Raw genomic sequence first — 144,179 nt, 5'->3', positions numbered from 1 at the left:
AGAATGAAATATTTGCTTTGAAGTGCACACGGATACATATAAATAGGGGTGCCATTTACTCGCTGCAAACACACACACACACAGACACACACACAATTGCAAGCAAACAGGCAGCTGTTGAAAATGTGTGCGTAACAATAAAACAACTTCATTTGCAAAATGCTCATCAACAGCATCATCATCATCTAAATAGCATCACACGCACTGCAAAAACGGAAACGGAAACGTTGAAAAAGCAATTGGCAAATGGCGCCGCTAATGTCGACTTCGACGTCGACGCCAACGCCGGACCAAACAGTTGCAATTTATTGGCAGCTGCAATTAGTTGGCCGTGCTTCCGATTTGGGCAGTCAAGGGATTTGGCAAACTTGCTTCATGCCAATTATGTTGCAAGTTGACCATTAAAATTATGACTTTACCCAAAAGCAAAGTACGTGGGGCGCCACCAAATGTCGGAATCGGAATTACCAGCTGTCCACGTTGACTGCTTCATGCCTTTTTTATTGCGTGACTGTAAAGGAACACAATTCAATCATTAAAATGTACTTTATTTTTACTCCATGATAAATACACTTTCCTTAAGCATTCTCGCAGTATGTCACAGCGATCCTAGAATATTCATTGGAGCGCGGCCTCAACTGTTTTTGGCACGAGTTAATTCCATCTTTCTCTCGAGATGCATTTTGCAAGTTGCAATAAACTAAGTTTGTTTAAGTCGAGAGTAGTCGCTTAGGAGATACCACGTTCCGAGCGTCGAGCAGTACAACTTCCATGCATAGGCATAATTAAATGTGAAATATTATTGATATGTCAATAATAGGAGAGCCTACATACCAAAATTGATGTCACTAGGTTTTATATTCATTGAGATATTCTGAAGCAAACATGTCTCAAAATCGATATTTATGGATGCTATGAAAATTCAAGCTCGATCTGTGTCTCTGACTCTCATATATCTCTTAACTTTCCAATTATAAGTTATCTAGTTTTTGTAGTGTCCGAGGTCGAGATGGACATGGTCACACCGACTAAGTTCATTTTTCTGATAGAGTATGTATACCTTATGGGGTTACATACTTTTGCCATTTTCAATTGGTTCCGAGCATGAAGAGCGCTGAAAAATGTCTTTTTTTTTGACAGATTCAAAGAAGCAAATTGGGCCAAGTCTCGCTTAAAGTAGCCAGGGCTATAAATATATAAGGCAGCCCTCGTATTGAGCTCGACTGTTGCAATAAGTTACCAAATATGGCTAGCTTAAGGATAGTACGAAGTTAATTTTGGCAGAGAATCAAGGCTAAGCTTTGACGAAATGCAAGGTCTGGCAACTAACAGATGCCCGATATGGCAACGCCTTCGCCATTGTTGCCAACTATTGGGTGGGAGGGCTGTTTCAGCTTTGATAAATGCAAATTTGCACTTTCTGTGGAAATGCAAGCGCACTAATTGCTGGCACCCAAACCGCTGGCAAACGACTCGCTGTAACCAATCCTTTGTACACTGCCACGCCCACAGCAACATCAGCAACAGAAACAGCAGCAGCAGCAGCAGCAGCACCAGCAACAATTAATTGCCATCATTTTTTAGAATCCTTTCGTACGCTTCATTTCTGCTGGCCCCGCTCGCAGCCAGTTTCAGTCCTTACCATTTCGTCTCGAGGCGCAGTTAGCTGTAATTTTCTGTATTATTTCCAGCCAAAAATTCTTTGTGCAATGCACCTACCCCCCCCCCCCCCCCCCCCCCCCCCCCCCCTTCTCCGCCCACACCCACCAGACACGCCTCCTGGTTTACGCCTTTCGTTTGCCGTGTTGTTTATTGCGTTGCAACTTCCGTTACAAACGAAGATAGATTGTTGAAATTATTTGTTTTTGTTTTGCTGTTTGTTGTTGTTAGTTGTTAGTTGTGTTGCGTTTTTCTATTTGAGTTTCGCCAGCAGCTGTTGCTACCAAAATTTCACCTCCATTACGCGGCCGCACAGTGGCAGCCCGCTATTAAAATACGTATCAAAAATTGTTGCAATTGCTAAACAATTGCTGCAACTGCCTGCTGATAATCGTGCGTGCATTAAGTAAAGCACACATAATTTCCATGGGCTTATGCGGCTGGCAATCAGCTCATAATTGAAAATGAACTGTGGATCCGAAAATAATAGAGGCTCAAAATATCGCATATTCGTGACAGATTGTTATCATTGTGCACAAGCAAGTTGGGGTCATAATCTTGTTGCCTGGCTTATTACGTGAGCTACTTTATGGAACTGCATTTTAATCTGCTTTAATGACCTTTATGTAAAGGGTATATAGAGTATAGAGTATAGAGTGGCCAATCTAGAATATTGTTATCTCTTAATACATTTTTAATTTCAAGTTTTGTGCCGTGACTGTGATCAGAAATTAACATGTTTATTAAAAGTCGATTTATTCAAAACATCAAATAAATATTCGTAAAATTCGTAAAAATATATTTAATAGGTACATTTATTCATAATGCGAATATATAAGAGGAATTTAAAAATTAATTTTTGAAGCAATCAAATTATTTTCCCAAAGGCATAAATTTCATAATCAATTGCAGCCAACATTTTGTGGCATAAAATTCCAAATATGACCGACTGTAAGTGACTATCAATTCAGAAGTCGTATGAAAGTTGCAACTATTTCCGACCTGACGATTTATGTGAGCATCCCTCGCCCCTCCCTTCTAGCTGCTAACCCCTCTCAGCTAGCCCAATGAAAGGTCTTAGCTGAATCGTTTCAATAATGTTGGCTTTGCGATTCCGTCTGTTTTGATCAATTTTTTTTTTTTTTGTTACACACACACAAACAAGTACAGAGACACATGCACACACACACGCATACACACACACACATACACACTTACAGAATAAAAACATATTAAATGATATGGATTATTATGGAAGTGTTATTCGAGCTGGCAGTGCTTTAATCTCGTACGTTGACCGTAGCGCTTTGTTTCGCGCTAATCGCTAGACGCAGTCGCATTAGAGCGAGGCCCATAAACCGTATTGACGCTGGCTGCTGATAAGATAAGGCCAGCGGATGGCTAGCCAGCGATAGCTGCAGCTGGGGCAGAATGAATGTAGCTGGCAGTCATGGAGCCAACGCGGAACGGTACGTGTCAACTGGTCGCAGTGTGCATGGCACTGATTGCCTGCTGTTGCTGCCTGAGCGCAGCGCAGCTGTTGGCACTTCCGTCCAAGGATCTGGATGAGCTGGGCGCCCAGTATCTGCCTGCTGGCTTTGGACAGGCGAACCTTACGATGGCGGATGTACAGCGTATTCTACAGCAAAAGTGCCAGGAGGCGATCGCGGAGAGGCCGGGCAGTGAGACAAATGCAACGAAACTAAGCGAGGATCTTCAGCTGGGCGCCAGCCGTTTGGGCGAGTGCATCGCCGAGCTGGCCAATATCACCGTTGTGCTCGACGAGGTGGAGAAGGCACGGCCACGTGGCGATCTCGATGTTGTCTTCGAGAAGTACTGCCTGCGCATGCCGCAGGCTCGCGCTTGCCTCTCGGAATTCAATGAGGCTCTGCTGCCCTGTCTGACGCGCGAAGAACGCCAGCACAATACCATGGTGCAGCGCATCATAGGCAAGCTGCTGGACTTTGTGTGCTACAAAAACGGCGATCAGATAGCGCTCTTCATAGCCGAACAGGGACCTGAGTGCCTGGAGCAGCACAAGGATCATGTGAGCAGCTGCTTTCAAAAGACCTTTGGTCATTATATCCCCAGCCAGCTGAACGTAACGCTGACAGATCTGCCCGAGCTGGTACTAGGGCCCCGTCAGTGTGCCGAACTGCATGAGTTCGAGGGCTGCGTGGTGCGCCACTTGGAGACATGCAGCAACATCACGCCCAGCAACATTGTCGAGTCCATGTTTCGCTATGTGCGCAAGGAGTCCAACTGCCAGCAGGTCATTGATCGCGTGACCAGGGAGCGCAGCGAGGCGCTGGGCCTGCGATCTAGCGCAGCGACTGTGACGTCGGCGACGATTGCCTTGTTGCTGGGCTTAGCCGTAATTAATGTTTAGTTAGCATTTAATCTAACCACAAGCTGTGTGCCTATTAGCCTATAGTGTAAGAGTATCTCAAGCTCGATGTCTTTTTTTTCTTTTTTTTTTTTTTTTTTTGCCCTTTAGCTTTGTGTGTATTTTATAATTATGTTTAATAAAGTCCACGCTGCGTATGCGCAATGTGTTTTTAAGCCGCTTAACGGCTTCGCTTTTAATGTCCGCCAGCAAGCTGAAAGTCCCAAAGTGTTAAGTTCCAAGCTGCATAAACACAAGTCTGAAATATGGACAGCAGGCAGCCAGCAGTAGCCAGCAGTAGCAAGCAGTAGCCAGAAGCAGCCACACTGCAGCGCTTATCGGCCAGTTAGCAGCCGGGTCAGTCGTCCGTCCACCCTGCCCTGTGTCGTTCCTTGTCCGTTGAGTTTGCTGACTGGGCCGGTGTCTTATCAGCGACTCGCTAGCAAAACAATGAGAATGGGTCATAGAGGTCATAGACACGGACAGGGATATGACTGAAACAGCAGTAGTAGCTGCAGCAGCTGCGAGCAGCTTGGGAAATTTGAAAAGGTTTAGCCAAGCGAGCCGCACTTTGGACTTTGACCAGCTCATCAGTCTGGCAGGCAAATTGATTTGGCAGCTAAGCCAAGCCCCAGCTAGCCGGCCCAAAGATTACCTCAAATGACGTTGTTCCGGTTCCCTTCCCACTCGTAAATCATAAAAAAATGCGCATAAATCTAAGCGAAAGCGGCGAAAAGAAAAGAAAAGCGCAACTGTCATCGTTTCTCCAGGCGACAAAAAGACAACTGCTGTACAGAAAAGTTCAATACTTGTGGCTGGTCGATGACATCTTTGGGTCTTGGGCATTTGGAAGCAGTCGAAGCGTGAAATGAATGGAGTTTTTCTTGGCTTAGTTCAGTTTATCGACGCCCAGTTTTACTCATTTAACTGGAACGGGAATTAAATGGTTTGGTACGGCATGAAATGAAATGAAATGAAATGGAATGGGCTGCTATTGATGAGAAATTTCTCCTAAAGTTTATTGTTGGCACAACTTTTTAACTTTAGAATGCAATAGAATGAAACGGAATGGAATTGTATGAACAAATGGGATAGATGTCTATTACTTCAATGTTAAATTCAACTGTTGAGCTTGATATCGGTAAATGCTGGCATGGATGGAATGGAATATATTTGGCTTACGATAGGCGCTTCTGCATGTTGTTATCAGATGGAATGAAATGAAATGGAATGGGCCGCTATTGAATTTCTGTTTAGGCATATTGTTGAGCTTTAAATTCCAAAGTTTTGAGATGAGAATAGGTTTGGACTGAAAGGGAACGGAATCGAATCAGTGAATTATTGGGGAGCCACTAGTAGGGATTACAATATTTTCATTTGGCTTACCATGGGTGTTATCAAGTGGTATGAAACGAAATGGAAAGACTTAAAATGGAATTATTAAAAGGCAAATAATCATTTCCTAAATAGAGTTAAATGGGGTGGAATACAAAAAAATGAGTTGCGATTAATTAGTTAGAATGATAGCTTTTCCGCTTGCCTTATGATGGCTGCAAACTTTGTGACTGCAAATTGTTAGCGGGCGAAATGGAATGAAATGAAATGGAATTGTTAAAGTAACGAATTGCACTACCGAAGTGAATTCAGTTTACTTAGTCATATTCTATATATTTCATTTCGCATTAGCTTAGAGCGTGGAGCGTCAGCAATCAGCAATCGCAATCAGGAAAGGTTGGCGGAGCGGAAGTTGGGTGGGGCCAAGCTGCAACTGTTTCCTCAGTTGGTTAGTTAGTCAACTGTTTGGAGCCCAGCTAACAAGTCATAAATGTTGCAAACTTAATTAGGCTTGTCTGTGTCAGTTCTCAGTTCTTAGTTCTCATTTCCCAGCTCCGTGCTCCGAGTTCCCAGTTCGCAGTTCTCTGTGGCCAGTTGGAGCAGCTGGCAGGACCATTCATGTTTTTCCAATGGCCATTGGCAGTGGGTAACGGGTGCAGGCACTTTATTATTGATGTGAAAAATGCGGAAAATGAATGCGTTTCCGGTACTTTTGGCGAGTTGGCAGCTAAATTGCAGCGGCCATGAATCATTCGACTTCGACTACGACTTCAACTTCTACTTCAACTCCGCATTCACCGAGCAGACAAACTTTGTACGTGCCACGCGAGCAGTTGCCAGCCAAAACTCAAGTAAACTGGGGAAAAAGCTGAGCAAAAGGCAGACTGTGCTGCTGTTAGCAGCTGCAAGAAGTGGGGTCAGAGGCTGAGTTGTCACAAAACTTGGCTGGACAAATAATTGCACGTCATTGGCAAAATTATTGGGTCTGCATGGAGATGGGGCAGAAAACAAGCCGATAAGAGAGACTAAAATGCAACGAAAAGAAACTACATATGAATAAAATGAATAAACGAATGCAATTCTTACGGGTGTTGCCAAAATGTAATTAAATATTACACTTTGCCGGCAAAAGCAGCTGCAACTAACTCTAATTGTGCACGCATTAGAGACACCGACACAGGCAGAGCGAGCAGAGAGAGTGTGCAGGTAAAACTGTGGACATGAAATGGGAACGGGAGTAGGAATGGCAATGGGAATGGGATTGGGACAGGCACTTCAACTGGGACTAAGCTGATGGCACCTGAGGCATTTGCGGCGTCTGGTGTCCCACGCTTCAACGCTCATTTGCAAATGTTTGTCTACGTGTGCGGTGTGAAATGCGCGCTGCGTTGGCTGCGGCGCCATGTTTGCGTATCAGTGTGTGTGTGTGCCAGTCCAGACTGGGTGCGAAAAGGGGAAAGTCCCCGCCCGCTGGGAAATTTCAGCGAAAGCGCGACTGGCAAATTGACAGTTTCTTAACCTAGGTTTCGCACCCAACACCAGAAGATGGCAACTATCTGTAAATGTTAAAAGGAAAAACTTGATACCTACATAAGATAATGAAGCTGTATTCGATGTATTGTCAAGGCGTATATATACTTTAATTGAGAATATATATATATATATGATAATGGAGTCCCACTAATTTACATATATATATATGTAAATTAGTGGTTCAATCCCAGTAAAATTCTACTTATATTGCTGAAGCTTGTGTTATCTCACATTTAGTTACAACGGCAATAAAGTGGCCTTTATTATATAATGCATTAACGAACGTATTTATGGAAGATATCAAATATTTCGTGCACGCTGTGTAGGCAAATAAAATAGTTGATATTAATATTGAAAAACTTATCGCATTCACTTGTGCTAGTCAATAATTGCCATAACACTCGAGTGTCTAATTATTCCAATTATAGTTATAATTCTATTTTTTTATTGTTATTACAAATATTATTTTTGCTGCTCTAACTATTACTATTGTATTACTATTTACAGCATAGTTTATAGCTGTAAATAGCAGTGGCAACAATTGTCTCCGGCTTAAACAATAACACATCCATACACTCGCCTGGGATTGGGACGCGTAGAGCACAAAATCCTTGTTATTTACTTGCCTAAATGACTGGGTCAATCAGACAGGGCAACCGAGAGCTTATTCTATATCATAAATTAAAATAAAAACTTCTATCTAAATTCAAGTCTGGCATCTCAGTGCATACAATGGACACATCAAAGCTGTTAGTGATCAGAATTCAAACTCAATTTACGTATTTTATTGGTCAATTCAATTCATGCTTTGCGTTCTGGGTGTCCCATATGCCACTTGCCCCGACTTGTCTTTCGCCTCGCTGCACGTCGCACCCTTCAACTTTGTTACATTTCGAGTGTGTGCCTGGGCATGTGTGTGTGTGAGTCAGCGCCTTTGTCTGTGTTCGTGTCCGTGTGAACCGACATGCGTGCACATGTTGGTTTTACACATGAGTGTGTACATTGTGTATGTGTGTGTGTGTGTGTGTGTGTGTGTGTGTGTGTGTGTTTTGCCAGAGTGTTTGTACGTAAGCTGATGTCTTTGTGCGTGTGTGTGTGAGCGGCCATATTTGGCATCCACAAAGTACGTATACTTTGGGGTCTAATTTGCGGTTGCTGGCGCAGCTCAATTTACAAGTGAGAAATTAAGATGTCGACAAAACTTTCGCCCAAACACCTCAACAGCGACGTGCGCATACACACACGCACCCACCCACGCACGCACATAGTTCTCGCTTGGTTTTTTTCTTTCTTTTTTTTTGATAGCGCTTTTAGTGGAGCATATAAACCGCAAAGTCTCAGCTTGCCACAAAGTCTCAGTGTTATTGCCACAGCAACCAATGCACTTTGCAACTTCTGCTTTTCCTCTTTCGTGTTGTCGAATCGCGCTGGAACAGAAAAATGCAGACGCGGCGGGCAATCGTAGCATCGGTCAGTTGGCCATGCTACACATATACATGCACACACAGACATGCCAAACATGCATGCTCACACATGCATGCTCACACATGCATGCTCACACACACGCTCACACATACATGCACACACACTCTCACACATTAAAATTGCATCTGTTTGTAGTTTCAAAAAACATTTAATTGTGTTAAGTTTACAAAAGTATTTCAAAAGCAAAGTTGTCTCAAATGAATTGTTGCCAGGCCAACGCGCAGTCAAGAAATCCAGGAGCCAGAAGCTATCAAGTCCACACCACAATACAAGCCATTACAGCACTCCACTTTAACTGTTTACTACGTTGTGCATGAACAATTAGTCATTTTCTTTATAGTAATTGCACATACATACTCGTAATTATAATGATCTTTAACAACAATGAGCTCATTTCGGGGGATTTAATTATTGGTTTAAGTTTCTTTCTCTATAAGTTTAATTTTTCCACCCATTTTCAGAGTTTCACGCGTTTTCCGACCCTGCGAGTGAATTTTCGAAATCGCTAAAACCAGTTCTTTTTATTTTCTGTTCACTCTGTTTTTACGTTTAAGTTTAAGGAAAGTCTGACAAAATTTGATTTGGGCTTTGCATACATTTTCCTTTCCCAACTATTTTCCCAAAGATTATCGAAATGACTTCGGACTCAGATCGGATGATGAAAGGTTTCACAAAGCGAGAAAAACGACCAATTAATTTTCCGCAAATTCAGTCGGAGTTTTATACAAATCCTTGCACTGTTTATTCCATATTTGCTTTCAGCTTGCGCCATTCGGTCCAAGCGAGCTGCTCTTTATTTGATTAAAGCAGCATAATTAATCTGTTGACAACAGTCAGACATAGCCATTGTGAGCACCACATAGTGTAGTTAAAATAAAACAAACAACTAATAAAAAACTCGTGATGATATTAAAGTCATCCTCTTGTGGGTTGGGTGGGTTGTCTAAAAATTATGCATACTAGATACTTGATGTGCGGGTCGGAATTGGTTTGCTGTCGCATGCGGCGTATACGCAATGTCAGCAATTTTCCCACAAATTGCTAAAATTTTATACGCGAAGCGCGCCACTGCTGTTATTGTTGTTGCTTAACGCTTTTTTTGTGTGTTTTGCTATTTCAATGGGTTTTTGTTCGACACAAACTTTATTAATTGCGACAGTGAAGTTTGCAGCCGCAAGCTTCCCTAATCCAATCCCAACATCCCTGAAAACTATTAAAACACGCAATGTTTAATTTTCCCTTTTTTTAACATATACCCCGTAAGGTTTAAAATGTAGATAATTGAGGGTATAATCAAGTTGGAAGAGTCTGCAGTTGCCCCAAGCGGAATTTAGATTTTTCTAGATTTTTCTGAAAAAAGCTGAGCGTATTTTGAAGGAGAAGGTTTTTAGTTTTCACTTTTTAGTTAATCAAGTTAGTTAAGTTTGCGTGACATTTATTTCTTAAATATCAGGCACATTGATAATATAAATATTTTTTATTTTTTTTTCAACTTTACCTTGGAACTAGTTACACAGTATTTACAGGCTTTGACTTTAGTTAATAACACTTAATTTTTTGTAATATAAATTTTATAAATAATTTGCATATTTAATTGAATTCCTCTCACACATGATGCTGTTGTTATTATTGTTGTTGTCTATATGTGGGCTTGTGGGTTTTTAGCCAACAGTCAACGAACTTTTCTAATTATTTGCGCGCTAAGCATAAAAGTTGACATGTGCTGGCAAATTTGCATAGTTTGCAGACTAACATTCAGCTGAAAAGAGTAGAATTTAAGGGCCTGCGAAGTCGGGCCGGTTGGCGTCGTCGCCTGCTGAGGGTGTTTGGTTAAAATAGTTGTATGAGCGTTTTTAATCTTTATAATAAATTAAACTTATCTATCTATTATCTGGTGAGAAATATGCAGTATATGCCCTTTATATATGCCAATGAATATTTGCAAATAAATAACTAAATGCCACAAGGGCAACAGCAATAATTCTCCCATCTATTCATTGTGTATAAATTTCCTTTCAAATGTCAAGTGTCAATTAATGTAAATTCAATAAAAAACATGCATTGCACAGGTCAAATATTCAAAACCCAAATATGCACAACAAAAGAGATGTTAATTGCGGTAAAGTTGATGGCGTAACATTTTTGGCATCATTAGTAATCATTGAATACATTGGTAATCACATCCAATCGAAACTCTGTCCAATAAAATCTCAATTGTCGTAATTGTCAATTCTGTGACAGCTGTGAACGAGCCGAACCCAACAACTCCACGGAACAGGCCGTGCTACCCATTTTCTGTGGGTCTGTGGCACGTCTGTGGCAGGGCGTGGCGTGGATACGTGCAGCATTTCATTTGTTTGCATTTGACAAAAATGATATATAAAACAAGTAAAAGTGTTCTAGTCGGGAGTGGTCAATAGGAATATACCCTGAATCCATGCGTGCACAGCCACACACATAAAGTCCACACATAAACTTTTCTCCTGTGCCTCACACTATTTGTAGGAAATGCAGTCATGGCTTCCTTTGGTCTTCTTGGTCAGATCTTTAAATAATTTACATGTGCATACAAAGGCTCTACTATTAAATATAAAAATATAAATCTTATGGAAATGGAAAGATTGAGATCTTGATATACTAGTTTTAGCAGTTTCCGAGAACAAAGAGTTCACACCGTCAAATGGACGGAGCTCGCATGATCGACTTAGTTTGTCGCCTTGATAAAGAATATGGATATACTTTATGAGGTCCGAAATGCTTACGTCTGCATGCTAGATGCATTTTCAGAAGAGCCTTATACCCTTTTTAGCCATTTTCAATGGGTTCAGGGTAAGGCAATGCAAACGGTGTGTGGTCTGTTGAGGAGCGGGCGCTCAAAATGCGATGCTTGGTGCTTGTGGGATAGGGGCGTACGGGGTTTCGTAAATGGTCTCGGTTTTTGGCAATTGGGAACGAGGCCAAGACCGAGCCTCGCTGCATGCTCTGCATAAATTGACAAATTCGTTTTGACTTGTTGAGGATGAATTCCTTGCATGCACTTTTCTATTTTCAATTGCAGCAAGTGTGTGGCTGCCCCCACCATCACCCGGCTGACCGCCTGCCCCACTACACTGCCCTTATCTATGCTAGCGTTGTCAAACGTGCTACAAGAATTTGGCAAGAAAATAAACCAATTTGGCTTTACGAACAAAAATGCGGTTGCAATTGTTATAGCATCAGTAGCAGGACGATGAAGCGGTAAAACTTTCCAATAGTTGCAATTAAATGCAACATTTTGGGGTTTTGTTTGCATTTGGTAACTTCGATATACGCTCCCAATACGTTCTCTCTCACTCGCCCTCTCCCTCTCCCTGTGTGTGTGTATGTGGGGGTCTTTATGGGGCTCTACTGTGGTCTCGTCCGACGCGTTTTTTCTGATAGCTCAGCTCAGAAGGCTTAGTTTTTCAATTAGTTTGATGTGTGGCAGCCTTGTAAGTGGTTGTTAAATTGTGGTTGCTTTTACTTGTTCCACCTCGTGTTGGAAAAGCATAAAGGACATTATTGTATTTAAAGGGAAAGCAGGAGCTGGTGAGTCTGGTGAAATCCAAGCCAAGCTGCTGTAGCTGCTAACAAGCGTTGATTGAATCAATGTTTTCAAATATGTCTAGCTTATCGACAATATCAGCTCTGTAAGACCGTACGAGCACTTCAATTATATAAACGTAATTTGAAAGCTCTGTCGAATTTTCCTCATCTGATGAACTTTTAGAAAAAAAGCTTTGAATTTGAAGGAGAGTTTTTTTATTTTGTTTCGTTAACAAAGCATTTTTTCCAACCACATTCAAATATAAAAGAGCATGAAATATATACATACAAAGAATTCTAAAATTATTTAGTTTAATTTTGACTCGACAAAACGTTGGTTAAAAAAATTCGTTAAATTTGTAAGTCATTAAATCGACTGCAAAGCCCAGCTGGACAAATGCTTACCAGCCACTGTAACCGCCAGCATCACCTGATGCAGCACCACTCGCACCTGTTTTAATCAAAAATCGAAGCTGCATTTGGGGTAAGAAATGCATCTTTCTACTTGAAGGGTTCCTTTGTGCTCAGTTGCAGTTTTGCTGGACTTGTTTTATTTTAATTGCTTTTCACTGTAATTGCAGTCGAGTGGCTGTCACAATGTCTCACCTCTCCACACCTCATGGAAGCACTCACAGCTCCTGAATGGCATTATCAGGCGAGTTGATTTTTGCCGCTTCTTACTTTTTTTTTCGACTACACTGCAAAAAGTTGTGCAATTGAGTTTCGACCTTTTGCGAGTGGAGCAGGATGTTAAATGAAAAGTATTTTACTCTGACCACATATAACTATTTAATTTACTTACACACATAGGTTTTTTTATAAGGAAAATGCATTTGTGCTGCACACTCACCCTCAGAAGTGCGCCACTTGTTGGGAACTCAGCGGCTCTACGATTCTACAGTCCCATTCTGTCTGTCTGCTGCTCTGTTTGCTCTGTCTATGCGTCTGTCTGTCTGTTTCTCTGTCTGTGCTGTGCTCTACTGTGGGATTTGCTAAAAAGCTTGAAAAGGAATAACTCACTAAAATACACGTGGCTCAAGTGCAGCGTTGACACCTAAGCAGCTGGGCAAAGAAACCAGGCAAATACTTTAAAGCCATAGAAAGAGACAGCGACAACAAGTAGCAATGTTGCAGTCGAGTGTCACCGACTGCGTAATTCTCTTGCGCGCCCAATTTATTAAGAGATAGTCTTGTATCGATCTTTAGGGGAGTCTTCATTCCAAGCTAGCTCTTGAACTATAGAAGATATATATAGATTTTACTTTCTTGCCACGCCCTCAGCGGGCGTATAGATAACTTAAAACTGTATCTGACATAAGTAAACAAGAGTTCATTTTTTCACTTTATGCATAAGTATGAAAATGGGCGTCAAGAACTTTTTACCGTATCTTTTCAAGTGTCTGCTGCTGTGTGTGTGTATGTGTGTGCGCCCATTCGCTTGTCTCACTCGAGGGGGCGTGGCAATGACATGGCTGCTGGCATTTAGCAGTTGTTGAAGCATGGCTACACTTGGCTTCACTTTGTGCTGCTGAAGGTGAGCTGCCTTTTTCAATTGCTTTTAGTTAAATTATGCGCCAGTTGGGTAAGAGAAATGCTTGCCACACACACGCAGTCTGACACTCACACACACACACATGCACAGGCGCACCTGACTTTTGCCTGACAGCAAATGATTTAAATATTTGTCAAGTAGATGGCCAGGTAGCTAGATGCTAACGTGGTTAACAGAGAGCAGATGCTTGGTTGCAGCTGCTCATGTTGTGCATACGCCAACGTATGTGTCGACCCGCCAACGCCAATTATCAACATAATCGTTGGCAGATGCAGTGTTGCAGACAACACGAAAGCAACACCTCAACGAAAGAACAACAACAACAACGGGAACAAACAACAAAGTGCAACAAAGCACAGCAAAAAATGTGCGGTAATTAGTTTATAGCCAGCAGTTAGGCAAAACACGGAAAAATAGGGCCACGACATGACATGCAGCACCACCACCAGCAGCAGCAGCACCAACAGCAACAATTGCAGCAGGATTAAAAAAAACAAAAACACCCACAACAACAACAAACACAAACAAAAACAAAACAGACAACGTAACAAAATTAGCTTTTTGGCGTACAAGCATAACACCAAAAGTTGACTGAACTTGGCGCTAAAGCAAATGAAACTCGTGTAATTGTTGGCCCCCAAGGACCAGGTCGGGCCATCAATGCGGAGTTGTTGCCCCAACAACACCCCGCGGACACGCTGCACAATGTTGACTCGTAAAACTGGGGCAACCAAATGCTGCGGCTTTTGCCATAGCTCGACTGTCGATAGCTTAAACTCTGGAACAGGCAACTCAACAAAAGATCGATTAAGCGACAGCCCCCAACATTTTGTTCCATTTTCATATGTGTTTTAGAAAAAGATTCTTAGCGCGAAGTATGCAACACATTCGAATGGTGATGGGCTCACAATCGTCGCACTACAAAAAATGTTTCTGATTTCAAGATTTACTTCGAATGTAAAACAGATGCATTTTTCGATACAAAAATCCATTTTAATTTTATGGGTACCTTCAAAAGATTTAAGGAGGTTTATTCTTGTGTATCGTACAATGCGCCAAAAGGTTGTTCTCGATTAATTTTTTGTAAGAAGTGCAAAGGGAGGACGTGCAGCACGTACAGTGTATACACTGTATATATAACTAAAAACGAACGCATGTGGTGGAACTGGGTACAGGGTGTCTTTTAGTCAGGCAAACTCAACCAGAACAGGCCCACGTGTATCTAAATGTGTTTTTGTCAGTATCGGGCTAGTAGCCAGATGTATCTCAATCCTGCTTTATTTCATATTCTTCACCCTAGTTGTTTAACTTTAAAGCTATCGTATTAAATCGTATCAATTAAGAGCAGCCTCTCTTTTATTTGATAAAGCTCTTTCTGTTCTCAACAATTTAATTAAATTAAATTTATTATTGTTTGTTGAAACCAAAGTGTTTGACGAAATAATAATTTAATGATTTTGCTGGAAAATTATGAATGAATAAATATAAATTGTGTCCAGAATCGCGAATCTTGAATGGTATTAGCTCGTACATGGAGGCTCAGTTCTTGACCTTCTCTGTCTTGGCGCTGGGGCTGACTAACTTTTTGCGCACCATTTCCTTGTGGAGCAGCGTGCCGATGTGGCACGGATTCAGAGCAATTATCACACCCGCCTCTTTGAGGGCCTTCAGCTTGTCGGTGGCAGCACCCTTGCCGCCAGATATGATGGCGCCCGCATGACCCATGCGACGACCCGGTGGAGCGGTCATGCCCGCTATAAAGGCCACCACTGGCTTCGATTCACAGCCGGAGTTGTGCTTCTTAAGATACTCGGCTGCGTCCTCCTCAGCGGTGCCGCCAATTTCGCCAATCAGAACAATGGCCTTTGTCTCCTTGTCGGGCAGGAAGATTTTCAAAGCATCAATGAAATTTGTGCCATTAAAGGGATCACCACCGACGCCGATGCATAGGGTCTGGCCCAAGCCAACGTTAGTAGTTTGATGCACTGCCTCATAGGTGAGGGTGCCGGAACGAGATACGATGCCCACAACTCCGCGCTTGTGTATGTGGCCAGGCATGATACCGATCTTGCACTGCTCCGGCGATATAATTCCCGGACAGTTGGGCCCCAATAGACGTGATTTCTCCTGGCAATTGAGCATCTCTAAAATGCGAACCATGTCCACTTGCGGAATGCCCTCTGTGATGGCCACAATAAGACCAATCTCATTCTCGATGGCAGCACAAATGCCCTCGGCCGCGGTGGCTGGCGGTATAAAGATGACTGTTGCGTCAGGCTTTAGTTCCTTGACTGCCTCCTTAACGTCCTTGAACACTGGCTTCTCCAGATGTGTTGTGCCGCCTTTTTTGGGCGATACACCGCCAACAATCTGAGTGCCATACTTCTTTGATTCCTCGGAGTGGAAGGTGGCTTGCTTGCCGGTAAAGCCCTGCACCATTACCTTCGTGTCCTTATTGACCTTCAGATTGCATATGGTCTTTGAGTAGTCAGCCTTGCAGCGGACTAGCTGGCGAGAGAAGACGCCCATTCGTTTGGCCGTCAGGCAGCATCGAGTCCAGTTGCAAAAGGACATTTTTATAATTTGAATGTCTTACTGTATATTTTGTTTTCAGATTTTGTTTCGAGCTATCTAAATGTGTATATTCTTTTGAATGAGATGCTAAACTAAATTGCCCGAGCTTGAGATTTTTAGCCCAATATTCCAAAGCCCACTTTGTGACTTCTCCCAATACCCGTTGTTTAACAAGTCCCCTTTATAAAAGTGCAAAATATCATACTCTTTACCCATTTTCAATTGTAGAAGATGGATAATGCTTTAAGTGTGCAAATTGTTTTAAAATTTAAAAATACAATTTCTGAACAAAAGCCGCTTTATCTAAAGATCCTACAGAGTTCCTTTGACTCTGAGTGTTTCTGCCTTATGTCTTTATGCATATACGTATATATATTTGAATGTGAGTAGGTGTGTGCTCGAGTATGTGTGTGGAGCATACATAACTTAGTGCTGAGACGTCAGAATAAATCATTCGCCAAGGCTCAGTGGTTATCCTGGAGGCCGGGCTGCAGTTGCAGTTGCCGTTGCCGTTGCCGTTGCAGTTGCACTAAATGACTTCATCGCACACAAATAAAATATCAATAATGTCAAAAGTGTAATAAATCATCGGCTTGTTGTTTGTGGATTCGAGCCGAGACTCGTGCACAGTGGTCGCACCCAGGCCGCCTCATCTTCTGGCAGGGACCTGGACCGCCTCCCATACATTCATTGACTGGCGCTGGGAAGCCATCTGTATTTGGCCAGGGTGGGGGCAGCTATGGCGGTTTTCATTTGACGCGGACGCCTGCCGTGAAATGGAAAATGCAAATTTTTTATGTGCCCCGCACAAAAGTATGCAAAACTGACCCAACAAGCCAAAAACCCAAACCGAAAATGCAATGCGCCAAGCAATGCGTCGCCCTACCGCGGCTCCACCATGCCATTTACCCCATCTGTGGTTTCATGGTGCCCGCTAGGAATGCGGCTCTTATTTCTTAATCTCTTACACACTTTTTTTTTTAGGATACCCAAGTATTTTGTGATTAACTCTTGCTTCATCTCATTCACAGGCTTTTTTTTTTTGGTTCTGTTTGCGTTTAAATACCTAAATATGAAATAATATTTTCTCGCTTTAATTTATTGCAAAGTAAGAGAAGCCCTTAATCATTTAATACATATTTTTGGATAAATTGTAAGCATCTGGTCGATGTGAAGCGGAGAGGCCAAATTTATGTTGCACAAGCATATTTCCCATAATAATTAATATAAAATACAAGAATATACAGATAATTGGGGTTCCAAAAAGGCTTTCATGTATTCAGCACAATTGTAAACTAAATGCAAAATGTTTACTCTGTTTTTTGTTGAGTAGAAAAATATTTAACTTGATGATGAATATGAAATAAACATATATCGAATTATGTCAGCTCAATTGGAATGCCTGTTGAAACAGACGCCTACAGCTATAATTTATGTTTATATTTTGTCTGCGTACACCTAATCTACTTCAAATTATTCCTATTATTATTAAATTATTTTATGCATGGATTTTTATGTAGAGGAGCAATTGGATTTTCCATTGGGTCAATACTCTGTGCCCATTCGCCCTCCGGTAGCGCTCCATTTGTTATGCATTTCGTTTTGTTGAGTTTTTCGGTTTCATTTTTGATTGCAAATACAGTAATAAGCGTTGTTGTTGTTGTTTTTGTTGTTGTGAAATTCGCGTAAATTTGTCTATGTGGATAAAGTTGATGGCGTATACTATATCCATATACCATATCCATGCCATACACAATCATAGATTAGAGGTGGACTTGTGTTCAGTTTATTCAAATTAAATCCGAAGTAAATTAACTTAAATTCTAATTGCAAGAACGTCCAAACTCAATATAAACTCTGACCTGAAAATATTCAGATATATTCAAATATTCCTATAAAAACGTGTTGAGTTTGATATTCCAGTTTTAATCAAGCCTGCAAACCGATTTTGAACCAAACCAACTCAAACCGAAAAAGCGAACCTTAAAACCAAAAAAAGGCCAACCGAATCATATATTTTTCTAAAATGGCTTCATGTCAATAGTAACTTTTGTGCGTCAATAACTGTTAGCCCTCATCTTGTATTGTAAAATATATTCGACTGACAATATTTTCCGTGCAAGATGCAATATTAAATTAACAGTTGAATAGTTTAATTAAAATTTGGAAAATAAGGTTTGAATCAAAGCCTTCTCGCAAGGTCTCTGGACTTCACAAAACTGAACCGCAAGGCACGAAGCTGGTGCGAACCGTGATATCAACCAGTGGCAACTTTTTGTTAATCGGCCTTACAGACAGGCATCTGATAATGCCATCTCTAATGCTAAATAATGGAACTGTAGTTGTTGTTGCTGCTGGCATTGGCCATTAGCCATTGGCCGTTGACAATTGGCATTTATAAATTTTGTTTTCAATTTTGGCGCCTGGCTAGGTTGCCAAACGAGCAGCTCGCACAATGATTGTTGATTTTAATTTATTATTGTTTATTGATAAAATGTACGCAGAAATTTGCATAAATCGATGAACAATGGCACAAGCAGAGACCGGCCAGCAGCCGCAGAGAATGCAAATGCGAATGCCATGCGCCAATTTAGATATTTATTGCATTTTGGGCAACGGAGGCGCTGCACGGGATCACAGGCATTTCCGCTCCAAAACGGTAATGCCAAATGCAACTGGTTCCAACTTTTGGTGGCGCTTCTGCTCCTGTTGCCGCTGCTGCCGCTGCCGCTGCCACAGCGGCTGCGCCTGTGTGTGTCGCTGTTTGTGCTTTTGCTTTCAATTTCCGCACAGCATTTTACCCAATTAACTAGATTTTGCTTTTGTTTGTTTTGATGCCAGTCCCGCTGCACGCCCAGGAGTTGGGTGGCGTGGAAAGGGGCGTGTATCGGGTGTCTGGGCTGGGCCATGACACAACAATGGTCAAAACGAATAGCCGTTGTTGCTTCGCCTGTCGAATGGAGGCATTCATTTTCTAGCTGGCATTTAGCGAAAATCGTGTGGTTGCTGCAGCCCAAAATGTGAATAGCTGAGCGCTGAACTGGGCGATTATGGTTATTGTAACTGACGCAAACCATGGGCTATGCGTATAGATAAATGGTGTTAAATCTGCGCATGGCAAGGATAATATTAAGGGAGTGATTGGCATTTTATAATTTTAACTACGTGTTCCAAATGACATAAGCCGAACTTGACGCAAAATATTTATATACTAGTAGTTGATTCTACGTCGAGCACAAAATTCTTCAGAGCTAGAACGTTGCTTCAGGAGTTGACAGCTGCCTCACAGGCAAACAACTTTCAATATTAAGATCTATGAAATGCTGTCGAAAGCTGCAATTCAATGCGATTAGATTTAATCAAAGCCCTAAGATTATCAACTATCGATAATTAAATAATTGGTACGCATTTTTAGACTATGATTATCCCATTTTAAGACGGCATCGCTTCCACCGTGCAGTTGCTCCATTGTAACGCCTTCTTTGTGCTTTTGCTCATTTAGATGCATTCTGGCTGATGGTGTTTCAATGATACGGATACAATTTAAACTTCTGTAAGAGTATTCGCAGAATAAACTCTGCCTCTGCGAGCTGTGCCACCTTGCCCTGTCTTGTCCTAGCGTTCGATGGTACCAAAACTTTTGTTTATCTCTTAACAGTGTCGCTAACCACCGAATGGCACGCTCAGTCCCAGCCTGTCCCAGTCTCAGTCCCAATCCAAACGATGTTCGAGCGGCATCCACTTGCCCCGCTCCCATGTTCAAGTCCAAACAAATGGCCGGCACCAAACTGCTTTTTCCCGATATCCGTTTGGGATTTGTTTTGGTCTAAGGGAAACTTGGACGACAGCATCGTTTCATATATACATATATGTATGTGGTTGCCTTTTCCCCACTTATGCAGAGACTTTCATACAAACATACCCACATACAGGTATTGCTGCTCTGAGCACACAAAGAGCTTAACCGCACACCCTGCCTTCGGCAACACTGCAGCATATTCCATGAGTGTGCCTTAGAAGGGCTATATCTATCTATCTATATCTATATCTATATCTATATCTATATCTATATCTATATCTATATCTATATCTATATCTATATCTATATCTATATCTATATCTATATCTAATATCTATATCTATATCTATATCTAGCTATATCGATATCTATATCTATATCTATATCTATATCTATATCTATATCTATTATATCTATATCTATATCTATAATGCTATATCTAGATCTATATCTATATCTATATCTATATCTATATCTATATCTAGATCTATATCTATATCTATATCTATATCTATCTACTAATCTATATCTATATCTATATCTATATCTATATCTATATCTATATCTTATATCTATATCTATATCTATATCTATATCTATATCTATATCTATATCTATATCTATATCTATATCTATATCTATATCTATATCCCTATCTATATCTATATCTATATCTATATCTATATCTATATCTATATCTATATCTATATCTATATCTATATCTATATCTATATCTATATCTATATCTATATCTATATCTATATCTATATCTATATCTTCTTATTTACAATTTTTCCTTTTTGCAACGACTGCTTTTCTGCTCCATTTATTTATGAGCTTTTCCGTTATACCTGTTTTAAATTTTTCTGTGCTTTGTGGTTTCCGTTTTGTGCTTTTCGCTCCATTGTGCCCCAGGGTGTCTTGCCTTTTGGGCTGCTTGCGTTTTGAGTATGTGTATGTGTGTGCCCCGCTGCTTATGCATAATTCTTTTATCTCGTCCACGCCGCTCGCTCTGGCTGGTGTTGGGCCGGGCATCTCCCATTTCTCCATTTGCCATTGTGCCGTTTTTCTGTTTCTGAGGACACCGCAGTTCACTCCTTTATGCTATTGATGGCTTGTTTACATTGCGCTGCGCGCAACTCCCAGGCCATTTGTCTATAATTGACTAATCGACAGCAGGAGCAGAACGTGGCCGACCTCGCACTCGCTCTCGCCCTGGCAGCGGCAACTGTGAATGGCGACTGGTGAATGGGCATAAAAAAGAGGAGAAAAACGGAGCGAAAAGTGTGTCACTGCCTGTACCGGAAACGGAAGGGAAACGTGGCTTTAACCCCATGTTAAGAGCAGATCTTTAAATGCACTAAGCAGGCAAATGCCTGGCCACAAGTGCCGCCGGCTGAACGAGGGTCCGCTTCCTATCCAATCCTGCGAGCATAAAGGCAGCCGAAACGAATTGAATTACCGCTGAATTCCGTTCTCAATTAAGCATATAGCTTCAATTGTGCGTGTGGGCTACGTGTGTGTGTATGTGTGTGGTTGCGTGGGTGTGCCTGCCATATGGACGTGCACCATGCATGTGGCTATACTTTAAGCTTGAGCTGGCAAATACAGGAGCCAATTGAGAGCTGCCAAAACGAAAAGCAAATATTGGCAGCAAGGATTAGAACTGGAGAATTGAAGAAGCGAAGGAATGCAGGGGCAGAGAGATGGCATCCGGTCTGCTGCCTTCCCCTTCTCTCCGTGCGGCTAATTAGATTGCGAGCAATAATATTGTATGACTGTGTCGGGTTAGGCAGTTAGATGCTGTAGGTTGGTGGTGGGGGTGGAGTTTGGGCTGGAGGGTGCGACTGCAATCCAACAACGATTGAGACCGCGACTTGCATATACATTGCCTGTTACACACACCCACACACATACACTGACGCACACCCACACAAATACATGTCCTTGGGCGTCCACACTTCCATGCAATTAGCATTTCCTGTTTGGTCTCACACACACACACACTCACACAAACATATTTACAATTACATTCTAAAGCGCATAACACGCAGCCCAAAATTATATGCATATGCGAGTGAGTATGTGTGTGTGTTTGTACGCATGCCGTGTGTGTGCGCGCCATAATTATAAACTGGGGATATCCTTGCGTCCGATATGCGAATTTCTGACAGCTGGCTTAATATCTATGCAACACTTTATAATATGAACATGGAAATCAATATCTGTATATAAAACTGTTTGTCTTGACTGATGACTGATTGACTGGTGAGAAAGGAACATACCAAGCCGAAAGCTCGAATTTTTACTAAAGTTCATTCTCACTAATTCAAGTAATGTTTAGCAAGCAAGCTGCATTTTTTTAGCTAATAAATCTTTACTTTTCTGATCTTTCAGTGATATGCTTATATAAAAGTTCGTATCCCGCCTACTGATAGATGACGATCAAAAATTCGTGCGTGTGAATTTACGGGTAAGTACGTAATTACGGCGGCTCGAACTATGAAGGAGGTACTAGCTATCTCTATGGCGGAGGCAATTGAAAAAACTGGTATGTATTATAAACAAAACTATGTCTTATTATATTTAGAACAAAAGTAACAACTATTACAATCGTATGTATGCATGTTGATTTGCATGTTTGTATTAGTATATGTGTGTATGTTGAGCCAAGCCTTAAGTGAAGAGAAACATATCTATAAATATGGCTCTACTACGCGTTTCTCACTAATTCAAATAAGCTTTAGCAAGCAAGCTGCGTTTTTAAGTTAATATACAATATCTCTGCTTTTCTGTTCTTTCAGTGATGTGTATATTTAAAAAACGACGGTGATGGATTTACAGGCGAGTAGGTTATTCTAAATATATATATATCTATATATATTGTGCGAAATTTAAAGTTTTTTTCCGAGTTGATTCAAGCTCATTTTCAAAGCATACGTGAATACGTCTTGTAAATCACCGATTTTGAAAATTCCACCCGCAACTGTGGAAATTTGATAGAAATGTCGTTAGTTTTTTGTTCATCAACTCACTTTTAAAGATCTTTGTGAGAAATAATGTTATACCTTTTCAGCAAAATTGAGTACGTTGAATAATCATTATGAAATAATGATAGTGAATTTACTCTCAATCTACTTTTCGTTACATTTTGTATTTAAAGCAACGCATCATAAATTTACACTCATACGCGTGCATGCAGATTAGATATATGTGTACATGTGTTTAAAACCTGTAACACAGTCCCAACCGCAATGGGTTCTATTTGCATCAACCGACAAATCAACCAAATGACCAAATGCATGGATTTCATGTGGTTACAGTTGTTAACGCCAAAAGCCAAATGCTTGAAAAAAGGTACGCTATTACCACTACGTGATCCCAGCGGGAAACAATTCGCTGGCTATGTGGTTGAACACCTGAAATGGAAACAGATTTTTGAGTAGGCAGGCTTTTGCATACGTTAATTTAGAATGATCCCAAAAGTATGCTTTAGACATTTTACCGGAATTAAGATGTTAGGGTTATTCAGATTCATATATGATTTTATATCTATCTTTTCTGACTTTTAATTTAATGATGATCGCTCGAATCCTTTTTTCAACCTATAAAAATACCTTTCCTTATTGCTTTTTAAAAAGTTGTATCAATTTAAGCTGCCAAAATTGCGGCGCAAATTCGTTACAACTTTTTACAGCTTCGTGCATTAAAAAGTGGAACCCTCGAAGAACTTGAACAATTTCTCGCTGGGTAATTGGCTTAATTCAACTGACTCTCTGTACACACACACATACACACACAAGCACACAGACGTAATTGCACATTTTAATTTTTCATGCTTTTTAAGCCGAAGCGCTTAATTTCAGGATTTATGTGCATGCATTATAAATATCCTGCTCGGCGATCCTATAGTAGATTTTAATTAGTTTGCCAGTATTTGCATTTTCGGCTTCATACACTTTAAGCCAAACCTGCGCTCTAAATTGTCTGATTAATTATTTATAAATCCTTCTTGCCTTACCCAATGTTATGTATGTGAAAGATATGGTACAGGGCGGCAGATCCGAATCGAGGAGCTGGACCAAACACTCAAAAAACTTACCTGAGCGTTTTTCACTTATTCGCTGTGTTGCAAGTGTTTACTATATGAAGCCGAAATGATGGCCCATAAATCCAACAAGAATACATTGACCCAACGGCGAATGCATTAGGTACGTTTGGGCATGTACCCCGAGGAGCCAGCTTCTATGCCGTTTAATGGGCAAATATTCATAAAAGGATATATAGACTTACTTAAAGTTGCCTCATCATGCAGCCATGAGATTTCACTTAACGGCCAACGCACATGCAAAACCAAAAGGGGTTTTCATCTCAGACGCCTAACAGCTTCTTGTGTGTGTGAGTGTGCGCCTTGTTGCAGCTCCTCCTGCTCCTGCAACCATATAAATAAACATAATCGTGAAACAAGGCAAAGGCAACTTAAATGCTGCGGAATTTTAATAGTTCACGTAAATGGTTTTTGTGGCGTTGGTAATGTTTATTAACCAAGTTAAGCGCCACCGTTCCGAAAGGGACCTCGTCGGCCGGAGTCCTTCAGTGAACCGTGTTTAATGCTCACTTAAGTTGCGTTCATACAAATTTCTTTGGCTCCAGTTTCCAGCCCCAGTTACCACACCAACAACGCCGACACGCTGCTTGGCTCTGCCAACCCCAGAATACCCTGTAACTTCATCTACTGCTTTTTTGGATTTGGTTTTATTTTTATTTTTGTAGTTTGTATCCTTCCGTCGTTTCCTGGCGCACAACTTTCTTTGTGCAGTGGCTTTGGGTATGCCTTGTTTCTTGCCTTGGCTGGCTTCTATGCCTGCGCGCCCGAACTATGCTGGGCTGTGTGTGCCTGGCTTCTGTGATTGCTCTGGCATCTCTGGCTGCTGCGCGTTCTTAGCCAAGTTGTGCGTAAGTGGATTCATTTATGCCCGAGAATAAATGCTTTGTTGTTTACATTCTTAGAAGTTTTGTATCTCACGTCTTGCGACGCTGGACACGCTGTAAGCAACGGTGCCACGTTCCTGCCAAGGTGGTGCCCGGGTAGCTAACCACTCAACTGGAAAAGACTTGGGTTTTGTCTCTATTCAAGTGTGCGAGTGTGTGTAGCTGTTTGTGTGTGTTCGCGTATGTTTCTGTGTGTAAGTGTGTGTGCCTGTCTGTGCGAAATTTTGGGCTTGCATGCCCCAAAATTTGGCTATCATGAATAGACTAAATAGTATACTTGTGCTTAACTGAAGCCCCAAAACCATTGGCCTAGGCTTAAGCTAAAGGCGGCAGTTACTCTGCCATGGCATAAGCAAAGAATTATCCAAGAATGGTTTAGTCGGTTACTTAAACAAGTGAGAAGCTAAGAATTTTAACGCACCTACTCCTTATGCACATTCCGAAAGAATGCCATGAAAGAATGTTTTGCGATTTGGCTTTCAACTGGCATCTGCGAGATGCAAAGTCAAAAGTATCTGTAAGATACAAAAGTATTTCGTATCTAAGATACAAAAGTATTATAATTTAACTTACATTTGTAATTAAATACACGCATTTTTTATACCCTGAACCCTTAAAAATGGGTATAAGGGTATATTGTATTTGTGCGAAAGCCAAATGTATGTAACAGGCAGAAGGAAGCTTCTCCGACCCCATAAATTATATATATTCTTGATCAGCATAAATAGTCGAGTCGATCTAGCCATGTCTGTCTGTCTGTCTGTTCGTCCGTCCGTCCGTATGTCTGAACGCAAGGATCTCAAAACCTATAAGAGCTAGAGACTTGAAATTTTAGATGTAGGTGCTCCTAGCTCCCGCGCAGATCGAGTTAATTTCCGATAATCGATAACTTACTCCGTTTCCAAGCAATCGATAAAAATCTATATAGATATCCTGTTTTTTGGGCAATTTCGGTAAATAATTAGAGCTAAAGTCACCAAACTTGACATATAGCTTCTAAAATAAAATATATATATGCATTTGATGTTGGAAGAAGAGGGTTCCGGGTATCCCCTAGTCGGGAGCTCCCGACTAGAACCTCTTACTTGTTTAGACCTGCAAAAGAAAACTTCTCATGTAAGACACGCCAAGGATGCAAATGTATCTGTCAGATAGATAAAAGTTACTGATGCCTGCAATAAAAGGCACAAAAGGACCAGTTGTCAAAACACTACTGAATGTACAATTTTTTAAATTTTATTCATCAATCACTTGTTTTCATATCAATTGTTATTAGCTACGCAAAAAAAAAGTTTGGGTCTCATCATATAATTATCAACTAACATTAATACATTTATGTATATATATATATATTTATATATATGTGTATGTATTTATGTATATCTATGTATGTATATATTTAAATTTACTTATAGATCCATGTGATCTAGTGCCATAGTTTAAGTATCTGCAATCTGGTAAATATATATATATATAGTTTTATATATATATATTTGTCTTTATATATAATATATATATATATATATGTATATATATATACATAGTATGTCCCATACAAATCAACGCTTATGCAAAATGCAAACAACTTTTGTTTTAGTTCCAACAATTTGACTAAGCTGCTAAATTAATGTCGAATAATATAAAATAATAGGTTTTGATAAGGAAACAGTAGTAAAAACATAAATCAAAATCCAAATTGTGCCGATTTTATGTACAATTGAGAAAAACTAATCTTAAGTAACAAATTCTGTGCTTACAATTTATAGGATAGAAATGGTTTGACACAAAACTAATTAAAAACAAAAAAAAAAAACTTCCTTAAAAATAGAAAAGCAACTTTGTTCGTTTGAGCAGCTTGCTACTAGAAGTAGATGCGACTGTTTAATTATATGAATATTAATATAATTCCTTTTTTTTTTTAATCTTTTTTTCTTTGCATGATTTTTTGTTTTTTGTTCGCTTTCGCACTTGCTTGTGTTTAACATGTATATTTATTTTTATTAAACAATTAAACTATGTACAACTTATGTTTTTGTTCAGATGTTTTGCTTAGCATTTAGTGATATTTCATGTTCAGTGGCTAAGTACAGATAGCTGTGACTGGCAGCCACAACAAATACTAACTAGTTAGTTAATGCATAATATCAATTGAAATGTTCTTTGCTTACTCAAGCGAATTTGAAATAAATTTTTGAAATTTCTTTCCATTTCACATAATTTTGTTTTCGTTTTTCAAGGGCTTCTCGCAATTGTATCTAATTATTAATAAACATCATCAGTCTTTAACTTAGTATACGTTTCTTTTATGTTATACATTTTGTTTTTGTTTTAGTTATTATTTTGTTTGTTTATGTGTATTTTCTTGTTTGGTTTGCCTTTGTCATAAACTCAAGCATGTATTTTGTAACGTCTTTTGTGAATACAGTAAAAACAATTGCATTTTTGTTTTTGTTGGGCCACATCCCAATAAGCAGTTAAATAAGTGCATACATATACTTGGGTATAGGTTAACATGTATATACATATGTATGTATGGTATGTATGTATTTATGTGTAGTCAAGTGCTTAGCTCGCGCAGCCAGACACATGGAGAGTCGTTGCTCTAAAACCCTATACACTACACTACAATTTAAAGTTGAAGGCACAATTTCAAAAGTGTTTTCATTCGCTTTTTTTACACTAGCCATACGAAAGTGTGTGTATACATATATATGTGTGTGTATATATGATAGATAGTACTTAGGTATATAAGTAGGTTGATAAGGGCATACATATATCAAAAATAAATTTATAATATGAATTAACTAAATGTACATACATATAACGGGAACTCCCAAATACAGAAGTTAAATCGGTAAAAAAAAAAATAAAATAAAATAAAAACTTTTCTATAATACAGAAAATAAACAAATCGAGCTCTAGGCTAGGGGGGGACGGGACGGGTTCAAGTTATGGATTTGATTTCAGTTGCGGGTTCGGTAGCGTTTACGGTTTCTGCTGCGGCAAGGAACTCTCCCTTTTCCTCTCTCTCTCTCTCTCTCTCTCTCTCGCCCTCTTTCTCTCTCTCTCTGTCTCTTTCTTTCTCTATCTGTCTCCCGTGCTAACTTACTCTCTATCTCTTTTACGCGCTCACTAAACAAAAAACTCCTCGTTGCCCATTGCACCAACTGCTGCTGGTTCCATATAGGGCGCCACTGGCAGCCAGGGCCATGACCAGCCGCCAAGTAGCTCGAATCACCGCTCCGTGGAGTGCGTTGTGGCACCACCTCCGAGACCGCTGCTGCTGCCGCCAAATCCAGCACCGCCGCCGCCTCCACCGCTGCGCCTAAAGAAGCCCAGCGTTTCGAGCGTCTTAATGGTGCGTCTAATGAGCTCGTCCTTGTATTTCCAAATGGTCTTGTCCTCGACCGAATTCTCGCGATACTCCTCGCAACTCTTCTTCAGCGTCTTCACGCAGTCGGCGCGATAATGCTGCAGCTGTGCATCCTGCGTATCCACCGGATACGATTTGCAAACGCCACCCAAACAGCTCAGCGGAAAATGATTGTGCAGGGTTAGCACACGCTCCGGATCGTGAAAGCATTTCACATACTGATTGGGCTTCGTGTAGTTCTTGGCACGATGCACATGCTGCAGCATATGCATATACTTGGGTATATCCTTGTGCCAGCCATGCTCGTGCTGTTGGTCGTCCAGGAAGTAAACGTTTCGGAAATTGTAGCTATGATAGCCGTCGGGCTTGAACTTGAGTGACTCCGGACGCACCTTGGCCATCAGTTCGGACCACAAAATCGAATTGCCCTTGGGCATGATCACCTCGTCAATGTCCAGGAGCGCTATATAATCGTACAGATATAGATTCTTGTACAGGCAATCATTGTATGGTATGACCTCGTTCTGTCGCTTGTGGTTGGTCTTCTTTGTCAGATAGAGATGCTGGAAGCCGGGCACGTTGGGCTGGCCGCCGGGCAGGGTTAATGGTATCACTTGCACCTTGCCCTCTTGCTCGTAATGGCTAAGCACCTTGGTAATGTTCGGATGCACTTGCAAATTGTAAAAGTAGATCTTGTCGGCGCCCAAGATGTTAAGCATTTCGATCCATTCAATTAGCCGCACGCTCAGATCATCGTACAAAAAGTCCAGACCCTTCACGCAGACGGCGAAACCCTTCTTGTGATCATCGGGCGGCCGATTGTAAATGACCCGCAAATTGTTGGTGGCCGTGTCGCACTCCTTCTCCACCATTGACACGGAGCTGGGGACCACGCCGTGAAAGGGCTTGGGTATCTGGCAGGCAATCAGATAGGGCTGATAAATGCCCTGCTTGTAGTTGCCCCACTTGTTGTACCATATATACTTGTACTCGAACGTCTTCACAATGAACGGCTCCTTCTGGCCATCAAACCAGAATTGGCAGTAGGTCTTGACCTTTGGCTCGATCCGATCGATCATGCCCAGAATGCGCACTGTCGGACCCAGGAGCGAAGTGCGTCGAATGTCATAGTAGGCGCCAAACAGCTGAAATGTTCCATTCGATGTGCGCAGCGTCTGCCAATAGATGTTGTTGAACTCGAGCTCAAAGATCGATGGGTATTTGGCACATGTCGCAGATTTCTGCTGCAGAAAGTTTTTGTTCTTGCTCCAGTAGGCGATCGGCAGGGATGGTATCCGGGACTCCACGTCGCGCACCAGCTGATCATCGTCCATGGCTGCAGCAGTAAAACAAAAAACATATCAAAATTAAATAAATAAGTGAGTGAGAATGCATTTTGCAAGCTGCAGCTGCCGCTGCTGGTAGCACACTCACCTGTGCGATTGTCGACGAGTATCTCGCTGGGATCAAAGTGATCGGTTGTGGTGGATGTGGTCTCTGCATAGCGCAGCATATCCTTTTGCAGCAGACTGCGGCCGTTGAGTGGCAGCTGCTGATAGTCCTGCGGCACCTGCCGATAGTCCTGTGGCACCAGATTCGTGCCATGCATCTTGAACAGTCCAATGATAATAAAGGACCACACACACAGCGAGAACAGAATCTTTAGTATGACCTTCGAGTGCGCCATTGTTGCAACTATATTGTTGTTTATCTCGTTCTGGTTAGTTGTTTCTCTCTCTCTCTTTTACTCGTTGTCTCTGTTTGCTTTAGCTTCTTGCGTGTTTCCTCTGCAATAAAATATTAAAATGAAGAAGTTAGGCGTCAAGCAATATATAATTTGTTGCCTACTTTTGGGTGCTACAACTAAAATTGTTGCCACGCGGTGTAACTGCCAAATTACTTTGCATTTCTCAGCAAAATCGACCCCCCACCACCCGACCGTTCACTAATGAAATGCCGTCATTCATTTTTAATATGTCGGCCAGCCGCGCAGCCATTTCCGTTTCCCCCATCCAACACGCAGCATCAGACGCAAAATGTCAACTTGAAAATTGCGTGTAATATTTCTCACAGTGCACACAAACATACCCCGGGCAGACAGGCGGCTGTCCATCCGGCCGGAGAAGAACTACAGCGTCGGGCAGGGATAAGGATGAGGCCTTTGCCTAATGGAAAACAATCTAAAAGTGTCGACACAGTGGGGAGTGTGGGTTAAGCAGTTGGTTACAAAATGCATTTGGCGATTTATCGATAAGTGTGGAAAGACCATTCGACCAGATATCGATAAAATAGATGTTGATCCAAAAGTAATTTTAAAGACATAAAAATAACAGTTCGAAACTATTTTAGGCTTTTTACTAAAAAGCGCAACCTAAACCAAATGCGCTGCCCAAAAAACAGCCAAACCGTTTCACTATATTTTTATTATAAAAGATAACAGACCAAATATAAAACTGTGCGACTTATACTTAATTTAGGAACTTTAATCTCGATTCGGGCTCAAAATCTCAATTTAATTTTAGTTTTTGAATCTTGTACGAATATGTTTGCCTTTAGCGTACCGTGTTTCTCGATATGCATTGTTGGGATTAGAGCCAGACTTTAAACCCAGCCAGTTACTAGAACTGAGAATACGAAATCGTAGATAACTTATCGCTTGATCAATCGATAATATAATATATCGCTTGCCTAACCGATAAACAATATTTATTAAATAGGCCACACCCATTGTGAGCAAAATTACATTTGCATGTTGTCATGAACACTGGACAACTGGCAACCAGCTCCAGCTCGGTCCGCCGTGCTAGAACAGGCTATGGCTCAGTGAAGCGGTTGCAGTCTCCAACAAATGACAGTGGCGCATTGCCATCTCCGTTTCCATCTGCGCTCTGGACACACGACACCTCAGGCGACAATCTGTTTGTCTATCTGGGCTTTTGTATCTTTGTATGCGCCGCACGCAGGCTGCGCTGGCGTTGGCGTTTGAGTTGGCGTCGGCGTTGGCGTTGGCGTTGGCGTTGTCGTTATGTCTAACGGCGGACTTCTAATATTTATGACATTGCAAGGGGAACTCCATAGTGGCCCCAAATGCGGCACTTGCGTGCCGACGCTTGACCTGCCTCGAGGCGTTTTGCGAAGCGATAAACAAAAGGCGTGCCCCTGGATTGCAGCAGCTGGTTTGCCATTCATAGCTCAATTTTGTCTACAAATTGCACGTGATGGCGTGCGTCTGTGGCAAATGGATGACAATGGCCACTGTCGGACATTCGAGCTGGGCCACAGTGCCAGACAAACGGGCGACACTTTTAACTCGATCTGTTCCCGTTCCCGTTCCCTCTTCCTGTTTCCCGTTTTCCGTTTCCGTTCCGTACCGTCTGCGCTTTCAATTGACAGACAGGAGCTGTGACTGTGTATCCGTATGTCCTCTGTATGTGCCATGTCTTTGGCCAGCAAATTGCATGTCCTGTTCATTCCTTTCCTCGCCCACACTCACTCCGCGCTTGGGCCACTAAACAGTTTGTTGTCCCTGCTGCTTAAGCAGCTCGCTTTCTCTCCCATTCTCTCACTCGCTCTCTGTCTCTTTCTATGCTAACCGTCTGCCGAGAGTTCCGGCACACCTGAGACTCCATTATGATTGCCTGCCCGTGGGATTGGCCATTTGAAAGGCAGCAGCAGCAGCAGCATCAGGCACTTAAAACCCTTTACAAAGCCCCGACCGCCCGCAGCTTTAATGCAATTTTTACATAATCAAAAACTTTGTGCAACATTTGCTGCAGCCCAAAATCAGGCAAATGCAAAGCACACACAAACAAATAAACACACACACACACAGACACACACAAACACACACGCAGAAAGGGTCCCTGAGCCAGGTCGCATCCTGGCAGCTTAGAGTTTTTGCTCAAGTGTTTTCCATTTCATTTGCATGCGCCGCAAAAACTTTGCCCAGCAAACACACAAACAAGCACACACACATACACACACAAGCAAACACACAAACACACACAGACAGACAGTTGAAGAGTTAGCGAACATTATACAAAATATTTTGCAACATGCTTTCAACAAGCTGTTTTTTTTTTTTGTATTTTTCATTTTTTATTGCTTTTTTTTGGCAACAAGCACATCCTCGAGCTAGTTGGCTGCAGGGCTCGTGAAATATGCAGGGGCTACCTATCTGAAACTCTATCTGTGCCAGTGAAAATCTAGAAATACATACAAACAAACAAACATACATGCATATACATACATGCATTATCGTATATATATGTGCGTATAAATGCATATGTATGTATGTGTGCTTGCGCCTGAAGTTGTTATAAATCTCTGATGATTTGCACTCAACTCATCTCAGCTGCACTCAGAGTTTAAAGTCAACAGTTGTTATACCCTGTAGACACAAGTGCATACACTAGGGTATATGAGTTGTGAGCAATTACACTGAAGTGCTAAGCGGGGTTAGGTTATTTACATATTGGTGAATAAGGTATACGCATAGTTAAATACTTGGCAAACAAAGTCTGCTACACTGCAAGCTCCAAAACCCAGATAACTCAAGTCATCAGGCTAAAAAGGGTATCATGTTCAGACAGCGTGAAGCATCAGTAATTCCATAAAGTATATATATGCATGATTAGGACGTTCAGCTGGGTTTATATTGCCCTGTCCGTCTGTCTGTTTGGCTGGTTGCACGTGACGAACTTCGCAACTAGACAAGCTATATACTGGAAATAAATATTCCCGGTTAACATACGCTGAAGAAAATTATAACTTTTAATCGACATTGCTTCACATTTCCATAATATCGATAAATATCGATTTTGAGACTTGGGTTTCAATCATAACCAGATGGTTATATGAGTTAAATGCATCAAATTTAGTATGTGGCCTTTCTTTTAGTACACACTCATTGAGACTGTTTCACTTTTTTGATAATTCCTCCCTTTCCCCACACTTACATGCATTTGTCTGTTTGGACTGTATTTGTGCAGCTTCCGACTGTGTTTTGTTTAATATTTTTGAAAAGAAAGCAATGTGAAATAGAATGTTCCTGCGATCGTCAAAATCCGCATAATAAACATAAAATGCTGTCAACAGCATTTATTTATTTAACACAAAAAATGTCCACTTCCTCTAACAAACTAACAGAAAATCAAATTTAATGAATATCTGTGTGCTGTGACCAAAAACCAACTGTCAGTCGGCAGAGCTTGCGTCTGGCATATTTGTATCTTGCGTTGCATTTGAAAGACATTTCACAAATTTGGATCAAAATGGGATCAGTCGCAGTGGCATGAACGGCAAATACTAAGTGGCGGCTCATTAATCAGGGCCTCTCTCTGCGCACTTAACCCAAATCCATATCGAGCAACATGTCAGGCATTAGCATTTACAAGGTAGAATCGAGCTCCCGATTCTAGCTATTCAGTACTTTCTCGTGTTGTTCTGTAAGTCTTTTTGATATTTCAGGCACAATGTTAACACCCAAACGATTTGGGTAAATTCGCTATTTAATACTCGTTACGGTTATGCGATTTTTTTTTGTTTGCTGTTTTTTTTTTTTTGTGTTTTTGGCTACAAAAAAATATATGCCGCAGCAGCAGCAGCAGTTGTTGTTGTTGCTTATTTGCTAGGCAAAACAGGTTCGATCTTGAATGTGGCTTCTGGCCATGCTGCGGGCGTTGTGTCGCGCCCAAAAACTTGTCGCTTGAGCATTGAGAACATGTATATATATATATATATATATATATATATATATATATATATATATATATATATATATATATATATATATATATGTATGCATGTAAGGCTGCGTATATTTTAATGATGCCCAACTATTCAACTACTTATCTATTCAACTATTCAATTGGGCAGACAACAAGCTGCTTTCGAAATGGGTCAATGAGCCTCAATGACTTTTACAATTTCTAGACGCGTTCTTCGCGGACTACGGACAAGAGTCCAACAATTAAAAAAAAAAATGCTTAACTTGCTTTGCTCTCAGATTCGATAAGCGGCAGCTGCCTCTGGCGCGTCCATTGATCTCCACTTGGTAGCTGTTGAGCTAACGGAAATGTGTGTTGCGCACGCGCAAAAGCCACCAAACAAGTTCTCAGAGTGTGTGTGCGAGTGTGCTTGTGTGAATGTGTGTGTGTGTGTGTGTGCGTGTGTGGATCTGGAAGATATTCTATAGCCTGTCTGCCTGCTGCACAGTCAGGAAATGCGTGTCACAAGGCATTGTTGCAAATTTCTTGGAAGCAGCTCGTTAAGTTTCCCATTGCTGCTCCATGCCACATGCAACATGCCACATGCACCATGCGGCAACCCCGCAACCATCGCGCCACCATATGCCCGCCCCAGCACGACCCCAAACTGCAATTTGCAAACAATATTTATAGAATTTTGCCTTCCGCTCGTCTGCTACTCTTCGTCTTTGCTACTTCATTTGCAGTGCAACATTGGCCCCACTCACTGGGGCTGATCGGTTGCTGTCTGGCATGTAATCAAAGCTTATCATGCCGCAAATGTCGAGTGTTGTCCGTGCAGGGGCTGAGGATGGGTGGGGTTAACAACCAGCAGCAGGCACTCTCTGACAGGCATTCTGCCGTACCATAGCCAACACTGAGGCGTGTCATTGTTTATTTTGAGACAAAGCTGTGCCCGAGGCCAAATGCAGGATGGCTGCAAAAAGAGCTGCAACATTAACTCGACTCGTCTCTGCCTGTTCAGATCGTGTGAAACTCATGTCTCGCCATAAGCACTTGCAGTTCACAGTTAAGGAGTTGTTTGAGTTTTTAGCTGACAGTATATTACATCTTATGCTGCTTCTATTGGAGGCATGTAATATTGGGGTTCGATTTGATGTATCATTGCAGGCATGCAAGGCGAATAGCTAGGCTCGTAATTCCTGAGTTTGGCTAGGATAGTTAGATTTTCGAACGATTTTTGGTATGGCAGCTGTGAGACTAATTTGCCTAGATACAAACAGACGGAACTGGCTGAGAACTGAGACGAACTGTCGAGTTCGCATTTGTTGACAAAACACATAAGTTTATACAACAAATCAATAACTATACAAATATACACACTTAAAGCTTTAAAGGCGCGTGTTTAATACAATAGAAATTTACTACTCATTTCTTTTACAACACTGCCTCTGCCAGCAAACAGGTTCATATGCTGCTAAGCAACACTGTTTTTTGTTGGCGATTTTTGTATTCATGCTCATTATAATTTTATTAATTAATCGCAGTTATCTAAGAGCTTTTACAATGTATCATTCCGAATTCTGTGAATACATGCGTGTGTGTGTGTGTGTGTGTGTGTGAGCTGACTCATTAGTGTTCGGTTAGTTGTTAAGTGCCTTTATAGAACAATTCCCATTGCCATGTGTACGACAGCAGCGCAACTTTATGGCCGCCATTGATTGAGTTTTATGACAGCAGCTTTCTCGTCAGCCAACCAAATGAGGTGCTTATAGGGTTTATAGAACTCCCGAACAGCGCTATAATTACCTACTGCTGTTCGCATTATCGATGAAGCCGATCTCTCTCTTACTTTCTGTTTATTTTTTAATACTCAAATTTCAGAGGGATTTCGTAAGCTTTTTTGGGGCATTGTTTCTGGCCATGAGCAATGACCGCTTCAATATGTATGTATATATTTATATATGTGTGTCAATTTATCTACTTATATCTGCATATTCATCATTCATGCGACTAAGAATCAGAACCAGAGTAAATAGAAAACAGAAATGAAATGGAATTGCTAAACTGGCACACAGAACCGTTCGATCCTCTGTGTGAAAAACGCAGCAGCCGTTTAACCTCGAAATACATTTGTATCTGACAGCTAAAGACATAACTTTCTATTTATTAAAAATGAAAATAAGTAAATAAGTCGGGTGTAAGCGACTGCGCAATACTCGTTCGCATGCCAGCTTAATTAAGAGATGTCGATCTGTTGTAGCTGCAAGATAAATTAAGCTTGATTTTAGACGGAGGTCGACGAGTTCTATCTGCAAAAAGTGTGTTGTGTTTCGGCATGTACACGGGCATTTATTTGAAGATTCAAGTCTTTAGCTAGACAGACATTGCACAAAATCAATATACTCTTTTCAACTTTGTGAGCGAGCATAAAAAAGTCGCACGCACTTAAAATTCACAGGCGCAAAGTGGCGCAAATGAACTTAAGTATCGTGCGTGCCGACGTTTGCTACGCGTATCTGGCGGATGCGTCTACGCATAGCGCGCAGGCAGACGTACATGTGTGCATATCCTACTGGCTGGCGATTGTATCTGTATCTTTAGCAGTATCTGTATCTGTATCTGTATCTGTTTCTGTATCTTTAGCTGTATCTGTATCCGCTGCTTGAGTTTTTAATTCGCATCACATCCTTCTATTTGCGTACGTGTGTGCGTGCCACAGTCATGATTCGGAGTTGGAGATGAAGGGCGACGTTTTTAAACATCTAACGCCTGTCGATATCTTTCTCTGTGCCCCTCGGCTGCCGTTCGATTGATAGCAAAATGATTTTTTCGTTATTTCGCCCGAAAAAGTTGATTTTCGTTTCTTGTCAAATGACATTTTGTATCTTTATCTTTTACACGACTTGTGTGCCTGGCGGATACATTTCGCATACATTGCTAAATTTAATTAGAAGTAATGCATTAACACAGAGTGAGCGAAATAGCAAGAGAGCGTGTGTGTGTGTGTGTGTGTGAGATACAAAAAGGAGCCAACGTCAACGCGTTGATGTCGTTTGCATTCGACAACATTTTCGATACTCGAATCTCAATTTGCAATTAAAATTGTCCCTACAAGCTGATTAACGATTTATGAGTTGTAGCTGAAAGCTGCGCCATTTCCAATTTCCGCGAACTTTTTGTATACCCTAAGTCCACTGAAATCGGGTATAAAGTTTTGGTGCGTATACTTAATGCAGGCAAAAGGAAGAAGTTTAACAAGTTTTTGACGAGCTGCCCGTCAAAAAAAACGAGTAATTCACTTTTTATTTTTTAGCAATCTCTTGACATTTTCTTAAAATCGATAAATATCGATTTTGAGACACGGATGTTTAAGCACAACTCGAATTTTAAAGGAGATGAAAACTCATTTCTAAAGTAGGAACCTTCTTTGCACTCAAACACAAAAATTAAACTCTAATTATTTCATAAGGATCGGTCTTTAAACACCGGAGATAAGCAAAATGTATTTTAAAGAGTCATCTTTTAGTCGAGCACGCCCAACTAAAGCACCCTTGCTTTTTTTTTTTTTTTTTTTTTGATTTTTGCCGAGTATCAGTTCATATCGCATTTGAGTACAAGTACATGTGCTGCTGCCGCACATTTCCATATTGTGACTCTCAATTCAAATGATGACAAAATTGTGCAAAAAATGAAAATGTGGTAACAACTCGTCGTAGATTATGGTAGCTGTTTAAGCAGCGAAACTTTTACACAAAAAAAAAAAGACTGAATGACAAGAGAGAATTATGTACAAGTATATCATAAATTTAACAGCGACTGCAATCGCTGTCAGTGATTTAAAATGTTTAACAATTAACAAACAATGCGGTCAAAAGACATGAAACGGGCGTCGGTCGTTGAATATTTGGTTGTTGGCCGACAACGGCCGCCAAAATGCAAATTGAAAACTGCACAAAATGTCGCAATATAAATTGCGCAAACTGTGACCCGCCCCAATTCCGTCCCAGCCCAGCCGACCCATAGCCAGCCATCAAACAGAATATATATTGTTAATACAAATGTTTGGGCGAGTCAGCTCGTTGTCTTGTATCTGTAGCTGTATCTCTATATATGTATCTGTATCTGTGTCTGTATTTGTATCTGCAGCATTTGCATCTGCGATTGCAACTGTATTTGTAAATGTATCTGTGTGCGTAGTTTGTACACACAAGCAGGTCGCGTCTCATGCAAATGTGACGGAAATGTTTGTCAATGGAAAAATGTTTAATATTGTCAGCGAAGTTGCGAGTAAAATTCACAAAATACCAAAAAGTACGCAAGCATTTGAGATACACCCACTGCAAACAATTACGTTACGTTTTTCGCGTGCAGCTGCATGACTTACGTTTTGCTCGTTTAAGTTAAAAAAAAATCAGAAAGAGCATTATTTATTAAGTATTTATTTGCGAGTTGATTGCATACGCTATGCTTTGTTCCGTTTTCAGCAATGGCAATTCCAGAAGAGAGCTTTCAAAAAAATCTGCGTCACGTAACACATTTACGGCATTGCCTGCCTTACGCTAGTTAACGACATTCATATTTTTTTAAAAGTTCCATAATAGAGAACCTATATTTGAGCAGTTATTTTCATTTTTTTATTATTTATAATTTTGTTATTTGCATTAACGTCATAGATGCTATGTTATGTTTCTCCATAATGTATGTCATTACGTATGTATATTGTGTGGCTTTTGATCAGTTTCTCAGTTTTGTTGACAGGAAAATATAACGTCACTTTATCAAGTACTGACGCAAAATGTATAACGTTATGGCTCACGTTAAGATGATGAAAATAGCTCCAAGTTCAATTGTGTTTTCGTGCCGACAGCTGGTAGTCTTTTTGGTATTTGCATTATGTTTCGCGACAGCATTACGTGCGTCACGCCTTAACTCTCATTACGTCACGGCGTAAATTTCATTACGTCGAGAGTTAACTCGCAGCACACACAATTGTAAGGGAAAGCTCTATCTTAGTCCCAATCAACTTTTAGAAATTTAAATCGTGTTATGTTACGTCCCTCCATTACGCCATGACGTAACTAAGAAAACGTAATTGCCCACGTTGTGATTATTGAACGTAATGCTTAAATTTGAAGTGTGTTTTATTAAAATGCACTTTATACGTCTACAGCTACCTTTGTTAGGTAATTTAGTTACGTCAATGCTCAGGTTTGTTATACTAACTAGCTGAGGAGCTGCGGGACCAAATGCGCCTGACTGACTGACCGAACTCAAGGGGCAGCACATCAATCAGCATCATTAGCTACAGCTTCAACATCGGCATCTGCATTTCACAAGCTTCGCAGCTTGCCTGTTTTGCTCATCCTGGCAACCTGGCAAGAGCGACTGCCAGCTTATTATGGCAATTTACAGATGGCACACCAAAACACAACACAACACACAACAGACACACACATTGTATATGATGACTCGCCAACGAGCTGGGCAACGAATTGAGAAACAATTTTACGAAAAGCAAATCAACGTTTAGCCCCAGCTAAAAGAGTAAAATAAAACAAGAAAGAAGGGCTATCCTCGGCACGCCGCAGATGAAATACCCTTCTAGATATATGACTTAAAAGTCGCTCCTAGGAAAGCATTATTGGCGATTGATTTTTGCTATAGTAGCCAACAGATATAGTAGGCCGATATGGTTTCGCAGATATACTCAAGGTCGTAGCTGCTGACTTTTATCAAAATATTTAGAGAAACAGAAAAGTTTTTCAAACAAATCAAAAATGATTTTCATGCCTGACTTGGCTGTTGATACTGAATAAGAATGTATATATAATATATATATATATATATATACGCTGTCGATGTCTTCACTTTCTACCAAAGCCTTAATACCCTCTACGAGGGTATATAAAGCTAGAAAAAAAAACTTGCGGCACGTTGTCTATAAATGCGACACGAAATGTTTAGCTTTGGCTTTAGCTGCATGCCACTGAAATCAGCGCAGCGAACATGCAGCTAACTAACTGCAAGACATGTCTCCCTCTCCCTCTCTCTCTCGCTCTGTCTCTCTCTCACTCCCTAGACGCCCGTTTCTTTTTATGTGGTTGTGCCTGTGGTTCACTGTGTGGTTGCACTGTGTGCTGCCTAGTGTTATCGTGGGCACAAGGCAGTTAATGTGGTTGTTGCTGCTGCTGTTGTAGTCGCAGATTTTTGCGTGTTTGATTTTCTTGTCACGTTTCTGCTAACAACATAAGGAAGCAGTCAAAAGCTGACTGCCATCCCCAAAGCGGCAGTCACTCAGCGCTGGTTGCAGCCGGAGTCAGAAGCGGCCACAGAAGTCGAGGTAAATGCAGATGCAGATGCGGAGGCTGCACGAGCAAGTTGCATTTGGGAGACTGGTTCTTGGAGTTGTCAACAGCATTTGAATGACATGCAGAGAGACAGAGGGAAAGAGAGACAGGCAGAACGTAAACGTATCTGCAAGTTCGTCCCGCTGTCAGTCACTTGGCTGACTTTGATTGCAATGCGCCAAGGATGCTGCATGACAGACAGTGCAGCAGCAGCAGGAGCAGCGGCAACGTTGACGTCCACATTGGTGGCATCGTGCAGCGCTTCAACGCACATTGCCGAAATTGTCAAGACGTTGAAGACGAACAACTTGGCAACCCTGAAAGACAGTCGAACAGACAGACAGGCTGACGGCTTAGAGTAGAGAGATTTTCGTTGCAGCAACTGCAGCAGCTCAACTTATTGCCGAGAGATCCTGTAAATTGTGGCACATCAATTTCTGATAGAAGACAAGCGCGTGGCAATACCCCCTGCGCCGCCCCCACAATCGCTTAATGGGGCGGCAAAGAGTCAACAGTTTGGTGCTAAGCTGCCATTTTCCATTGCGCATTGGTTAAGGTCCAAATTGAATGTCTTTTGAAGCGAATTAATGCAAAACCAATGCGTGTTCAATACATTGACGCAAGCCAATGACGTAAGAAATGTAGCCTTCATAATGATGTACGCAAGCGAATGCTTCTCACGAACTCACCTGCGAACGTTAACAGATATAAATACATACTAAACTTTTTTTTTTGCAGTGCGTTACATTGTTACTCAGACTCTTTGAACACAATATAAATGAAAATTGCAAAGCTGTCAGTTGCAGCTAAACAAAACAGGCGAAGTATTTCTCGGTTAAGATCTGCGACTCACAGATTCTCTCCAGATTACAACTTGAACATTCCGAAAATATAAACTGACGATGGTTAAGGCTCAATTAAGTGCGTCAAAGAACTGGCAAAAATATATTATTATGAAAAGTTTATGTTGTTCCCAGAGTAAAGTTGGAAGTTTCACATAATTTTGCATTCTAAAAAGTTTTATCACATTGCTGGAAATATATAAAGTGAAAAAAATTCATCTACATATACATATTCGACATTGTTTAGATGCTTTCGTATACCCTATTGTGCAATGGGCTGCTGGGTATATTGACCATGAACAAACTCAAAGGAAACATCAAAAGCTGGCTAAGAAAAAGAACACAGCCTTTGCATAATGCGTGTGTATGCAGTCACATGTATGTCTGTATGTATGTAAACATGTTTGTATTGGTATGCTGGTACATTGTAGGCTGCCGCCATGGGTGGCCATTTTGTTTGGCTACAGCTGCCGGCACAGTTGGCTATTTGACATTGGTGCTCTCCTTTTAGTATGTACCCTGTACTCTCAGAGTGGCTACAAGTAGAGTATGCAGTTTGTTAACTTGAGTCTGTGCGTCTGCATAAGTCTAAGTAAATATCACTTATCGAGTACTAGCTGAAAATATAGGACTCATATTTTGCAAATATTAAAAAAATAATTGTAATATTCAAAGCAAACAGGAAGCCTGATTACAGGATATTATCAAATCGTGAACTTCTAACTAGAACAGGGCGCTGCTTTTTCAAGAATTTTAATTTTGGAAAAAAATGAAAAGAAGCAACGCTTGAAAAAAGATTTGGACACAAAGCGTGGCTCGGCATCACCATAGGCCCAACAAACCAACCACCACCCACATTGTGCTCTGTGATTTGCATGTGAAATTTATGCTTTTGATGGTCGTCGGCGTCGGCGTTGGCGTCAGCGTCGTCCTCGTCGCTGTTGCCGTCGCACTGCATGTTAATGAAAGGCAACGGCAGATGCAACACTGTGCTCGCTGCAAGCGGCTGCCGTGGCACGGGCGAATTGTCATGAGTTGCTAAGGCAGCAGCCGCCAGCCGCCAGCAACAGCAGCAGCATCAACACAGAGCAGCGGATTTTGCATGCCTGTATGAATATTGGAAATGCGAGCAGTTCAAGGATTGTCGCTGCTCGTTGACGTCGTGAGCTTAGATTCTGTGCAGATTGTGCTGCGGCAGTCATTTGTTGGTTAGCTGTTGGCCAGGTAACCCAAAATGAAATCCAACAAAAAACAGCAGCAGCAACAAATGCCACGGCCTAGGGCCAAATGTGGCACATGAGCGAGCAATGTGCATAGCAAGAGCAAGTACATACACACACAAACACACACACATGCATTTTTATGTTTATATAAATACACGGAAAAAGCCAAGGGAGCTGTGTGCTGCATGTACTTGCCACAATAAGAGCCATAGCAACATTGGCAAGCGTCAAAAGAGTTTGTGTCTGAGAAGCGCATAGAAAGGACTGCACCAGCTCAGAAGACTAACAAAGACTGTGAGAGAGTAACAAAAAAAAAAGGCGAGGGAAGAAAAAACACAAACAAAAAGTGTAGGTTAATTAAAAGCTGCATGAAATTTAATTAAATGCGAGTCCTTAGAAGTTGAACTTAATTGGTTTAAATACAGTGAGAGAAGAATGCGTCACAACTACAACTGTTTGAAGGAAATATGAAAAAATAATGTTTATTACACTTGTGAACTTGGTATGAGAGAGCTTATATACATACACACTTACATGCAGGCATATATATATATACCAAATTAATGTTTGATGGCGAAGTAGGGCTTTAAGTAGTTATTGTTTTTCAATTGCAAGTCACCTTTGAAATCGAATAGTTTTTTTTTACTGCGGCCCCTATAATAGGAACCTATCGGCCCCTATAATAGGAACCTATCGACAGTATTGATAATAGCAACTGCCCCGCCTCCATATTCGGAGTGCTTTATTTATACACACACACACACCACACACGCACACATTATATATATGTATATATATAAGGTATCCAGTGCGCGCTAATTGCCTCAAGTGGCATGGGGAAATGTAATAACGGTCTGAAGCCTAATAGCAGTCGTCCGTCCGGTGCTCTAGACTTTGATTCGCATTAACGTCAAGTCAATTAACAATGTTTGATAGGTTTGGCCAATGACCAGGCCAGGCTTGGCCAAGTCAGGGCAGGCCAAGACTCTGCCACCCCCACTGCGTCCATTGCTGGCTGCAATGTTGCCTTTCACTTGGCGTTTTGCTGCTTTGGCTGTTGTGGCAAGTTGCTTGTTGCAAGTTGCAAATGTAACTGGCTCGGCTGGCTGGCTGGCTGGCTGGCAGGCAAGCAAGCAGTCATTCATCAGGTTACTACGCTCGGCGCCCGACAGCCATCCAATTAAGCTATAAAAATCTTAATTTAATTATTTGCCACACGAACAAAGCCAGAACACACATTCAACACACACTCACACACACTCACACACGCACACAACATTTGCCATTCACATTTGCAGTCGTAGTCGCAGTCGTAGTCGCAGTCGCATTCACATTCGTATTTGATGCAGTGCACCAATGTCGTCGACAACGGAGCAGGCGACGGAGACGTATACGACGATTTATGGTGGCCAGTTTTTCTTCATTTGATGGTGGCACGCGGAACCGGGAGCGGGCTTGGGGGGTTGGCGGGCATACAAGCGGCATGCATTTTTCATGAATTAGTTCATATAAAAGTCAAATGCACAAAACGTACGCTTGCAACTTTGCAGCCAGCAAGGGGCAGGCACAGCCAGGAGTCAGTAGAATTTTTGACTGTGGACGAAGAGTTAACTCGAGCGAGGGGTAGTTGTTTAAGGGGCTGCACATAAACAGATTTGTGGCCGCAAAACAAAACATGCCAAAAAATAAACCTTAACTAGAAAATGTAAAGCAAGCGACAGGCAGATACCCTGCTGAGGGTCAAGATGGAAATATTGAGCTCAGATATAGCTCATGGTTCACTTTTGTACCAACCATTTCATGCAGCCATTAAAAATGGTTAAGAAAGTGTATTATGATTTTGTGTTAGTGTATGCAACAGTCAGATGGTGCATTTCCGACGCCATAAAGTATATATATTCTTGATTAGTCTGCGTGAATGTTTCGATTGAACTATCTACATAAGCAAGGGACTTCAAATTTGACACGTAGGTCCTTATATTGCCCACGCAGATTAAGTTAATTCAAATTATTAAAAGTATCGATAAGTATCGATTTTCTGATTGTGTTTCTTTCCACATACCTGGGAGCCATTAAAAGCTAGAGACACCATTATATTAATTAAATATAATTAGTCTTGAAATGCGTAAAAGACAGATTGGCAGGAGTTTTAGTTTGCTAAATAATTAATCATAATAACTAGGTTAATACCTAGTCTCACGCCTGGAAATTCAAAATCTAAGCTCTGCAATGATATATGTCAACCTCAGAAGTATTTGCCTATTTGTATAGCTCCAACTGTGCGATTCGATTTAGTTACTCAGAAGTTGATGTGCCCACTTTTAATCAATTTAAGGACATAATAGTGCAGGGTATAAGGGCTTACGTTGCCATTTATGTTCCTATGTGGATATTTGAAAGGAGTTTGCTGCAAATCCGCATAGCTAAGTATGCGAAGTTGTGCGTCTCTCTTGTTGATTTTCGCTGCATAATTAATGAAATCAAAGCATTTGGCGGCGCTTCGGCTCCTCCGCCTGCGCAATCTACAATCTGCTTTAACTTCAAGTCCAGAGGCCGAGTCCAACTTCACATTCGCTTCTGTTTCTGACTATTGCTCTCTGGCTCTGGCTCTGGCTTTTTTGATGTGTATTGTGGGTCGGGCAGATAAATTAGATGCATGAGAGGCCGAGGCCAGAGATAATACGCCCGATTATGCGAAAGCGTGCCGACCTCTACAGTCTCTTGGCCGTTTCTAACATGGCCAACAGAATCAAAATCAAAATTAAAGGCAACGGCAACGGCAATAGCTTCCATGCGAGGAATGCAGTCGAAAGCTCTTTTGGGGGAAGGCTCTGCCTCAGCTCAAGGCCCAGTCAGCAGGATAAAACGAGTCTTTTCATCTTGAAATTGTTGTTGTTGTTGATGTTGTTGATGTTTTTCTTGTTTTCATGGCTTCTGGTGTGGGTTGGGTCTGGGCGCTTGATACAAAAGAGGCAACAGAGAGAGGGCGGGAAAAGTAGAGCATAAGAGAGAGAGAGGGTTGCGAAGTGGAGTTGGTTGGCTTAACGTGCTGGCAAAATGACCAAGAGGAACAAGAAAACAACAACAATAACAACAACAATTGGCACGGCACATTGAACAGGTTAAAATATAATAAGTCCATAGGCTCCAAAGTGTGTGTGTGTCGATTTTTTTTCTTATTGAACACTGAAACTGGCAAGCAACAAAAAGAACAGTTATTTATTTTTAATAGAAAATGGATGAACCAGCTGAAAATCAGCAAAAGAAACGTGAAAATAGGCTAAGCAAATTAAATGGCAATGGATTAGGATTTGGGAAATGAAACAAGTAAGAGGCTCTAGTCGAGAGCTCCCGACTAGGGGATACCCTGAACCCTCTTCTTCCAACATCAAATGCATATACATATATATTCTATTTTAGAAGCTATATGTGAAGTTTGGTGACTCTAGCTCTTATTATTTAATTTACCAAATTAACCGATATCGACTTTTATCGATCGCTTGGAAACGGAGTAAGTTATCGATTATCGGAAACAAACTCGATCTGCGCAGGCACTAGGAGCATCTACATCTCATTTCAAGTCTCTAGCTCTTATAGGTTCTGAGATCCTTGCGTTCATACATACGGACGGACGGACGGACAGACAGACGGACACGGCTAGATCGACTCCGCTATTGATGCTGATCAAGAATATATATACTTTATGGGGTCGGAGAAGCTTCCTTCTGCCTGTTACATACATTTGGATTTTGTACAAATACAATATACCCTTATACCCATTTTTGATGGGTTCAGAGTATAATCATCGAAAAAGTTTCGATTTTCGCACCGACCTCGATTTTGAAAAAAAAAAACGTGATGATTTGGAAGGTCATATCTCCGCGCGGAGTTATGTCGTTTTGGAACGTTATATCTCCGCGCGGAGTTATGTCGTTTTGGAACGTCATATCTCCGCGCGGAGTTATGTCGTTTTGGAACGTCATATCTCCGCGCGGAGTAATGTCATTTTGGAACGTCATATCTCCGCACGGAGCTATCACCCGAGAGCTATTACCCGGGGTAGGTTCGAATATCAAAAGTTTTTTGAATATTTTTTTGAAAATCTCGGGTAAATATAATCTGATTTTAAAATATTATACCTTTTTGAATTAGTACGGATCCCTACTATCATATGGCATTCAAAGAAATTAAAAATTGATGGGTTGGAAAAAGTTGTTGACCAAAAAACGTTTCGTGTGTATAATCAACCTTTTTTGTTTATTTTTTTAGACTATCTCAGCCAAGTAATCTCGGAGTCGAAGCATACGCCAACCCATACAAGAGACCTCCCTGAGAGGTCTGTAGTCAGAAGGCTCAAGAAAAGATCCTTTAGAGACCTCCTCCAACTACGACACAGGAGCAGCCCCACAGCCCACCGACTACCTACGTGACGGTGCAGCCTTACGCAAAGAAGACAGCTTTGACGTTTGTCCACGATAACGCCTGAGAAGCCACCTAAGTTAACGGTTTTGTGATAAAAATGTATGCTATTTTTTTATTCAATACAATAAACATATATAAGTTAAAAAAAAACAAACTTTTTTAACGATTTTTTTTTAACTCTCGGGAAAATATATCCTGTTTTTGAAATGTTATACTTTTTGGAATTCGTACGAATCTCTACTATCATACGGCATTCAAACAAATTAAAAATTGATGGGTTGAAATAAGTTGTTGACCAAAAAACGTTTCGTTTGTAAAAGCAACCTTTTTTGATAATTTTTTTTAGACTATCTCGGCCAAATAATCTCAGATTTTGGAATTTTATACTATTTCTGACTCGTAAGGATCAGTACTATCGATTGGCATCAGAAAAATAAAAATCTAAATTTTGAGCCAAATCGACCAAAATGCAAGGGGTAACATCACGTTTTTTTCCAAAATCGGGGTAGGTTCGAATATCTCAACTTGTTTGACGATTTTTTTTTTAAATCTCGGGTTAATATAATCTCATTTTAAAATGTTATACCTTTTTGAATGCGTACGGATCCCTACTATCATATGGCATTCATTAAAAAAAAGTTGTTGGCCAAAGAACGTTTCGCTAGCAAAGTCCACCATCTCCGCGCGGAGTTATGTCGTTTTGGAACGTCATATCTCCCGCGAGGAGTTATGTCGTTTTGGAACGTCATATCTCCGCGCGGAGTTATGTCGTTTTGGAACGTCATATCTTGAAAAAAAAAACGCACAAAAATGAACATTTTTCTTTGTAAAGTAGACTTTAGAAGTAATAAGCAAAACAACTGTACGATAGTATTCTGAATATTTGCAGCATTTGGAATATTTAAAAAGAATTAACTAACTTACTCCTTTATTGCAAAAAGAGTTAATGCGAAGAAACAACAATGACGCCTTTTTGCCTATCTTAAAGAATACATAGTGCCTTAATAAGAAATAAGAAGCCATATTTTTGGGTCTTTTGAACATTTTTAAAGAGATCGGGGGCATAATACTGAGGTATATAACCTTGGCATGTTTAAGCTACCTCGGCTTTTTTCAACTTTATTAATGAAATCCCCAAACTGAATGGAAATGGAAAATATAAAATATAGCTTCTTACCTGACAATTGCACTTCACAGATGCCAATTGTTCACAAAAGACGTCTGTTGCTGCTGTTGTCTTTGCTGCAAAGAGAACAGGAAAAGCAAAAAAAATAAGTGGTTAGATTTAAAAATATCTTTTTTCTTTCGTTCTTAAAGTCGTCGTCAGAAAACAACATACAATTTAACATTATAAAATAATCATGTATGCTCCAGTCGAAAGTAGCCGACTAGCTGTTACCCTGCTTCAAGTGTCGCGCTGCCGTAAAAAACTATCGAACATATTTTTATAGGTTGTTGTGGGAGAACCCACATATCAACTTTGATTTCACTAGCTCTTAAATTCTACCAGTTGTGTTGGGAAAGCCTTGTTAATAAATAGAAAGTTCTCGATTTTACGAAATTGAGCGATAGTAAAATATATAAACGCTTTTATTCTTCAAATTTCACGTCTTCAGCCCTTATAATCTTCAAGATTAAGACGAATAGACAGACAAACAAACATGGCCGGGTATCTCTGCTCATCTCTTTCCGTCCAAGGCCGTTATAGCCTTTTTTCTTACCCATTTTAAGTGGCTACAGGATATAAAAAGTAAACAAGAGAAACAAAATGGAATAGAAAAAATGTACTCTAAAGTCGGCTTTTGGCTTTAGCTTTACCTCAAAGCTCATTAATTTTATTCGGCTTTTGCGGTGGCTACTGGGAAGCTGCTACCGCCAAGCTTCAAGTGTGCGACTCCAAAAATTGAAAAAAAGGGAGATATACAGCACAGTCGCACAGTCACACACACACAATGTGTTTCAGTTGGCTATTTGCATGCAAAAAGCCAAAGTCAAGTGGCAACAGGCCACCGAGGCCGGAGCTAAGCCCAGTTCCAATCGCAGTCCCAATTCCAAGCGTTGGCCCACAGCTTTGGTCTGCAACACTCGACACAAGTCGGGCGCAGAGCCAGCTCCCTGGCCCGACAGCAGTTGCCAGTTGCCAGGTGAGAAAACAGAAATGCGGTTCAAGGTTTTTTGGGTGTGTGTCGCCGAGGGTGTTTGTGTGTGTGTGTGTGCTGCGGGCGCAAAAGTGAAAGTGAATTATTAAAAACAATTGCAATTGGCGCTGATAAGTGCACTCACTGGCTCGCCGAAGGGGGTTGAAGGAGTTGCTGGTTGCCGTTGTGTGGTTGTAAGCCCCCAACCAGGCCATGCTCGAGTGCTTTTTGTGTTTGTCGCCATTGCACGCTTCAAGCGGGCGGTGCCCCACACAAAAAACTGGCACAAGCCGCATGCCGAATGTCAATAACTGGCCTTATTAAAGGCAGAAATCGGCTATTGGGTGACAGCTGGTATTCGTTTGATAAACTGGCGGGGAAGACGGCCACAAAGTGTATTTGTTATTAATAAGATCTTTTAATTGACAGAAAAATTTCGGAAATATAATATTATAATAAACTATTATAATTATAATAATATTGTTGTTATATCTATCTTAAATTTTAAGATGAAGAAAATTGGTTCAAAATGGTTGCAGTTAAATTTGTTGTTCACATTCCGAGCTTGTTTTCAAATATCTGGGTACACAAATGAGTTCTTAGCTGGACAAAAGTTTAAGCTTAGTCCGATTAGCTGCAAAATTATGTTCATAGTTGTCTGAAACATTTTGCAACACTGAAAGAAACATATACAATCCCTGCAAAAATATTCTTCACTATTGAAAGCTTTCTGATATTCGACCGGGTCAAACGAACCTGAAACCCATATTGGGTCAATGAAAATATTGAAAATTTGCTGCACAACCATATTTTGTTAAGGCCTAATGATATTGTATACACTTTAGGACAAAAATCTGATGTGGACTCTAAGGTTATGCGTTTTTGTCAAATTGACATTTATTGATTTGTTGTTTGACCAGACAACAAGCATGTACATATTGTATTATTTATTGTGGTACAAACGTATCAAAGAAATTAAAATAAATTCGTATTTTCAGCAAATTCTCAAGTCCTTTTTGTGGTTTGCCTTTGCTTTTCTTGGCCAACTGAGCTGAACGATTTTGTTTTTGATTAATGTCTGTGCCAAGTGCAGCTGTAGTTCAGCAGCTTTCAGTACTGCCATAGCCAGAGCTGCCGTCCCGTTCCAATAATCCGGCATAGAATTACGATATGCTTGCACAAGGCCCCGTTTCTAGACCCAACAGCTCCCAATTCCAATCCCAATCCCAATCCCACTTCCGTTCCCGTCCCAGTTCTCAATGCATGCAAATGTCAGTCAGCTGGAGACTGAAAATTGCTTGAATGAGGATGCGGATGCTCAGTTTCAGTGTTGGTGAGTGTCGAGTGTTGACTGTGGCTCGGCACTCGACATTGCTCATACGCAGCGTTTGCCTCAAGCCAAATGAAGTTACTTGCGGTTGCTGTTTTAGTTTTTAAACAGTTTTTTACTGCTGCAGCTGCAGTTGTTGATGCTGCTGTCAGACATCGTTTTTATATACATATGTGTGCGAGAGAGACTTGATTTATGTCGCTTTATTTCATTTTAATTGAAAAACTTGCAAACTGAGCGACCAAAGCCAAGTGGAATTTACGCCCAGCCAACGCACAAAAGAACAAATATAATTAAAATGGCATTTAAAATGTTTTTGGCTACCGGCAGTAGCAACAGCAACAGCAGCAACAGCAACAGTTACAATAGCAGCAGCAAAAGCAAATATGCAAGCTCCGAATATATGTATTGGTATAAAAAAGTAAATAAATTACTAAACAAAAGCACAAATGTAAATAAAATGACTTTATTAAAAAGCTGGGCGCACCAACAACAACACGAACGGAAAGAGAGAGAGAGAGAGAGAGAGAGAGAGAGAGAGAGAGAGCGAGAGGAGCAAGCGAGGGAGAGAGAGAGAGAAAAGGATAGGCGTGTTTATAAACTTTCAGTGTGCAAATAATAAAGACATTCGCAAGCCCCATGGCTGGGCTGGGCGGGGCGTAGTAGGTAAAAGTAAATCTGCCTGACAGTGCAACAACCGACCCACAGCTAACCAAAATAAAGGCAACAACATGCCCCCTTTTCACCCTGCCCCCACAGCGCCTAGCCATGGTCGACCTTTTTTTTGCCTACAAATGCAAATGACGCACGCGAAGCTGCTTTTGGCTTTGCCATCGAGTAGAATAAAAAAATACTATTTAAAATATATGATAAATAAATCTATGCAAAATTATTGTGTGTGTGCACAGTGGTACCAAAACAACGCGCAACTGGCAACTGACAACTGGCAACTGGCAACAGCTGCAGCTGCAGACACGACAGCGAAGAGCAAACATCAGATATTGTATGCAAAGATTGAAGCAAATGCGAGACACAAATTTTAGCAGAGCAGACAGTTGGTGACGGAGTTGCCAGACTGTTGCATTCTTATCTATATTTTGTATACATTAAATAAAATTAGAAGCAGTTTTACATGAATGCGACGGCTGCTTAACTATGCATACCCTGTAAATCTCGTACGAGTTGTCCTTAAGCATGCCGTCTTCGGGATTATAAGAGTCCTAACCATGTATACTTATTGTAAAAACAGGTTAAGTCTTTAAGGGTATGCTCTGTACATATTCTGCTTATTTTCACTGTGCGGTATACTCTACGACTTATTGCGTGGTATTTTATAGTCGAGCAGTTTGCTCAACAGTTCCTCTTATTTGGTTGTAACTAACGACCCGTTTCGACACAACTTACAAATGCACTGCTACAAAATGTCGAGCCGACAAACAGACACAAACACTTGGCATTACCGCAGCGCTGCGGCAACAACAATATCAACAACAACAACGACAGCAACAGCAGCGGCAGCAGCAGAAAAAACTGCCGCCAACAACGTAAATCATGCGACCAGCATAAAATGGTAACAGAAACAACAAGAACTAACTCGACAACCAGCACGAAAAACGCCAACACAAAACGGTAAGAGCAACAACAGCAACAACAATTGCAACAGCAACAACAGCAGCAGCGGCAACAATAACAGTCAACGCTAACAAAAAAGTGAAATTAAATAACAATAACAAGGTTAGCTGTGTTTTTATGTTGCTGCTGCTGCTGTTGCGATAACGTCGCCAATATGCGATGTTTGCCCAGCGAGTGCAATAGCAACAACAACGACAAGAAAATATTTCGAATGTGCAGCCGCAAATTGAGTGTTTTTATTGCATTAACATAAATAAATTAGAATGCCAACGCGCGCGCGCGCTCATGTTGCTGACTCACTAGTTGGACAGCAGCAGCAGCAACCAGCAACCAGCAGCAGCAGCAGCAACCAGCAACCAGCAGCAGCAGCAGTAACAACATGCAAAAGTTGGACCGGCAGCAGCAGCACCAACAACAGCTGACGCGTGTTGGCTGTCAAGGCAGTGTGTGTAGGTGTGTTTCTGTGTGTATTTCTCCCTTTCTCTACCCTCTCCCCCCACGCTACAACCGGCAGCGCAACTTGCAATGTCAGCAACATGCGCATATTGCCGCCAACGCCTGAGAGACAAATGTGTTGCTGTTGATGCTTCTGCTCCTACTGCGACGCTGCTTCATAGCACGTATGCTGCATGTTGCTGTTGCGTGTCCTTCGCAACACAGCAATAAGAGCAAGTGGCCACGTGCGGCCATCAAGTGATTTGCTGGCAAATCATAAGCAAATTCTATATGTTAACCTTTGGGCTAAAGATTTTGCTGCCAGTGTCATTAGCCAGGGGCTGTCAAAAATGTTACTGCTTAAACAGTGTAACATGTAAGCCAATGTTAACTGGAAGCGGACCACAAAGTTAAAAGTCAAAGTCATGTGTTGCCGACGTCGAGTCGTTATGTTTGATATGCCTGCGAATATCGCATTGACAGTCGTTGACTGCCTTTGGCTGTGGTCTGCTGTTAGGGTATCGCCTGGAAATTGTTCGCCTTTGTGGGCAACTGTCAACAACAGCAACAGCAGCAGCAGAGACAATGGCAACTATAATGGCAAAAACTTGCGTCAGCGGCCTGTAGCGCTGGCCAGCGTTGTCAGGGAGTGTCAATAAAATGAAATTAAAAACTTTAAATAACAGTGAGCGAACGGACCGGCCAAGACAATTTAATCAAGCAACTGCAAATGAATGCCTCAAGCAACAGCTCAGAGAGCCCCCACAGAACAGAGACCGGAGAACAGAGAACGAAGTGGCCGCAGCACAAAGATGAGAATTCAAGACCAAGAAGACGCCGTGGCGCCAGAGCGTAAGCGCACATTTGCATGCCGGCAACAACAGCAACAGCGAAACAATCAAAAAGTTTTTAAAACAAATTAAAAGTTGACAGCAGGCGGCTGCGGCGGCAGCGTCGGCGGCATCGTCAAAAGGGGCAACTAAACTGCAACGGCCTCTCGGAATGACTGGCAAATTTATGATGCGGTCAAGTGCAATGCACTCAAGTGGTTAAGCGTGGGGGAGGGGGTGGCTTTCACGGGTTGCGGATTATTCGTAGCGGACGCTATGTGTTACCAACTTTATTAGCCCAAAATGTCAAACAGGAACTGAACCGTTTTATGGCCTAAGGTGTCGTTGACTCATTTGGCTGCCTTTTCACCTAAAGCCGCAACATCAGTAGGCGGCAATAACGAAGGCAAATGAGAGCTCAGATTAATGTCAAGCTGACTGCCAGCCAGAGCAGAGACGTGCAAGCAAACAAAGCGCTTAAATGTTTCAATTAATTACAAATTGTGAAAAAATGCGTTTGAAGTATTTGCTTTTATGTGTTTAACCAGGAAATGATATTAAAGGTCCGCTCAAAACGATCACATTTCATAAAATTGAGTGAGCTCATTCTCATTCTGGCTCTGATACTTTTTAATTTCTTAAACCATTTTATACTTTTTAAAGCAAACAGTTTTGCAAGCTCGTAAAAAGGTCTTAAGTGAGCTCTTTTGTTTAAGCGATCGGAATTTATAATAATTCGGGTTCTCATTCTCGCTCGCATTGTAATTTTTTTTACATTTAAAAATAAATTAAAGCTACTTTCACATGACACAGCAAGCAGCTGGGCAAACACGTGAAAGCTTTTAAGTGAGTCTTTATCTATAAGATAAACACATTAAAGCTCCTCTTTAAAAGAATTAATTTTCTAAAAGCTCATAAAAAGTTCTCACATTCAATTCGTGTTTTTTAATGCCTAAAAAGTTTTAACATTTCACTTGTCACAACAAAAAACTTTGCAAGCACATGAAAGCTTTAAAATAGGCGTTCATCTATTAAACAAAGCTCCCTTGTGAAAGTTTTAAGCGAACTTTTATGTATAAAAACTAAAATCAACCTCTCTATTTAATGAAAATCAGTTATTTTTTAGAGATATTGCATTAATGCACTTTGGAATGAAAGCTTTAGGGCTCAAAAAGTTGGTTGATTAACATAGATATAATAAGGCAAAAGCCCTTAAAGCACATGCATGTATAAATATTTATAGAATATGGAATTCAACTCACAAAAATGCTGAAAGCTGAAAATGGATTGATGTGCAGCATTCAAAGTAGATTTGATGCCAAAGATTGCTTTAAGTTTGCGACACTGACTGAAACTTTTGGACCAACTGTTGGCCAACTGCTGTGATGTGAAAGGCTCAAAAATCGATGGGAGTCTGGTGCAAAGGAAAAGTTGCAGGAAGAAGGATCAATGCAATTGCAACAGCAACTGCGACTGTTCAATTGAAATTGGAATTAAACTTAAATCGAATACATGACAAACGGTGCACGAATGGGCGAATGGGAGAATGGGCGTGCCGCTGCCCACCTTAAGGGGCATTATATTCAGGATGAAGCGTTGCCCAAAATATCCAGTGAGAATTGTGCAAAAAAAAAGCGATGCGGCAACGAATTGCAAAATTTCTTGGTTATGTCAAGGTTATATGCCATGGTTCAATTATCTCCACATTTGGGGCTCGTTTCAGTGTACCATGTACTAAGTATTTGCTCTCGTATTTTTTGCGCTTAATGGATAATGCGAGTCGGAGCTGGGCTCTTTGGCAAAGGTTAAAGCCAAATTAGAAAACAAAGTCTTATGCTTGAGTGCACAGGCAAGATACTTTGGTCTAGAGTTGAGCCCCCTTTGCATTGCTCAAGTATGCAGCAATCATCATGATGATGCTTTTGCTGCTGCTGCTGCTGTTGATGATGCTGATGATGATGAGCATGTTGATAAGTATGCTCGCTTTGGATGGCCAATGGCCACACTTCAAATGTAATTAGAGTGCAGCCAAATGCATCCGAAAAAGAACGTTGCAAAAGAATTGAAGGGCGTCCGCTTTTCAAGTCCTCTGCCAAGTGGCGTTTGGTCTTCTTGTAGTTGTTTTTCTTGTTGTATTTTTGGTTTTTGATGTCTGCCGTGAACTTGGCAGAGAGCTCATGCATACATACATACATACATACAAAATAACACCCAACAGCATCAACTGAACTAACTTTAAAGGCGTTCGGTAGATAAGATTCCACATGAATTTCGTGATAGTTATTTAAAGTCTGATATATATTCGTTGTTTGATCTAAGTATTGGATTATTCTAACAGATTGGTTTAACTGAATGAGCCTTAGGGGTTTTTTGTAAACAATATACTTATAGTGTATATTTAAGGTTTAAGCATAAATATATAGATATACCCCAAAATTGTAAGAACTCTTAAACATAGATTACGCTCAATGCATGTGCTATTGCAAAAGCCTTTTGATAAAGTGGTCCAATTCGGTTTCTGCAAGCCTGTATCAGGATAGCGTTAAACCGAATAAATAAAGAAAAAATCACAGTTGTCTCCTCTTATGCGTTAGACAGATCGTGACAATATTATTCCCTTGACGGGACTTAAATATACTGAATCAAACTCAAAGTTAAAACATGAGAAAAACGCTTGTTAAAAAAATCAGTTAGATTTGTAAACTGATGAGAATTTGGGATGTTAACATTTCCTCCATTATTTTCTTTAAATATCTCTGACAATAAAGTGCAATAAGTTAAGTGAGAAAAAAATATGTCAGCTCGCTTTCAATGAAAATATTTGCACATATTAATACAAAATGTAAAGTTTCTGAAGCTCTTAAAACTGAGCTGGTCAAAGATTTGCAAGCTGCTCATCATGAATATTAATGGCTTAACTTTGCTTTCGCTGCAAAAATGACAAACGCCCACGCATGACACACATACAAGCACACACACACTCTCGCACACACATCATTCGCGTGCATTTCAAGTTGCTGTTGGTGTCAATTGTATAAGAGACAAAGCGCACAATATGCCGAAACAAAGCTAAATATATAAAAAAGACATGAAAGTCATGTGTAAAAAAACAGAGTCCATTGATTTTTCTTGCGAAATCCAGATAAATGTAGGTTTGCGGCTGCTGTCTCTTTGTTTAGTTTCCATTTCAAGTTGAATTTTTTAAACAATTAATCAAATAGTTTGTGTTCAGTTTTAGTTCAGCTCAGCTCAGCTCAGCTTCAACTTCAGCTACGGTCATTCAACGCTTTTGCTCGGAAGAAAGTCTTTTGGCCAACGCCAGTGCAAATGATCATCGATCAGCGGCATCAGCGACCGATCCGACAATCTTTTGTCTTTTGGCCGGGCTGCTGGCCAATGCTAACGGGTTTTGATGAGTCCAGTCAAAATGGCTTAAAATGGCAAAGTTTTTCGCCGCACTAAATCGTTGTCGTTTATGCTTTCGCATAACCTGACCAAAATTGACAAAAGCCAGAGCGTATTCAACTTTCGCTCTTCTGTGTGGGACAACAGCAACAACAACAATATGACATCCACATGACATCCATATAGTGTCAAAGTTTTTGAGTTCATTCCACTTTGCCACGCAGTGGTCAGACATCGGTGAACACGCTGTTAATTGCTAATCAAAAAAACAAATAAAAGTGCACGACTCGGAAGCGTCCGGCTCGGAGATACTTCCAGCGACGAGCATATGAAATTCCCTCTTGCATTTTAACACAAAAAGACAATAAGGACAGAGGCCCACACAGTATGAAAATTAATTCTTTAATAACTGTGGTTTTTACTATCCAAATTAAATTTAATTTTCAGGCCCTACGTATGATATACAAGTGTTAATACACACATTTGGCTCAAAGTTTTTTTTTTTCTTAATTTTTGGCGAACGGGTAAAGGCATCGAAAAATTCACTTATCTTCCTTTCCTCGTATATTTTCTTTTATATCTTTTCTGCATTTTATTCTCCTAAAAACCTTGTTAAAAAACCCGTTTTTTGCGATTTTCATTGCCTTGCATAAGGCTTTCATATCTAGAATTCCCATAGGTCTACCAGTTTTGCTTTCTGTTTAGACCATATATATTGATAGTATTATTTGCATTATTTTTATTGAATTATATTAAAGACGTAATCCATCTGGCTTTGTGCTTAAGTAAATTAAGCTCTTTGGTCACCAATGCTTGACATCTTAACTGTTTGGATTTAGTGCAGGCAAACTCCAAGGCATTTCTGCCCATTTTATTAAAATTAATTTAAAGTGTAAGCTGATAACATTTGCCCAACAGTTGCAGGCATAAGCTGAATTGAATAGCTGGCGGTGACGTTTATTGCCAAATATTTCATGAGTATCTTAAGCCCAGTGCAGTTCTCCTTAAGCTATGTCATGTCTTCAATGTTAACATTTATGATAGGACTTTGAACAGTTCAAGCAGGGTCTGGCACGAAAAACCCTCGAGCAACACTAAGCCAGCCAAGTAAATCTAACGAATCCGTTTGCAAGTTTTGCTCAGGCTCAAAACCCACAGAGCATGTCAAGTTTTGCAGCTGCACTTGAAAGTTTTCAACTGAACTGAACTTTCACAAGTCTGGCCAGAGCCATGAGTATCAACTACCAAAAGCAAACTACCCACTGGCAACTGGCAACTGGCAGGTTGCAACTGACACCTGAGAAAATCCGTTGCATCTATCCTCACTTTAATCCACATATGCAGATAGGCGTACCAGACTTTTGGTTTTGCTTTTGGCCTGGCCAATGGGTCATTTAACTATGGTCAACGTGTCTGCGCCATCTCCTTTCTCCCACGGCATTAAGCTGCTTGGCCTGATGCCCACAAATTGTTACACACAAACACACGCACACTCGCATTCACAGAAGCTGTGGCTACGCATCGCCTGGCAAGTTCAAGTTTAACTAAACGCCACGCTGTAAAAGTCGCCTGCGAAACGCGTCAGCCATTGGCATTTGAAAATAAAAATAAAAATGAGAAACAATAACAAAACGGCGATTGGCAAGCCGAAGCTGAAATGCCCTTGCAAATGTTGATGTGATTTTAATAAAGCGTGAGGGGAATTGTGACAACAAAGAACATTTAAACAAAAACTTAACTTTCGATCGATCGATATGGCAGCTATAACATGTATTGGTGCAATGCTATTAAGACTTAACTTATGTGTAGGGAGCATAACAAATCTCGTCAATTCAAAGTTTCATCAACATATCTTGAAAAAACATTTGAAAATCTATAAAATATAGTCGACACATATAGAATCAAAAAACAAAGCTATAGCTAGGCTAGTTTGCATATAAACAGGCAGGTGCGACTGAGCAAGTGTATATATGATTTATGGTAGCTTCTTGAAAGCGTTACACATTTGATGACAAAACTATAATACCCTCAGTAAGAGCATAACAACACAAAACTAACTTTGGCAACGTGTCAAGCCGGTTTCTTGCTCCGCACTCAGCGGCACATGGCCGACACGCCGGTCAGCATATTTGAGTATTTGAGTCAACGCACGATTTAATCCGGTCTGGGTTTAAGAAAAAAAAAATTAGAGAAAAAGTCCATTGAAACTATAACAAGGCGACGGACATTGGTGGTAGTAGCAACTGGTGAAACTGCAGCTAGATAATTGAATGCCAAACATATTTACAGCTACTTGATGCGAGTGCCCGCGTCCAAGTGTAATCAAATTTGCATCCAGAATAACCTTGTCCCCAATTGGAAAGCTCTCTCCGCATGTGGAGTTCAAATCTTGCGTGAACCGTGGAAATGAATAACAAGTTCAACAAAGAGGAAGCACAAATGTGGCAAGACGAGCCGAATGCATGCATGAATAAAACGAAACCAATGAACAAAATAAAAAACAAAATAAATAACTAAAGCAAACATTAATAACAATTTGTGTGTTGCGTATGTATCTGTGAATGTATCTGTATCTGCATCTGTAGCTGTAGCTGTAGCTGTATCTGTATTTGTTTCTTTCTGCTTGGCATAGACAAAGACTGACCGGCAGTTGCTGCTATTTCATATTAATAAATAAATATGGTAACAGTTCATATGTCATCATCATCACCATCATCATCATTATAATCAACATTGATTATGCTTTGCGTGCAGAGTTTTCATAATCAATCAATTGATTGAAGACGTTGAAACAGATGCTTAAATGGGGCAACGTTAGGCGGACACAACAGTTAGTCAATGCAACAATACACACACACACATAAACACACACATACACACACATGCATAACAGTAAATGAACGGCAGAAAATACAGTTTGGGTAAAGAACTTATTTAGCTTTGACTCTGCCCCTGGAAAACTAGCATATATTGCCATTAAATCTATAATTATCTTTCGTTTGGCATCAAGTATTAATCATTTATTAAAGTTGCAGCTAAGTTAAAGTTAATTGTTATACATTGAGGTTGATTATAAAAATAAATATTTTTGTTAAGCGTTGCCCCCAAATAGATATTAAATTGTTTTCCTAAAGGGTTTCCAATCGCAATACTCGAACTCTGTCGATATCCTGAGCTGCTATAAGTAATAGCTCTTCACTTAGGGCTTAGCGATGTTGAAATAAAAATCAGATGCACATTCATCTGCTTATCGACAAGACACGACACGTAATTCAATAAGCAGATTAACGGCAATCAAGCCGATCAGTCATGACTCATTTACATTAGCCGCCACTTGGGAATTCGTATTTACATTTTTGCGGAGTTGCGTTTGGTTTCTGTTTCGTTTTCGAACCGGTTTTTAATATACCCTGTTAGAGGGTATTATAATCTGAACAGACATTTTGCAACGCCTGGAAGATGATAGCTCCGATTTAAGAAATTATATAGGTTCAAGTTTCAGTTTCAGTTTCAAGACTTTCTTCTGCATACTTTGCATAGGTCCGTCTTGCTGTTGCAGGCAGCAAATAGATTGGAATCGATCGGATCGGAGCACTATATCATCTAACTGACATAGAACTGATCGGCTGAAAATTAAGTAATTGTTTGAAAAAGCTTTTGATTATTCTGGACATCTTGACCAAACACTATATAAACGTGCTTTTTCATGGACCTCGAATATGATTCAAATCTTATCAACATCGGATTACCATATCATGTATACCTATAGGAAGAATTGGTTGAAAAATTAGTTATTTTTTTTATAAGACTTTTCGCTTTTTATAATTTCTCGACTAAAGACAGCAATTACGAGCTTTACTATGGCCCTAGCCTGTATGGAATAATCGGTCGGAAATAAAGCTTTGTTCTACACGCACTTGTAAGCCATATTCCCGACAAGGGTATTTTTATGTAAACTTTTGTAAATCGTAGCGTCTAAATCAGAAGCTGCGGACGGCATTTGCATATTTATGAGTGCGATCCGGTAACATGCGCCCCCGTTCAGTGAGAGCGATCAAACGTTAAATGTGTTTATTTATTTCGATTAATTGCTAATTTAACAAAAATACATATAAGCAACAACAGCGGCAACAGCAAAATGTATAAATAAAATAAATGTCGCATGGCAATTTCCGCAAATCGTTTAGCGATTACTCATACGCAACGTTAACCAGACCAAAGCTGTAACGGGAATTACTGGAGCCGCAATGGCCCCAAAGGTCGAGCAACTTTCATGCCATAAATCATGCAATTCTAAAACTGGAGCTCTTGTTGCTGTTGTTGTTGCCGCTGCTGCTTTTTTAATTGAGCGCGTCTGGCTGCTAATTAGTTTGATATATGTACGTACAAAAGTCAACGTTCAATTGAATTGCATTCAACGCATTTCAGCTCGATTCAATTCAATTCAATAAAATATAATTGCTATTCCTTTTGTTGCATGCGCTATGATTTATTATTTGTGCATTTGTGCAAAGGCATTGCATAAGTTGCCACTTGAGGCGTGGCAAAGTGTGGGAAACACAGATCTCTCAACCAAGTCAATTTCCCAACCCATCCCACTTGTAACATATTCGGTTGTGAAATAGCCGGAAACACTTGCACATGCCGAAAATATTCAAATGTTTATGTGGCTCGTTAAGTGAACGGCCAAAGCGCAACAGTCCGGTCAACAAATTGTTGACACATTTTTTTTCACAAAAAAAAAAATATATATATATATATATATATATATATAAAATTAAAACTAGCAACAGCAGAAAACTCCGTGTTAAAAGTGAAGGTGGCGTTGGCGCGCTCAGCCATGTGGATAGACCATATACGAGACCGTGGGCTATGCTGATATGATAATCGCATATTATGGCGTGTTTATGCAAATTCCTTACAGCTTTTCATACACACATACACACACACACACACGTGCAGATACACATTCCAGACATTGAAGTTTAAAGAAAGGTCTCCCAGTTGAGAGATTGTTTTGGCCTGTGGGGATTGTAAAGCTTTGTAAGTTCATCAATATTGAGCTGGGTTTGGAATAATGTTGAATATAAGTCCAAAATATTGCTAAACATTTCAAAAATTAAAAGCTAATTGATTGAAACTGAAGCAGATTAAATGAAAATTGAAAACAGCTGGGTGACAACAAAATATTCAAATGAAAAATTAAAAAAATAAGGCTTTATATATATTATAAGCAACTGATGCATGACTCATAGTTGAATCAAGTCTTGAAGTGAGAGTGTGGGAGACATTGAACTTAATATGGAAATCAAAAGGCTGTTGGAAAGTGAAGTCCATTCTGAAAGACTGAACATTGTTAAAAGGAATCAGATTGAAATAAAGATGTCAGTGAAAAATGAAAAAGTATTCAAATAAAATGGTCGGTTTTAAATGGATAAAGACAATAGATTCAAAGCCGAAAGAAACGTCGTTTATTTGATGAACAATGAGAACCATCTTCCTGTCATAAGGTTTGGTTCTTTGAACTGGCTTTGGCTCGAATCATGGCTTGTCACACATTTGCACATTTTATTACATTTTTTTTGATTATTTCATTATTTATAAATTTGATCCCGTTTCCAATTTATAATGTACCAAATGTGTTTAGATAAATGCAATGGTTGGTGAAGAAGTTAAAAGTAATTTGGCGTCGTGTCTTCCTCAAAAATTTGTAATTCCAACAATTTAATTGTTTTGGGATTCGGGGCGTTTGTTTTAGAGGCAACCTTAGCTTTCTTATAGATTCGGCTTATACCAAATAATAATATGGAATTTTTAAGCTAATTTTTGAATAATAGTAAAGTTGTGTATATATGTATATGAAATATGACTGTGAATAGCATGCTCTAAACATTTTTGGGCCCGTTTCCATGCCAAGTCACATTTCCGTTGAAAGTTGCGCTTTGAAATCGCGTCTGATGCTTCGAACATGCTTTTGGGTTGACAACCAAAAAATTGAAGTCAAGTCATCATTTTGGCCGTACATCCAAACCATCCTGCAACCATTTGCCGCTTTTATGCAACTAATCAAAGCAATTGCTTGAGGTTGTTGTCGTCGATGTTGTTGGTGTTGTTTGTTTGTTTGCTGTTGCGCTCTCAGCATTTTCAACTTTGCTGCCTGCACGGTCTTCAATTTTAACTTTTGATTGCACTGCATTAAATTGATTTTCGACATGTTGGCTGAAGAAGAAAAAACGACTTTGACTTCATCTCCGCTGTATACTTAATACAGTTCCCGCCAACTCCGTGTCATCATTTGGCATCATCTTTGGTAAATTGTTGCTGTTTTTGTTGTTGTTGTTGTTGTTATTATCGCGCATGATTGGCATTTCTTCAGTTTGATTTTTTGTTGTATTATTTTTGTTGCTTTCAACTACAACATCGCTACCCTGGCGCTCATCAGTTTATTTATTTGCTTTACTGTTTGCTGTTTACTGTGATTACTTCACTTTGGTTCAAAAGCAGCAACAACAGCAACAACATCAACAGCAGCAACACCACAGCAACATTAACAACTGCAGTCATTGCTGCTCGTCAGGCAAATGAAAATTGATTTTAGCCATTTTTTCATTTCCGATTTGCAGTTACTGTTATGCCAAAGCTATAGACAAACAATTGAAGTGTAAGCCACAATCGCAGTCGCCATCGCAGTCACAGTCTACGTCAGTCGAGTCGCGCATCCGCAGCCAAAATGTGACATATCATTGTCACGGGGCATTGAGGAGGTTGGGAATCGTTTATTGCATAAGCCCCATAACAATGCGGAACGCTGGCCAAGAGCAGAGCAGAAGACAGCGATGACTAGCAAAGCAGCCACAAATATGGCCGATATAAATTTGTGCTCGCATTTCACTTTCATTTGGCTGCGGTTATTTTGGCCAGCTTAGAAATAATCGTTGATGCCAGCCTTTTGGAGCAAGCCAAATACTCAGGCATTCACTTTTTTTGTTTTTTTTTTTTTTCTGGTCTTTTTTTATTTGGTGCCAATCGCGCATACCATTGGCACCCATTTTTGGGGATATTCGTTTGTGTTTGGCTTATTCAATGTAATTACAGTTACAGTTCGCGGCATTCAATTTCGATTTAATCACATTCAGTTTCATTATACATTTCAACATAATTTATAATCCAATATCTATTGTATTTTATGCGATCTTTTATTTATTTGTTTTCTTTTTCTCTCCCTCTTTCAATTGTGGTTAACCGGTTCTATTGTTTCTAACTAGAGGAAATTGACGACTAATGTGCAAGTGATATCAAAATTTGTTTGCGTAATTCGCGCTTCCCGCTTAAATTGCAATCACGCGTCTATTCATTGGCCCTGTTAGTCAACTCCTCTCTCCTAACTCGCCTTCACATCACACTTCCACATCAAAAGACTTCTGATTTGATTAGTTACCAACAAACACATTTTCTAAGTTAAATTTAAAAAGAAGAAGAAGTATTATCAGCACTATATTACAAACTTTGAACAAAAGGAAACTTCAATTAAGGCTGGAGCTCTGGTCAAATTATATATAGATATATTTAGCTTTAGTTTATAGATTCAAGTTATATACTATAAATGTTTCCTTAACTTTTCGCAGAATATAATAAATTTACTTCATTTATGCATTTATGAAGTATCAATTTACTTCACAACGATCAACACGGCTGCACAAAGGATCCCAAAAAAGCGCAGGCTTGTCCTCCCTGGGTCGAACATCCAACGATTTAAGGCCGAACTAAATAGCTTGATCAACCTAAACACGCAGATTCTGTCAGTTGAGGACGTCGACGCTGCAGTACAAACCCTGTTGGACCAAGTACATGCCGCAGCCGCCAACGCTGCGCCCGCACATATCTACTCAGCCCCTACAAGCCAGCGGCCAAGGACGTTTTCCCCCATCTTGGAAGGTCTTCTCGCCCTAAAAAAGCGACTGAGGAGGGAGTATGTCCGTACCCAGGACCCCACGATTGACAGGATCTATCGTCGTATTGCTAACAGGGTCAGGAAGGAGCTGATTATCTCGAAAAGAAATGCCACAGACAGCATGCTGGAGGAAGCAACGGCAGACGAGAGCTCCAAATTCGCGCTGTGGAAACTTAGCAGTCGATACAAGCGGCAAGCTGCGCCAAAGTTCCCCGTTCGACTTCCCGATGACACCTGGGCCAGATCACCAATGGACAGAGCCGAAGCCTTTGCCTGCAACCTGGAGGAGCGCTTCAAGCCGTTTGAGACCGCATCGCATGGAAGGATACAGCGAGTCGCGCAAATCCTGGAGGCGCCACTCCAAATGTCACTCCCTGTATCGCCAATCACCTTCCAAGAAGTAGAGCAGGAGATGAAGAGATTAAAAAGCAGCAAAGCCCCTGGGGAAGATCGGTTGGACAACCAGACAATCAAGCTACTGCCATACAAGGCGGTGCTTTTTCTCGTCGCCATTTTTAATGCAGCTCTTCGGCTAGGTTACTTTCCAGTGGCTTGGAAGAAGGCACATATAATCATGTTGCACAAGAGCGGAAAGCCCCCTAATCAACTGGGATCCTATCGCCCCATCAGCCTCCTGCCTGCCTTTGGTAAGATTCTGGAAAGGTGCATCCTCAGAAGGGTCCTGGATACCCCGGAAATAAAACGCTTGATCCCGAAGTTCCAGTTTGGGTTTCGACTCAAACACGGTACCCCTGAGCAACTACATCGGGTCACAAATTATATTTTGGACGGCTTTCACAGGAAAGAGTATGTGGTGGCAGCATACCTCGACATCCAAGAAGCCTTCGACAGGGTGTGGCACGCAGGACTCCTCTCCAAGATAAAGGACAAATTGAATCCGCAGCTATTTAGCACCATTGCGAGCTTCCTAACTGAGAGAACCTTTCAAGTGGTGCAGGATGGAGTAGCCTCTCAAGCCAAACGCATAAAAGCGGGCGTTCCACAAGGCAGCGTCTTGGGTCCCACGCTATATAGCCTGTTTACACATGACATGCCCACAGCAAATGCAAGCAGACGGAATGATCGGCAGGACCTTCTGGTGGCCACGTTTGCTGACGACACGGCAATCCTTGCAAAAAACAAATGTGTGTACGTGGCAACTGACCTCTTGCAGGAATACCTCAAGCGATTTGAAAACTGGGCTTGTAGATGGAACATCGCAGTGAACCCTGGAAAATGCGCCACGGTTACCCACACTCTACGCAAGGACTCATGCCCCGGACTTTTTCTTCATGGTGAGCTTCTAGAGCAATATCGTCAACACAAGTACCTAGGTGTCACTCTCGACAGACGACTTACATTTAGTAAGCACGTCTCTGCAGTAACGAGCAACATCAAATCTAAGATAAGGCGAATGAGCTGGCTCCTCAACTCCAAAAACAAACTCTCGCTCCGAAACAAGGTCCTAATCTACAAGGTAATCCTTGCCCCAGTGTGGCGTTACGGGCTTCAAGTTTACGGTATAGCTGCAAAAACACACCTGAACAAAATTCGCATCATTCAGGCCAAAACCCTGCGCAAAATAACTGGAGCCGAATGGTATATTCGCACACGCGACATCGCCAAGGACCTCAAGGTTCCAATGGTGGGCGACGTAGTCAACAGGCAAGCAGCGAGCTACTCAACAAAGCTCCACAACCATCCAAACATCCTGGCGAGGAGCCTGCTAAGGAGGCGAAGAAGAAGGCGACTGAAGAGGACCTACCCAACCGACCTAATCGATCGTTATGTATAGGTGACAAGCTTCGTTAATTACATCAAAATATGTTTCTGTAATCTGTTAACCTAATTGTAAAACTAATTGTAAAACCACAATCATCGCTAAGCTAAGTAATTATGTCACTCTGATAAAAGTTGCTAACATAGAGTAACAGGATACCAGATTTCTTAATAAACAAAATATAATTAAAAAAAAAAAAAAAAAAATTTACTTCATTTATGCTTACAATTCGATTTGCTCAATTGCATTTGTTTTGTTTTTAATTCGCTTTCAATTGATAAGTTCGATATGTTCGAGCTCGAAGTGTTTTTAATCCATATTCAATCTTTTTTCACCTATGCTGGATTCATTGTTTTGAAATTCGTGTCAGATATGTTTTTGGTAGATTGCAAGGCGCAGCCTGCCCCATATGCCATGTCCATATTAAGTAAGCACACATGCATGTGCGAATGTACAAGACAAGCATATAATTTAACACTCGGGCCACAAGCAGTTCAGCAAAGTGGTCGCGACCACAGCGCAACATTCTTTGTCATGACGTGAAGTTTTTGATACCCATTAACTCTTTTAAATGGGCATACTGAAGCTGGGAAAGCTTTGATTCCCTAATTTATGGATGATGGACGATATAGAAACCAAGACGATCAAGCGATCATAAGTAGAAGCATTCACCCCAAGCCGATAAATATCGATAAGAATATTTAACAGGGTATTACAAGGTATTTACTAATAGCGAGCATAATCATTCCTGATCATATTATTGAGGCACATCAGTTTTCAATCTTTTATGGCGCAATCTCATAAATATTCTCCCTTTTTTGTTAAAAGCGAAAAAGTGTTTTGTTCTCCTCACAACAGCCAACAATTAAGTTCAACAAGATTTAAAGCAGACTTTTATCTATACACTGTAATTATGATTGGTTGAAAAGTAGAGTTTTTCCATTAATAAGGAATCATTCTTTCAACCAAGTCTTCTGTCTCGCTCCCTTTGACAAGATTTGGGTTAAGATAATAATTAAGTTAAACTAAAATGGGTAGTGTATTAAGACTTCGGCAAGCCGAAGATAATTGTTCTTTCATTTACTTTAGTTTTTTTTTCTTTGCCTTTTTACAACAGTTTTTCAAAGTTGAAAATTTTTTTTTCTTTTTTGCTGCCGGTGCGGAAATAGCTCGTTGCCGAGGCGCGCTTTTTGTGCGGCCTTTTCAATAGTATTTTTCACACTTGTGAAAATTAAAACTTAACTGAACATTTTGCTCTTGCCGTTTTGTTGTTGTTGTTGTTGTTGTTGTTGTAGCTGCCTTTTATTGTTTTAATTTCACGCGTTTTTTTCGCGCATTGTTTCAATGACCGTCACGCGCCGCAATCCTCTGGCAAAGCCGACCGGCCGAGCAGTTGATGTTGTTGCCATTTCTGCTGTTATTGTTGCAACTATTATTATTGTTGTTGTTGTTGTGTATGTTGTTGTTGTTGCTGCTGCTGCTGTGTGTTTGCAAAATGAAGTGGTCATATCTGTGCCGTGCTCCCCGCGCCAGCCTCTTGTACAGTCGCAACGAGCTTTAATGATAATTTCCAAATGACATAAAAGCGGGCAAAGAGCTTCAGGCCGAGTCTGCCGCACGGTGACACGGCGGCACGGGACGCGCGGGGCACATAGCTGATCGGGTCGGAGACTCGGGGCTGCATACAGTGTAGCATGTTGCTCTGGCTGGGACTGGCGTTGTAATCAATGAACTGGTCGAGCCAACCCACAGATAAATGAATTAAATGAATGGTTGCCGGCATCTCTGAATGTGTGCGTTCGTGTGTATGTTTGTGCATTTTAATGCCTTAATGAAAAATGCATTTTTAATTATTTTTTGTTCATTTACGGACATTTTTTGTTGTTGTTGTCATCATTGAGGCGCCGGACGGGCTTGATATGCGATGGCTTATGCGGCGTATACGTTATTTATTGCGCTTAATTTTTTCACTCCGACAGCAGACAAGCTTTAGTTGATATATCCCGTGTGCAGGGTGTGTGGAACACCCCTACCACGACTCGGCGACCACCGTGCCACATTGCTTCGTGAAACTACTTCCTTGATCTTTAGAGGTCTGCCTTAGCTGCAGCTGCTGCCGCTGCTGCGATTGGCCCCGTTAGTTTGTTTTGGTCTTGGGTTTCATTAACACTAACTGCACTCTATGTCTCTGTCTATTTGTGTTGCCAACGCCAGCGCCATCGCCATCGCCAGCGCCAGCGCGAGCACCAATGGCAACAGCAACGGCCACGCCGTTGGCCGGCCGTGCGGCCAAGTATCGCATTTCATCATTTGTTAAAGTCGAGCCATTGATTTGTGCACAGGTAGCAGCCACTAACGGGCAACTGGGCAGCTGGCAACATGCCTCTTGTCATTCATTAGTATGGCATGTCATTCATTACGAACCACACCCCGCTGTAACACTTACAGCGCCTCGTGAAGGTGCAGACAGAGGGAGCGGGGGCCGTCTTTATAAGACACTCGTTGCGCAACTTTTCACCCTTGCGACGAGACGCCGCGACAACGGAAGCGCCACAAACTCATCAAATTTCAAGCCAATTTGTTTACTCGTCTAAGCGCCCCGACACTCGAAGTGTAGGCTGGCGGGGGTAGCTGCTGGGGCCAGGCGCATACTGCAGCTCAAATGACCAATAGCAGAAAATAGTTTTGTTTGACAGCTTCAAGATTTAAAAAATCTAAAAATTATTGCCTTCAAAGCGACGTTTCATATGCCATTTGCAATTAAGTCCTCTTTCCACTCGCAGAAATTTGTAATATTTAAGTAAAACTATATGAAAATCGTATTTGGCCAGAAAATATGATTATCTTTGCTGAACTCGTCTCACATTTCGGCTATTAATGTTATTTGAATTTGCAGCCACTTTCCATTTTGGTTAAATGCACTTTCATCAAATATAAAATGTGCAAATATATTACGAAAAATCACCACGCTCAATTTTCACTTCAATATCAGCTTCAGCTTCAGTTTCAAATTCAATTGCAAGTTGAAAATTGCAAATTGTGTTGATGTGACAAAGCTTTTAAATATTATTGCCTCTTGTTTGAATTTCAACATAATTGCAATTTGTTGTATTTGTTGCTTTTCCTATTATTAGCTGGAGGGATAGAGAGAGAGAGAGAGGCTAGAGCCACAATTCGGTATACGGCAGCTAGTGGCAATGTCAACTGGTTCATAGCTCAACCGGCTGAACATTCACAGATCTTGAGCGGTGCTGGTTTTTTATTACATGCTTAAAAATTGTAAATAGACAAACGCAAAACAGAAACAAAAAAAAATGTGGAAAAATGAAAATGAAAGTTTCAATTACAAATTGGACGGGCTGGCACAGAGACTGGCTGCTTGGCTGCTCTGGCAGGGAGCACAAAAAAAAAAACACAACAAAACAAAACTGGCAAAAAACGAAAACAAACAGTTTAAAAAGAAAAGAAGCGTTTTTGGGCGAAAGAGAAAAAAGCGTAAAAGTGAAGCCATTTAATTACTGGTTTTTCCGCTTCAATGTGCATTGCAAGTTTTTCCAAGGTGAATGACGAGCAGTCGCAGCGACTCTCTCTCTCTCTCTCTCTCGCTCTTTCTCTGAAGTTGATTGAAAGAGTCCAATGGCACTGATTGAAAGCGACGTTCAAGCGAAACACTGCTTGAAGATCTACTTGAATATAGATTGTGCGTAATAAAATTAAATTATAAAATTGTATTAAACATAATAATTAAAATTGAACAAAAAGCTTGGTTGAAATGCATAGCTTTGCAAGCTTCATTCAGCTTAAGTCATGAAGTTATTTAAATGGTAAAGTTCCCATCGAAAATGTTTGATATTTGACTGAAAACTGAATTAATTTGAAATTCAAGCGAAAACTGAAATTGAATGTTAAAACCTCGATTCCACTGAAGTCATCAATATATTCAAAAAGTAAAGTTCTCATTGAAAATTATTGAAACCTAACTGAAAACTGAAATTTAAATTGAATTGAAATATAAATTCAAGCGAAGGTTGATGGAAATACACAGCCTTATAATCAATTTGCCTCTTAATAGTATAAATTGAATGCTTGCATTTTTCTTTCAATTCTTCATTCTTCATTGTCTTCCATAGAAGCCCAGATTTATTGAAAGCAACCAAATAAATCTCTGCATTAATACTGCAATTTGAATAAGTATATTCCAATTAAATGATGCTTTTGTTCGTATAGTTAAATTCTCAGAAAGACAATTGGTCAACATTTAATCGAAGCTTGAAATATATAAATATTAAACTGTTCGGTTCTAAAGTAAGGCCAAAACTGACGACATTTAAAATTGAATCAAAGCTTAATTTAAATGCATAGCCAGCAAATTTGCTGCTGTGTTTAACTTAAAGCAGCGCATTTGAAGTTGACTGATGGTTAACAAGTGGCGCATAATTCAGTTCTCAGCGTCAAGCTTGAAATATCGTCGGCAATCATCAAGGGAAGTGTTGCTATCAATGAAAGCTCTGTTCGTGCTGTTTTTTTTTTTTTGTTTGTTTTTTTTTGCGCTTTGTCAGTTCAATTGAACGCTTAGACGAAGCAATAAACAAACCGAAAGAGATTCTCAAGGCCGTCGCATCGTCACAGTTAACCAAAAATGGGCAACTGCTAACAGCAGTAAGCGGCTTATGGGGTTCTTCTTGCCACATGATGTTGACATTTCACACACACACACACACACACACACACACCTACACACACAAGCGCGCGCAGAGCATGTGTGGAGACCCCAATAAAATACATCTAAAATGCTCGGCGAGGCCTCCCCCAAAGGCCGGCCGCATGACTTGCATGCCAAGATCCAAGATCTTAAATCTTAGATCTGAGAACTGCGCAGTGAAACAACAAAAAATTGTGCATTGTTTGACTTGGGTATTTAACATCATCTGGGAGGAATTTAAAGTTTTACAAAATTTTCGTTTTTATGAAACGCTAAATTTGGCCAACTCATGTTGACTCATGACTATTGGAAAATGCAGAAGGTGAGAAGAAGCGAAGAAATATTAAATAAAACAAGCTAATGCTGTGCATCTGATTATTTAGTTGGACCTGCCCCAGTTAGGAGACAGACATTATGACATGCCTCGCCCTCTGTCTCTCCCGCTCTCCGCATATTAGACGAAGTTTTGCTGCATTTGAGCGCGGCACTATCAATATTTGCACTAAATGAAACACTAAAGTGAATTATTAGTTGTGCAAATAATTGCACAGTTCGGTTTACAGCGAAATCTTTCTACCGTTCTCTACTGAAATCTGATAACTTGGACGACAGCACGATGTCCTCGTTCTCTTCCTCCTCCTCTTCCTCAACCGCGTCGTCTTCACTGGCAGCTTGTGACAATATTTGCGCTGACAGATAGGCGTGCCTTGGCTAAAACGAACAAGCGTTCTGTAAAGCCGATTAGATAAATTTTATACCCTAACAGAGCGTATTATAGATTCTTTTTTTATGCCGTGTGTAACAAGCATATCCATTTTGGGTCTGTATATGCGGGCGAGTCGATATAGCATCTGTCCGTTTGTCTCTTATCTCAGCTTAAGACTCTTCTATTGCAAATGTGTCAAACTACGTCTATTTGCTTTCGAGAATGTATTAATCGAAGTCGGTAACATCGAGACAATTTATTTTGTAACTCTTATTAATTTATATATGCTGCTAATAGACGCTTAACTTATTTTTAAAATTTAAAAATTGAAATAAATAGCGAATTTCAAAAAGGCAAGAAAATAATTTTCTTTTCGGTGTCGTATATTTCGTATAGCTTCCATAGTAGCAGTCTGTCAAAAATTAGTTCGATCGAATCTTTTATATGTCTGCAAGAGGAGCTTATCTTTGGAAACCCAAAGAGAATAACACTTTTACTCAATGACAAAGTGAAGAGAGTATATTGACTTTGCAGATTGTATAAACTTCATTTCTTAGACGTTATCGAAGTTGGAGACTAAAAGCTTGGAATATCTACTCATTAATATTTACCTAAGATAGGTAGGATATGAGGGGCTGGCATACCGCAAGTCCCTCCAAAAGGTTGATCAGTCGATAAGTCGATATATTTGATCATTTGATATATCTTCAAAAAAATGAGCATATAGCATATTTTCAAACTATTCTTGGCCTGTAAACGAGTATTATGCAGTCGGTTGCACCCGACTGCAACATTCTTAGTGTTTATTTTTTCGTGTGCACTAGCTCCATTTGCCCATCGGTCCGCTGTGCTAATTGCTAGCCACACATACTAACGCATATCAAATTATCAGATAGCAAATATATGGCTATAGATACACACACATACATATATACATATATAAATATTTGTAGCGCATTCTGCTGCTGATGAGCTTAATTCGTGTCCCTTGCTGCAATTGCATAACCCTGACCACAAAAATCATTAAAGTCATTGGCAACAGCAACAAACAAACGAATAAATAAACAAAATAGCTGTCGAGTGCTGGCTGAATTGGTTGTATTGCAGCTTGGGATGTGCGAAAGTGTTTATGTCATGATTTAAAATACATGCCAAGTGGTTAACTTGCACAGGGTGTGCGTAGGGGGCGGGGAGTGGAGAGCTTGTGCCAGCATGCGGGACGCTGAGCCGCGCTGCCAAATCAGTTATGAAAAAATCATTGGAATTTGTTGAGCTGTGCAAATAAATACAACAGCTTACTGCATATTAAAGGCGACGTACAATATTTATGGCCCTGGTGTCTGTTGTGCAAACATGGCTAAAAACAACAACAATAGCAAAAGTATATAAACAACATAAACACGTGTTGGCAGCAATTGGCGTTGGGGCAGGAGTGGAAGGGGCTGTAATAAAGGCCAATTGCTTAAACACTTGTTAATTGCGAGTCCTCTGTTACGTATACTTAATCTAATACGTATACATACTTTTTAAATAAAAGTTGTTAAGTCCAATATATATTTTAAAAAATAAAAGGAATGGACGCTAAGAGTTTTAACAACAGCTTTTAACTTGAAACTAAGCGAAGTGCGCGAAAAAGTTGCAGGATTAATCCAAAGCATTAGGATACAGTTTTTAAAAAGCTGCTTTAATGAAGTTGCTTAAAGCTTTAGAAGCTTTTGATTATAATTTGTGCTTAGCTTAATGTGTAGCAAATGTCTTAATCAGGGCTGCAAGTCCAATTTATACGGCTGGGTTGGGTTTGGGTTTATGTTTCAAACCAAATTCTTGTCTTTACGTTCGCTTTGTGCTATGCAGTTTCCTCAACAAGGTAGGCAAAGAAATTGGAATTTCGTTGCATCAAAGTTTTCAAGTTATGCTTACAAAATCAAATATCAATATCGGTTTTTCAGCCAAGGGCATAAGAATACGCAGTTAAACGCGAGGGTTTGTAGTTGCCTTGTTTCAAGTTTTGAATTAATCCTAGTTTCACCTAGCTCTTAGTTCAAATCAAGTTATCCAAATCGTATATATTATGCCAAAAACACCTATTTGCTGATCTTTGAATCAAAAATTAAAGTTGTTAACCCGCTCCGCCATGAAAACGTTAACATGCAACTGAGTAGTTCATGTTACAGAGGAGCCACTGGGCAATTGGGCTGCAAATATTTACGCTGTTTGCCCACACAAGTGGGTCGGATTAATCTGTTAAGCTGTAACCTGTAGATGGGGCGGACGCTCGAACGGATCATCGCTCTGTATGCTAACCGTAATGGGGTCTCTGTTTAACTCATTTAACTGCCGGCAGATGGCGTAATGCGATAGAAGTCGCATTGCCTGCAACCGCTAAATGCGGCGCTGTCGCTACGGATTGATTCATCGCATAAGCACGAAAGTCGTGCCCCTGCTACTGCTGCTGCTGTGCTGCTGCCAAACCCACTAGGAAATTCTAATAAAAACTCAGGCAAATAGCATAGAGGGGCGCCACGTTGGAGGAGTGGGAGCTGGAGCGCTTTTACGCGTGGTCAAAGTTAATGGGGGAAAAGAAAAAAAGAACAAAATGTTGCATTTAGAGCTTCACACGATGAGGATGATGACGATGGGCATGGAGATGATGACATTGCCTGTGGCCAGCATTTTTTAACACCAACAACTGGCCCCTGTCTGTGCCCGTTGTGGACCGCCTCGCGATAAGACCACACGTCAACCCCTTAATACTGCCACCCTCCCTCCCCCCCTCCATCCATTCCGCCAGAACGCAAAACTCCACCCAACAAGCATATTATGACCACCCGATGCGATTGCATTTTGCGGCTGGCGCTGCTGCTGATGATGACGAGGTTGCAGTCAGCATGAGATTTTTGCATATACTCGCATCGCATCTATTTGCATTCACAGCCGTTTATATTGCAACCTCACACCAGCTACCCTTCCCCTACTCCTACCCCACCCTAGCCCTGTTCCCTTGCCACCTCGGTACGTTCCGTTCAGTCATTCATTTTGGTTTATAGGTAAAGCTGCTGCCTGATGCTGAGCTGCAAAGCAATTTAGTTGGCGCCGCAACACGGGGCGTGTTAGGCGTGTGGGGCGTGACCATCGTAGATGTTAAGGTCGACGATGAGGGCGAGGGCTAGGTTGAGGGTGCATTGGAGGGTGTTTTATGCAATGTTCTCTGTAATGGGTGAAGGAGGTGGATTGCCATGCCCCTAATTCTGATTGTGAGTTTAAAATGCATTTTACAGACAATTTTGCACTTACCATTTACGAGTTAGTTGGGGTCATTGATGGCGATGACTGTAACAAAAAGAACAAGAAGAAATGGGGATATCATAAATGAGCATGTGCACAAGAAAAATAATTACTATGTGTAGCTTTGATATGTCATAGCTGACAGCAGAAATATTGTAAGCTTGAAGATTGAATATGCTTAGATGTAATAGTATATATACATATATGTATCTACAGCTAGATATGAATGTAGTTATAAATTGAAATAACTATATTAATATATGGATAGAAAATAATCTGTATATAGATAGATAGACGATACTAAATTCTATTGTGCCAAATTAGTCAAACAATAATCATTTACAATATGATAAAGCTTTATGCGAATATTAAATATAACCCAACCTTCCTTTAATGAGCTTAGAATATCTGAATCTTACCGGCTGCAGAACTCTATATAGCAGATTTCCCCATTAAGGTATACTATGACAACACTCAGAATTACTACGGATTCTCATTCTTTCCTTAATAATCCATATAACATTTTCATTTACATCTTTCTTTACCCATAATTTTCCAAAGATTGCAAGGTACATTTGTCTTTATATCAAAGACAGACAGATATTGGAAACAATGTATGCACGTACTTTGCGGGTTTTACCCGGCTTTGCTCGTAGCAAGTGGTTTCTTTTACATAAATATATATAGATTTATATATGTATAATTAACTAAAGATCAAGCGATAACGTGCAATCAAGAGTTTACATCTTTTTTCACACAAGTCAGTTGATCTCTTGCAAATTACATATTTTCTGGTAAGGAATTTTAAAAATAAATTTGAAACTGGAAATTTCGTAGATCAAAGCAAAGTCCATGCAAGTGTTGCAGTTAACGCAAGAGCGAAACATGTTTTAAATGAATTATCACAAATTTCTTTGGAACTAAGTTTATAGCCGAAATTTAGCAATGGAAGAAATTCCCCAATTGCTGTACAAAACGACGTTAGGAAACTCCTTAGGTTTTTCCCTTTTATCAGTCATTTAGTCTGTCACGACAAACAGCTTAATATATGCATAGAGCATAATTATAACATGTAGACTTTGGCAAAGGCATTTAAATATCAATGGTCCAGCAGCTTGTTCTTTTCAACCTGCTGCAATATTTCTATGAAATGCCGGGCGCTCTATCATTTGGCATCTAATCTGATTACCTTGGCACCCAACTATCACACACTTTAAACGGCAATTTACGGTGTGTGTATGTGTACAAATTTTGCAAACACATCACGTGTCGCATTGACAGATGTTTCACGTTGCCGCCGCCGCTGCCCCTCTACCTTTTTCGCGCACAGGTGCTTCACCGTGCCAAAAACAAATCGACAAGACCTCAAAAAAAAAAAAGTGGCAAATAGCTAAGCGAAAGGGGGTATAAGGAGAGGGATGTGCGGGCACGACGACATTTTTTCTAAAGCCAACTTATTATTTTACATTTTTGGTTCATGACCCAGAAACGTAGCCCCACAAGAATCACAGACTGCGTCCGCAACTCTCCAACTCCAGCTCCCGCTCCAGCTCCAGCCACAGCTCCAAGCTTCGACTGCGTTTCGTTCGTGGGACATTAAAGTAAGAGAGAAGTGAGTACGTGCGGTCATCTGTCATGATTCTCGATTTAAACGTTGCGCTTGGGCTCCACAGCGCGCTGGAGTTGGCCTACAAAGCGAATAGCTTAGGGGGAACAAGGCAGGGCGGTGCAAGGAGGGAGGAGATGCTATCTAGACTTGTCCAGCGGCTTGTGTCTTGGTTCCATTGTCTATGTGCGTGCGCTTTGCTTAAATGTCAATTATTTCACGCTTATTACATTCTCGAATGATGATGACCATAATGAAGATGATGCCGATGATGCCGGGCAACTTCATTAGCGAGAAAGTCCAATAACAAAAACGAAAACAAGAAAAAAACAACGAAAAGTGAAAAATAAGTAAAGAAATATGTGTTCTGTCTGCAAGTACCTGGTGTATAAAAAATAAAAGTAATGTCTCTTACTTTTTTATTTATATATATATTTTTATAATGCGAACTTTACGAGCGCGCGACAAATATTTCTCAGTGAGTAGACGAGTTGAGATGAGAAGAGACATTTTTATGGGTCAGTGTTAAGGCGATGGAGCAAGAATATCTCTTCCCATTCAACTGCCCTTTGACTACACTTTCACTGTCTCCTACATTATCTCCCTCTCTCCATCACTCTCTCTCTCTCTCTCTCTCTAACACGCTCTCTCTCTCTCTCTCCCTGAAAGAGGGAGGGCGATCTAATTTCACGTTTTTTCTCTGTATCTCACCCTCTCGTTGTATTTACTTATGCAGCCTTCTCTCTCTCTCTCTCTCTCTCTCTCTCTCTCTATCTCTCTCTCTCTCTATCTCTCTCTCTCTCTCTCTCTCTCTCTCTCTCTCTCTCTCTCTCTCTCTATTCAATTACTATTTCTGCAACATTCTCTTCCTCTCTCGCTTTCTCTCTCCCTTGCTCACTTCCTTCATACTTCGCTTCTCCCCCTCTCTCCGTCTATTTTTCTACTGCTGTATTCTATTCTATTCTCTATTACTTTCGCTCTTTCAACTTTCCTCTCTGTCGATCAATTCCTACCTCTATCACTCTCTCGCCCTTTCTCTTTCACCGCTTTTCTTTCGCCATCTCGGTCTCTCTCTCACTTCATATTGATCTCCAATATGTCAGTAGTTAGGTTATGTCTTTCTGTGAGGCGCGGTATGTTGTGTCAAAACATGTTGTATCGAATTTAAAGACTCTCAAGCGCCCACACACATCTACACACACCCACACACTCACACAGAAGCACACACACTGGTAGCTAGTCAGCTTGCATCATGGCTCTCAATTTCGGCTTCAACTTTAACCAATTTCCAAACATTTTCCGCAGATACAATCAAAAGATTTTCAACAATAAACTAAAGCGAACGCCGACGGAACGTTGAGCGAACAAGGGACAAGTGAAAGGGTAACGCTACGAAATAGGAGGAACCAGGCGAAAGGGGAAGGGGGAGGGCGGGGTGTTGTTAGGTACAAGAAGGGGGAGCCTCTGAACGTAACGACATTTTGTACGACCCCATTTCCAAAGTCGTAATAATTTCATGAAAAACGCAGCCACGCCGACAGCGACGCTGGCAGAGCTGCATTTTGTTGAGCTTCAGCAGCGGCGGTTTGGCTTAGTTGCTGGGTGGGCGGGTAGGCAAGTGGGTGGGCGGGTGGTTGTGTGGTGTGGTGTTGGCGATGGTTGGGCAGCGCGCGGCGTTGCTGGTAATGTGCCAGTAAAAGGTATTTTAACGCTGGAATGCTCGCAGGCGCGCAACGCGCCGCACTGTACTTGTGCCCGGGCCCCAGACCCGCGCAGGGAACATCATGTAGCCCGTACACCTATCACTCTACCCCGTCCGCCTATCCGTTTTTGGGCCCGTACAACTGTTCCGATCCCTGTCGCCCATTATCTGTTTTACCGCCGTCTGGCAAAATGAGTCGGAGGACGACTCCTCGGCTGCTTTGTCATGAAAAATAACTTCGCTTCGTTGAAATGACAGTCACGATTTTGCTTTTGCTTTTTTGGGCAACTCCAATGCCGACGATGACGCCGGCGTCCACGTCGCCGTTGACGTCGAGGTCGCTGCCACGCCTCCATCGACAGCGTCGACTGCGCTCATCTTCAGTGCACGTTGTCTGCGAAAATTTTTCTTCGCTTTATTTCTTTCCTGGTGATTTCCCTTCTTTCTACTACGACACACATTTATATAATTTTTCCTTCTCTTTTCCTTTCATTTTACTTCATTTTTTCCCTTTTATTTAAGGGACAGCCATGTAACAGACTTGGCTGCAGCAACTAAATGAAAGATGATGAATTTATTAAATTCCCCATGTGGATGACGAATAGTATGGGGGTGGCGTAGGCGGCGGCAGAGGCGGGGACAGAGGTGCTGCCGAGTGGAGGCTGCCAACTTGGGTGCTTCTGTTGGTGTTGGCCATAATAAATAATACGCAATAGTATGCTTGAAGAGACACAACTGCAATCAGTTTGTGTTAGGGCTGAAATTGCACACATTTACAAAAACTAAATGCTTTATCCACATTTTGAAAATTAAATAATAAAATAAATAATGTTTCGCAATTGAACGGCATAAGTTAAATTGGTAAATCTTCTATTTAAATATTTTCCTAAATATGTTCTGCTCTTGGTGGATAAATTCTTAAAGGGATGCAGTTTTTTAGGGAACTTAACAACGAATCATGCCGATTGGAAATCTGAAGCTAACCTCAACTGCAAGTCGTGTTAGTCTGATCTATTTAAACGTATTCTATGCATCCTTTTTTAATTCCTTTAGTGTAGAGTGTACAGACAAGTACACAGTCAGGGAAAATAAAAGCTCATGTTCTGCCAAATTAATTGAAAAACAAATCTCATATGAAGTTCACTTTACGCATGAACTTTGAATTCACTTTTTGTTCATAAACAAATCCTTTGATTTGTTAATTAATATTCATGTACAATTTGCAATATTAAAAGGAAATTCAGCTTAAGTTTGCATGTCTTTAATCCCAAGCTAATTTTAATTTTCTGTCAAAATCTCTAAGCTCCATCCACATCAACTTCTTTGATCATCTTGAATTCAGCTTTGTTAAATTTTATTCGTATGCTACCAAACAAATTGACAAAGTTTGTATTTTCAGTTCGACTTTGGCCATGACTCAGAGTTAAATATTGGCCTTTAACCAACAGCCACCCCTCCCCCCCCTTTCATTACCTTTCATAGAAAGAAAACTTTGTAACGCCCGCCCCCAACCGCCTGTTGTTGGGTTTAATCTTTTGTATGCCGATTTTATATAGCTTGCATACGATGAAGAAATTCCTTGTCCAACAAAGGCAACAAAACAAAGAAAAAAAAACTGAAAATGCAAAGAAAAAACTTTTTAGCGCCGCTAACTCGCCGTTTGGCTAATAAAGAATGTAAATGGAGCAAATTGCTTGGCCAAAAGGTAAAATTTCATAAATTTCAAAAAGAAAAAATAAGCAAGAAACAAAAATGCCAAATGCCTCGTAACGTTTTTTTTTTGTAACTTGAAGAAACAATCGTAAAAATCGCACAGTGTCATTAATCTGAGGACTTTCCAAAGACTGGCAGTAGACCACCCCAGACTCCAATCCCTGCTACGCAACTCCCAAAGTTTTTTCGACTTGCCACGCCCACAATTGATGTTATAAAAGCGTTTAGCCTTAATTGTTGGGGCGTTAAAGGTTATTGTTGTTGTTGCTGTTGTTGTTGTTGCTGTTATTGTTGCTGCTGCCGTGTGCAACGATTTGTTTTTCCTTTACGCATTTTTCTCGGCATTTTGCGTTGTCATCATAAAAAACAAGACTTTCGTATAGGTGTGTGTGTGTGTGTAAAAAACGAAATCAAAAACGTCGTGAATTGGACTCATTTTGTTTGGTTATGGTACTGTGGGCTTTGGGTCGTCGTCGTCGTCTTCTTGTGCTTAGTGAGTCTGGAAACTGTTTTTAATGACCAAATATTAAAATAAAAAGGTGCTGCCTTTTGGGGCCATACAGTTCGGTTCGGTTTTCTGGCCTTTTGTTTATGACCATGATGGCTCTGTTGGGTCTTATGACACTTTTCATTTGCCGCTGCATAATGAAAAATTAAATTAATGAACGCACATTTAAGAGCGGATGGAAATACATCCCAGCAGCATCCCAACAAAACAGAGCCCAATCTCAGACCTTAACTTTTCTATTCGCATTTCACGTTTGTTTTTCGAATGTCGTTGTTGTTGTTGTTGTTGCTTTTGTTTTCTATAGTCATTTCCATTTGCTCTGCCATTGCCATTGCCATTTTCATTTCCATTTCCATTTACCATTGCCAAGTAGTCCACATTAGCAAAGTGCCAGCGAACAGCAACAACAACATCGAGTCTGGCGCCTTCTACTTTTGTGGCAAATTAATTTGGCAAGTGCAATAAAACTTTTGCAGCAGATTTGGCCATTATTCAATGCCTTGTAAATACCGGCAACTTCTGAGTGGAGTTGGGGCAGCGTAACCTGCGAATGGGCTGCCTGTTATAGATTTCCCCCAATCCAGCATCGGCATCATGTTCGTGTAATAACCAGGCCATTAAATAAATTAGTCAAATGTTTTTGGCTGCCAGTTTGGATATTACCACAGTGTGGCAATGAATGGAACTGGCGTGTCTTAAATGGATCTGTTGGCCATTCACAGATGGGGCATAGTCAATACTTAAACCCTTTTGTGCTCATGGTCTGCCTCGATTGGCTGAGTTGCGCGTCTTACCTGCTGAATCCTGTACTATTTTATGGCTAAAATTTAAAATCTAACTGCTTTACAGTTTCCTTTTCTGCATGAGCGCAAAAACAAAACATTTGTTATTCAGGATTTGCCATGCAATGTTCTACGTAATTAAACCAAAGTGCAACAGCTAAAAGAAAAACACAGGGCACAACAAGAGGTTCACTTCGGGCTTTCGAAGTTTAAATACCCTTGCAGGCAAATAGCCTAGCAAAGCTATGTTCGCCCTTCTATTACTGCAGGAGTAAGTTTTTTGACGAGCTATATGATCCACCTAACTTGCACCTAACACTCCACCGATCATTGCCATGACAGCTGTATAATATAGCACTCCGATTCGGCCGACTCGCACTTCAGGCTCTCCCCAGCTCTTCCAAGTCAGAGTATAACAAAGTAAGGATACACTGGCGGGGGGACGCAGCGGAGCATATTTTCAAAAACAGATTGAATGCTATAAATCGCAGCTGAGCCGCATCATGTCGAGTCGAGTTGAAAGGACGCAGAATCTGCTGCTGTTCGCCTCATGTGGGCGATGTACGCACTGAGCCCGGAAGCTGTAAGCGTTGCAATGAGCAATAATTGCGCTTTGACACTTGAGCGGGCAGCGCTCTCAGCTGACCCCACAGCCCATGCAGTGGCTGTGTGTGTGTTTGTGTGTGTGCCTCAAATCAACCCTGAAATTCATAAATGACAACGGGCAGGGCAAGACAATGGACGAGTCTACCCCGTCGACGCCGTCGACGCAGGACTCACTAATAAATCCTTGTCACAATATCCTTTTGTTTTGCCATTTTTCGAGGCCCGAGTCGAGTAGCTGCAGCCAGAACCCAGAAGCCCTATACCAGGCGCATTATCCTTTTTGAATTTACAGCGCAATAATTCAAAACACATTCGTCGACTGACAGACAGACAGACAGACAGAAAGAGAGACAGGCGGACGGACACGAGCGGGCATCAGGGCTGACGGCCTGGAATGGGCCGAGGCTCTCAAGTCTGCCAGACTTGTCTGCCGCCCCTCAATGATTAAAGTCCTGTCGGCACGCAGTGCCATATGCTTCCCGGCGGCCTCGTTCTCAGCGCTGCCATCTCAGAGATTAATTCGCCGCTGGTTTCAGTGGCAGCTCGTCTCTCTGCCTGTTGATTGCCATTGTCTTGAGTCCCTGCCAGGGCCATTGTCATTGTTATCAGCTTCTCCAAACTTATAAATAGCAAGGGTGTGTGTGAGAGAGAGAGAGAGAGAGAGAGAGAGAGAGTACGCGGAATGGGAATGTTCTCTAAACTGAGATCCACGAAAGAGAACGGCTGCAATAATAGAGCGCCAACGATCGGCCTTATGGGATCAAATATAATCTGTAATAAAATATTTTTTCCTCTTTAATATTGCTGTGAAATCCTTTTGTTTTCATGAAGGTATAAAATGTCTATCATAAATTATGTTTGGGACTGTTTTTGCGTCGTAATTTTATACATTTTTAGACACAATTTCATACAAAATTTTTGGTAGCGTGTAGCCATAATTGTTTAAATTTATCAAAATAGGTATAAAAGGTGGACTTCATATAGTTTCTGAGTTAGTTAATTTTTAATCAAATCTCATGCCAAAAATATCAAATTTCTTGTCAAGCTATAATTGAGCTCATGTTTTAGCTTCCAAATATAAGAAGAGTTTTTATCAATATCCTTCTAGAGGGTACTTTCACTCTGTCGTGCAATGTGTAACGCTCGAAGATAAGTTAAGTTATATATTATTAGTCAGTCTCAAGGATTATGTCATAAATTCGTCGCTTCGGTTCACTATATCATATTGCTGCCATTGGATTTATTAAACGAAGCTTAAGCTCTTTTGCTTTTTCAAGTATTTTAGCCAGCTTAACAATTCACCAGACAAATCTGCTCCGCCTTTAGCCATATGCCTGCAAGGGTATTTAAACTGCGGCTCCCCAAAAGATAGACATTTGTTTTCGTTTATCTCTGACCTCAGACGTAGAAATTTCTAATGCATTGCAAGCAATTTATATTTGAAAATCCTAGAGACGAGAGTTTAGTCAATTTTCCATTCAAATTTAAATAAAAAGTTGAATAAAGGAAATAGGAAAATGAAAATGTAGAAAAGAGAGATAAACACATACTGAAAATCATGTCGGGAAAATATAACAATATAAGTACATAAACGGCCCATTTTAGTTGACTCGACTTTGCAGCCAGAATAGCATGAATGCTTGAGGGTGGTGGGAAAGGGCTGGGGCGGAGGCAGGGGCATTGCAGTGGCAGTGAGAATGCAAGTGAATTCACTTGTAAGGCGCAACAACAGGAACAACAGCAAGAGTAACAATTTAAACACTTATTCACACACACACACACACGCACACTCACAATCAGACAGAGCACTCATAAGACACTGTGAGTATACTTGAACTTTTTGTTTGCACCACGCTTTGCAACGCGTTGCAAACGCCTCGCATCGCTCCGGCTCGACTCGGCTTGCCTGGGCATGTATGTGGCAAGTATCTAGCGAGTGCAGAGCTAAAGCAATACGTACACAAATATCCACAAGTTCTACGAATTTCACACACACATACGTACACTCGGTACATACTTAGGCAAACTTGTGTGTGCTTAATTCCATTTTCATTTTCATTTCAGTCGGCGGCAGACAAATGCAGACAATGTTGAAAGGGAGGTGTGGACCGGGCAGTGGATGGAGGCAACGTTTTGTTTGAGTTCTTGAGGCATCCTTTTAGCCCAGTGCCTCAGTAATGTGCGCATCCGTTCTCGCTCGCTTGGCATGCGCCCAATGTTTGTCTGCTTTTGGGCATTTCGGCCCTGGGGAAATGGGTCAGCGAAAAAGCAGCAGCGCATAATTTAATTGCCAGCATTCACAGCGGCAACTGCAACTGCAACGTATTTCCAATTACAAAATTCAAACTTTATGCGAATATTTAATAACTAAGCAGCAGCCCAGGCTCGCGTTTGTCACTGCCACAGGCCACATGCCATATGCCACATGCCACACCCCGCCCCCACAAGCCTTTCTGATCGTAAATCATGGGAGTCAACTTAAAAATAGGCGCCTCCTGACATTTCGGCGCGATTGTCAGTCATCGGGCAGGGCATTCGCTTAATTGCCGCACATCTGTCTGGCCCAATGCAGCAGCAACAGCAGCCGAGATCAGCTAATACCCCCCCACAACACATATTCCACACCCTTCCCCTTTAGAAACACATTATGTGCGTGGGTATCCGCCCCACACCCCAGCGCCCCTCTTCAGATGAATTTATGACAACTAAGCATAAATAATTCAATTCGTGCGTGTTTACAACATTTATTAAATGAAGTGTTGAAGTGGGTGAGAATTACGCCCACACACACACAAGCGCACACAAGCGCACACAAACACACACGCACAGACACGTAGCTACATCTCCTACATGCGCGATTCTATCAATATATTTTTTGAATATAGCTCGTTGTTGTAGCTTGCTCTTGAAAAAAAAAGCAAAGAAAACGAAAGAAAAAAATGGGCAAAGTCGGTTTTGTAGCTGGGACTTGCGGCAGCAGCAGCAGCCTTGCCTCTATCTATCCATCAAATGAGTCATAAGTGTTCAGACTTCCGCCTGTCTAGGGTTCAAAAAACTTCAAATTCAAAAAAAAAATATATATATATATATATATATAAAAACACACACAGATTTGCGGCGCAGATTTGTGTAACTATTTCTTGAAAGTAAGGTTGTTGCCATCATCAGTTATTCAGGTATTTCAATCGCTCTGCCTCTCTCTCTCTCTCTCTCTCTCTCTTTCTCGCTCTCTCTGTCTCTCTCGCTATCTCGTATTATATTTGGTGACCTTTTGATTGGGTTTTCTATGCTTAACACAAGCCTGTTGTATCTTCAATTTAACAAAATTGTATAATTTTTGCTTTTGTTCATAAATTGTTTGAGACAAACAACTTGTTTTGTACTTATCGATTGTAACTTTTACAATTTATCGATTAAGAGCTCCCAATTCACATTACTTTATTTCGAAGAGCTTTCCTTAAGTTTCATATCATCTTTATCAATGTGTTATAAATCTATTTTGTTTTCATTTTGTTATATTAAATTCTAGACGTTTCATTATTTTATTTGCTTTTAATTCTTCGTTCTCGCTGAAAGCTTCATATGCTTACTTTTGTAATTAGTTCATAAAAAAAGCCTGAATCTCCTTAATTACATTAAACTCGCTTAAAAGAATTTTACCTTCCAGTTCTTACCGCTGAGTGCACAGAGTTTTTGCTGTGATATAAATATAAATTTTCTAAAAGTTTGTTAACGATGTTTAACTACAATTATATATTATATGTTAAAACCTCTTTAGCTATTTGATAATATTTTTCTTTAACTTTCCAGGTCAAGTATCTTTGGTCTAACAGTTTTTCTTAATTTTCTTTCTTTACACGTGAAATATTTTTCACTCATGGTCAACTTTATTTGCAGGCTCCTTGGCTTTGTGCAATCGCCCGGAGCTTGGCAACTGTCCATATGTGGGCATCTGTTGCTTTGGCCAATTTATGATGTCAGCTACTGTAAAGCCCGCCATGTCAACTGTCGACAACAACAACACTAAAACAAACAATGGCAATAGCAATGGCAAAACTATTTAAAATAACAACAGACAAGTCGTTAACGTCATGGAATTATAATTAAAAATCTGAACAAGCCGTCGGCTCTGGCAACGAACTCTCCGCTCCTTCAATTATACGTCGCCCCCGTCTATTAAACAACATTATTATCATCGTCGTCATCATTGTTATAAACATTGTGGTTTGTATATTTGATAATTGACTTGGGCTTAACGCAATTAACAAAGCGTACGATTGAAAAAATATATAAACTCCATCAACGATATAATGATAAAAAATTAATTTAACAAAAACAAACAAAAAAAAACAACAAAAGCAAAAACAAATATATATGAAAATTATGCATTGTACAGATAGCAACAACATACATTTGTTGTCATTTATACATGGTCGTATTTAAAAAGTAATATAAACATTAATAAGTTAATAATCGTTCACAAAGCGTTGCCGCCAGAGGCTGCATAATTAATGTGACTTCTATTTGGAGGAGGCTGTTAATAGATTGCATGAATCGGAATTATTGGATGACGAACAGATCCCATTGCGTTGATAATTCCAATGATAATATTTAATATGAATATTGATGATATCATGCGATTACATATACAACAGCCGAAGAACAAAAAACAAAAGGGTGAACAAAGAATTTGATTGACTTTTTTGATTGACCAAGCTGATACGCTAATCTTTACATAAACACAATCAATCGACAGTTTTCACATTGCGGAAAGCAAACGCGTTTCTATTGAGCAACAACGAAACCGAAAACGAAAACTTGAGCGCAGCGCAACTAACCATGAAAATCAAATAATCAAAAACTAAGCTGTACGCTCTGGTCTGGCCGGGCCGGGCCAGGCCAGGCGAGGGCATTAATTACCTACAACATTTTTCGTATGCCCAACTTCCGGCAGATGAGCGACGACTACATCTAGCATATAACTATTATTATGAGTATGTTTACGATTATGATCATCGGCAAGTGGACTTTGGCAGCGATGCTCTCCCCAGCTAGACCAGCCGGATGGCAAACGTAATTGCTGGCCATTATGGCCAAGATGTATGAAAAATGGTTGGCAAAAGTTTAGGCCAAGCGACGCGCATACAACACGAGTCGCGAGTGCAAACATGACGAAAACAAATATAGCAAGAAAGAAGGACTAAAAATGGTAAGTCGAAGCTTTAATACACTTTCAAATCAGTTTCCATATAGAAACACATTTTTTGTGTGAACGTATATAGAGCTATATAGATATATGATTAGTTTTCTGTGTATACGATTTTGCCTGTATGTAAGGTGCGTGGAATAGCTGGTATATGTTTTAGAAATCTTGAAAAAAAAAAACCAACGAAATGTATGATTTATCATTCCCAAGTAGCTTATAAGATATAGTGAACCGATCTGAACACATTCGGCCAAACGGACATGGCCATATCGATCCGACCATCATTACTGATATACACTTTAGACGTCACGAATACCCTCTGAACGAGGGTATAACAAAAATCTGTGTATACACACCATTTAATTATGCGCATAAAGCTAATTAATTAGCGCCAGGCAATCTGCCGTCGCGACGCAGTCCATGACAAATCAGATAAGAGAGACAGGTGTGCAATAGCACGAGCCAGCTAACTTAGCCTCACATAAAGCCAGAGCCATGATTCAGCCAAAAGCCCAACTGCATTTTAATTAACATCATCGCAATGGAGCCACTCATAATATATCATATGAAATATTTGCGGCGATAATAAACGATATATAGCATATATATACATATATATATATGTAATGTACGACTAACCTATTCGCAATGGTTATAACGGAGAAAGGTTTTTTGGATATACATGTTATTGTAATATAAAGCTCCTAATAGATGTTCATTAGCTGCATATTAAGCGAATTGAGCGATGATCTAATCACCAAGCAGTTAATTATTAACGTTGAAAGATGGTAAACAGCTGAATTATTCATGGCCAAAACTTAAGATAAACCATTGTCAAGGCTTTCATGTTATTATAGCTCCTTAGACATAAACTTAGAAGTTGAGCTCATCGCCAAGCTTTAAAGAATCATAGAAGCAGAAGAGTCTATGAATTGGTCTTGTCTGGGCACATAAAGCTTAGGGTTGCCAGCTCAACAGAATAAATTGCAATATTTCATTTCGTGGGGTTGCCAAGTATTCTAATAATTTGCTCTCTGCCCCAATAACAAGACTTTCTGAGCTTTCTACGCCCACTCTACATCTATTAAAATTGGTGTTCAGCCAAGGGTTGCCAATGTTTCAAAACCAAATTCTGTTGCCTGACTTTTTAACCTCATGCTTTACTTCTGTCACTCACAATTACCTAGAACTAGTTTGCGCATTATTACTGTTCTGGAAAAACTGAGTTGTTTAGTTGTTTCTTTAGCTAAGTCCTATCCATTTAGAGTTGCCAAACATCTTAAGCTGTTATCCAACACTAGACTATTTAGACATCATGTCAATTTTCCATCAATGATTATATAGTATGCTTGATATATATACTCAATAGGGATGCCAAGACTCTATTCCCACTTAAACTTTTCTACTCTTAAACAGACTCTTAACTTGAGCCCAAGCTCCGAGTTATGCTCAACACTAGTAATCGTAGGCTAGCTCGGCGCAACTGTGAGAAATTCATTGCGATGCAAATGAGGGCCGGATGCGATATTAATTAAATCTTTGTATAAAACAAAACTTTAGCTCTAGATCTGATTACGTTTGTTGCGAAGAAGAAGCAAAGACAACTTTTCAATTTACTGTTGTCAAAGAAGTGAGTACTGTTTCCCCCAACCCCTAACCGTGCCCGGTGACTCGTCTTGCCAATTTATTTTCATTGGCAAACATTTCGCCAAGGACACTAGATCCAAAAAATAAACATATACACAATCAGGGCCTGCCCAATAACCCCTACCCCATTTTTATCCCATAATGTAAGACTGAGTATTTTTTTTTTTTCTTGCTGATGGAAAGTTGGAAATACTCTACGGCTGTAATTTTGGAGCCTACCCCTAATAGACTTTTAATTACCCAGTTACGTACCTTTGTGCTTTGTTCTGCTGGCGCTTCGGGGGCCGTGTTGATTTGTGCGCAATGACAGCATGAAATTACCATTAATTTTGGGCCCTGCAAATGGCGAGACGGAAACAGAAGCTGAAAACAAAATAGATTAGCATTAGGACAAGTATTCTATATATATATTATATATACATTTATAGGTATAGAGATTTGCATGAGACAGGACTGAGCAGCTAGAGCCAGCCAAAACAGAGAGACATGGCGATAGTAAGAGTGAGAGTGTTGGCTATATATACATTTATAACTATATAAGTAAATCGCGCAAATGCCTCGGTTGCATGTCAAGCTGGCATTAAGTGCCACCCCGTAAGTGCCTCAATCAAGGCGGACTCGCCCCAGCGGGACACTCAAATTGAATAGACAGGCGACACTTGATATGGCGCAAGGCAACAAGACTATCTATCTATAAGAATTGACAACTAGCTGGAATTATTTGTCACACAAAATTAGCGTCGAGTCCTGAACAACTCGAATTGAGCTGAGATTTTTCCTAGCGCGCGCATCATTTGTCAATGCGCGCCAAATAGTCAAGTGACAGGCAACAATAAAAACAATGCGACAGGGGAAATTGTTATGGATCTCTAAGGGTGGAGGGCTACTCGGTGCTTAGCGTGTTTGAGCGAGCGACATCTCCAAGGGGGTGTGATAAGTCGCGGGCTATTGATAGGAAAACGCGCACAGTGCTAATGTGTTTGTATTTGTGAAATCGAGAGATTAACATGAACTCATCGCTTGCCGATTTTGTGGGCTTTATTAGCATAGCGAATGTCAGCTATTGATATGCATATCGAGTGAAAGATAAGCTTTTAAATCGCATTCAATATCCTGGCTAGGGCTCATTTGTGCCCACATTAACCTATGTTGCTGTCAGAGCTAACACATTGTCAAACTGGTTGGGCATTTGTACTTTTCTGTACAGCTCATGACCTGTTGTTATATTCAGGACAGGATGAGATTGTTGCGTTGCCATCTTTAACTAAAATGCCTACTTGTCAACACCAAACGAAAAATGCTCAGTAGTTCGGTTGACGGTTCAAACCTCGCCTTAAGCCTTGGTTGTTGAACCTAAATTTGTACATCTTATAAGCCAGATTGGGTTTCGATCCTTCTTCTTAGCGCAAGCCCAATAAAATTTTGCAATATTTTCAATAAGCAAAAGAACAAAAAACCGTAAACTCATGGTTCAGTTCAGTTTTAGGCTCTTTATTCAATCAAGAAAAGTAAAGTTGCTGGCTCAAACCGTTTCGGTTTTAAGCTGTTTTGCAATCTTGATAAAAGATAAAAGCATTTAAGTTCTGGTCAAACAACTGGAAACTTCTCGTCAATTGAACTGCATAAAATTCAGCATTTAACTTCCACTCAAAGTTAAACTGCCGAGTCAACGGACATGAACTTTGACAGAAACATAATAAAAAGGACACTCAAATATTGTGAACTCAGCTCTCAGCGCTCAACTAGAGCAGACGCCACTTGAAGTGCCACTTGAGTTAATGCGCTCGGCAACATTGCAAGACCCATTAGCCAAATGTCTGTTAGCCACCAAGTGTCATATGTTGCTCGCAATCTCAACTAATTTTGGCAGCTGCTTTCAATCAAGCAACACTCGACGATTGTCAATTGTATACCGCTTGTCAGTTGTCGCACGGCCAATGTTGAGTGTTTCGAGTTAACCTGCCATTTGAATACCAATTTCAATTTCAATTTCAATTTTAAATTCAATTCCCAAAATCCAAACCAATTCCAATAGCCAGCCGGGCAAGTGACCCAACTTGAACCGCATACAGATTGATACTTGAATGCGTTATGGCCAAAACATACTCGAAGTCGAAGCGCGGCCCAACTGACATTTCAATGGCATTTTGTGCGCGTCATTTGGGTTTTTCGGCTTTTCGCCTTAATATTTTTTCAGTTCATTTTTTATGGTTTTGTTTGCTTGTGCTTTGCATACTTGAGCAGCTGCTGGCACTGGACGGAGCAGAGTTGGAGCATTAGGTCAAAGCAATGGCCATCCTTGCATTTAACCCTCACCCCCACAATTATGAACAGCAATTGGAATGCAGCTCTGCGTTTTGTTTTTTTTTTATTTATTTTTTTTTTAATGTTTAGCTTTTTTGTATGCCGCGCGGCACGCTTACAATTTATATAAAATGCCCTTGAATCGCATAGTACGTATTTTGTTATTTTTTTATTTTTATAGATATTTATGGTGAGCTGTTAAGCGTTAAGTTTTCAATTTCAATAATATATTTATAGCCAGAAGGTCGCCCGCAGGCGTTGACAATTATAACCCGTCCCGCAGCCCGGCATTACCATAACTAAACTATCGAAAATCGGCAACATAAGAGTTAATGAGCGGCAGCTTAGCAGCAGGCAATGGCTCATAAATCATATTTAACATATCTAAATACTTTATGTATTATGCATTTAATTACAGCTGTATAAATTACAAATGAGCTGAGCTTGAGTCCCCCACTTGGGCGACATTCCATGGCAAGCTGCGATTGGGCTGGGGCCAAGAACTTGTTCAAATTATACGTTATATTGAACGAACATTGTCACAAAGATAACGATAGCCAGCCACGTCATAGCTGACGAAGTGCAGGCGACACCTATATCCGACATCGACTCCGACTCCTGTTCCGAATCCGATTCCATGCGCATATTATACAAAATGTTGCCGGGGCTATGCCTGGGGCAGTGCCAGCTGCCATTCAATTAGAATCTTGTCAACGCCCTGCGCACCGCAGCTGTTAACAGGCAGCTAGGCAGCCAGCCAGAGTACCGAGGACATCTATTGAATATGTTGTGCCCCTCTCTGAACCATTGCCGTCTTCCCGGTCTCGAGCTGCATGTCGCCCATTTTTCGTATGACAAAGCGTGCCATTGTTGATCTCCTGCCCAGGCACCGCGCCGTCGCCGATGTAGTAGCAGCCCATCAGCAGCTACCACTTAACCAAGGCAAGCATCCATCCATCCACACACAAACATACACACACACACACACAGACACACCCACATAGCGTCGCAGAGCAGGCACAATGGGCGAGCATGTAACACTTAATATAGATCCAGGCCCCATTGGACTAGGAGTGCATGTTGAGTAAACTTCATTAGAATTTCCTATCGAAACGATATTTTAAACGATCAACTATCGTTTAAGTGGGCTGATTTTTATTCTTTTCGATACGTTTTACTTTGTCGATAAGCACAAATTTGATGAGTATTAAATTCATCTCTATTGATTTCCACAAAAACTGAATTTACCCAGTTATCGATAATTGCATTGCGATACACTTCAACGCTAACAGCAAATATCGACACACACATTTATCGCCAAGCGATAAGTTATCGAATACCACACTTAAAGTCAAACGATATGTCAGCGATAATAATATTTATCGCTAAGCAATAAGTTATAAGTTAACTTCATTTATAGCAAGAAATAATTTATCGATATCGACATTTATCGCTCAACGATATGTAATCGTTAGCCACATTTATCGACAAGCGATATACTTTCAATAACGTTTCCTCTGTTCGCATAACTTTGTGCATCGTTGAAGCTAGCTGGCTTCTCCCATGGTGAATTTGGCGTCGGAGTCGCCGTTTGCTGACATGTCAGAAATTTTAACTGGCAATTTGCAGGAAAACGCACGCGACGCACGTACAACACGACCAGACACGGCCAGCCGGCCACGTGGACTGCTGCAGACGGGAGGGACGGCCATCGGGAGGGGAGGAGCGCGCGCACAGGAGCCACAAAAGGACAATCTGACAGGCAGACAGGACGAACGATTGGGTAGAGCGGGAGAGGCGGGGTGGAACAGACAGGCGAACAGACAGTGATACAGAATCAGCAGCAACGTCCTCAGCAATTTCCATGAGCGTGTGTGTGTGTGTGTGTGTGTGTGTGTGTGTGTGTGTGTGTGTGCATGCAAGTGTTTTCTTGTTTTTGTTGCATAGAACATGGCACAATATGTTGCCATGTCTGCCACTCCTCCGCTGCCGCCCCCAGCCACGCCTCGCCTCGCCTCGCGTTGAGTCTAGCTGCCACTTGAGTGTGCGGCGCTCTCTATCTCTGTCTGTGTGAGTGTGTGTGGTGAACATTTTCGGTAATGGTGTCAAAATAATTTGGGTTGTCATTTGTTTTGTCGGCCACCCAAAAAGGTAAGCCATATAAGCAAGCAGCCAAGTGTGGCTAGCATTGTGGTGGAGCTACAGAGGGCGGCGGCAAGTTGCGGTACTGTGTGGGAAAAGCTTTTCGGAATTTGACGGGATACACGGTCTCTAGTCTCTGGTCTCTGGCCAAGCTCATAATCAGCAGCGCTCTGCCTTAGTCAGGGCAAGTAGCCGCATTAAGCATTTGCGATTTTTAATAAGCAGCCAAACGCAGGCAGCTAATAAAGTATAGGTGGCGAATGAGAGCAGGGAGCAGGGGGTGTGCAGGCGTACACAGGCAACAGGAACAAACACATACATATGTAAATATGGGAGGGGCTTTGATGGGACTGTAGCGGAGGCAACGAGATTACCTCTTGTATTGTTTTTGCTTAGCTTTTGTTGTTTGACGCTTGTTTGGATTTTTATTAAATTTTTGTTGAGGGCTAAAGGGAACCCTATGTGGCTGTATGCGTGCGTGTTTGTTACTGAAAATATTAATTGATTTTCCTGTTTGTTGCTTCAACTCTGTGTGTGCTTACAGCTCTCATGTGTGTGCGTGTGTGTGTGTGGGTGCCTCGGACCCTTTCGCGCACAACAATTTTTCCAATTTTCAATAGCAACAGTTACCCCAAACAACGCAGCTCGCCCGCAACTCTGCGGCATTTGCAGACGCACAGTTGAATTCAATTTTTGTTTCGGTTCCGATACGATTCGATTTACAGTTTTTCAGCTAGCTAGCAAACGCGGCGTATGCGTAACGCGTTCCAGCAGAAAGCTAAAGGTAAAAAATGTTGCCTACTTTTCAGCGGAAGCGAGTCAACAAACAAGGCGAGCGAATGCAGCCACTTTAGCTTGATTTATGGACTAGCTGCCGCAACTAGCAGCAGGCCAAATGAATTAAATTTGCTGCAACATATGGCTTGATATGATTTGACAGTTTCTTCATAACATTTTCCATTCGTCTATTTGTTTTCTTTTTGGTTTTCATGCGCGCAGCAGAGACAACAAGTTAAATGGCGCTCTACATTTTTGATTTCTCTGGCATTGCCTGCATCATAAATCATTGCCTAGGTGTGGCAAGAACAACATCAGTATGCCCGATAATGAATTGTTGTTCTCATTGTTGTTGATTGATGCTTAAGATACAGCAGAAGCAGGGCTTCCACAACTCACAACGCTTAAATGTCGCTCCACCGGGCTGAGGGATGAGGGATATGGCATGCAACAGCTGCCAATGCCAGTATACAGTTTGGTTAGTCTGCAGCCCTTAAAGCACATCGTCATCAGCATGAAGAGCCCTTTGTTTGTTTGCTAATAGCTTGTTAGCCATTTCAAAAACAATTTTCTAACAACAACAACAACAGCAACAAGAAGCTGGAGCAGACACAAACAGGGACATGTGTCCCCCTTAGGCTTCCCAACCGGTTTCCACTTTCACTGAACCGCTGATCTGCTCTGTCATAATTCAAGCAAGCAAAAAGGCACCGAAAAAAAATCAGAATACTATACGCACACGGCCACACGCACACACAGACACACACATATTGACAGCTTTGCCATAAATTTCAGGTAACAGCAACAGCTAAGGCCCGGCCCCAAAACACCCATAACAGACACTCACACATACACACGCCCCCACACACAGCTGGTTTTTGCTTCTATTTTCTTTTTTCTCCGCACAGTTTGTTGAAGTTGTTGCCAAGTGTCGCACTCATTCTTCGTATCATTCATACGCCACGTGTAGCCGGGCAGTGAAAACAAAACTGTCATACGAAGCGACGGGAGATTACGTTTACGAATGCAAATATTTGACAAACTGTGCACACGGCAAAAAAATTGAAGACATGTGCACTAAAGATTGTTGTATTTATGGGCTGACGCCCACTGAAATATTCTTGCCTGAATATTTTTCATTCAAGTCGAGTGCACCAAATATCATGGCTTTATAGACCGGTAATTATAATTAGAACTATGTAAGTTTTGGTTTTTTCTCGCTTATTTCGCATTGCATGTAAAATTAGTTTTCAAAGTGGACCCGCTTCCCATTAATGTCGATCATCAATCAGTCGGTCAATGAGACAGTCAATCAGTCAGCTTTTCGAAATAAGATTAAGTTATGAGTGCAGCCGGATAAATCAGGGTTTTCTTATGTCTGGACTGTGCGTTGATCATCAATCAGTCAGTCAGTCAATCAGACAGTCATGACAAACAACTTAATATATGTAGAAGAGGAGAGATTTCTTTATGTATTCGATCGCATAAATTGTAATCAAACTATATTCTCGTACATGTAATATGTGGACTGTGCGTTGATCATCAATCAGTCAGTCAATCAGTCAAATTGTATTGACATAGCGGAGTTGTCAATGATACACGATCTAACATTTGCCGTCATCAATCAGTCAATCACGACAAACAAACCTATTCATATATATCTATATATATATATGACATAGGGTATCCGTTCTTTCACATAGATTCCTTTCATGTTGCGCGTCTTGCCAAAGGAAAGTGCAAAAATTGACATTAGAAAACCACGATTAACTCGTGATAAATAAATATATATAATATATTTTAAAATTGTATTTGTACGCGTGTTGATATATTTGAAAACACATTAATACCTTATTAAGTGATAAATAATTGTTAGAGCACAGCAAGGCTGTCTATATATACACAATTGGCAATCTTTTGCAAGAGGGCATTAACAGAAACAACAACATTAACAACTATTGAAATTAAGACCTGAGTTCACAAAGTATCTTTAAAGATGGCAAACGATTCTTTATCGGAGCCGCCTCAGGTAATGTTTAAATTATAAATTAAAGAAAACGCCGTTCCAAGTTTGGCATTACAATTAGCTAAAACAAAAAAAATCTATTTATAGCGACAATATAAAAGAAAAAATATGCTCAAAACGAACATTAAGAATCATTTGGGTGGAAGCAAGAATGCTCTAGCTGAGAGTGCACGACTGGGAAATACCCTGAACTTAAGCGAATTGCATAAGAACTCACTCGAGAGAGAAATTATTAAAAAAGTTATTAATTGTATGTGTGAGTATGCTATACGAGGGTTCTGGTAGTTCTGGAGTTATGCTTAAAAACCCAAGTCTCAGAAGTCTCGTATCGATAAATTTGATATCTGAAGAGATATAAAAATTAAATCAACAACTTTTTTGTGTATGGTATAAGAGAATATATAATGAAAATGTTAAGTCTCTAGCTTATTACATTTGTTCAAAACATATATACCTTCCTTTACCCATTTGCAATGTATTGAGGGTATAAAAAATGTTAAGCCTGCGGCATGGCCGCCGTATAAATGATATGCGAGCTATGCCAGCCGAGGGGAAGCCCTGTTAAGCTGTTGGGCCTTTTTGTGGCAGCCGATGGCTGTTATTACTTTGTTTGTTTAACTTCAATTTTGCCAGCTTGTTGCTAATATTTCATCAGAAAGGGTTGGCCAACCGGACTGGGCAAAGGGGAGCCGTGCTACCTGGCGCCCCTTTGCTCGAGTCTTTTAACGCTGCTCCTTTTGGGTTTACTTTTTTTCCACGAAGTTTGAACAAGTCTGCCGCTGTTGCAGCCCTTGTGCACATCCGGTGCTGAGGTCCCAACCCAATATGTTTCAAAGCCTCATTGACACCCCAGACCCAAGCAGCGCACATGTCGTTTTTTGTTTTGGCAAATTAAAATTCACTTAACAACATTTTGTTTTAGTTCTAATTTTTATTTACAAATTTTCCATTCATTGTATTCTAAAACAGGGATTTGTTGTATTTGCTACTCAAATGGCCCAAATCCTTGTTAAGAATTTATGAGACAGTAAAGCCGCAGACGTGACCCATACAATTTGCATTCGGTTAAGTTGAGAGCTATAGGGGCATGCGACTAGGAATGTATATAGATAGATTTGTGGGAATGGGTGCGATGAGTGGAATATTGCGGGCGATGCCACCACGTTCCTCTTCGCTAGCCAGATGCTTCGTCAATAATGTATAAGCATTGCGGCAAAAACTTATTCAAAGGCGTGGCTGCCTCTTAAAAGGTTTTCCGTTTGTGTCTGTATTTGTGTGTGTGTGCGTGTGTGTGCGCTTAAAAGCTCGCACACTCTTTGTCTCGACCTGCTTTTACTCAATTGCAATCAATTAAAAATCAATCAACTCAAATGTAGTGAAAAACAATTTTTAATTGAAAAGCAGCAGCCAAAGCAGCAGTCGAGCAGCAGTCGAGCAGCAGTCGAGCAGCCCGGGCAGAAGAGCTTCAATCCCAGCTGACCGGGTCACCTGGAAGTGCTCACGGAGAGTGCTGAGCACTACACTTCAAGTGGTTTTACAGGCGCATACACCATCAAACACTCGCACAACACACACACACGCACACACATATAGAACACACACCCATACCAAGTAGCCGAAAGCAAAGTGCATGAATATTTTATGAAGATAAATAAGGATAAAAACTTCAAACGACCACGAAAAGTGGTCGCCGCTCCGAAATGGACCTGGCCCAAAGGATGCAGCATCAGCATCAGCCCCAGCACCAGCACCAGCACCCAGAGAAACGAGCAGCCAGCACAACAGCACGTCCAATAAAACAAAGAGCGAGCAATAGTCGCCATAGGAGCGTGAAGAGGGCGAGATAGTGAGACAAACAGATAAACAGACAGACCGGGCAAGAGACAAGAGGGGGCGAGGGAACGAGAGCAACTGGACATTCACACGGCGTATGAGCAATGTGTTCTGTATATGACATTTGCATTTCACCTTTTCACGTTTTCACATTTCCACAGGCAACATTATTCGAAAATCGAAGATGCACTCAAAATTTAACTGAATGCAAGCGAAAATTAGAGTTTGGTATGATGAGCATGAGAAACATGAAGATTGTTCGCAATTTTCAGACGTTTCTTACAACTGACAAATCTCGAACTTTTGGCATTGTTAAGCTTTGATCTGCGATTCAAATTTGTAGCTTTAAATAAGAATTAAAAAACTTTCAGCTGGATTTTGAGTTAAAAGATATGAATATTATATAAAATATATATGCAATGCTTACAAGTTGCACAAATATTTATATTCTGCTTATTGATGAATATACAAATAAATATTTCCAATGAATTGATTGCAACAAACAATATTGCAACTTTTTTAATACATTTTGAATAATATTTAAATAAATATAAAAGAAACGAGTAGAAGAAAAACTCTTCTTACATATGGTCTTTTAGTTTGGCAGCGTAAATAATCCGTAATAAAAAGGGAGCATAATACAAAAATAATATTTTTGTTTTATTTAAAGGTAGAACACGTTGCTCCATTAAAAGGCTTTAGCGTAGACTATGTCGCAGCTTTTGATTAATTTGACTGAATATATTATCAATCACAACACAAAAGTATAGAGTATCAAACGCATTTTTTGGTACAATGGATAATTAATAGAATGCAGTGCTATTAATTATTTTTTTATATACTTTTCGAAATAATTGTAATTTATAAGTATGGTATTTAACCATATCATATATAACTATAAACCATCTGCCTAATTTTTTTCTAACACATCTGGCAATTATGAGCTTTGGCCTAGTAAATGCATAAATTAGGCGCAAATTGGAAGCCGGAATATGTAATTTAATGGCACTTTATATTTAATGTTATTTACTTGTGTACACAACAATATAGTACTCATAGATAGCTTCACGAAACTATCTGACCGCTAATGTTGTCCGTCTGTCTACATTATTTTTTTAATGAACTTTGCATTATGAGACAAACAACGAGGCAGACGACGTCGACGACGACGACAACTGACCAGTGAAATAAACTAGGTACACAGAGCGAAACTCATTTCAAAGCTATTAGCCGGAAACTGCAGAAACAGCAACAACAACAGCAACAACAACAACAACAATGACAATGACAACAACGACAATGAGAGCAACTACTCTGTGGAATGAATCGCAACGTTGACTGCAAAACTGCGCTGGCAACTACTTAGTTACATTCAGGCCTCGTTACAATTTCTTTGGCTGAGGCGTTCGTGCGTAGAGACAGACCCTCCGCAAGCTCCCTTCCCTTGCCAACTCTAGAGCCCAATCCTATGGCAGGATCATAGTGAGTACTTGGGTGCTGCCAATTCATTTCTGCATTGCGCTGCCTTTTGTTTGGCCAGCGAGAATCAAGTGCTTGGGTTGGGTTGGGTTGGGGGTTGGGGGTTGGGGCTTGGGGTTAGGGTGGCAAGGCAAACCACTCAATGTAATGAAGGTCATTAGAAATGTGTCCGGGGGCATGTCGCACGCACAACTCATTTGCACTTGGCCAAGTTGCAGGTCAAAAAAAGAAGACGCAAAAAAAAAGGAATGTGCGTAAAGTACAAAGCAAAAGTTTTCTTTCTTTCTGCCATTGGGGCCTCTCATTGTTGGCAGCTTTGGGTCATTAGGTGACGCTTGTCCATGGGCGCAAACGTAATTAGTCGACAGCCACGATGAAGACGATGAAGACGACGGAGACGACGGAGACGACATCAAAACATGTAAAGTAGGGCGACTGACGCTCGAGTGACCCAACGAGCCATGCCCCCAATGAATGGCGGGTCCCCCAATGGAAATGCGTCTGGGCCCGAGTCCGATGAGAGCCAAGACTTGGGCAAAAACTTGGTAATTAGGATGTTTGTGCTGACAGACAGACACACAGACAGACCGACACGCAGACACGCAGACAAACGAGGCGAAAAGAAAGTGAAATGGCAAACGGCTGTCGAACGGGTTTGTTCTGGGGGCATTCAACAAGAAGCCCAAGTCAGAAGCCGTAGCCAAAGCCAAAGCCAAAGCCAAAGTTAAAGCTAAAGCTGAAACTGAAGCTGAAACTGTCTGAGCAAAGATGCTAACGATAGCTGCGTGATAGCGCAGACGGCATTCGCAAATTAAGTTGACATCTTAGGTTTAACTTTTTTAATTAGATTTTATCATTATAATCGAGTCACAGTTGGCAGTTGCAGCAGCCAAGTGGCAAAAATAATACGCTGCCCAGCCCTGTCCTGCCCCATGCCCTTAGCCTTTGCGTTTTATTATTATTTACATTTGCCAGATTTTGTACATTTTGTTGCGCTTCAAAGTAGGCAAGCGCTTCGTTGCCTCGTTTAGGTGGCAATTGCCCGGCTCATTACTGCATGCAGCTTAATGGGTCAGCATAATGCTCCATGCTCCATGCTCCATTCGATTTCATATTGCAACAATGTGGCTTTAAGCGCCGCCTCTGCTGCACACTCACTTGCAACTGAAAATCCCATTGAATTTATAGCCTCTTGTTGCCTCGACCCACGCCCCTCTTGACACAACCGGGAAAACAAAGTGTTAACAATAAAAATGACGTTTGCCAAACCGATTGCAGCCCTGCCGTTTGAATGGGGTAACTGAGCAAATGTTGCAACTGTTAAGAAGAATGAAAACTTTACTTGGGGTTTGCCGAAGAATAAATGCTCTCACATGCACATCACTTTCTGCTTTTAATATGTACTTAAGTTTCGACTGATTGAGCCGTTTGATTGACTGAACGATTTAATCCCAAGATCCAGGCAGCACGCTAAGGCGTGGTTTTGAAAAATTCCACTTCTGACTTTTGGAATACAGTGTTATATACATAGTCATTTATTATGAACAATATTTTAAATATCGTAGGGACATGTTTTCTAGGATATCTTCATGCAGGTGTTGCAAATTCAGTGACAAGGTTATGCTATGCAGAGTATAGGCCATTAAAATGGAAAAGTACTCGCACCTGTATTTGTGATTCATGCTCATGCTCATACTTGTGCACATACTCATACCATACTCATACTCATACTCATGCTCATACTCATACTTATGCTCATGCTCGCACTTGCGCTCGTAAGTAAGCTGCAATGTTGAACCGCACTCACACACACAGACACCCACACGCACACTTGTCTATGTGGGTGTGTTGAGGAAATGCGCTTAAGTGGCATCAACGTCAAGTCTCGGGTTCGAGTCGAGTCGAGTTGAGTTCTGGCATGGGTTTCTATTGCACATTCAAGTCAAAATAACGAACTGATGAGCATTTTTAATGTCAATTTGATGATTTGTGTGTGTGTGTGTGTGTATGTCTGTCGGGTGTGTCCTGTGTGTGGGAAACTTTATGTGCCAACGGCCACTAAGCAAATAATAACAAATGAGTAATGAACTGCGCTTATACGGCAGACCAATCAAGTGAACCGAATGTAGGATCCACCTGTCCGGTTGCCAGTTTCAGTTTTTGGGCAGTACACACGCACACACAAGCACACCCACCCAGCAGTAGAGACAGAAAACACTCATTGATTATTTAAACGTTTGCGGTGCCATTGTTGTCCCGCAGTCAGACCCGGGGAGAAGAGAGAGAGAGAGGTACTGTTTCAGTCATAGTCACAGTGGCAGCCACAATTGCAGCCATAGCCACAGGAATAGCAATAACAGCAGGAACAACATTTATAGCCCGACATGCAATTGTGTGCTTCAGACTGTGACATTCATTGCCTATCGTTTGTATCAAAAGTTTTATGCCATTGGGGCATAAACAAATATTGATTCCATGTGGACGCTGAATAATATACCATATTCCTGAACTTGCGCGAATCAGTTGCAAATGCAACTGCTTACGAAATTCGAAAGGAGCTTAAGTGTGCATGTAATTACTGTAAGCAGAGCATAGACTGATAAAGTACGTGCTTCATCATTCAATTAATCAGCAGAAGCGAAGCTTGCAATTTCAATTGCTTGGAAAAGCTTGCACGTTAAGCTTCATAATATTTTCATCTGAACCTCAAACAGTCGCCGGTTGACATTACACTGCAATAAAAAGTTATTCGTACAGTGCATTTTTAAAGTGTAGCCAGTTAGTTATGCTTAAAGCTTTGATGTGCTTTTAAAGCATTTTATTTAGCAAAAGCTTACAGTTTTTTCATGTGATTTCAAATCTGCTTTTAAAGCATTTTCAAAAAAAATGGCTTTAAGCGGAAAGCTTTTAGGTGCATGGAAATTGAATTATTTCCCTTTGAGCGTGAAGCTTCTGAATTTCGAAAAGCTTCTTCAAGATTAATTTTATGTTTAAATGCCATTTGTCGGCTACTCCTTCAAGCTCTTGCCAGAAACATAAATGGAAGGGCTGACTGAATAGAACACTAGTTGATTCAACATTTTGCACTCGTCTCTGTTAAGCTGCTTTCTGTCTGCGTCTGCTGTGCTGTCGCTTTCTCAATCCTGATGCGTTCCAATTGCTCAAGCAGTCAATGCCATTGCAACAACTACAACAAAAACAAGACCAACGGGCACAAAAGCAACAACTATAATGCAGTCAAAGATATAGTACTTGCAGGGGTACATTGTACGCTCAAGTTGAGCCACGTCGCTGTCGACGTCCGTCGGGTCGTCTATTCATGGGACGCCTTGTGTACTTATTTTTAAACGTATTAAGGAAGCACCGGCAAGGAATCGAGAGTGGAGTGGAGTCGACTCGAGACGACTCGAGTCAACTTGAACTGCGGGAACAGCCCCAGCAACAGCAACAGCAACAGCGACTAAATAAATGATACGTACCATGTGCCACAAAAGGGACAGCTGTAGGTGGCACCACAACCACTGAGCAACAGTGAGGCAAAAAGGTAACCAAAGAGTTTTCATTGAATTGGCTTTCAATTCAAACGCTAAAAGACATTTCCCTAGCAAAAGTCTTTGTTGCCGGCCCCTTGTAATTGCCAGAAGAAGAACTTCATGTGCTCTCGTACATTGAGCTACTTCCTAAAAATATATCTTGAAAAAAAAAAAAATAAAATCACAAACATTTCTCTCACTAGCTTAAAAAAATGCCAATCAGCCCATTAGCTGATGACATTACATTGACAGGCAGTTAAAAAGCAAAACAAAGGTAAGTACATGTTAGCTAACATGAACTTTACCAGGAGCATAGAAACCCTGAGCATTTTTTAGCTCTTCTTTTTCCATATGAATAAACCACAAAAGTTGTTTGTTACAATGCAGACAGAAGCGCAGCTTTTGAGCTGTTGCAATCTTTTGTCGAAGAAAGTTGCAATTTTTCTTTTGACAACATTAGACAACAAACCAATCAAAAAGGATTTAGGTTCAAGTCCACAATCGATGGGGCTACATATATAAAGTAAGTTTTTATTCCGCTTTAGATATTCTGAACTTTAACTTGCCTCTTTTTTTTCTTGTTTGGCCACCGCCAGTTGCAGGCACACACATAGTGCAAAAGTTATGCGCGAAACAAACAGAGAGAATAGAGAAGAAAAAAACAAAAGATATTATAAACTAACATAAGAGAGGCAAGGTATAAGGAAAAGCAAACATTTCTTGGCTGCCTTCTTGGCTTCTTAGTTTTGCTGTCGAATTCATGTTGGACGCAAATTTATGACTGTCAAAAACTTCAACTGCACAATGCGAGGACAGAGACGAATGCGGCCGACGAGCAAGAAATATGCAAGGACCTGCCGCCACGTTCAACTTTAACACTTTACACTTTCTCCCATAAAAAAAAAAAAAACGACACGAAAGAGCATATCTTTGGCACGCCGAAGAAGACATACGCTTGCAAGCATTTGGCTCAGAGCTGCTTGAAAGACTTCCAATGGATGTCATATCATTTAATATGGTTGTGCGGGTATTCCTGGGATAATAGTGGAAGAATATATAATTGGGTGAATATAGAATTGCCGAGTTTAAGATATTCACGGGATTTTTTGTGTTAAGCTATTAAATAGATATTCTAATTTGAATGCAATTTTACTCATCTGTGTGGCGCATCTGGAAGTCTTTTTTTTTTCGTAACAGAAGTCATTTCTAGACCGATAGGCCTAAATGATACGCCATTTCCACTCTGATAGGATTTAGTTATTACAACAAACAACTTTCTACCTTCACAAGAGCTTTCTTCTGCCCTGATCCTAACCATGGAAGTTATATGATGTTGAGGATCGATCTCGCTGATGATCTATTTCGATGAGAGGCTATATCGACTCTACTCTTGCTGCTGATCTGCTATAAAAATATAGCTAAAGGAGCTCTATGCGTTTCATATTAAGTACCAAAAGAAGAAAATCCCCTTACAAGGCTATGAAAATGAAGTTTAAAAAAAGGGGAGAAAAATAATTTTTAAAGTTATAAATTTATGGAGTTTATAAAAAGTTGCAAGTGCCCGGTGACAATGGGCCTATTGGAATAAATAATATCAATCCTGAATTATTTGTATCAGTTAACGTGATGAATCTCGTTGAGATTTAAGTAAATTGTTATTGGAGAGGCAGGCGATATGCAGCAATCCATGCAAGCAAAGGAGCTGTCGATGTGCTGCCATGTCTGGCTGTCAGCTACAACAACAAGGCTAACAGCAAGGACAACAACGCATTTAAATCAAAGCCGCAAACCCATCAAGACATTTTTAATGACGCTCCAAGGCAGTCTCCCCCCAGCCCCCCAGCACCCCAGACCCCCACGTGGCACATGCCACGTGCAACTCGTGAGCAGCACGCCCGCTGCGCGCCTCGTGTCTGCGGTTTAAGGGCTCCCAGACAGGCAGCTCATCCAACCCAATCCAACCCAACTGATGCCACGCCCATCGACCACAACCTGACTGATATATACTATGCCTATATACACATTTCAAATGAAACAAATGCGAATTGTTGTCATTCAGCGACATCAACGAGGAAGAAGGCAGTCGATTGCTTTTATGCCAGGAGCAGGCACTTGCTGTCCTGTGTTGTGTGCCCGTGTTGCGGCCCGCCTCGTAAATGTTCATTAATCCGCCGGCAATGCAGACAGCGCAACAACAGCAGTACGAGTGTGCGTGTGTGTGTGTGTTGTGTGTGTGTATATTAATGCGGCTGGCAAAAGTAGCTTTTAATTAGCATGTTGTCTGCGAGCCGCAACGCAGCTCGTTTGTTGCAAGTTGTTTTGGGGATTTTTGAATGGCTTTTTGGTTGACTGGCAACAGCTCAGACGCAGGTGGCAAAACGACTAAGAAGAAGAAGCAGCAGCAGCAGCAGCAGCAGGCAATGCGAAATTCGCGGGCGTAGCACAGCACGTATGGGCGGGCGGCAATAGTTTTTTGGCGTGTCTGGAATAGCTGGCACAGCTGAAGAGGGCTCTGGAGGGCTTAAATGGGACTTAGGCTTAGAGCCGCACGCGGTTTGTGCGTTTACGATTTACGCAAACGCGTGGGCGTCGCTGTGGGTGTGGACGTGGCACATGAGTCTAATTAGTTATCAATAGTGGTTGCGGCAGGTTTTAAATCCTCGCTTAACATTCCTCTGGCATTTCTTTGAGTTAAGTTGTGGGAAATGACACAAAAAATTTGATCGATTAAGTCGCATTGAAAAGCTAATTAGCTATGCAAAAATTATAAAAGGAAAATCGACTTAAACATTTAAAAGTTCGATTCATTAAGCACATACGTACTTTTCTACCCACACCATCCACGGCAAAGCGGATTCCTGATTAGCTTCGGTCCTTATGGTCCGATCCTTATGAAATTTTAATGCTAAAACTGTGTGCATAGCAAAGCCTAAGGTTCTAGCTCTAATTATTATTTCAAATTTTGGTGGAGCGAGGGCAGTTTTTGTGGCTTCGGGTCCTAAATATGTAAGCCTTGCATTACTTAAAGTTAAGAAAATTAGTTTTAACATTAAATACAAAGATTTATAACTATGTTAAATGGGCTCAAACACCAAGTCTCAACTTTTGACTAAACGGGCCTCAAAACTACAAGATATTACAAGTCTGTAAAGCTTGAAGTAAACTCTAAAAGCCTTAGTTCGGTTCAGACAACCTTTTTAAAAGTTGGATAGATGACTTGTTCCTATAATTAAAATATATAAATTCCATATAATATAATAAATAGAGCAAGCGTGCATTAAATAACTTCCTCCAATGCTAAACATTAAACATATATTTTAGTATACGTTAGCTAAATATTTTGTGTGTTAAGCTCAATCAAGCATAAATATTGATTAATTCTCGTACTGCGCACATCCTCCTCTATCAAGGCCCCGCTGTGCTCGTTTCTTTTTAGAAGTACACGTATCAATTATTCGTAAACACTTAATAGCCCATTAGTTGGCTGCGTGCCACTCGTCATCCGCATAATTGCAGTCACGCACCTTTAAAATTATAGACTCTGGGCCTGACATTTTTCAACAAACTTGCAATTAGATTGAATTAGTACTGAAATCTTCAATATTTACTTTGTTTCATTTTGATTTTTTTTACTAATGTTTGATGTAAATGATTCCTTGTGTTTTTGTGTATAGATAAGCCTATGAAAACGACCTTAAAGTTGGTTAAAGTTGGTTAGCATACTTCTGGTCAAGGTTAAGTTAAATTGGTTTAATAGTAAAGCAGAGCAGGTAGAGCTAAAAGCTAAAAGACAATTGCTAAAGTATTAGCAAAAAGCAGCAGCCAGTGAAACGTTCCTGCTATAAAAGAGAGTCCGCGAAAGAGGAAAAGAGAGAAAGAGCTCCACAGGTAGGTGATGTATGGAACAAGCACTTTAAAAGTGCAAGAGACAAAACTAGAGAGAGAGAGAGAGAGAGAGAGAGAGAGAGAGAGAGAGAGAGAGAGAGAGAGAGAGAGAGAGAGAGAGAGAGAGAGAGAGAGAGAGAGAGGGGGGGGGAGTAATTGCGAGAGAGATAGTAGTAGGAGAGAAAGAAGTAGGCGAGTGAGGTACAGAGGAAGAGAGAACGACAAAGAGAGAGAGAGAGGGAGATCGTGAGAGAGAGTTACAAAGAAAAATAGAGATAGAGAGTGAGAGAGAAAGAATGAGAGAAAACGAGAGATAGAGCGAGATAGATAGAGAAAGATGTATGGAATACCCACTTCAATAGTGCAAGCGAGAGAGAGACAGAAATAAAAAGGGCGAGCGAGAGAGAGAGAACCTCCTTGGCCTCCGTCAATATCTACTTAAGTCGAATTAATTTGCCGCATTAGTCGGTTCATTGGCATGACGGTACTGATGCGCCACAAAACTGAGGCAATGTCAAGCGCCGTAATTTGATGTCGTCAATGAAGTAGGCGCTGTGGCGAGTAGCAAGTGTTGGGTAGCGTACAAAAGTTGGTTTGAGGGGTGGGGGCGAACACTGTTCAAGTGAATTTCTCAGTGCACGCTAATCAGACGGCACGCAGGCGCATGACACGAAAAAAAATAAGCAAACTTAAGGGCTGGAGGGGGAGACGACAGCAGCTAAAGGAGGTATTGCAGTTGTTGTTGTTGTTGTTGTCGTTCTCGCTGCAATTGTTGCTCATTGTTGTTGTAGCTGTTATGATTATTAGCCATAAAGTGCTGAAGCTGCTGTTGGCTGGGCCCAGGCCTCCTAAGTAACACGATTTTTCTTCATTATTATTTCTTGGCACGCGATCTGACAAGTTAGACGACTTGCCGTTGTCGTTGTTGTCGTTGCAGTTGTTATTGTTGTTCATTTGTTGTTGTTGGACTTTGAGCTAGTCAAGCAAGCTGTCGCCATCGCCATCGCCTTGGCTGTCGTGTTATGCGATTTACATGAAGTGTTGGCGAAGGCAAAATTTTCACGACGCCTGCCCCCAGCCGGCGCGCCAACCGGCCTTGCCCATTTTCCTAACAAAAGCGGCCAAGCACCAACACCCCAGCACAGCCAGCACGGCCAGCACTGGCTAGCCCCTGATGTCTATCTTGTGTATATATCGTATACAATATACATATATATATGTGTAGAGTGGGTATATATAATCCACTTTTATAAAGAAATTACATTTGACGACTTACTTGCAATTAGCCACGTCTGCAACCTGTTGACTTGTTGCGTTATTGTTGTTACTGTTAATGCTATTGTTAATGCCGTGTGCTTTTATATATATATATATGTATTTATATATTGCCGAGTTTCCACAACGATCTGTAAAACAAAAGACAAGCGATAGTTTTTACATGTGTCTTGGTACAAGTCATCTTTGAGGTACATATGTCGAATTGCGGCAATTATTAAAGATTGCCTGACCACAATTAGATGCCAATTGTTAGCTCAAATTCTGCGTCAGAAGAGAGCAAAGACGAAAGCAAAACCCAGTTGAATTGCTGATTAGTACATATTGTATATATAATATTTTTATTTAAAAAATTGTTGACCCATTTCTAGTCTCGCACTCGACAATTATTCATTAGGTAAACCCATCTCGCTTATCTGCTTGGTTGTTTTCCACAAGGGTTTTTAGTTTCCTTAATTTGTGGAGATTTTATCGCAGAACTTGACACCAAAAAATCTTGACAGCAAACAACAAAATATATATAAGAACACTAAAATCAAGAGCTCGCTAAATCTGAAATACCCTCGTCTACGGATGACAAGTGTGTGATGTACTTTTTTAATCCATCCTCGACTGAACTTTCCTGCGGCATATCTATATCATAATATGGTATATAGTTCGATGTTTGAAGAGGAATATATTATGTCAAGCTGCTTTTGGTTAAGAGATTGGAAAGAAAACACAAGAGTTGTTCACACAAAAACTGCATTCTAGACGATACTATATCAGCTATATGATATAGTGTGTCGATCTGGACGACGTGTGCTGCCTGAGTGACAGACGGACCTGGTATAGCGCCTTGGTTATTAATTACGATTCATACTATGCATATATTCTTCCTGGAGTCGAAGGCGTTGTCTTCAGCCTTTGTGACAAAACCAAGAGACCCTTTAAAAGGGTACATGAAAATCCCCCAGAGATTACGGTAATTGATCAAAACATAATCGTCTAGTGGTAAATCAACAGGTGCGTTTACTGTTTAATTCACTGTTTGCCTGCGTGCTACCGATTCGGCCATCGCTGATAAAAGACACACATGAAAAACATGTTATCTATTTGCTTAGCGTAAAAAACACAGCTACTTGAGATCTGCCAGCCAAATCTTATCAGGCTTAGCAATGGGCCGGAACCGGTCTCTCCCTCTCTCTCTCACACTCTGCGAGCTCTCTCTTTTTGGTAAGTCTGTGCGGCGACGGTCTGTGTCACGTGAAAGATGTGCGCAGCTTGGTTAATTGCAAAGAAAGAAAAAAACTATTTGATTAAAATGTAGAAAGAAAAAACATTAATTTAATGAAATTTTATGCACATATGTGTATGCATATATGTTTATATGTACTACATCACAAAGGCGGGTGGGGGCTGGGCTAAGATGTACAGTTGGCTTGCCGGCGGGGCACAGACACATTACATTTTCTGCTCCAGATACGCTTTTCACAATTTTTACACATACACAACACACGCGCGCACGCAGCAGATGCCGACTTTTGATTTTACTTTTGCCAATGCGGCGTATGCGCAATGTTTGCGAGCGGAGCGTGCGCACAGAAAGCAAACAGCGCCGAAAAACACACAAGCAGATAAACAAACAAACAAACAAACAAACAAGTGAACAAACAACACACACAGACACACAAAACTGAGTATAAGCTGGCCCAGTCAGTCAGTCAGTCAGTCAGTCAGTCTGGCAACCACTGAGCCATGGGCGTTTGCAAGTCTTTATATGTATGTATATATATATATATATATATGAAAAGTGAAAATTGCATTTGCTTTTAATGCAGCTGAAAATTAAGTCGAAAATGTGTGGCAAGGTTGACGGTCAGATTGTTGTGAACAGAAAACAGCAATGAGCTGAAAATTGGGCGGAGAAATTAGCTGTCAATCAGCCAAAAGAGAAGTGTCAGTATATATATACATATAATTCTCACCGGGCCAAAAGAAAAGCGAGGAATACTTATCAACATTTACTTTTCCCTTAGACGCAACATTTTTTACTGCGAAGGAACAAGGAAAATATCCAAAAGTGAACAGCATAAAAGCTTAGTCATTCGAAAGTTTAAAGAAAAACTCTTTTATCTAAATATATTTAAGCATGTTTGTAATCTTTTGCTAAAGAAGCGACTCATTTTACTAAACTTACTAAAGTAAATCGCAAATGTATTTATATATTTAAATAGTATATGTAAAAACACACATTTTCAGCCATGTTAGTGAAAAGACAGGTTCACAAAGCGAACCTAAAGGCAAGGAGTTGGTTCGAAGCGTGAACGGAACCACGAACAGTTCTTTTTGTTGTTGTTTGCAGCCCTGATTTAAGTTTGAAGAGAGAGTTTTTGTTTTATTTATTGTGCTTGTCTGTCTAAAACGAGTCAATTATCGCACCCACACACACGCACACACACTCGCTCAGACAACCCTTAACGTACACGCACACACACGCACACTTTGTAGATGTGGTTATCCTGATCTCATCAGTTAATCTCATTGCACTCACATATGCAAAACTCATTGGCATTTGTCGGCTGTCCAATGTGCCCACATCACGTGGCCAGACGGCAATGGCATCGATGCCCAGCATCATCAGCATCATCATCATCATCATCATCATTAATTAAACACTTAATTAAAACTGCAGCCGACTGGAGGGACCTACGAGAGTGGGGGGAGGGCTGGCAGCGGCGGCGGCGATGTTTGGATGCAATTCAGTGCGCCACATGTGAATGGATGGAAAAGAGCAGGAGGAAGAGCGGAAGTGGGGGATGAGGGCAATATAAATTGATTAGGCGGCATTTTGTGAGCGCTTTCAGCAGTCAACTGGCAAAAAGCAATAACAACAGTTAACGGCATTTAAAATGTAAGCCACTAAAAGCAAAAAAGCAACAACAAAAACAAAAACAACAATGAGAGCAACTAATAACGAGCAAATAATAGGTTTAATAAATAGATATGTATATAAACATATATAGAAATTAACGCAACTTTCATTTTTCGACATGAATTTCGGGCACAGAATTGAGCAAGAGATCGAAATGGTGTGAGTGAGAGAGAAGCGATAAACGATAAGTGGCGGGCGATAAGCGATAACTGTTTACATGCTATACACTCGGATTAGCAGCCAGTGAGAGTGTCAGAGTAAGAGACAGAGAGGGGGAGGGAGAGGGGGGAAAGAGGAACGTAATGCGATGACATTCTGTTAAAACTAGTTTTTCGTGCTCTACTCTTGTCACCCTGTCCCACACATATATGAGCGGTGGGTGAGTGAGCGAGACAGCACTCGAAGTGCATTAATAGCCAACATTTTGATAAGCTTTCGAGACGGTAAATAAAATATAAAAAAATTCATTGACAACACGAATTTTGTATTGAGGTGATTTCGATTGAATGGGACGCGAGATAAACGGTAAATGATAAGCGAGAACACTGTAAATATAAGTATAGGTATTTATAAATAGTTTGCTGATTAACGAGGAATAGTTCCTGTGATAATTGAGAGCGAGAGAGAGAAGCAAATAAGAGAGCATTAGTTATTAAAATCATATAATTATATATTATACTGATATATATTGATAAAAAGAGCTACAAGTAAATATATCAAATGTTCATGTACATTTTAATTAATCTGCATGACAGTTGAATGAAACGAAAGATCAAATGTAACAAATTCCCATTTGTTTATACTTATGTTTCCCAAAAGCTGATTTAAAAGATTTTAAGTTTCCTTAAATGAAATCATAGCTAAATGATAACGATAAAAGATAAATCGGTTATCAGTTATCGATAACAATACATTGCACTACCAGCTGATTGTCAAAAAGACGCCTTGCTCTCTAAGCTTAGCTTCTTGAAAAAGTGCAGATTTCATAAAAAACAACTCCTGCTAGGTTAAGGCAGACCAAACTCCATTTTCTTCATCTTAACCAAAGTATGTCAACTAATTGTTGCACACAATTGCAAGCGATTTGAACAGTTCATATACGAAATGAATGTGGGAACAGATCCATATGAATGCGCTGCCCGCTGTTCCCACAATACATATATAGTTCTGTTTACCGTTTTACATTTATGCAATTACATTGACAAGGGGCGATCCCGAGGGGGCAGCTGAACGACAAGAAAAACGATAACGAGAGCAGCGAAACCCGAAACCCGAAAAAAACACACACACACACAAAAATGAGAGCAAAACGCAATCAAAGGCTGTTTATCTTCTTGACTGCTGAGTCGCAGTCCTTTCTTTATATTTTTTTCCGTTTTGTTGTTTCTTGTTTCTTGTTTGTTGTTGTTTTTTTTTTTTTTTTTGGTTCATCGGGCAGCGAATGAGGGTCACACAATGGGCATAGACGGCCTTGGGGTGCGCTGCTGTGCCCCCTCCCCTTGGCCTGCCCGTTCGATTTTCAAGTATTATTCATTTACATTTTCAATAATAATAAAGAAAAAAGAGACCGGAAGAAGAAGACAATCATAGTAATATGTGTAATATAGTGTGTAATACATAAGTAGCTAAGCAATTTGTTATTGCCCCTGGTGACCGCCGAAACATTTATTATTGCCAAAATCGCCTATCAAGTATTCAATAGTGCAAATTTTCTTGCTGCCAGTGTTGGGCAGTGGGCAGTGAACAGCGGGGCGTGGTCCATGTCCGTGTTCATGTAAATGAAAAGGAATTGTTATAAATTGTCTTGAACCTTTTTTTTGCCGTTGTTCGCCTTTCTGACTGTCGTCTTGCCCTTTGATACGCTTGCAAAAGGTATTATTGGTTTGGTCACAAGTCTTGTAACATGCTAAGAGAGGACCCGGTAGAGGTATATGTGTATATATATGTATTATTTCCGATTAATTGTGAACTGAGTCGATCGGAACCCTTCACTTTCCTATATTATATGCTAGTTTCTATACCGATCATCGAAATTTTACCATTGCAAATATTGTTTTTCTCTTTTATTCCCAAATAGATCTTGTTTGAGGCAATTATAAATTCTGTTCTTGATCTGATCTGAATTCTTTGCCTAAGCTCTGCATAATATTAGTTTGCAACAGATACCTTTGAAAGGGCATTTACAATTCGTCAAAGTGTTTTTTTTTTTTTGTTTCGTTTTTCTTTTCTTTCCCATTGATAGATATTCCTTATTTGCCGTTTGGGGCTAAGCAAAATATCTTTGAGATATTGTATCTGTTGTCATGCAGCATGCGTAGGCGATTTAGTTGATGTGCCAATGGATGCTTTGGGGCAAGTGGGAGGGGCTGGTCGGGCTGTTGGAGAGGGTGGCTTCATCGGCCGCTGTCGCTTAAATCATGTAACCTGTTATTGAAGACAAATTTTGCGCTTCTCCTTATTTACAAGCTGTTCAATTGATGTCAATCTTTTTGCTATGCACCTCGCCCCCCCCCCCCTCACCCTCGTCGCACGTCTATTACCAAGCATTACAGCAATATACATAATTATAGGCAAATCAAAGGCCAACGCGCAGTTGCCCTTATCAAGAGTTGCAGATACAAATAACAGTAAACCAGACCTGGCAATTGAAAAGCTGACCACATGTGTGTGTCCAATGTGGGCCGAGTCCAGAATTGAGGGGGGAGGGGGGGTTGGGGGCACTTATTTAACCTGATTCTGAACCGGTTGACATTGCAACATTTGTCCAGCTGTGGGCGTGGCAGGCGCTAAACTGTTAGCCAGACAAATGACCAGTCAGACGCTTGGCCAAAACGTTCCACATTACCGAGCTCTGTCTGCAGCTCGGGCGACCAGTCAGTCAGTCGGTTAGCTGATGAGGGGGCGAGAATAAATTTCAAAGCGATTTATCAAAACCAAAATCCCGTATTCAACAACCAGAGGCAGCTAAAAGGCACAATTCTTAGCCGCAAAACGCAGCCGCAGCTGAATCAAATTGAAACCAGAAGCCAGAGGCGCTGCCTAGCACATGTAGTCAGAAGTGCACGACTGGTAGATACCCTGTAATGCGTATCCGTTAGGAGAGTTTTTACTGTATAACCAATTGAACGGTTCCTTCTGTGACGAACCAAGGCTCAAGAACCTGGCTCATGGATGTGGCAAGCCAGACTCTCGAACCGAACCGCAAGGCCAAACATTGGTTCGCAGTGTGAATGCTCAAAACCATGATACCCTTTTTCATTAATTTTTCAATGGGTATTGTGGTGTTTAAAAAGTGGAAAATGGGCCTCAGTTCTAGCTTTTAAGTCCGCACAGTTCAGCTTCTTCTCCGTCGCGTTGCGTCGTTGACAAACGTCCAATGCAAATTATTCATAAGCAAGGCAAACAAACATCTTGTACAAAATACAGCTACAGCCGGAGAAGGGGCTGGACAAAAAGAGCTGACATTGTCTCCTCCTCTCTCGCTCTCTCTGTCTATATATATATACATATATATATTTGTTGTTGTTGGCGGCATATACAAAACGTTAAATTAATGTTAAGAGCATGTTGGCCGCCCGCCGTCCGCTGTGCCCCGCCTCTTTGGCCCCTCTGCGTCGTTGTTTTATTCTTTAGCTGCCCAGTGGGCAACTCGCCGTACCCCCCACCCCTCCATCCACTCGTCGGACCACCACCACGACCCGGATCGCCACGGTTTGCCCCGGTTCGCTCTGTTTGCCTTTTGGCTGCAGTTGCGTTTAACGCTGCCGCCTGCCACCGCCGCCTGCCACAAACGCTGCCGCTGCCGCTGCTGATAAGCCGCTTAGCTGTTGTGCAGTAAAAATATTTCGGTTGTGTGCCTCGAGCAGTGGGCGACGGTCAAGCAGAGCGGAATGGCATAACGGGAGCTTTTGATCAGATTCGAGTTTAAAGTAAAGCACTTTTTATGAAAATTGCTTAAAAATTGTTATTTATCAAAGAAAATCTGCTGCCAGAAGTCGGGGTGTGCCTGTGGTGTTATAGACCGTTAGGTCGATATCTAGAGTTATCGTTAACGAAGATTTCAAATAAAGTCGCTGTTTTCGTGCACTATAAAGTCTCTCTCTAGACATTGTAGTCTTAAAGATCAACGTGTTTTTACCAGATCGATCCAGCTGCTGATTCTGATCAAGAATATAAATACTTTACGGTGTCAAATATACATTACAAACTATCGATAACAATATATATCGTTTTCTTATATATGACTTATCGTTGTCAGTAGAAAATCTTAAAACAATTTGGTTGTAAGTTAAAACACAAAAGTCGATATTTGCTATGCAATTTATCGTTTCACAAACTAACTATATACTATATCGATAGCTTATCGCTTTGTCATCGATAGTAGGCAGCTCTAAAATACTTCACAATGGAAAGAGGGACGTGCACACACTAGGTATAGTTAAATGTAGAAAATCGATGACATATATCGATCAGCTTGTATCAATTATCGATTGATTTCAAAAAGATTTCAGCCAAGATGTTATGCTGCACAACTTATAGTTGCACATAAGGGCCATCAATTGGCGCTTTTATCGATTTGCATTGTTTTCCCACACATCGATAATTGTTTTCGATTAGTTTCCTGAACCGGCAAGGTTACCGCCCCTGCCTTTTGCAAATTACGTAGTAGCTGCCGTCTTTCGATTGTCTATGTGGCGAGCCCTGCCATTTATGCGGCTCACCTCTGCCGCTGCCACTGCCGCTGCCGCTGTCCCTGTACATGCCCCTGCAGCGTGTTGTGTAAATAAAAAGCTTGTCACTTTGACATTTCGCCGGCAGGAGCGCTAACTTGCAACGCGGCCACAAACGTGCGGCAGAGTCAAGCCATAGAGGAGTGCCCCAATGAGTTGCACGGAGCTGGCAACGCTTCGTCTTCGCCGTCTGGGTTATGGCTTATTGTTGTTGGCCAAATGCTGCCTGCTCTGGCCAATGAGTTGTGCGAGGATTGTGCAGCATGAGGCATGTTGTTGCGGAGGGGTGGCAAGTTATTTAAGCTTTGGTTGCACGTTGCGGTTGGTTTATTTACAATTTTACATTGCAAAAATCGAATTGGCAATTGCAGTTGCCTTCTCTTCTTCTTTTCTTTGTTGTTGCACGCAAATTAAACGTTTTGGGTCGTGCCTACAACAGCAACAACAATGGTAACACAACAGTTAACAGCAACAACAGCAACAACAACAACAACAGCAACAACAACAACTCTGCATTGTTTGCTCCTCCAATTATTTTGCATTATTTGCAATGAAAAAGTAAAAGTTTCTTTTATGACTGCGAAAAGATTGTCGAAGAAAATGAACTAGATGAAGATGAATATACTGATGATAATGACAATGATAATGACGTTGATGATGATGATGAAGCAGAAGCTGACACACTTGATTATCATGATGATTACGTTAATACAGCAGACGCTTGTGCAATGCCCAACTATACATGTATCCATCGTAATCAGATACATATGTACCTTTGCATAGTTGTACCTGTGGGTGGCCTAAAGAAACACAAAAACCAAATAAAAGAGCACGAATGAATGACCGTGCGTTTGCCTTTTGTTTTTAATTGGTGCTACAGATAGGTTTTCTATTGGTATCAGCCGCATTTTTGGTGTATTGCTTGGGTCAAAGCACACACGATATTTTGGCCATTCAGGCCTTGGGTCGTGCGTTAATTAAACCCCTCAAAATATAACATAACAAAACAACATTATAACCTCATGCCAATTGGTTGGCTTACCCATCGTTTGGACCACATTCAGTGTTCGGTAATTGGGCAGTTGCCACAAGAGACGTCTATGAAATATTTCAGTTTGAGGTCAATGCCTAAAAGATAGATATGTATCTTTCCGTTAGCAGATGGCCACAAGCTGATGGCCTAAGTGATTACCTGTGCTCCTCTCGAGTGATCGCACTCTGCCCCATGCTGCAGATCGTCTAGTGATAGCCAGCTCGATTTACAGCGATCACTGATACCCGTTTACTGATCAATAACACCAGCTCCGCTGAACTGGACATCGAAATTATGCGATCCTAACCGATCTTCACATACTTATTTACAGATCGAATAGGCTGGGGTCAGCAAATATTGTGACAGCTTTGAACTCTTCTCGATCTGCAATTTGTGATCTTTACTGATCAATCTAAAGTTTCCACGGCGCCTGGGGCCGAGAAATATCCTATTATGCTTCAGTAGACTCTTAATGTTAAAACTATTCTTTTTAAACTAATATAACTATGTTGTGATAGAGATATACATATAAAATGTTTATAGCTTCGTGGAGGAACGATCCTCTACACTTTGGCAACAGCCTGCGAAAGGATAAAATGTTCGCTAACCTTATGTCTTAGTGCGAAGCAGTAGACTATTTCAATAACATGAACAGTTTCCAGATCCTTGTAATAAGATTTCCAAGCCAGCTAAGGATTCTCAACAAGAATTCTCATGATACACGCTTTACGTGATTGTAATACTTTTAAAAAGTTCTGAGCTGTGAGTCCCCAAATGGTAGCTCCATAAGAGATCGAAGATAAGAGGATATGAGGAACGCAGCAGAATTTTCAAATGTTTCTCAAACAAGAGGGTCCGATCTAGAATTTATCGCTGGTATCATAACTTATTCCTCTTTTCTTTACAAAAATGTCTGGGGTCAATTTTCCTGAAAAAGTTCAGTTCTCCCTCTGATCTACATAGAATGAACAAAAGTATCTTGAAGTACATTTGAAACGCTGGTAGAATTATGTGATTTTCACAGATCTTTCTGCTTTTGCACACGAAAAGAAGTATCGTATGCCTTTTATGCAATTCGCCATTAGCTAACTCTTTTTGAAAGTTCGGGTGTATTTCAAACTAATGACACGATCGCACGATCGCAGTTCAGATGCAAGAATCTCGATTTTCCAGCACTTCACATGCACGTCCGTAAACGTTGTCACTTGAGTTTCGCTTGTAGGAAATATTATAAGGCCCACTGCATTTGACAGCTTTAAATCGATGATGGCTATGAAATTGTCATTGGCACAAACGATGTGAAAGAGGCGCACGGGGGAGTCAATAAAGGCTGAAACTCTATACAGACGAGAGAGAGCGAGAGAGAGAGAGAGAGGGAGAGCTAGCTAGTGGGTGGAGAAGACAACGTAAAGCAACTTTATGCATTGCATGGGTGCAGTGCTGCTGGCGGAGCGAGGGTCGCGGAGGGGAGGGGCCATGGATTGCATGGAATCGCAGTTTCAGAGAAGAAACAAACGAAGCAGTGCGCAAAGAAACAAGCAAAAAAAAAAGCGTCAACCGTTTTGCTTCATTGCACAAAAGGCCGCCCAGACCGAGTCGCAGCCGTTTCTGGTGACACACGTCCCACAACCCACACTTAACCCCCCCTCTCACTCTCTCTCACGGTCTCTGTCCCCTCCGCCCTTCGCGCTCTCCATGCACTGCGCAGCATAAACAAAAGCCAGCACGACGCTGACGACGCCGACGTTGACGTTGTCAATATAATCTGTTTCTTTCTTCTGTTGCCGCTGCCGGCGCTGCTGCTGCCTTTTTTCGCATGCAAGCTGCGCTGGCGGAGCGGCCGCGCCTCTTTGCGCTGCATTTTTCAGGCGTTGACAAATTTTGAGCCCAAAACAAAACACTAAATAAGCGACGGGGCGAAAGTATGCGCTATAATCGAAAAATGTCGGCAGCGATGAATGGCTGCAGCAGCAGCAGCAGAGGTGGGGGGGCTGGCGGGCTGGGGGGTATGCATTGGGGCCTGCCAACGTTCGGTTAACGCTGGAAGCTGTTGTCTGCGCGCCCCCACAAAGTGTGGCATGAAATTGAAAGCAACCACGGAGCGCGGCGCAAAATGGCAGAAATAAGAAGGAAAAATACAAAGAATGCAAAAAAAAAGGTAAGAAAAAAAATTGAAATATTTTGAATATTTTCACGTGCATTTGCATAAACTGGGCGGGCTGCTGGCAGGGCGCTGGGCGGGTGGGGGCCGGGCAACGTGTCGCATTGACAGGCATGAAGCTGCTGCACTTGAAGCGCCTGATGCAGCATCAGCAGCAGCAGCAGCAGCAACAGCGGCAGCGACGGCGACGGCAGCGACAAAAGCGCCTCGCAAAAAGCTTTTTGGCAATTTGCCTTCAATTCGTTGTGTGTGTGTTTTTTTTTTTTTATATATTTTTGTTGTTGCTGCCAAGGGACCTGGCCAAAACGGGGATGAGTGCTTTGTCCAGATGAAGCGGCTTTAAGCGTTTAGCCAGCAGGCACAAAAGCCATTTAAAGGTTTGACTTTTGGCCACAAAAAAAAAAAAAAGAAAAAACTATCAATACCAAAGAGCATCAGAAACTATATCTACATATATATGTATATATATATACTGTGATAATAGTTTGTACTGATTGACTGATTGATTGATTGATTAGCTGACTAACTAAGTGATGCTCAAAGCAGCCCCCACCTGTGCCCAAAGGTTGGCCAATGCTTGTTTGAAACACATTAACAACAACGCAGCCATCGGAGTGTGACGTCATGGGCCTACGTGCTTAAGGCGTCTAAGCGTTGAGCTAGCAAGCGAGAGGTCGCTGGTGCAGATGCAGTCGAATTTTTCAATTTTTGCTCGAGCACTTGTTTCTTTTAAATTTAAATACATTTACTTAAATTTGTATTTAATCAACTCACTTTTAGAGGGAAGTTCGAAGCTTATGAAGTAAGGCTCTAGTTTGGTAAAAGTTCATTTTTCTGCTTATTTCTAGTTTCGAGCAGCTTGTTTTAAGTCTGCTTAAGCTTAGTTTCGTCGAGCCAGAGCAGGCCAGAGAAGCAAATGTTACAATCTGACCAACTTTGTGGAATGCCCTTGGCCAAGACTCGTAATCCTTAGTTCTAGGCAACTTTTCTCACATTTATGCCAGCCAGGGAATGGCATTAAGTCATTTCTGGCGCTCACAATTTGCATCCACATCCATCTAGCTGGCATGCCCCCCCCCCCCCTTCTCTCACTCTTTCTATCTATCGCTCTCTACCTCTGTCTAACAAACTAGCAAAATATGCAGCCTCTCATCGCATTTTCCACGCTCCTCTTAGTGCTGACATGCAACCGCAAAACCTATGCAACACACACAGATACGTTGACTGAGGAGTCAGCTAACAGGAACAAAACAGGAAAAGATATAGCCACATCGCAGAGCCAACTAAGTCAAAGTCCTCCAACAACAACAGCAACTGCAACAGCAACTCATCTGGTACCTGTTCTACATATATACATAGATACATAGATACATATACATGTGTGTTTGTGTGACTAACTAGGCTGTGCCCCGGCTTGCCAGAGGCAGTCAGTCGGCCACTCATGCGCAGGCAGAACGAACCGCAGACAAGACGGGAAATGGGCATGAAAATGGGAATGGAAATGGAAATGGGTTTGGTAGTGGGAATGCGAACGCGAACGCGACTGAGACCGGCTCTGAGTGTGGCAAAGTTGTTCTCCTAGTCATCTCTACAACATGTGGTTGTCTCTCGAAATAAAAAACTGGCAGATAATTGCGCACGGGAGAGGGGCAGAGAGAGAGCGAGAGAGAGAGAGAGAGAGGGCGGCATGATGCTCTCGTGGTTTTCTATACTCTGCCAACAAAGTGCTTAACGGAATACATCTGCTTTTATATATAGCAAATATATAAATAATAAAGCTATAAGTAAAAAAATAAATAAATAATAAATAAAGAAACAACACAGAAACATTTAAAAATAAATAAATATTGTTAATAAAATTATAACTAATAAAAAAATAAATATACTTATTAAAAAAAAAAATTTGAAACATAATTAAATAAATGCAAAATGCGTAAAGAAATTGCATAAAATACAATAACAAATAAATTAAATAAATAAAAAATAAATAAATAATTTATAATATAAAAAATGAATACAAAAATAAATAACTTATTAATTAATAGACAAATGCTGAATTCGTAGACAAGTTAAACAAATACTTTTTACAATCAGCAAAGGTTCAAAAAAAAAAAATAGAATGAACTTCTATTGTTGGCACGCCGACGACTAAATACCCTTGTGAAGCTCTTTATTTTGAAAAGCACGCATTTTTCCATACAAAATCCCATTTTTGGACCGATTCATGAGACCTTCGTGATATAGGAGTGAGATGTTGAGCGAAGGGAGCATGCTAGAGCCCGTCAAAGAATCATTTCGGTCAATATATATTGATCGGAAAATAAAAAAGATATTACATTCAAGAAACCAATTTTCAACTGTTGATAAACTTGGGCTCATAGCGAAAGCAACAAATGTCGGATACTGCTAAAAATGTCCTGAAAGCATCCCATGAGAAGATTACCCCAGTAAGTTACGTGTATATCACTCGATATAGACATATATATACATATATAGCCGTGAGACGCGTTTCCAGCTGATTTCAGCTGTGAAACAGAGTATTGCGCAGTCGACTTTTTTTTTTTTAGCAACTTATCTCAGCATTTCTTTGGTGAAATCTTGTATACATAATTTGTTGCTGTTTTCGGATTTTCCTATTTCTTGCAGCCGACCCTGAAATCTGGAAATTGATTATAGATTGAAAACTGAATTCTAGCTGAAAATAACAATGCGCCTGGCACTTGAATTAAATATAATGCGAAGAGTTTTGCGGCTGTAGCTCTTTGTGGCACAGGCTGAGCGAGTGTGCGTGTGTGTGTGTGTGTGTGTGCTACATGCAACATGGCCCGGGAGCTGTACAACGGCAGCAGCAACAGCAACAAGAGGGCAGAATTAATTCAAGAGTGCTCCTCATTAACATCACACACAATCTGACAAAGATAATGACGATGTTCATGATGATGAGGATGAGGCATGCCTCGAGCGGCACATAACTCGTTCAACTTCACATGACGATAATGATGTTGCTTCTGTCGCTGTTGCTGTGGCTGTTGCGTTTGTCTTTGGGCCAAAACATGCGGCGCCTTTGTTGCTGTTGCTGTTGCTATTGTTGCATGTTGCATGTTGTATGTTTGCTGCTCGGCTGCCACGACCAAACGTCCCGCCGTTCGCGTCGCCACAAGTTTCGGCTTTATTTTTTCTTTCTTTCCTTCTTTCGGCTACGGCAGGAATTTGTTTAAGCCATGCTGCAACATGGGCAACATCGGCAGCCGCTACAACCAAAAAATAAAAAAAACCGGTTGTCTTTGCATATTTCTCTTTTTTGTAGCTTCTTCTCCTTCTTGAACTGCTTTGGCTCCATTTGGGTCGCGGGCCCCTTCAATCATCCATATTCACTTTTCCCAGGCGCCAAAGTTGTCAATAAATTCGACAGCGTCTGCAAATAATTCATCCTGCCCCTGCTAGCTATTCGTTTTTGTTACACAAAATAAATATCAAAAATTATGATATTTGACAGAGTTAAGCGTAATCTTTTTAAAGTTTCCAACTAAATAACTTTAGTTTAACCCAATAGACAACCACAAAAAGGACGAAAATTAATAAATAAATTATTCGTCTCACTATTTAGATTCAAATGTATGTTTAAATAATTTGTTTTTTAAATCGAATTTATGCTTAACCTCGCTGCAAGGCTTTGTGCTTCTGAGAGTTAGTTCTGCCAGATCTCTGCATATGGCCAATGCTGGCCCGATCTAGCTGAACGAACCTGTCTTGAAAGGCAGCTGGCATTAGAGAAGCGGCGATTTTGCTTACTTCTTCCGCCAAAGCATTTAATTGGAGGCGCAGATATTTAAAGATCATTTTTTCGAGAGAGTTTCTTTGACAGTTCTCGGAATGCATTAACAATAAATTCAACTGTGGAGCTGCACACGACTAGCCCCAAAAAGCAGCAGAAACACACAAGCGCACACACACACACACCTTAATGTCTGACTATGTGTGCACTCCAAATGCCAACTACAAAGCAAGTAGAACAAACGCCAAAGCGCAGCAACAAAAGTTAAATGCAAGAACAAACAAAGCGCAAAAAACAATCCCATCAACAACAGCAAAAACAACAACAACAACAACAACAACAACAAACAATAGCAACAATAACAACAATAACAATTTCTGAGGCAGCGGCAATGTGCACACATGTGCCACCAAATTGTTCACACCTCGACCCACAGCCAGCTCCAACAGTTTGCCCCCCCCCCCCCCCCCTCACCCGCTCCACCTACCACCCTGCCACACACACACTTTGGCTGCTGCGTCCACTCGAGACGCACACGTGCAGACGTCGTCCCCACCGCCGCCGCATTATTATTATTATTTTAATTACACAAAAAAGTAGAAAATAAAAAACAAGTCGAACCTGGACAGTCGCATGCAACCGACTGCACAATACTCTGTTCGAAATTCCAATTTGATATTATTTTTAACAGAAGAATCGAAGCAATTCCCCTCAAAATTGATTTGTCTAAAAGAAGCTTCCGGAGCTTCCGGAGAGTACCAAAGCATAAAGAACTTCTCAGATGCTCACCTTGGTTCGAGATCAAAGATATTGTATTGCAGCCAAAGATATTGCAGACCGAAAAAAATATAGCTAAAATTGTACATTATATTAGCCCAGGCTTATTTTACCAAGACCTGGGTTCTGCGATTGTGAAAAATTTGTTTACCAGGCAGTTGGTTCGAACCCCGCACCGAACTACCTAAAAAACATTGTTTCTGGTTTATAAATTTGAAGAGATGTGTCCTCCACGAGTCAACTCCATGTTTTCATCTTTTTAAGGTTTCGAATGAAAAACAAAAAATGACTTCAAATCTTTTCAGTTGCCAATGTTAATGGTTCAGATACTTTATTTCAGTATTTTGCCTCTCTCTCTCTCTCTCTCTCTGCCGCTCAAGCTCTCTATCTCTCTGTGTCTTCAATGCACACAAAGTTCACTTGCCGGCAGGCTTCAGTTTTCAGTCACATTCATATCATGTCAATGATATTCGTACACTCGACACCCTTTAAAAAAGGCTATCTTAGGGTATACTGGTTTATGCAAAGATATGCTACAGACACGAAAAGGCATTCTCAAGCACCTAAAGTACTTATAATCGATTCGATCTGGCCATGTTTTTCTGTTTGTCTGCCTTTTTCTATGAGATCGAGCCTGTCTATTCTCCTCTCGGAACAAATTTCAATGAGTAAAGGGTATAAATGAGATACTTAAACTGCGACACATAACAAATGGCCTTTAAACTGTGATTTTGTAATTAAAATAAGATTTAAATCTGTGGAATTTGCTCGCCGTACGCCAGTCTCAGACGTAACATCTATATGCACGAATCTATAGCTGAAGTTTGGGGTCTTTGGCTATGATTATGACAACAACAAAAGACAGAAACTAATAAACTTCTTTATGCATTTCGCACTGGGTATAACGAGTCGCAGTTGCAGCACTCAACTGGCAGCTCGGACTTGTGCGACAAGGGCGCGGCACACACACACACGCACCCGCACTCCACTGTTGCTCGCACTTTTCACGTGAGACGACTCCTTCATGTCGCACACATGTTGCCTAACTGTACGAAAAAATCAAGAGGGTTTGCCTGTGCATAAGCGGGGTCGGTTGCGGGGGCAACGACAACAAAAACTTAAAATCGCATCGAAAGAGTTGGCGACAGCTGCGACGAAAAGTTTGCAACTTTTGCCGGGAGGCAGCATTTGCAAAGGGCGCGCTCGAAACTTGATTGCACATCCGTATACTCGATAATTAATCGATAGGCGCCTCTGCATATTCGATAATTGATCGATAGGCGTTAATTTGCACAAAATGCTGCATTGCTTGTCGAATGTTTTCTACCAAAGGTTTTGTATAAGTAAATCCTATAAATTTGTGTTGTAATAAGGCCGTTTTAGAGCAATCGATAACAACTTTCTGATATCGATAAACATAAACGATAATGAATGCGATGTTATCGATATATAATCGAAGATTTAAGCAGAGATAATTGACATTTGTTGCATATCTGATCGATCAGCGATCAACTATAATCAATTTTCGTGGGATAACTTATCAATTGGTGTTGATAGATATATATCGAAATCGTCTCGATATTTGGCTATGTTCATGCAACAACAATCGCCCGCCACGCAGCCAAAAGACACCGAGTTGCAATTCTATATATAAAATGCGCCTCGCAGCTTCGCATTCCACTTCCACATCTCAGATCGTGCCACACGAAACGCCATGCATTCATTGAAACGTTGTTTCCCCCACTTTTTCTTCTTGTTTTGTGATTTTTTTTTTTTTTTGCGGCAAATGCGTTTCGTGAGCTTCTCGAGAGCAGCGCACAAAAACCCAGACCCCAAAGAAGCCACCAGCTAAATATAAAATAATTCCGAGCCAAACCGAACCGAAGCAAAAAGAAAAAAAATAAAAAATAAAAGCCATGCAATGCCAGACAATTGAAAAAGCGCTAAGAAAATGAAACAGCCAAAATGATAATAGGCACATTTTACAATAAATCAGCTAAAGAAAATGTTTTATTGTTTTTCTTCTTATTTCTACGCTCGTAATTTGGGTTTTGCGGTTGCCAAGTTTTTTTTCGTTTTTTTATTTTTTGTGTTTCTTTCTGTTGCATTGGGTCTGGGAATTAGAACTGCGCGCATGAAGCTCACACGAAGCGTTGGGCAAAGCTGATCCTAAACAGATCTAAAGGGTTTTTTGGGAGGATATCTTATGTAGGTCCCTTTGAGCGTGGCTTAATGCCAGCTTGAATGATTGAAGTACACATATTGTACTCAAAAATGGCAAACATTTCCATTAAAGAACCTAACTTAGATACAAATAAGATAAAAAATCGCTTTCAAAAAAAAAACTTTGTCCGAACGCGATGATTGTTTATCATTGTAGAGCCCAAGCATTAGGAACTGGCAAGCGAAAGGTCGCCGGTTCAAACCTTTTGAACAATACAAATTTACAGAAAACAATCGAAAGAAGTCGAAAATTGAGGGCCAGTTGCGCAAAATAATGAAAAATTCTCGTGTTTATTCCTATATCCTATTCAAATTTAGAGGTACATCCTATATCCTACATATATATACATATATATTTCCTGATCGGCAGCAACAGCCGAGTTTACATAGGAATTTCCGTCTGTCCGTTCTGTCTGTCTGTCTGCCCATCTATTCATCTGTCTGTCTGTCTCAGTCTCAAAGCTTTCGTCTCGAAACTTTGCATAGGTACGTCATTAGTAAATATAAAACAATAAAGTTTATATATATAACTGAATAGCTAACTGACTTAAGTAATATGTAAAGTCCGAAGCTTCAACGCTCGACAGGCCAATCAACCGCTCAGAAGTCTGTTGAGTATTCAATCGCGTAGTATCGATACTTTCTTTACAATGGCAACATCGATATAACTCGATCGATAATACTTGAGCATTAATTACGATCTTTAAGATATTAAAAATAATGTTCTACACAATAAAAGTTGCATTATTTTCAATGGGAGCAACTTTTTCGAAATACTATAAGCACATGCATCTATAAATCATCTTATCTATTATACAAACACAACTAAGCATATCAGAAAGGTCATGTGAGTTTCGTGTTATCAGCGAATATAATATATAACAAATAATTATACGCCAGCTGTCCAATTGATTTCAATTGCCGCATCAAGCGACAGGAAGGGAAGTGGAGAGGGGCAAAACAATATCCAAATCGAAAGCAAACATTCAATAAATCATGAATAAGTTCAGTTTTGGGTACGTAATTGTCTGGCACATTGTTTCCGGGTTCCGAAATGGAGCAACTCGAATTGCAGACAAAAAAAAAAAAAATATATATATATATAACATTTGCGAAATCGAAGACATAATCTATATTTGATCTACGAATATAGGATACAATTACAATTCGTTTGCTCGAAATGCCGAAAATCGAATATGAATCATGAACGAGAGCAGCGCACGTGAAGATTAGTTAACGAGGGGAATGTATCGAATGACTACTCATTCGACTCATTCGACTCGTACGACTCATCAGCGGAAACGGCTATAAAACGGCTACTCAATGGCTCGGCTAGCCATAAAGACATTAATCAACCTTTAAAAAGACATCAGCGTCATTTGCCAGTTTTTAATTTTTATTAGTTTACATGGCGCGAGGGCGTGGACGAGACGACGCTGACGATGTTCATGTTAAAGTTAATGTTAAAGATAAATTTGATGCTGATTTTGCGACTGGGTTTGGCTTTCAGTCTTGTCGTCTTCTCCTTTTGGTCATATACGTTGCTCACTTTCTTTTTGCAAATCAAATTAAGGGTGTTGAAAGTGAAACAATAGATCAGCGAATCGCATAAGGCAACGGCTGCTATATAAAAAACCCACGAATTATACGAAATAATTTTATTGGTTATCATCATGATATGTTGCCAATTTGCACGCTCTGCTTTACTTTTACTTTTATCTCGTATATTATTAACAAATAACGCGCAGAATGTGACAACTTTTCAGAGAACCAACCGCATTTCAACTCAAGTCCCGATAAGCCACAATCTAACAATCGAATGGGGTTCAGACATAATGGAATGAATACAAATGCAATTATTTAGTACACCGTTCGATTAGATAAATACAGTCAACACGGGTAATGGCTTGTAGACTTATAATCGGAATCGATAGTATACGACACAATAAACTGATTACGATATGTAACAATATTTATAATATCGATAGATAGCAAAGCAAACATTCGACGCAATTAACTGATTACTCGGACTTTATTCTTAGCTGTTTATCAACAATGCATTAATTAAATCCTATTAATTTTCCTTAAATTACAAGTATTCGATACATTCGAATCGTATACGCATCCTCGATTAATCGATAATAGCTATAAAATAAATAAATAGCAATATTTTTATTGAGACAAAAAGGAAGCCAAGAAATGCATTTCCCTTTTCCTGTGCCAAATGGAAAAACACATTTTCACGCCAAAGAGTGTTGGTTAAAAGTTCTTATCACAAAATTTGATAACGTGACCCGGAAAAAACAAACAAATGAAGAGGACAAAACAGAAACTAGAAAGTATAAAAAAAAAAATTGGCAGCAATTATTTGTACTTTGATTATGGAATTGTCCGTTTGACGCCGGCGCTGACCTGGTTCTACCTTCAATAACAGACACGGGACATAGAGAAATAGATAGAGAGAGGGACGAAGGGGGAAGAGAGCTAGAGAGAGAGCGGGAGAGAGAATAACGTAAACTCATATAGTTTACATACAGTAAAAGCTCTCTTGGGTGGACATCTGATGGAACAGAGGGAGCACATCTCCGACGCCATAAAGTACCTCTATTCTGGGTTATCATCGATAGCCGAGTCGATCTAGCCAGAAAGAGATGGGGAGAAAGGAAAGAGGGAGAGGAGAGGGAGAGGAGAGGGAGACTTCAAATCACTTGCCCCATTTTCAAGCAATCGATAATAATCGATATCACAACCGATAAAAGTAAGTATCGAAATTCTGTTTTTTTTTCTTTCACTTTTTCTAAGATTTTAAGGATTTTTCCATCTCTTGTTGATTGTTCTTAATTGTCATTTTCCGCAAGTGTTGGGTCTACGCTCTTTAAGTCATTCGGGAATGTTATTTTCTCTCCAAAAATTCTCTTATTTTTATACAAAAATTCTCCTGACGTGCTGCAAGAACGTTTCTCACTGAACAAAATGATCCAAACACTGGATATATATATACATATCTGTGTATATATTGGAACTTATTGACATTCGTATTAGCAGAGTTCGAAATTTGCTTTCTACTACTTTTGATGTGACTGGTGCATTCTCTTCTTCTTCTTTAAACGCTGCTGCTGCTCTCTTTATATCTGCATTAATCCAATTTATCGCTAACTGCCATTCGCCTCGCCTCCCTCCTCCTGCGCCGGGTGCTAATTCAATTAGCGGCTCTTTGGGACTGCGACGGTGGCAAAAATGTCGTGTGCTTACATATACATATTATTGAAACTATATTGACCAGCTGATTGATTGATTGACTGATTGATTGGCGATCATATTGACAGTAGCTACTTTTGCTGACATAAACAAATGTTTCGAAAATTGGTGAAAAGTGTAATTTGACTGGAAATGTGTGAGAAACTGGACATGGACCAAAGTCGGAATATACCAGCTGATATGAATGCATATGCAGCAGCAAGCAGTGCCCGGCGTTGCGCGGGTTTTCATTCATTCGCGAAGGTTATTCGAAAATTTGAAGCTTATCGAATGAAAACCAAAACACTTTCGTGCAGCTTTTCAGTCTGTTTTGAAACATACAAAAAAGATCTTTCAAAATTCCATCATAATAAGTTATGCAACTACCTTGCCCTAATACCCAGTCAATCAATCAATCAATCAGTGAAATCAATCAGGAACAGTTTTATACATACATATAGATGAATATATGCAAGGAGTGGATGTTTATGCAAATGATGAGCTTTTCGACTATCCAAAATTTGTCTCTACGAATTTAGCACAAAGCAACACTCCCAACTTAAGCGAAGAGGGGGAAAAAGCTAAATACATATGTACATATATACACACACATATATACATATATATATGCATATATGTATATGTATATGAATTGAAAGCGAAGCAAAAAGCACATAGACCCAAAGGCAGAAGTGTGTAAAGAGTGCAATGCCAACAGATTAATACATATGTATACTTATATATACACATACATACGTTCGTACATACTCACACACGACACATACATACATACACTCACAGATGGGTTGGTTTTTAGCTTTTTAGCTCATTATGCCGGCGGTTTTTATGGCGCCATCGCGCATCAGACACCTGACAATATGGCAATATGTCAATATGGCCATAAACATGCTGACCGATATTCGCATTGATTTACAATTATGAATGAATATGTGAACATATGAGAATTAAAGCCGAGCGTTGGGCCGAGCACACTTTAGGTTTTTCATTTATTTTTGGACTCCTTTCGATTTTCCCTATTGAGAAAAATAGGCGTGGCTTAGGTGCTTCCTCTTTTCCTTTCCAGCCTATTTCAATCAGCCTTGGGATCATATTTATACCCTGTCCCCATGGAAAGTGCGAGGAGTGAAAGGTAACAGGCAAAAGAAATCAGCTCCGACCCCCCAAGAGATATATATTCTTGATCAGCTTCAATAACCGAGTCGATCTAGCCATGTCCGTCTTCCTGTCTGTCCGTCCGTAGGTCTGTTCCTATGCAAAGCACTATGAGCATTACGAAAAGATTTGGTTTTCAAGGGTATCAAATCTTTGGCGTGCCGAAGATTGTTTTTGAGCCAGAACTTACAGAAGAAGTGGAAAGCAAATCGGAGATGAAAATGGTTTTTCTTTCATACGGGGAAATTTCTATCAACAACTAATTATACCTTATCTCATTTCAATCCAAATGTTAACGCGTTTAGAATTCTAGAAAAGATCCGAATTGCCGAGTTATTTTAAAACTTTTTTTTTGTAACTTCAATTTTCTTATAATTATTGTCCATTAAAAATGAACTTGCCTGATCTGGAATAGTTTTCCAGCATTCGCTTTATTCGAAAGAGAAATAAGGATGCGAATGGACTGGAAGGGCGAGTGCGAAAGAGTGGGAAGAGCGAAGGCGACGCGAGACGGGAAAGTCTATCAAGACCAAAATCTAAAACAAAACTTGTTTTATACTTTTCTTTAAAGCAATTACAAAATAATTGCATTTAAAAAATGAAATTCCTTTTCTTATTGCTATTTCACTTTTCCCGACGGCGTCTTCTAAAACAAATTAATCAAACCCAATCCCAATAAAATACAACAAAATGAACGTAGAACAAATCAAAAGATCGATTATAAGAAAAAAATGATATCAAATAAATTTCGAGTAAATTCTTGAGAAATAATACCCTACGGATTAATACCCTACAGAGTCTGTGTCGCGTGACTTTAAATATTATTGTCTGAAAAAAGGCAACGAATAGATATTTATATTAACATATAAACGAATAAATTGCCCCAAGAAACTCGGACTTTACATTTGAAACAAGCAAAACTGACTTGTTTTCAGCTTTTCAGATTTGAAATCTAAGCAAATCGCGTGTATAATATATACATATAATATTTGTCCGATCGCTGATCACGATAAGTATTTCACTTTTTTGTATACGCCAGGAATCGGGCAATTAAATTGCAAGAAAACTTTCATAGTTTGAGATTATTTGCTGCTCAATTTTCATTCAAGAGAATTAACATTATTTGCACGCTCTTTCATCGCCGTCTCCTTTGTTTGGTTCTGTTCTCTACATTCTCTCGTCTCGCTCTCGCTCTCTCTCTCCCTTTCACATACACTGTTCACTATTCACTTTTGGGCCTGCGACCGTTTTCCTGCTGCCCACACAAACAAAACAGAACAACAACAACAGCAAACATTTGCGCATGCTTGTGTGTGTGTGTTGTGTAGTCTGCACTCACCTTTTGCTTGGTCTTCGGCCGCCTCTGCCTCTGCCACGGCCTCTGCCTGTGCTGCTTCTAATTCTTGCACAGTGATCGGCGCGGCTGCTCCTGTTGCGCTTGCTCTGCCGCTTTTAACAGCAGCAGCAGCAACAACAACAAAACCACACAGCCAGCAGAGCAGCTGCTGCTGATGCTGAGAGGATAGACTTCAACGCTGGCGTCGCTGCTGTGCGTAGCAGCAGTAGCAAAAAAAAAAATAACTAAATTTGTTTTTGTTGTATCGGCTGCTGGGACTGTAGCGGCTGCTGTTATTATTATTGTTGCTGTTGTTGTTGTTGTATTGAATCCGGTTTTAAATTTCTTTCGACTTGGTATTTCTTCTTATTTGCTTGTACATCAAAAATTAGTTTTTGCTGCTTCTTTGGGTTTTCCTTTTACACGCTACGTGCTTACATACATGTGTGCGTATGTTTGTGTGTATGTGTGTGTAGCACTTCACGTGTAGCGAAAATAGCAACAAATGCACTTGAAATTATTTTTCTCTTTTATTTGCACTGCGCTTCTAGCGCCAAAAAGACCGCGCTAAGAACCAAAAAAAAAAAAAACAAAAAATTCCGTTGTTGGTATTTGTCCTGCTGGCCACGCGGACCGCAACTTATGCTATGCAATTTGTATTATTATGCTATTTTCATTAAGTAAAGGTCACAGGCAGCAATAAATAACAACAATGTTAACACCGTTAGCGCCTAGAACCAAATCACGCGCGCAAAACGAAGAACAAAATTTTTACGCAAACTACGAACCGTTTACAAAACTGTTAAATGCGACGGCGACGGACGTGAAACACACGCGTTCGATTTGAATGCCGGCAAAAGACTAACATCATTGTCTAACAGACAGCCGTAAGGTTGACGCAGCTCTGTTAAGCGAACAGGCTTGCTTAACAGCGCTGTTGTCGCAACATGTTGCTGTCGCTGTCTGCACAGTGGCGTGAACGATAAAGCAAATGAACCAAAACGTATTATTTATGCGAATTTATTCAGGGCACAACGCAAGTAGAAGCAGTTTTTTTTATGTGTGCGTTTAATCAATTAATTATTTTATTAATTGCATGCAATATGTTAAAATAATAATAATAATTGTGACTTTATTGTTTGCATCGTGTATATTAAACACGCTGTTGTGTAAAACAATTTCCTGCACTTTATCGAAAGATGAGATGCAGTACTCAGATAAGTAGACAATACCTTAGAATAATCAAATGAATTAATATTCATATGGCGGTACTTATTTCTCACATTAAATTACTTAAGCTATAAGTGTACATATATCAGCAATAAAACAGCGTCAAATTCCACGGTGCGGCGCACAAATTATTGAAACACGCATGCGCGCATGTCAATGGCTGTTGTCGAGCATGGAACATGTTTGACCTGTAAAGTAACAGGTGTTTACAGCATTGCGACTGAACATACATGTCCGCAAGCATGTTTTCTACATACTTGTATGGTAAATATTACAGCCTCAACAATTTATGCAAAATTATATACATTTCAATATAGTGCGTAGATATAGCTCCTAATTAATTAAGCTAGGCTGAAATCTTAACTGAGTCCGTTATTAAACGTTGCAATGTGCCGCAGGCGCGCCGGCGCAAGCGAGATGCCAGCACTAGAGGGTATTGATGTACGTATCCATGTGTGTGTGCGCGCGTGTGTATGTATTAATGATCGGCTCGGGGCGCGTTGCTCGGTGCGAGGCGCGTTTACTCAGCATTTTAATGAGTCGATGTCGCATAAGTTTGTTTTTTTTTTTTGCTCTTGACTTTGAGCATTTGAATAGACCTAGGCAATGTGATGGGGAGGGGGACGGCGAGGGTTAACTTTATATTGTGTAATTAATAGTTGTTGTTGCTGCTGCTGCTAGTGCTGGGTAATGCATTTAAATGTGATGGGCAACGCACCTGCCGCTGCCGCTGCCGCTATTAAAATAGCTGTTGTTGTTGTTGTTGTTTTGTTTTCGTTTCTGTTGAGTCTATTTGTTGACCTCGAGTACGGCCCAAGCATCAATGTCAAGCATAAGCCGGCGAATTTTCGTCTAGATTTTCGTTGTTGATTATTTCAGTTATTTGACTTGCGCTTCTATTTGCTATTTGCAGTTGACTTTTAGTGTTTTAATTATGTGTTTACCCTGTATACACATAGGGTATAGTCAGGTTGTGCATGTGTCGCATGGCGTCGCTTTTAGGCTTGGCGCCGGCTACAGGGTATTTATCGGTCGAACACTTCCGTATTGTGCACTCTTCACTTTGTTTTGCAGTTGAGAAACGCAAATTAAAGTTGAGTCTCAGTTTCCGTTTCAACTTTGGCCATTTGACGGCTCGACACGTCTTTGACGTGCCACTACTGCAGAGGAGGCGTGGCACTTGCCAAATTGAGTGCAAACTCTTGTCCACTGGCAAGCAATCAATCAAAACTCATCACAAACAGCTTTTGCGGTTTTTTTGGGGCAGCTGCAGCAAGTACCGTTACGAAGAGAACGCTGCTCGCAAATTTCGGCATTGGTCCGTTATTATATTATCCAGCTCTCACCTCTACCCCTCACCCGTTGGCCAACATCTGCATGCTAAGTATGTCGTCTCATTAACATCAAAAGCATTAACATTTGGATGCAGCCTAGAAAGTCAACCCTCTCTGCACACACATACACAGTTAGATACGTTAAGTTTATGTCTCTTTCATTCTCTCTCATTCTTTCTGCCTGCCTCTCTATTTTATCTGCTGTCAGTGCCGCCGCTTCGGCTGAACGCGTGAGGAACGGCAAAGTTTCAATTAAAACTCAAGAACAACCGAAGCTGGGACGCAGTGCGTCATGCTACGCTTGCCAGAGTTATTAAAAGCAGCAGCAGCAGCAGCAGCAACAACAACAAGCAACAAAACCAACAGCAAACAACAAGTCAACAAGCCAAAGAAGCGTTGAAGAGTAAACACAACAGCAACAACAACAACAACAACAACAACAACTGCTACAGAAGCAATGAAGAGAGGGCGGCAAAGAGATAGAGAGCGGGTAAAGTTTGAGCCAGCACCAAAACTCATCAACAAATCACGTTAATCAGTCAGAGCGCCAAGTTCTTATGCCAGACGGCAGGTTGGAGGACGCGGAAGGCGAAGAGAGTGGGGTAAGTTAGGGTTTAGTTAAAGCATTTGGGGCCAAAGTCTCTGTTCGCTGCAGCGGTAATGAAGTGCAGCCAGGCGAGGCAGCGCCAACGAGCAAAGCGTTGAATTTGGTCTGCCAGAGAAACCAGAAGAGAGTGAAACGATCTGCATAGCATAAGCTAGGCTTGCTAGAGAGACAGCACGAGTCGGAGAGCGGGGAGTGGGGTAGGCAGCGTACATCAAAGCAGTGCCAAAAGTGATTTGACTTTGACTTTGGACTTGGACTTTGATTTGAGGCTTTTGCTTTCGTTCCCATCCGCCTATGCAAATGAAAGAGAGCAGCAAAAGCAAAGAAAGAGCAATTTGCCAAAGACGAACATGATACTAAGCATGTTGTTAGCTATGTTGCTTTGTTGCTTTGTATTGTACAGAATGTTTAATTGCTGCGAGGAAATTCAGATATTATCGTTAGAGTGGAAACTCGGCAAATTTGCAGTAAGACGAAGTGTGAATAAAGCTTTAAACTCATACGATAAAGACAAATTAGTAGTTGACATGAGCTAAAAAGTGCATTGAAAGAACTTTAAGGAGGTTAGCGTAAAGTCTAAAAGTTCCTTTGATAGTTTTTCATTGCTTTGCAGTTTTCTTAAAGCTTTAAGCTAGTTAGATGCGTTAATCTAAAGCTTAAAGCTCGATGAAGTGCCTCAACTATAAATTAGGAATTTCAATGCAAAATCTTATGAAAAAGATGATTTTAAAGCTCGTTAAAGCTTAGTTTATTCATGTATTTAATCTCATTAACTGCTCAACAATTCCCTAAAGGTTTCATAGGCTCTAAGCTAGTGCGATAAGCGTGAAAATCTAACGCTAAAAGCTCGATAAGAAATTTCAATGTACAGTCTTGCGAAAGAGAAACTCTTAAAGCTCACGAAAGCTTTGTTTATTTTTGTATTTAATCTAAAAGAACAGCTTAACAATGCTTTGAAGGTTTCTAAAAGCTTTAAGCTAGTTTGAATTATCTGTTAATCTAAGGCTTAAAGCTCTATTAAGGGCCTCAACTATGACTAATTGCACAGTCTAATCAAAAATATTCTTTGAAAGCTTATGAAAGCTTAGTTTTTGTTTGTAGTTAATCTAATTAACAGCTAAATGCTTTGACGGCATCTGAGTGGTTTAAGCTAGTTTGATTAAAGTGTTAATCTTAAGCTAAAAGCTCGATGAGTTCTGTTCAAACAAAAAACCTAACTAAAGTGCGATTCAATATAAAAATTGTTAGCGAAAGGACTTTGCAGAAAAATACATCCTGGCTTGTGGCGGGGGCGGCTTGGCTGAGCTTATACAATAGATAGCTGGAGGACTCGATGGATGCATTGAGAAAGACTTGGCAATTTACCTTTATGGGCCTGTTTACATGCAGCAGCCCACCCACCTGCCCCCTGCCGCACACCTAGATAAATTGTGCATCCTTCCTTTGCCAACGTCGCGTTGACAGCTATAATTACTTTAATGATGATTCCAGCTTTGGCTGACGGGCGGCATGGCCAGGTGGGGTGGCGGGCTGCTCTGGGCGTGGGTAGAACCTTTTGTTTGTGCACGCTTAAAATGCAATTATATATGCATTTAATAATACTCATTGCATACTTTGGAGAACCGTCTCATTTATCAAGCCAATGCAGCAGCAGCAGCAGCAGCAGCAACCGCTCGCCGGAGATTAATTTAATGGCAAATAATGATGGCAAATCGAATTTAAACAACACACGCGGCGTATGCGCAATATTGCATTAAGAGTCATACGCAAAGCTCGTGGCTACGCACATACATGCCCAAGTGCATGCGTATGTATGTATGTCAGCAAGTAATACTATTGAATATGTCGCGATATATTTAAAAAAAAAAAGAAAAAAAAATTATTCGCTCAATGCAAATTCTCTGATGATTTCCAATATTAATGCCTTTTATTGCACATTTAATTGTTTATTAACTTCATATAATAATAATAATCATATCAAAATATAACTGCTGTCAATTCCAATTGATCCTTTTCTTTGTACTCAAAACTCTTAATTGTCTCGTTGCTCATTTGCATTTTTTTCTCAGTATGTCCTTAATAACATAAGAGCAATACTTTCTGTTTCATTTAAAGCCAAAAGTGGCTTGCATGTTCAATTAAAAAACTTGCCTTTCTTGTCTTCACGGAGGTGCGCTATAACTAAAAACAACAATAATAATAATTTTATAACATATTAGTAATAATTAAAAAATATATATGAAATGCAAGAAAACGGGGAAAATATGTAAGGAAACTTTTGATAGGGCCAAAAAATCAATCGATTAAAGTCGAAGAATAAATCGTTTAAATATTATGCATTTATATTATGTTAATAATGAAAACAGTTATGATTTTTATATAATTATTATTATTGATGATTAATAATAATAAAAATAAATGGAATATCAGCTATATCAATAATAATAATTAAAAACTGTAATTATGCCAAGAACCATTCAATGATAGTCAAAGTGGATCGATAGGGAAATCGTTTAAGTTTTATGCATTATGTATTGTGAACATGGCCCGTTGGCTTGGTGTCCTTTTGGCTCTGTCTCTGGCCCTATTCTGGGCCAATCAAGTTGCGGTGCCACGCCCACCATTATGCCTACAATCATTCAATTAAAAAGTGCATGCCGCGCAATTAATATAATTTTCAAGCAGCGAAAGCGAAGCTAAAAGTTTTTCGGTCTGCTAGCTCGATACGTGTTGTGCGTGTGTGTGCGTGTGGGTGTGTGTGTTTGTGTGTGTGTGAAGAGAGATGCATGGTTGGGTGTGGGCGTGGCACTAGGCGGTCTGACAACCATGTTGGCAGCTGCATGGAAAACTTGCAAAAGTTTTTAAGTGACTTCTAATAGCGAATTATGATGGCGTTGCAGGCGGAATGCCGCAGCCGGTGGGCGGTGGGTGGTGGGTGGTGGGCGGGCGGATGGGTAGCAGGGCATGACGGGCTCGGGTACGGGAGGCTCTTGGTTTCCGCTAAAAGGAAGGCGGCCAATTTTCAATGCAATGGCTGTGGTTCCTAGCGGCAGCGGGCTTTTGGCCAGGATTCAGCTGAAGTGGAGGCGTGGCTGCTGGCATGGCAAAAAGTTCACGCTTAAACTTGGGCGATAACTTCATTGTACTGCACCGCAAGTGACACACACACACACACAGCAAGACGGTGTGTGTGTGTGTGTGTGAGAGAGAGAGGGCAGCCGAGTGCGATAGAAAGAGTCGTGCATAAACAGAGCTCACTTTTAACAAAGTTATTTAGTTTCTTCCTTCCGCTTGCGGCTCATGTGTGTGTGCGTGCGCGTGTGTGCGTGTGTGTGGGTGCGCGCCTCCTGATATAATAACAAAGTGCACTTTGACATTATCATCAGCAGCGCATGTCGCCGTCGCTGTCATCAAGTAAGCAGCAGGCAGCCAAAAAACTCTGCCGCGCTGCTGCGCCTGCTGCTTGGCACGCCCACTCATCTGTGCTCGGAGAGGACGGCGAAGGGGGTGCTTGCACCAAAAAGTTGCATGTTTTAATGAATTATGCGTACATTGATAATAATTTCTTGGTTAGTTTTCGCCAACGCCACGCTATCCGCCGCGCCCAGCCCCGGCACGCCCCTCTCTAAATTGTGCAGCGCCGCCTAGGCTACAGCCACGCCCACGCACAGAACAACAATCTGCACGAATATAAAAGTTTTTGCACTTTTAATAAGGCCACGTTTATGATGTTGAAAATGAGGATGTTTCTTGGCTGCTGCTTCCTTCATAACTCCAGCGACGACAAATGTCAAAAAGTCGTCAACCAGCTGAAAAAGTTTTACGAAGCGGCCAAAAGTGAAGCCGAAATGTTGGCAGCATCCTCTAAGACGAAAAAGTGGGGAAATCCTTTCTGCACGAAAGCCTACCCATTTTCAATATGAAAGAAAAACTTGACGCCGCCAAAGTCCTGTCTGTCGCATATTTTATATATGTATATCACCTCTCTGCGGTTCACGGTTTGAACCAGCTTCCAGGCTTGCAGTTCGGTTCGTGAACCTGATTTTTCATATATTATATATTGAAACTTTTTAACCAACATATATTTTTGATCTGTTACCAAAATGCCCGTGTCTTAGATTGTTGTAGAAGTAGAACTTTGAGGCAGGCTTTCTCCAAAAAATTGCTTATTCTAAATTAAATGAAGTCTTGACGAAATATATGTTTCGCTTGGGGTTTTGGTGCGGGCTTTGTTAAATCTGTTCTTGTTTGCTTTTTTATTTGGGTTCATAGTGAAAAGTTAACTGGAATTTAGCACCGCTTCCAAAATCACATCTGGATTTGCGTGGCACAAACATTATAAGATGGCTAATTAAAATGCATACAACAGGTGTACACGAAATTCCGCCAAGCTGTAAAAAGTATAAACATATATATATATATGTATTTTAAAGACAAAAGGTGAGCGAACGACCCAGTTGCTGAAGTTGTCGCAACAGATCAGTTGGCGCATATATCACGGATGTGGGACGACACTAGTCGCCACTCGCTGGGCCACTATCAGTGACACATCTGACATATGTATCAGGTACGTGACGTTGTCGTTGGTCTGGAGTCTTTGCCGCATTGCTCATACGCCGCATTGTCCAGTCCACACGTGTTTTTTTTTTGTCCCCTGCTGTTTTTTGTTTTTGACTGTTATCGTCGCTCATAAAGTGTCGCGATATTCATAAAGATAAACTCGCCTAGTTGCCTTTTAAGCCCAAAACGTGCGTGCGTGCATCTTGGCAGCGCCCACGCCAGCCACGCCCACCACGCCTACCACGCGCCAACGCTCGCACGTCCAAATGGAGTTGCCAGAGTTGTGTTGCGTACGCTTGTGTGATTTTTATCGCCTTTGCCTCCTTTTGTCCCATTGCGGGCAATTAAAATGCCCATTAGACTCCATTAAAGCCCTATTGACTGTTGGCCTCCAACGCGCCTGGACGCCTCGCCTCGCCTGTCCGACCCATCTGTTTAGCTCTCATTGATGTATCCGGCTCTATCTCTATCTCTGCGTGTGGTCCGCCGTTGTGGCAAGCCTAATGCAATTACCAGCGTCCAGCTTGCAACAAACAACTCAATTAAAACATTACAAAAGACGCCGCCTTCGAGCAGGCTGCACACGTCCTTAAAGCTCTCAACTTTAAAGTACTCGGCAGCTAGAGTAAAAAGATCAATACAATTGAAATCAATGATCATAGATTAATTATAAGTTATAGTCAGGTATCTCAAATGACGCCAGGTCACAGCCAAAAAAAGATAAGTCTTTTCGGATTCATTTAGATTAATTACAATCAATTATCACAGCTAAAACAAGTGAGAGGTTCTAGTCGGGAGCTCCCGACTAGGGGATACCCTGAACCCTCTTCTTCCAACATCAATTGCATATATATATTCTATTTTAGAAGCTATATGGTGACTCTAGTTCTTATTATTTACCAAAATCGAATTTATCGATTGCTTGGAAACGGAGTAAGTTATCGATTATCGGAAACAAACTCGATCTGCAAGGGAGCTAGGAGCATCTACATCTTAAATTTCAGTCTCTAGCTCTTATAGGTTCTGAGATCCTTCCGTTCATACATACGGACGGACGGGCGGACGGACAGACAGACGGACATGGCATTCGTGAAAATCGGATAAGATTTGACCGAGTTATGGGGGTGGTAATTTTTGACCCATGTCTGTATACGAATCTTGGGGTAAGATTTGGACATGAATTTCGACTAAAAAATCGGTGTCGAGATTTGAATGCCAGATTAATCTAGAGGGAAACCCATGAAGAAAAATCCAAACTTCGTGAAAATCGGATGAGATTTGGCCTAGATATGGAGGTGGTAATTTTTGACCCATGTCTATATACGAATCTTGGGGTAAGATTTGGACATGAATTTCGACTAAAAAATCGGTGTCGGGATTTGAATGCCAGATTAATCTAGAGGGAAAACCATAAAGAAAAATCCAAACTTCGTGAAAATCGGATAAGATTTGACCGAGTTATGGGGGTGGTAATTTTTGACCCATGTCTAGATACGAATCTTGGGGTAAGATTTGGACATGAATTTCGACTAGAAAATCGGTGTCGAGATTTGAATGCCAGATTAATCTAGAGGGAAAACCATGAAGAAAAAGACAAATTTCGTGAAAATCGGATAATATTTGACCGAGTTATGAGGGTGGTAATTTTTGACCCATGTCTAGATACGAATCTTGGGGTAAGATTTGGACATGAATTTCGACTAAAAAACCGGTGTCGAGATTTGAATGCCAGATTAATCTAGAGGGAAAACCATGAAGAAAAAGCCAAACTTCGTGAAAATCGGATAAGATTTGACCGAGTTATGGGGGTGGTAATTTTTGACCCATGTCTAGATACGAATCTTGGGGTAAGATTTGGACATGAATTTCGACTAAAAAATCGGTGTCGAGATTTGAATGCCAGATTAATCTAGAGGGAAAACCATGAAGAAAAAGCCAAACTTCGTGAAAATCGGATAAGATTTGACCGAGTTATGGGGGTGGTAATTTTTCACCCATGTCTATATACGAATCTTGGGGTAAGATTTGGACATGAATTTCGACTAAAAAATTGGTGTCGAGATTTGAATGCCAGATTAATCTAGAGGGAAAACCATGAAGAAAAAGCCAAACTTCGTGAAAATCGGATAAGATTTGACCGAGTTATGGGGGTGGTAATTTTTGACCCATGTCTAGATACGAATCTTGGGGTAAGATTTGGACATGAATTTCGACTAAAAAATCGGTGTCGAGATTTGAATGCCAGATTAATCTAGAGGGAAAACCATGAAGAAAAAGCCAAACTTCGTGAAAATCGGATAAGATTTGACCGAGTTATGGGGGTGGTAATTTTTGACCCATGTCTAGATACGAATCTTGGGGTAAGATTTGGACATGAATTTCGACTAAAAAATCGGTGTCGAGATTTGAATGCCAGATTAATCTAGAGGGAAAACCATGAAGAAAAAGCCAAACTTCGTGAAAATCGGATAAGATTTGACCGAGTTATGGGGGTGGTAATTTTTGACCCATGTCTAGATACGAATCTTGGGGTAAGATTTGGACATGAATTTCGACTAAAAAATCGGTGCCGAGATTTGAATGCCAGATTAATCTAGAGGGAAAACCATGAAGAAAAAGCCAAACTTCGTGAAAATCGGATAAGATTTGACCGAGTTATGGGGGTGGTAATTTTTGACCCATGTCTATATACGAATCTTGGGGTAAGATTTGGACATGAATTTCGACTAAAAAATCGGTGTCGAGATTTGAATGCCAGATTAATCTAGAGGGAAACCCATGAAGAAAAATCCAAACTTCGTGAAAATCGGATGAGATTTGGCCTAGATATGGAGGTGGTAATTTTTGACCCATATCTATATACGAATCTTGGGGTAAGATTTGGACATGAATTTCGACTAAAAAATCGGTGTCGGGATTTGAATGCCAGATTAATCTAGAGGGAAAACCATAAAGTAAAATCCAAACTTCGTGAAAATCGGATAAGATTTGACCGAGTTATGGGGGTGGTAATTTTTGACCCATGTCTAGATACGAATCTAAGGGTAAGATTTGGACATGAATTTCGACTAGAAAATCGGTGTCGAGATTTGAATGCCAGATTAATCTAGAGGGAAAACCATGAAGAAAAAGACAAATTTCGTGAAAATCGGATAATATTTGACCGAGTTATGAGGGTGGTAATTTTTGACCCATGTCTAGATACGAATCTTGGGGTAAGATTTGGACATGAATTTCGACTAAAAAACCGGTGTCGAGATTTGAATGCCAGATTAATCTAGAGGGAAAACCATGAAGAAAAAGCCAAACTTCGTGAAAATCGGATAAGATTTGACCGAGTTATGGGGGTGGTAATTTTTGACCCATGTCTAGATACGAATCTTGGGGTAAGATTTGGACATGAATTTCGACTAAAAAATCGGTGTCGAGATTTGAATGCCAGATTAATCTAGAGGGAAAACCATGAAGAAAAAGCCAAACTTCGTGAAAATCGGATAAGATTTGACCGAGTTATGGGGGTGGTAATTTTTCACCCATGTCTATATACGAATCTTGGGGTAAGATTTGGACATGAATTTCGACTAAAAAATTGGTGTCGAGATTTGAATGCCAGATTAATCTAGAGGGAAAACCATGAAGAAAAAGCCAAACTTCGTGAAAATCGGATAAGATTTGACCGAGTTATGGGGGTGGTAATTTTTGACCCATGTCTAGATACGAATCTTGGGGTAAGATTTTGACATGAATTTCGACTAAAAAATCGGTGCCGAGATTTGAATGCCAGATTAATCTAGAGGGAAAACCATGAAGAAAAAGCCAAACTTCGTGAAAATCGGATAAGATTTGACCGAGTTATGGGGGTGGTAATTTTTGACCCATGTCTAGATACGAATCTTGGGGTAAGATTTGGACATGAATTTCGACTAAAAAATCGGTGTCGAGATTTGAATGCCAGATTAATCTAGAGGGAAAACCATGAAGAAAAAGCCAAACTTCGTGAAAATCGGATAAGATTTGACCGAGTTATGGGGGTGGTAATTTTTGACCCATGTCTAGATACGAATCTTGGGGTAAGATTTGGACATGAATTTCGACTAAAAAATCGGTGCCGAGATTTGAATGCCAGATTAATCTAGAGGGAAAACCATGAAGAAAAAGCCAAACTTCGTGAAAATCGGATAAGATTTGACCGAGTTATGGGGGTGGTAATTTTTGACCCATGTCTATATACGAATCTTGGGGTAAGATTTGGACATGAATTTCGACTAAAAAATCGGTGTCGAGATTTGAATGCCAGATTAATCTAGAGGGAAAACCATGAAGAAAAAGCCAAACTTCGTGAAAATCGGATGAGATTTGCCCGAGTTATGGGGGTGGTAATTTTTGACCCATGTCTAGCTACGAATCTTGGGGTAAGATTTGGACATGAATTTCGACTAAAAAATCGGTGTCGAGATTTGAATGCCAGATTAATCTAGAGGGAAAACCATGAAGAAAAAGCCAAACTTCGTGAAAATCGGATAAGATTTGACCGAGTTATGGGGGTGGTAATTTTTGACCCATGTCTAGATACGAATCTTGGGGTAAGATTTGGACATGAATTTCGACTAAAAAATCGGTGTCGAGATTTGAATGCCAGTTTAATCTAGAGGGAAAACCATGAAGAAAAAGCCAAACTTCGTGAAAATCGGATAAGATTTGACCGAGTTATGAGGGTGGTAATTTTTGACCCATGTCTATATACGAATCTTGGGGTAAGATTTGGACATGAATTTCGACTAAAAAATCGGTGTCGAGATTTGAATGCCAGATTAATCTAGAGGGAAAACCATGAAGAAAAAGCCAAACTTCGTGAAAATCGGATAAGATTTGACCGAGTTATGGGGGTGGTAATTTTTGACCCATGTCTAGATACGAATCTTGGGGTAAGATTTGGACATGAATTTCGACAAAAAAATCGGTGTCGAGATTTGAATGCCAGATTAATCTAGAGGGAAAACCATGAAGAAAAAGCCAAACTTCGTGAAAATCGGATGAGATTTGGCCGAGTTATGGGGGTGGTAATTTTTGACCA

The 144,179-nt window shown here is 40.7% G+C and overlaps 3 protein-coding genes across 4 annotated transcripts; 1 reads left to right on the top strand and 2 right to left on the bottom strand.

Annotated features, from left to right (window-relative positions):
* Positions 1-3,094: 3,094 nt before the first annotated feature.
* Positions 3,095-4,161, top strand: LOC115767099 (27 kDa glycoprotein). The gene has a single exon (XM_030711247.1). It carries the CDS (start codon positions 3,110-3,112, stop codon positions 4,046-4,048), a length of 939 nt encoding a protein of 312 aa, XP_030567107.1. The 5' UTR covers positions 3,095-3,109; the 3' UTR covers positions 4,049-4,161.
* A 10,716-nt stretch (positions 4,162-14,877) lies between these two features.
* Positions 14,878-16,171, bottom strand: LOC115767098 (succinate--CoA ligase [ADP/GDP-forming] subunit alpha, mitochondrial). Its single transcript, XM_030711246.1, has one exon. The coding sequence runs from the start codon at positions 16,086-16,088 to the stop codon at positions 15,054-15,056; it is 1,035 nt and encodes a 344-aa protein (XP_030567106.1). The 5' UTR covers positions 16,089-16,171; the 3' UTR covers positions 14,878-15,053.
* An 11,782-nt stretch (positions 16,172-27,953) lies between these two features.
* On the bottom strand, positions 27,954-131,530 carry LOC115767077. 2 transcript variants are annotated; one of them, XM_030711220.1, is made up of 7 exons: positions 131,378-131,530; positions 108,017-108,146; positions 89,014-89,124; positions 75,001-75,036; positions 47,975-48,039; positions 29,687-30,039; positions 27,954-29,588 (listed from the first exon to the last, which is right to left on the bottom strand). In XM_030711220.1, exons 6-7 carry the CDS (start codon positions 29,937-29,939, stop codon positions 28,114-28,116), a joined length of 1,728 nt encoding a protein of 575 aa, XP_030567080.1. In that variant the 5' UTR covers positions 29,940-30,039; positions 47,975-48,039; positions 75,001-75,036; positions 89,014-89,124; positions 108,017-108,146; positions 131,378-131,530; the 3' UTR covers positions 27,954-28,113. The 2 variants fall into 2 exon arrangements, with proteins under 2 accessions (XP_030567080.1, XP_030567081.1); XM_030711221.1 differs by lacking the exons at positions 75,001-75,036; positions 108,017-108,146; positions 131,378-131,530 and having other exon boundaries at positions 89,014-89,034.
* Between the last annotated feature and the right edge of the window lie 12,649 nt (positions 131,531-144,179).

Source organism: Drosophila novamexicana, unplaced genomic scaffold (assembly GCF_003285875.2).
Source record: "Drosophila novamexicana strain 15010-1031.04,08,12 unplaced genomic scaffold, DnovRS2.1 tig00001302-arrow-arrow-pilon, whole genome shotgun sequence".
Classification (NCBI taxonomy): domain Eukaryota; kingdom Metazoa; phylum Arthropoda; class Insecta; order Diptera; family Drosophilidae; genus Drosophila; species Drosophila novamexicana.
The sequence above is the reverse complement of the archived record's forward strand: the minus strand, read 5'-3'. Positions and strand labels throughout refer to the sequence as shown.

Bases quoted from the DNA above. Each gene is read 5' to 3' on its own strand.
- LOC115767077 (XM_030711220.1), bottom strand. From the start codon at position 29,939: ATGGCGCACTCGAAGGTCATACTAAAGATTCTGTTCTCGCTGTGTGTG. The intron at 29,589-29,686 runs GTGAGTGTGCTA...TTACTGCTGCAG, and splicing joins ACTCGTCGACAATCGCACAG to CCATGGACGATGATCAGCTG.
- LOC115767098 (XM_030711246.1), bottom strand. From the start codon at position 16,088: ATGTCCTTTTGCAACTGGACTCGATGCTGCCTGACGGCCAAACGAATG.
- LOC115767099 (XM_030711247.1), top strand. From the start codon at position 3,110: ATGGAGCCAACGCGGAACGGTACGTGTCAACTGGTCGCAGTGTGCATG.